Consider the following 144,179-nt stretch of genomic DNA (forward strand, 5'->3'; position numbering starts at 1 on the left):
TGTAGTACTAATGTTAGAAATCTGAGTTCTAGGACCTGGAAACACAGGGAGTCATGTGTTTCCCTCTCTGAGAAAGAGAAATGGGAAGAGAAAGAATTTCCTTCTCATGAAAAGAAGACTGAATCTAAAGTCAGAAAGAGGGTTCATGTACTGGTCTTACCACTCAGTTGTATGACCTCAGACAAATCCCTAAATCTTTCTGAATCTGTTTCCTCAGGTGTCAAATTGGAATAATAGTGCTTGTATCACCTTTCTTCCAAGGTTGTTCTAAGTTCTTACACCTGCACTTAATTGTTGCTGTTTGTTCTTTGTCATCTTGACGGCTTGACTGGTGTGTGAATTGGATTGAAGTGAGGCAGAGTTGTATAAAGTTGTCAGCTTCACTCTCTCTTCCAATCACTGAATTCCAGTTGCAAGAGAAAGGTCAAAATAACTGGTATGCAGTGCCTGACCTTGGCATCTTTGATGTCTGACCAAGTGTTCCACAGTACCTGCTTCAGCCACCTTCATGGCTGTTGGAATAAATTGTTCTCATCTGCCTATTCTGCTGGAGGAAGTCTTCACATGCTTGGTGTAGACATCCCCCTAACTCACTGACAGCTTTGAGGGCCATTGGTTTTCTTTCAACTTGGTTTAACCAGTCTGCTGAGATGGCTTACCAGGTGTACCTGATGTGCATGCAACATCTTCTTGGAGACACAGGTGAGACTTGGGTGACAAAGGGACACCAAAGGGAGATGAGAAGACTGGAAACGGTGTTGCAATTAAGAAGTTCTAAGAGACATAGTTTCTGGATAATTTAATAATTTTATTAATAATGCCAGCATGTTTAATAGTAAAAAGTTGGTCATTTGGACATGTCTCTTAGACCAAAATCACTAATGATGGTGGGCTCACAGTTTAGACACCCTTTGAAGAGGTGTTCCTGAGGTGTGGCAATCAACTCTGATTGGCTAACAATTAAGGAGAAAATGGATATTACAAGGAGAGGCTGGATTATGTTATAATGAGGATCTTGGGGTATGTGACTTGGATCACTCAAATCTTGGTCAAAGAGACATCAATTTCCATATCACTTGTCTGACAAAAGAGAGAATCAACACTTCCCCAGATCTGTTTAAGGAAGCACAAGGAACAAGAACGTACCAGTTAGCTCAAATTTGGAATTTCTTTTAATATCTGATTAAATCTTGGCCTGCCTAAATCTCTGCCTAAGATATCCTACACTGGTTGGTTTCCAGATAAGTAAGTAGAAAAGGGGAAAAATTTTGGTCCTAATACAGTAATTAGTTATTAAATACAAGAGAAAAATACTAATTTCCTACAAAAGGCTTAGCAAATCCTCATATCAGAGGTGTTAGTCCTCTTTGAATACCCCATAAACACCTGGCACTTAAATAATTTTTTGGTTGATCAATCAGGATAATTCATTTAATATATCCTGTAATCCTTAAAACAGTTTACAACTATAGCTAATGTTGTTATGATTTCTGGGAGCAGGGGCTGACCCTGGTGCAAATTTTAAAAATGGGCAAAGTTTGTCTTTGGCTTCTTCCCACCGTCGTTTGAGCACATGCCTCTCACTGCCTGCTACCTTCTTCCAAGTTCTCATACTTTTATAGTACCTAAGACTCTCATTGTGGCAACCTGCCTGGGACTGTCTTACCCTTACGGAGCAGTCCATATGCTCAAATTACTTTCCTCTAAACACCCCTAATCAAAACTCTCATTTCTTTCACGCAAGTGATCTCAAGTGGGAGGAAAGCAATTTCATTGAACTCGGTTATACTAAGGTAGTCTAATATTCCTCAGAACATTGCAGAACCTCAGGGAAGAGATTTGTAATCACTTAAAAGAAGTTTGTCCTATTCATTTACATAAGAAAGACCAAGTAGATGCAGAGGATCTATTACCTAGCTTTTATCATGCATTTGGATAGACAGATTATAGAGCTTGTTCATCAGTATGTCTATCTAGGATAGACAGTACAGAGGGACAATGAGTTGACCTTAGGCTTCCATAGGAGAAGAGCAGGTAGAATTTCCTTCAGGAAAAGACAGAGCTCCTTTATTGACCCCAAACTTGCTTTGAAAACAAAAGCTTGTCTTTTTAATCTTCAACATTCTACTGATGCTTCTCTATAGCAATGAGACATAAATACATATGTCTGCAAAGAATGAAAAATAAAATCACACTAAAGGCAATAGAAAGGTATTTGGTGGATGTGAACTCAAGGTTTTTAGCTTGTAGAGCTAAAGGAATGATTGTTATTGCCATTGTTGTATTTATATCTAGATATATATGCCGATATTTACCTAGATTCTTCCAACTCTAAATAACAGGGCAAACTGAAAAAGAAGGTAGAGTGAAAAAGTGTGTGTGTGTGTGTGTGTGTGTGTGTGTGTGTGTGTGTGTGTGTGTATACATATATATGTACCAACAGCTAGATTTTATAAAGAATATCTAAAATATAAGAATGCTTTAGAAACTTACAAAAGTTCATAAGAAACAAAATCCAAGAAAGAATCAAAGAATAAAGCATATGACCCCAGATGCAAATGTCCAAAATATAGGGAGAACAAACAAGATGAACTAGAGATATTGGCACAAAGAAGCAAATAATGGGAAACAATGTCGATTAAAGAATAATTGAAGTAGTTTTGTATTGACTTAAGAGAATTCAGGTACCATAGTCAGGAAATATGGTGCTGACCATTTGGGTGAATATCAATGAAGGTAGAGAAATATATGACATATAATGATCAACTTCTCTCTCCTCTATCACAAATTCTAGAGTGGTCACTTCTACTCTAATGTCCCAAGACTGGGTCTTATGACCCAGTGCCTCACCAGCAATCAGCAAAAGGTGTGGGCCCCCATACAAAACAAGTCTCCACTAATCAAGACTCCCTCAGTAGCCCCACCTGAAGCCTATCAATGGGCAGAGAAGATTTTTTAATTCCCATTACACTTTTGTACTACCTAGCTGCCTATCATCTCATCAAAGATGGAAAGTTCTTAAGAATGATATTCCAATGACACAAAAACCCTAATTTTGAAGAGAAGAAAAAGAATGGGAATTGCCTAAAGAGAAAAGTGGATGAACAAGGAGCTAAGCAATCAACCAACTTAGATTTTTAAAAGACATGTAGAAGACAGAAGCAAGGCCAGATGATGAAAGATATAGCAAAGTATGCCAGTGTCCTGTAAGAAAGGTCAAGAGTGCTAGAGCTCAGTATGAGGTGAGGCCATAGAGGAAGGGTAAGACTAACCAAAAAGATGTTTTCTAAAAAATCTATATAGGGGAAAGGAGGAACATGAAAGAAGGAATAAACTGTTGCTTAGGATGGATGAGACAAATCTATAATTGAAAGAAGGTAGAACTACTCAAATTTTATTTTTCTTTTGATGATTTTTGAACTAGAAAGACCAGACCAAAAATGGGAGTAGATACCAAAATAGCACTTAGTTGCCTTTGATGAGTTCAGGTCACCCAGGCAATATGAACTCCATCCTAGGGTACTGAAAGAGCTGGTAGATATAATTGTTGAACTGTTGACTTGAGATTATGGATTCAAAGCCAGACAGAGCCTCAGTCTAATGATATCATTTTTCAGAAAAGGAAACAAGCCCAGAGAGATGAATTGACTTCCCTAAGATCACCCAGGTAGTAAATAGTACCTCTGGAATGCAGAAGAAGGTCATCTGATTGGAAATGCTTCACTCTTTCTATCATATTGATCTATGAAATTGGAGAAATACTACAAGATTGGAGAAGGGCACAGTGCTTGGTGCATTGTAGACATAAAAGTATTTACTGATTGATTTATTGAAAAGAGGTGAGCTGGTCTTCTCTTGAAAATGAAGAAAAGGTGACTTCTAAGGTTCTTTCCAGCTATACACACAGGCACACACACACATAATCCCCTCATCCTAAAAACACTTTGATTGCCTAACTTCTATACAGATACCCATGAGATGTTAAGACCCCTAGAGGGATGTCTCTATCACTCTGAGTAGATCTCTGAAAGATTTATCGGAAGCTATGGCCAAACATCACACAAGATAAGAAAGCAATGGTTGTGCTCTATACCATTGCAAGTAGTATCTATGTTAACATCACAGAACTACTGAAGTAGTAAAACAACTCTTCAATCACTTTTTATTTTCTTGTGTTTGCTTAAAGTCATTTCAGTAATCTTTTTTTTTAATATAAAAGAATAAAGATTAGATTCTCTTATCCTGTTCCATTTATAGTTTGTTTTGTTGTGTTTTTTACAATTTTATGGTCCAAATTTCATCAATAACCAAGTAATTCCTGGTGGTGAAAATCTTATACTAATTCAGGTTGGCAATATTAGGAACTTAGAGTATTAGGGAGGTTATCTGGAGACCCTGAGAGGTTAAGTGATTTGCCCAAGGTCACACAGGTAGGATGTCCAACACAGGATTTGAACTCAGCTCTTCTGGACTAGGGTCAGCTCAAATTATATCTCACTACACGCATTCTCATTTGTCAGTTGTCTTACTTATTATCTTGCAAGTGTTTTTAAAGGATTTTGGGGAGGCTTTTAGATAAAATTCAGAAGCAAAGGAGAAATGTTAGAGAGATTAAGATAACACCATTTGGCACTTTCTACGTGCTGTTGTTAACTGTTGGAAACACAAAAGCTTTCCTTCAAGGAATACATTAATCTAGGGAGATAACGCATAAAATGAACTTAAAGGGGAGAAGGAAGTTGGAGGGGAAAGAAGAGTTTGTACTGATGTATAGACTGAGAGGGAATAGTCAGGAAAGTAAGGAATGGAATTGTAGTTGGCCCAGGAAATCCCTTCTATGTATGTCCCTGGCAGGAGCTCACCATTGGGAAGAGAAGCCTGGCCCCAGGAATAGAGACATCTCCAGGTTGAGAAGAAAACTGAGAGGAGCCATGGAAAAGACTGGAGCATCTGGTATCAGCCAGGGTACTATCTTCAAATAGAGATTTAATGTTAAGTCCCTGGTTTGATGTTTTGTTGTTCTAGATCACCCAAAGTTTCCACGTTTTGGCTGCTAACAGTAGTAGAATACAGCAATCTTTGAATGTATCACTTTATATTACCTTGATGTGTGTTTTCCATTTTGAAATAATGCATTTGCCAGGGATTCAGCTGATGCAGTGTTTCAATGCTGAGGAACATATTTGACATTTTGATTTTACTTTATGTGTTCTACACAATTTGTTATAAACCTTTCTTAATCGATAAAGTGAGCGCGTTTAATTCTACAAGTGCCAAATCTGGAAGAGGAAGAAAAAAGGGGAGTGTTATTTCCTCAATCTCTCAGGGGTGGGGAACCTGCAGCCTCAAGGCCACATGTGGCCTTCTAGGTCCTCAAGTACCTCAAGACCCTTGACTGAATCCAAACTTAACAGAACAAATTTTTCACCAATTCAGTCTCAAGGCCTCAGGTTCCGCACCCCTGTATCTAGAACAACCTCTCACTCATTCCTCTGCTTTTGTAAGTCTTCCTGAATGAGACTCTAGGCTGAGTTTTCTGGGGGTATTAGGGATTCTTTAAATTCTGTGTCAATAATAATTGAGCAGGAAAATAGACCCTGTGGTTTGGCTATTCATGTGGAAATTTATGAGAGTTTGTAGAGGATTTGTGAAAATGTAATAGAATGGAAAAGAGAACCTATACAGTAAATATGCTTAACTAAGAAGATAATGAACATTCAACCTTTCACAGAAAATGAAAAAAAATCATAAGCAGCAGCTTCAAATCTATTCTATGAAAAATATATATGCTAGACTCAACATATAATTTGGGCTTTTAATGTGTGTGTGTGTGTGTGTGTGTGTGTGTGTGTACACATAAATTAACATGGCCTTCACCTCTATCATCTGAATGGAGTCTTATAACACCTACTCTACCCTCTTTATGCTCTGAAGAAAATGATGCTTGTAAAGGTCGCATGTTGCTTTCACATAAGGTTCTGCAATAGCTATAAAGTCACAAATATACTTAGTTTATTTTTGGGGTCATCCCACAGAGCAAGATGTTTCACTGTTCCTGACATTTAAGACTACAATAGACTAGGCAGAATAATTGAACACATACTACAGAGAGCTATCCTTTATTGGTAAGAGGATAAAGTGACTGATTCTGTGGTACTTGTCACTATGATACTGAGGTGTTTGTGAAAAAAATACATAAGAGGCAGGTTTTAATAGGTCTGCCTTACATCATTTGTATGTGCCTCGCACTGTGCTGAAAAATATGGGGTACACAAAAGAAGTAGAACACATGGTTCCTTGCTTGTAGAAAATGGCAATCTAATTGAGAATATAAGACTTCTTCAATACTTTAATAGATTTTATGACTTCATGGATGTGGGCACTACCTTAAATACTATAGATAGCAACCTACCCATGTCTTATTCTGTGACACTTTATCGATAGCTTCCTGTAATGTTTTTAGGGTTCTACCTAATGAGATGGAGTCTTTCCTCTAGGCTAATCAACATTCTTTGGGTACCAACTATGTAGAAACATAGGAATAAATTGGAGATAATATCAGAGAAAAAGGCACTAAGATTAAGGAAGACCAGGAAAGACTTCTTATAAAATGTTGGCCTTGAGCTAAGACTTGAAGGAAACCAAAGAAGTCAAGATTTAGAGAGCAGGAGGAAGAGAATTCTAGGCATAGAGGACAGTTAGTGAAAATAAATGCCCAGAGTCTAGAAAGGAAGTATCTTGTGTGAGGAATATTAAAGAGGTCAGTGTCAATGAATCATAGAATTCATGGAAGGGAGTAAGGTCTAAGCAGACTGGAAATATAGGAAGGGACCAAGTTGTGAAGGACTTTAAAAGCCAAGGAGATGATTTTATATTTGTGTATCTCTTGTCCCAAAGCCCATGGGTATGGGATTCTCTCCTTATTGGTTGGAGATGAAGGCCTGTTCGGCCTAGAGGCCGATGGGCTACCCGAGTCTACTCACCTTTCGCAGGTCTTCGGAGGCCAACCGGATAAACGTATTGAGAGAAGAGACTTTCCAGAGTCGAACAAGGGTTAGACTTTATTCAGGGTCTTGGTTACATGTGCAGGGTGAATTCTTCCTCAGGAGAGAGGACTCCTCCTCTTCCCAAGGGGAAAGGATCACACAGCAAGAGGATGGGAGTGGAAGAGGGGAGGGACCCTCCTCCCTCTAAGGGCCCCTCAGTGCAAAGGAACGCCTTCAGGCTTTCCTGTCCCTACTTAGGCTCTCCCAGCCACATAGTTTGCATGTGAATACCTTGCCTGCTCTCAGCCCCTAGCTAGTCAACAACAGGTGTGCTCAGACCACAGGCCAATCTCAAGGGTGGGATGCTCTCCCCAGCAAGTTTCCAACTGAGAAGAGGTGGAAATACACAAGATAGCCTGTGTTTCTCGCCCCAATCCCCAGCTGTTCCCTGGGGGGCCTCGTGAGAACTCTAAGATTTAGAGGTCCTCACTTTTACCTGCCCGAGACTGTCCTCATGAAACTGAGCTTACACCCCTAACAAAGGCCTTGCCCTGAGTGATGAGAGAGGTAAAGTTGTCAAAAGGAGAGACAGCTCCAGCTTCTTCCATCTTCTCTCTCTTAAAGGTGGAAGCCAGGAGAACTGACACAAGTATCTGAATAACTTCTACTTGAAGGGAGAGCCTGGAACTGGCAGTAGGAGACCAGGAATATCCCAATTCTCCCACCACAATCAGTAAGGGGGGGAGGGGAGGAGTGAAAGTGCAACCAGTGCTGGAAAGAGTGGCCTGGGAAGCTATGTATTCCAAATAAAAATACTTCAACTTTTAATGGCCTGTGGTTTAATATTGTTTATAAAGACAAAGGAAACATTTAAAACAAAGAAAAGTAGACAGACTTCTATATTTCCAGAGAAAAAGTTTCCAGATTTCAATGAAGGGTCTCTAGGAGTGAAAGAAAATAGTTATCTCTTCCACATTGTGACTTTCCTCATCATAATTTCAATATATCCCGAGTATGCATTAGAAATTAAACAGAAATTTTTGAGGAGTTTTGTAGAAGCTGCAGACTACACGAGAAGGCCAGCAGATGACACAGAAAAAAGTTTAGAAGCTCAGAAATGCATAAAATATATGTATAGTATTGTATAATATCAACATATTTTATATTTTTAATACTGTAATAATTCAGACTTCTCTGGTATGAAGGGAGGGCCAAAAATTTTTATGTAGATTTTTCCAGATTTCAGGGGTGCCATGCCCCTAACTCCTGAAATGTGAAAGGGATAACTGTACAAGATTATCACTATGGTTTTTGTCATCCAGGTGGTGGGATTTGGTAAAAGTTTCTATTCCAATCCAACTGATTGCCAGTTGGCCCATGAAACGTTACTCAGAGAGACCTTTGTTTTTTGGAAGTGGTTGCTTCTTCCGGATTTCTGCTCTTTCATCTCTACAACACTTCTTATAGCTTTCCTTTCTTTAGTTATAATGATACTTATCCTTTCAGGATCTGAGCTCCTCTTCTAGTCTGTTTCCAAGATTCACTAAACTAATTGTTAAATGTCAACAGGACTTTTGGATATCAGGACAAACCTGGTCTGTTATTCTTCATCCTTCAGTGTTGTTTCCTTTCTGATTCACTCAAAGAACTCACAAGGGAATCACAACAGCCTGGTCAAATTTTTAGTTTAAGACATATATATCATTCAGTTTTACAACAATCATGTGAGGTAGGCAATGCAAGTATTATTGTCCTCTCACTGTTGAGGAACTGAGGCTCAGAGAACTTAAGTACCTTGCCTGTGATCATATACCTGGGACACATCAGAATATCAGCTACCTTTCTATTCAATGAAGCTATCAAATAATTGCTTCAGATTTGGTATCTCAGCTTCCTCATCTGTTAACTGAAGGGGCTGAACTAGTTAATCTAGGTTCCTTCCAACTTTAAATCCTTTCCCCCTAGATTTCAATTCCATGCATTGCCAAATTTGGGGGCACAGATTTTTAAGTGCAGTGGAAGTTCAAAAAAAAAAAAAAAAGGATAGAGCTGGAATACCTTGGGAAAGCTTCACAGAAGTACAGCTTTTTACATAACGCACAAGTGCTTATTGAACTGAAATTGAATTGAGCTAGGACTTTAGGACTTGAATTGGGCTGTGATTTGAATAGGCAGAAATGAAAGAGAAGAGTAGTCTAAGTGGGAGAAAGAACACAAGGCTTGATTTTCAAGGCAAAAAATAAGATTCATAGAATTTTACAGCTGGAAAGAATCTTAATGACTCTTTAAAGACCAGACTCTTGATTTTTGAAATAACATAGTGCAGGCAGAAAAGTTTGATAATTTGTTCAAAGTAATTTAGTGCTTCTAAGGAGTATAATTCAGTCCAATATGATTTCAATTATAACATGCATCATGGGATGTTCATAGAAGAGTAAAAAGGACAGTCTATCTAGAGTAAAGTGAGACAATGGGACAAGAGTTAGGAAGTCTCATCTTCTTGAGTTCAAATCTGGCCTCAGACACTTATAGGCTGTGTGACCCTGGGCAAGTCACTTAACCCTGTTTGCCTCATTTTGCTCACCTATAAAATGAGCTGGAGAAGGAAAAGGCAAACCACTCCAGTATCTTTGTTTGCCAAAAAAACCCAATGGGGGTCACAAAGGGTCAGACATGACTGAACAAGAGTATGTACATTGGGAAATAAAGATCATAGACTGGTGGGGTGTAAGCAGGACAAAGGTCACCAGTTCCATAAAGCAGCAGTTTGGTATCTGAGGGTGGATGTGATGAAAGCTGAGTGAAGGGCTCTAGCTCTACTTGACCCTTTTCAGTCCTGCTCCCAAGGTGACCTGAATTAACTTAGCTTTAAATATAGGTTTAAAGAATCCCTTTACCATAACTCCAATCAGGTCTGAGTTTTACTAAGTGTAACTCACAGGATGATTTTCAATGACCGGGGCTTTCAACCCAAGGTATGATAAAAGTAAAAAGGTATTTTCTGCACCTAAGTTAGATGAGAGTTTAGAATGAGAAACATTTGAGTAGTAGCAGAGTTCAGCTCAAAATACAGTCTCAAATGCTTAAGGGCTTTTCCATGGCACTGGCTAGGAGCTAGGAACTGAAGTCTAGAATCACCAAAGAGATGAAATAGCCCTGGTCCTAAGGAAAACCTAAAAGGGTAGAGATTCCAGAAGTAACAGTCACATTTATGAGAGTTGCCAGCAGATGGCAGGAGAGAGCAACTCAGCAGAGAAATCACCTAGTCTCTGAGTAAAATGGGATATCAAATGACCCTAATTCGGCAGAGTGAAGGTAGATCTTAATGCCTGAATTCTCCAGAGGGCTTTGGCTCGGGGGAACAAGTGGCAGTATCAGCGGGAGAGGATGCCACAGCTGTTCCCTATTCATTCGTGTTGTCTGGCAACAATTGAGTAGGGACAGGCTACTTAACCCGATCCACAGAGGCTGACCCAAGTGGGCAGTAGAGGGGATTTCCACAGCAGCCAAGGATGTTACAAGAGATTTGTATAGAACCACAGGATCTGAAACAGATTGCAGAAGTCCAGCCTTGCATAGGACTCCTCTTCGCAATATCCCCATCAAGTGTTTGTCCGGACTTGACTTAAAGATTTTCAGTGATGAGGAGTTTATTATTTCCTGAAGCAGTTCATTTCACTTTTGTTTAACCCTCATGAGGTACATGATGTTCAGAGTCAGGTTGTCTGGAAACAATTCAGGGATCAGAGGTTATCCTAGTCAAGAGGGCTTTATTGACACAAAAACATCGGGCTAGTCCTTAGGAGCACTAGCAGTTTGAGATACGAGAGGAACTTAGTTTTATACACAAGTGTTGGGCACTCAGGAGTTGGGGTGTGTTTCTAACTGCCCCGTTATTGGGCAGATTTAGATTTAGGCAAGGCTCTCATTGTTGCAGGCCAAAAGTCAGTCAACTCTAAATATCAGGAAACTTTTCCTTATTTCAAGAAGGGTGGTGTAGTATATGTCACGTAGTCAGAAAGAATTTTGTTCAAATCTTGTGCTAATACTACCTCTGATGAAAAGTAGGTTTTTTTTCAGTTGTATTCAGATCTCCATGACTTAATTTGGGGTTTTATTGGCAGAGATACTGGAGTGGTTTGCCATTTCCTTCTCCAATTCATTTTACAGGTGAGGAAACTGAGGCAAGCAGGGTTAAGTGACTTGCCCAGGGTCACAAAGCTCATAAGTGAGGCCAGATTTGAACTCAGGAAGATGAGTCTTCCTGACTCCAGGCCTACCTAACACTCTATCCAAAATATCACCTAGCTGCCCCAGTTTTGACCAAAAACAGGTCACTTGAAGTTTGATTTTCTTCATTTGTAAAATGGGGATAATAATATTCACAGTGTCTATCCCATGGTGTTGTTGTAAGGCTCAAATGAGATAATATGTAAAGCATTTTGCAAACTTTGGTACAAATGTCAGTTATTGTCATCTATTATAACTTCGCATGAAGCTGGGGCTTTACTAGCCGGTACCATGAGTTTTCATGTGGTAAAGTGAACCCCTGGAAGAAGGGAAAAAAAATGGCATTTTATGGAAGGTGGGTTATAACCATTCCTTTGTTATCCAGACTAGCTAGTCTCTTTGTTTTTACACACTTCTTACTGGTACTAAGTTCCACACTTTGTAACTTCAGTTTGTAGGAAAACTTCTAGGCTAGATCTAGCTAGTATCAAGTCAAATTCATATTTTCCTAGGTAGACTTCTGTCTGGGTGGGGAGAAATTGGCCAGAGTTATTGTTAAGAAGTCTTCAATATTGAATCCAGTCTCTTAGTCCAGTGCTGTGGTTCTAAGCCACAAGTTACACTTCCACTAAGCTTATAGAACTGAAGCACAGGCAGAAATAGAGAAGAGAGAGACAAAGGATTATTTGGATTTTATTTAGTTCTACAAGCAAAAGGGGTATTCCCAGACAGACCAATTTTGAGAGTAAAAAAAACAGGGGGGAGGAGTGAGGGACTTCCAAAGAAGTCTGGGGTAGTGCTTACTCTGGGTTTAAGATCTAAAAGAGCATTCAATCAATAAGAGAAGAGGGAATTAAGAAAGACTAATTCCTAGTTTCCTCAACATATGTTTAGAATACAAGAGTTAGCTATTAACATTTCTGTCATTTTGTACTTTTCCCTTTGCTTGTTATTATGGATTCCTATTATGTTTTCCCAAAATGATGACAGACATAAACCTGAGCGATATTTTACCATAATATTATTAAAACCTTAGAACCAAGCCCCATTAAAAATCATGCAACGTGCTAAGCTCTGTTAGCTCATTTTTAACATAGTTCCTTTGAAACTGACTGCTTCCTTGTAGTTTCATATGGAATCATGTTTTTTTCTGGAAATTGACTAATGCCATTAGGTGGGAAGTGTAGTAAGATTCGCCACCCTCCTTCCCCTCCCCAGCAATTTTTGTTGCAGTTGTTTTAGGGGTATCTGAGTCTGTAACCCCATTTGGGATTTTCTTGGTAAATATACTGGAGTAGTTTGCCATTTCCTTCTCTAGCTCATTTTACAGATAAGAAACAGAGGCAAACAGAGTTAAGGACTTACCCAGGGTCACACAGCTAGTGAGTATCTGAAGTTAGATGGAGATGAGTCTTCCTGACTCCAGGTCTGAAACTTTATCCACTGAGTCACCTTACTGCCCTCCCCAACAATTAAAGAAGGGATTTATATTGAATTCAGGGACTAAGGCAGGAGAAGGAGAAGGGAAACTTGGTGACCCCATCTACGTGGAAAGCTGGGTGGTGACCCAGAGGCACCTCAGACTCATCTCATTGTTTTATCTTTATTCTAAACTTCCCTCTTTCTGTCAAAGGCACCACTGCCCTTCCAGTCACACAGGTTTGCAGCCTGGGAATCATCCTTGACTCTCACTCCTTCTTACTCCTCACAATCAGTTACTTTCCAGGTTTTGTCCATATCAGCTCTGACATCTTTTCACTCTCTTTTCACTCAAATGGCCGCCACCCTAGTTCAGGTCATCATCATCTCTCACTGGGACTATTGCAATAACCTTCCAATTGTTCTTCCTACTCAAATGTCTCCTCACTCCAATCCTTCCTCCACGTAGGAGCCAAAATGGTGTTCCTAAGGTATATCTCTGCTTATACCACCCCTCTCCTCATTAGATTCCAATGGTTCCCTATCACCTCTAGGATAAAAATATAAGACCTGCTTGGTATTTAAAATCTTTCATAATCTGTTTCTAATTTGCCTTTCCAGTCTAGTCATCTCATCATTTCTTAATGCACTCTTCAGTTCAACCAAACTGGCCTTTTATACCTCACACATGACATTCCATCTTCCTTCTCTGTGCCTCTGCATAGCCAATAAACCCCATGCTTGGAATGCACTCCCTTTTTGCCTTTGCCAATCTTAGAATTCTTGATTTCCTTCAAAATTCAGTTTAAGTTCCATCTTCTCTATGAGACCTTAATCTGATCTCTCCAGCTGCTAGTACCCCCTCCTCCCAGATTACTTTGTATCTGCTTCTATCTGTACATGTTATTTCTCCTGAGAGAACATAAGCTCTTTCAGCGCACGTTCTGTTCTAGTTTTCTTATTTCCCGTTGTCTACAAAGTGCCTGACACACTGAGCACAAAGTGATTTAACAAAAGCATGTCAGTTTAGCACAACATACTTAATAAATGCATGTTGACTGACTGGCTGATGGCAAAGGTAACAGCAGGCAGAAACCAGAAATAGGTATCGTGTCAAGTTCCAGGGTTTGGGAGAGGAAGAAAAGTGGGGTTCAGTTGCTTGGAGAACTGCATTCCTAAATCAGTTTCCAAATGTACATTTTTCCCTTTTGGCACTAGACTACTACTCTGGTACAGTGCCATTCAGCATATGCCTCCCAGTCCCAGGTACCTATGCTTTGGACACAAAAAGTCAGCATTTTATCCAGGTGCTGCAGATAGCCACTGAGCCAGGGACAGCTGAAGAGTAGCTGATTGGAAAACCTGGAACCAATTGTCTGGATAAAGGATAACAGTGATGGCTCCCTCAGATCAAGGAAGGATTTCAGGGGATAGTGAGTGAGTCATGGACAGAGGTAATTCAGGCCATCTAGAATACTCAAGGTTCACCAACCACTTAAGCAAGTCTTGGCTCCAAGTAGAATGAAACGCATTACAAGGGATACTAACAACAAGTGATACTTACATAGCACTTTACATTTTCCAAAATACTTTTCATATATTATTCTTATTTGGTCACTGTGATATTCTTGTGTGGCAAGTGCTACTGAAACTGCTGTCTCCTTTTTATAGAGGACAATAAATAAGGGTACAGGGAGTAAGATAGCTTTCAGAGGGTCATACAGATATGTTTGAGTCAGGATTTGAACCCACGCTTCTGACTTCAGGGCCAGTGCTTCACAATCACCCAATGGATATTCATATTCCATCGGGTGGATATGAAGGCAGAGTCTAGGATGGCCCTGGCGGAGGCTGGTGTCCAGAGCCCAGTCCAGAACTGCTGATAAAGCTGAGTCAGATCACTGGGAACGGAGCAGGACAAATGTTTATGAAATATTTTTTCATAAAGGAGTAAAGTGCTTTGTTTGGCAGTACCAGGAGGAATGGCTGGAAGTTAGATCAAACTGAAGCTTGATGCCAGGAAAAAATTTAAAATTAGAGAACTCTCATTTTAGATCTGGAGCTGGTCTAGATGGATGGATGCTGAGATCCTTTATGGCTCCAAAATACTGTGAATCTGTGGCTGCCTCCTTTTTTTTAAAACAGGCAGCCTGGGTGTGTGGCTGGGATTAAAGGGTTTATAACCTGGAGAGTTATGTGAAAAGACTAAAGAAAATACTGTCCCAGTTGGGTATGCTGCAAATCAGCAAGAGAGATGCAAAATTATATGGCACCCCTTGTTTACAGTCTCGGATCATGCCATTGACAATAGCATCTGCTCCTAGCTCCAGGTTAACTACTAATATTAAATGCCCTGATGACAATCTTATTGTTCAAGAAAAGAATCTAATTTTCATTCTTTCTGGTATCTATGAAGATTAGTGGAGGTGGGGGAAGTATCACCTTCTATGAAGGGTGGCAGATGCTGTAGTGTTAGCAATTGGCTTTCTCCAGTATCAATCATAATGCTGGCAAGCACTGATACCTTGTACTCTAGCTTACTGAGGTACCCGTAGGGTAGAAATCTGGACCAAAGTAAAATGAAGCAGCCTGGAGGATTTTTGTTGGTGGTGTTGCATGAATAGATCAAAGGGACTACTTTCTCTTGGTAACAGGATCTTTTTGATTCTAATTGGTCTGGTGCGACTGAAAGGTCCAATCCCCACCCATCATTCCCCAAAGTCAGTCTAGCAAAGAGCTAGCAATATAGATGGAGCTTGCAATTTCACCTTCCTCTCCCATCTCCTTATTCCCTATGTATAGAATGAACTCACAGCAGTATTAGGCTACAGTGAAATTATCAAGGAAAACATATGAGTTGGCATCTCTTCCCAGTGACCTGGCTAGACTGGAAGTAGCAAGAACAATGGACTCTCATCGTATTCCTCTTCCAGGGGTGAGGATCCTGTGACCTTGAGGCCACATGTGGCCTTGTAGGTCTTTGGGTGTGGCCTTTTGACTGAGTCCAAGTTTTACAGAACAAATCTTTTAGTAAGGGGATTTGTTCTGTGAAGTTTGGATTCAGTCAAAAAGCCACACTTGAGAACCACACATGGCCTTGAAGCTGCAGGTTCCCCACCCCTGTAAGACTAAACTGACCAAATATAATATAAATTATATAGCTAAATTTATATAGCATTTTAAGGTTTGTAAAGAGATTCCCAAATATCTTATTTGATCCTTACAACCCTGGGAGGTGTTATTATTCTTAATTTACATATTAGGAAACTGAGGCAAACATTGGCTAACTGACTTGCACAGAGTCACATAACTTTAAGGGTTGGAGACCAGATTTGTACTTAGGGTCTTTCTGACTCAAGGTCCAGTGATCTATCCCTGTGCCCCTTAGCTGCCTGGTATTAATAGTATCATAGATTTAGATCTGGAAGTGACCTTAAAGGCCAGTAAGTCCAAACTTTTCCTTCTCTTCATGTACCCTGAGCCAGATGTCTATGCTCCTTAGCCTTTCCTCTTATTGCAAATAGCAACTTCTGCTGCTGTTGTATTCCTGTTTTTTGTGGCCTTGGAGATTATTTGATGTAGGACTTTTTTGTTGTTCTTGTTTTTTGTGTATGGGGAAGGGGGGTAGTAAAAAATGGCTTGCTGTGTATCTTTGGTTTTCTTCCTGGGCCTACTTACTTAGCAATCCCTTTCTTTGCTTTTTTCAGGATCTGGGGGAGCTGTTGGGTCATGTGGTCTTATATCATTTTAACCCAACAGGGCAAAGGGAGCAATAACTAATAATCTAATTCATAGAATCTCAGTTGAAAGGGACCAATCTGTACCTTAATAGGAATTTTCTTCACAGTGTTAGAGATGGGAATTCAGAGACCATCTATTAAATCTATACCTTAACAATCTCTACACCGTTGCTGTATATTGGTCATTCTGCTTTTGCTTAAAATTGGAACATACTAACTCTTAAGGCGTAACATTTTACTTTTTCATAGATGTAATTGTTGGGAACCTTTTCTTTATATCAAAGAAAGAGCCCAAATTTGCTTTCCTGCAATTTCCACCCATTGATCCTAGGTCTACCCTCTGGGACCAAGCAGAACAAGTCTATTTTCTTTCCAGATGACGGTCTGGAAAACTGGATGACAGATAACAATGATGTACTCAATTTAGTTTCTAGGCTAAGAATTCCAATCTACTTCTTTCAATAGGCCCTTCATTATCCCAGTAGTCTTCATTAATCCCATCTTTTTACTTGAATGTGTAAATGGCATGGTATTTAAGTTGCACTGTTGTTATGGTCTCAATTTATAGAAGCTATTTTCCATAGTATTTTATCTGAATTGAGTTAGAATTTTCCCTAAATACGTGTGCTTTATAGTTCAGTAAGACTTGTAAATTGCCTTCCTTTCTCAAAGCAATAATTCACAGGGTTTATTTAGCTGCTAAGTCTTTATTGATCTCACCCTACTGGCCAGAAGCAAAAAGGCTTCAAAAGTGTGTTTAAGTCTTCATAGGCACCTTTTCAGAATCCAAAGTAACCTAAAGGACAATAGCTACATAAAAGACAGCATATGCTTTGTTTTGAGGCAAAATGATACTTAGATAGTTCAACGTCAACATAAACTTACCTACAGGTTTCAAAATCTGATTATTATCACCCTCAAAGTACTTTGAAGACCTTAAAGTGCTATGCAAATGCTAGGTATTATCATTCTAACATTCTCTGAGAACTCCAAAACTCAAAATAAAGGTGGTCTCACAACCACTAGCAAGAATAATACTTTAATGTCTAAAATTTCTACAGCATTTGAAGATTTACAAAGTGCTCTATGTAACGTATCTCATTTGATTCTCACAATAACCACAAGAAGTAATTAACATAAATATTATTTCCATTTTACAGAGGAATAAAGTCTGAGAGACGCTGTTATGTCTGATCATATAGATGTTCAAACCCAGGACTTCCATGACTGAATCCAGTGCTTTTCCCCTCCATATTAAACTGACTCTCTTACAGTTAAAACTTGAGCCAAGTGTCTTATTTTAAATGTATTTAAATAAGCATTGCCTTCTTTTAGCAAAGCTATAGCGATGTTTTAGTCACCAGAAGGCCAACACTTGGACCCCACCAAGATTTTAGGAGAAGATTTAGTAGTCTTTATCCCTATTTGGTGATTCTCAGCTCCTCTCATTCCCCACCAAAAAACAAAACAAAAACCTTCATATAACACAGATGGTTTATAATCGCAGGAACTGTTATTTACACTAGCTTTATTTACTTACAAGGTCTCCTTTTGGCTGTATAAAATAAAAGAGTATATTATAAAAGACAGCATATATGAAGAATATTTAAATATTATGATTAATTGAACATAGCACCCAATCTTTGTTAATTTTGAATAGCTTTACTTCATCATTAGTTGGTGTACTCTGATTCCTAAGTTAAGTTTTTCATATTCACACTGAATTCAGATTTAAAATTACACAGCAAGACAATTTACTTTTGACATCTTTTTTCCAAGTTTAATTTTATTTCAAAGGTTTTTTATGAAGTTGCATAACATAAGGAAAAGCACAGAGTCCTATAATTTATCTTCCATATATCAGCAGCATAAAATTTTAATAAAAGAAAATTCCTATTTTGAAAGATGGCATTGTTCTAAATGAAGCAAAAATGTCTGTGAATAACAATTTGCTTGAATAAAATATAGATGTGCTTTATTTCATCATTTTTTGCCCAACTAAAGATCTCTAATATTATCATTCTAATGCCACATAAATCCCCTCATTATTAAACATCCTTTTTTATGTCCTTTTCATAATAGCCTCAAAGAGAACTGTGAAAATCAGAATAGTTGCGATTCCCCACTATGTGACACAGTAGAACATATCAGAGTTGCTTATTTCTTTAAGTTAATTATCTCAGGATCGATTATCTTCAATAATAATGGTTCTTCTAGGAAAGGCATCAACATCCACAAATATATAGCGAAATTCATATGTGCCACTTTCTGGGTTCTGAAAATAGAAAAAACATACTTCAAGGTGTTATTCTTTTCAGCAATGTCAATTTCTAAGAATGCTGTTATCACATCATCCATGGTTATTTTCATACCTCTTTCATTTCAAGATGCACGGTTCCTTGCTTCCCTGGTACTGAGCCTTCAATGTAAAATTTCAGTCGTATGTACTTTAGCCCATCTTTTACATATTCAATATGACTGCCAAGAAGATAAGCAAATTACATTTGAATGTTTTTAATTTCATAATTACTTGACTTCATTACAAGCAAAGTTAACATACCTGACATGCTGTCTTCTACCTCTCCTTGTTGACTCCCCATAACCTTTAATACTGTGACCAAAAACACTGATTACCTGTGAAAAAAAAAGAAAGCTTAAAACTAAATGGCATTTAAGATGTTTTTCATGTAAAATATTCCTTTTAGAAGCTTGAGATTTATTCTACCAAAAAGCAGTAAGCTTAATCCTATTATGTCACAACTCCAGTCTTACAGTAAAACAAAGACCTTGAAAGCAATGAGAAAAGTTCTTTTGGGGTTATTTTTAGCTCTTTAATGACTTCAATGCACTGGCTTAAAATTGGTAACAATTTTATATAGTTTCATTATAAAGGTTCAATCAAAATTGAAGTGAAAACTTATTTTTACCAACCCCCCACTAAACACAAAAAGTCTCTGAAAACAAAATGTTCAGGCATTCAGATACTAACAGCAGCTCGTAATGTTAAAACCAAATGTTCAAAGGTTTTAATGTGATTTAAAGAACAAAGTTTAATATAAGATGCTATTGAAACAAAATATTTTAAAAAGCAAATGTTAGAGCAAGGTAGAAATCAATTAATATTGACATATTTAGAACAGACTAAGTCTAGATGTTTTAATAAACTATTTCTAAAGGGAAATTCATAGTGAAGCAACTATGCAGTTTTTAAACAGAATTTTAAATTATGTCCCTTTAGAAACCCTTGCTAAGGCAAATAAATTGTTTCCTCCCAATAAATGAAATATTCTTCCCTTAGCTATATTAATTCTCTCACACCTCTAATATCCTGTCTCTTTGCTGAGGTGGGTATTCAGTTTCCTTACTTTCTGGCATAAATTAAAAAAGAGTAATCTTATAACAAGTATATCCCACAACTGAGAAGTAGGAACAGGTGCAAATGCTTATTCATACAATTAACTTCAAAGAGTAACAGATTAAATACATCACAATAATTATTTCTTTCTATTAACTGTTTTGCTTGGTTAAAGCACAAGTTAGTCTTTAAATTATACAAATTCTGACTGTGATGTCAGTCTTGGCTTCATTTTATGAAATTCTGCTTTGTTCAGCAACAGGGGATGAGTTCTATGATGTAATCTTCTAGATATGCTGTTCTCCATACTGACTATTCCTATTATTTATACTTGGTTCTCTATATACTGAAGACTCTGCAGATTGTATGCTAGCTTTTAAGAACTGAAAGATCAATGAAAAAGGGAAAACTTTGGAGAGTGCAGCAATTCTCACCATAAAATGGCTTAGATTGGGGGTGTGTGGGGAGAGATGGCTTTTTGATGTTTATCTTTGGCTATGTATGACAATATCTTAATTGATGTTAATGATGCCAATATCTTTTTCAAATTACTCAATCAAATCTCAATCATTGTGAGAACTTTCCAGTAACCGAGCAATTTCTAGGAAGTAAATCTATAGTAAAGTAAAACTATAAGTAAGTGAAGGATGAATTAATATTTTTCTGACACTAGTGTATCAAGTAAAATAATACTTCTGGGTACTAAAATGAGTTCTGGAAAAGGTAATAAATTTCAGTTGAATATGTTGGCATATTTTAACCATATAAAAGTGCATTTTATATTACTAATAATTATAACACTAGCATGAATTTTTGTTTGAGTTTCACTTGGAAGGGCTCAAAATGCTTCCTACACAGGTTCATGGATACAGATATGAGAGGGATCTAAGGGGCCATCTATTCCAACCTCCTCTTTCCTAACTCTAACCTCGGCACTCTTTTCATTATACCACTCTGCTTCTAATATAGAATCACATTTTCTCCTTGGGAGTGCAGTATTATAATCCCATTTAACAATATGAGGTCAAGTTGCCCAAGGACACCAGCATTCAATCTGTCAGTACCAGAATCCTGTGCAACATGCTTTTCTTGTCTCCATTTTATTTTCCAGTTCATATGTGGTAATAATCTTAACAACTAACCTCTGGATGAGATCTGCATTTTTCTAAGGCTTTTCCAAAAATCTTATTAGGACTGGATGAGGAGAAAAGTTCTTTGAAAATTACATAGAATAAGCCACCTGAAATCACAGGATAACCAGATGAAAACAACATAAGATCTAAGTGAGGCAACATGTAAATGGAAAAATTCAGAAATTGTACTTGCTATTTTTTTCAACCTGTGACACTGATTCCAACAAGCACTATTATTAAATAGGTAAAATCTCTTCCAGCTTCTTTCACTGTAAAGGGAAAACAACGAAAGTTATACATCAACTATATAACATCAATAATAAAATTTTGATCCTACTAGTAGAAGGCCAGCTAGGAGGCACAGTGAGTGGATGTGCCAAGCCTGGAATCAGGAAGATTCATCTTCAAATGTGACCTCAGACACTTACTAGCTGTGTGATCCTGAGCAAGTCACTTCAGCTTGTTTGTCTCAGCTCCTCATTTGTAAAACGGGCCAGAGAAGGAAATGGCAAACCGTTACAGCATCTTTGCCAAGAAAACCCCAAAAGGAGTCATGAAGAGTCAGACATGACTGAAAGCAAATGAACAACTACTAGGGAGTCAAAAACATGGGGTTGGTGTTTTAAATGGTGTTTTCCCAACTAGGATTTAAAGAACTATAGTTTTAAAGACTACAGTTTAAAGGCCAGGGACTTTTAACGTATTTATCTATGTCTAGTGATGCCTACAGACCCTTCTCAGAAGAATGTTTTTACATAATGGAAGGGAAATGCTAAATTTCAATTAGAAGTGGGTGAAAATAAAAGATAGTTGTCATGGTTGAAACCTGCAAGCCCACAGCTTCAAGTGGGCCCAAATATCTGGGGTTACATGTGTAGAAACCAGCACTAAAGAAAATTCTTCTAGTTGATGGTTTTCAAAAAATAGTTAGTCTCCAAAGTGCTTTATTTAAAACTGATAAGACACCACGTTGTCAGGCAAATGGCCAAATCTCCATACATTTTCTACGTACAAATAAAATTCTTCTTTCATCAGTTCTCATAACTGCTACTGTGTTCTGCCCAGAGTTTTGTGAACTGTAAACCACTGTGCACTACTATAAGAATACAACACTGCATGAATTATGCAAAGGGGGCCAGAAAAAAATGACTTTGGTAATTTGTTTAAGACTGAAATAACGTCTTGGCTTCAAAAACTTAGTTTGTCTAGTAATGCCACCCCCACTGGGTAGGTCAGGGACACATTTCAGTAAGTAAGAATGGAAATTGGAAAGGGAATTTGGGCAGGTCAACTGATTTGTAAACTGAACAGATGTGGGGAATGCCCTATACTTTCCATGTATCTTTCTCAACACAGATAAAAATATTGATTATACTTCTTACAAACAGGATCATTTATGAAAACTGAAGAAAGTTTCACGAATGGATTAAATACATTTCTTGAATTTGTCTAGGCTACTTCTAGAAGCAAAAGTATAGCATAATATAATTTAACTTTGAGGAACATTTGATATTGAAAACTAATATATACTGACGTATCCATAAACAAATTTGTGAATGATTAGTTCCTTCTTAAAAAAATAATTAGGACCATATACTTCTCTCTCATAGTCTGGAACACAGGTTCTTAAAAGAGATGAGATAGTTCGAATACCAATTTTGTTAAAGGTAACTCATACATCTAAATCAGGATTTAGATGTATTGTTCACCACACACCTAAGGTTGTCACTCAACCTCCCAACAAAGTTTCAGAAGTGGAGAAAGGTTCAGTGAGCTCTGTCCATGTTCAATATTTGGATTTTCAACAAAAGAAAATAATGTAAAGGAACAAATATACATGCACCATCTGTGACCTTACTCCCCAAAGTAAATCATTTGTTCTCTTTTGGGTCAACTAAGACTCTAATGGATGCTAATTCTCCTGGTTTAGATAATGCCCTTTTCCTTAATCTTTCAATGAATAATACTTCACAATACAGATGTAGAGCTGGGGCAGAGTCCAGAGTCAAACCGAGGCCCTCCAACTCCAAACCCATAGCTCCTGCACTATATTAGGAGTGTCTCTCCAACATAGGGCAACCCACTCACGTTATTTACTACTTGCAAAGCCGCGTGTTAGGTCATAGCCATATTGTACTTACTCTCTGAGACCCAGTTCAAGTCCAACTTTCTCTGTAAAACCTCACTTAGACCCTACTCTCTCCCTTTTATCTGTGGCATAATTAATGCCTTATTATAATCTTATTTTCAGGGCCATGACTGCTCTTTATTTTCTCACCCTGTATATTTTATGATGTGAATCCTGCTTCCCAAATAGGGAGCACTTTAGAGGCAGGGAAGAGCTGCTTTTGTACAACCACAGAACATAGTCCACTATTGGGCTCCCTGAAGGGGCTACTAAATACTTCTTGAGTAAGACTAAAACAATCACACTGAAATTAAACGGGAATATATTTTTCTTTCTTTTTTTGAGTTGAGTTCTAGTAAGTTTTTTCCCAATAAATACTAAAACTCTCTAAGTGATAGCTCCCTTCCTCCTGATTATTTTTTTCCAGGTGTAATCGAGCAGATTCTGATCCTATATAATTAGAAATGAAAAAGAACTTTGCAACTTTGTGGTCTGGTCTGTGGAGAGATTTCCGGGGTGCCAGCACTTGGAGGGGAGGGCTTTGCTTCGATACAATGGTTTCCTTTGTAATTCTATGTACCTATCATTCTGAGAATGGGTCCAAAGGCTGCCAAAGGGTTCCTAACTCACAAGAGTTTAAAACTCCCTCTTTAGAGAGGAGAGCGGGCCTTGGAGAGCGGGAGGGACCTGACCAAGGTAACCCAAGGACGAGGCCGTAACTCAGTAGGATTCGATCCTATTCCACGCGCGCAGGGCCCGAACTTGCTGGCGGAGAGTCCAGGCTGCCGTCAGGGACTCCTGCGGCCTTCACACCCCAGCTCCGGGCCAGGTCCTCCCTTCTTTCCTTACTCACACGTCATTTCTGATTTACGAGCACAAGCCGCGCGCTGACCATTACCTCTCTGGGCAGCGGACAGGGCGGGCTCTTCCCTCCGACTTTTCGGCACAGACACCTGTTTGCCGCCGTCCTCTTCCGCTCTCGGGGGCTTGCTGCCCTGCGTCCAGACGCCTCTCGGAGGGGCCCTCAGGACGCGTCCGGGCTGCAGCACAGCCTCCCTCTGCTGCAGGAGCCCCCACCCCAAACATGGCCACGTCCTAAGACGGGCTCTGTGAGAGGGGGCCAGCTGCAGCGGCAGCAGCCGCTTCCCGGGGGGGCGGCGCAGCTTCTCCGCGCCCTGGGCAGCTCGAAGGAAAGCCGCCAACATCCCGCTCGGACAAGGGGCTTCCGCGGCCGGACCCTGCCGCCGGCCACCCTTGGCACGGGCGCGCACACAGCCCGCCGCGGTCTGCGGTGACCCCCGGAGCCGCAAGCAGGAACGCGGGGTGCATATAGAGACGGGAGCCGCAGCGACTTCTAATTCAAGTGAAGATATCCCTGGAAAAATGAAACTTCTACCTGCTTTCCTTGACGGCCCTCCTTTTACTCAAAAAGAAACGACAACTTTTACCCGCGGCACGCTGACATTCATATAGCCCCCCGCCATTGTATTTCCAAAGTTTCCTGGAAAATATCGAGGATCCCTGGGATGAGTAGTTTGCAGACGTTCGGATGGATAGACTTGCCCGCCGAAGGAAAGAAAAAGTGGACTACAAATTCCACAATGCAATGCGTGCGGAGCTCCAAGGAACTCCCTCGCCACCTCTCAGGCTCTTATTGCAAGGTAGCACGGGATGCACGTAGTTATTAGAACGGGCTATGCTTTAAAAATTGTTGGCAAGCTTCACATTTTCTTTTCCTTTTATCTGCAGTTTAATTATGCAGACCTCTTGCAAAATTAAGAGTTATGTGGATATTTAATAACCATAAAGGGCAAATCTCCCAGTACCCTCAATCCAAAAGTTTGTGTCAATTGAATTGGCTTCATTTTAATTCCTGCGGATTCACTGATTTTTTTTTCTGTAATTATGGGAAAAGTACTTAGGTCTTTGGGTTCTCGTACTTCTTTCGTAAAATAAAGATAATAAGCTTCACAAATCAATCGCAGATTCATCAGCGGTAAAGCTTTCTGTTAATACTTGGTATCGACGTTAGTATGAGTTGTTACCCTTCACGAGCGCTTCATTAAAAAAAACAACAAATGCTTTGCTTCAATTTACAGAAGCCATCGCATAAACATTCTCCAGACGCCGCACGATAGAGGAAGGGCCCTGGTTTGGGGGAGACCGGAGAGTGCCGGACTGGAACCGCTGCCGGGCGGAAGGGGGACAGGGGGATCCTTAGGGGGAGGCTGGAACGAATCCGTCCGAGCCAGGAGGGAGTCTGACCTCCGGCTTACACACCGCGGGGGACCCCCCGGGCGGAGAAGATGAAGCCCAAGCCGGGCAGCCCCGAGGCGCGCCGCCATCCCGGAACCTTTAGGTGGGTTGTGTATTTTTGGCAGGCATTTATCCATTTCCCTTCAGCCCGCATAGGTGTGTCGTTTTTGGTAATTTTTGATAATTGATAATTTTGATAATTTTAGCATTTCCTTTCTGATGCGCATTTTATTCATCTTTCATGTGCCTGTTTGATGTCTCTCTCCCCCTCCTCCCAATCAGATTAGCTAATGGTTTATCGATGTTGTCAAATCTTAAAAAAAACAAACCAACCCAACCTAACAGCTTGGGGCTTCGTCCATCTCTTGCATGATTTTTTTTTTTATTAGGGGCTGCTGGTAAAGAGCAGCACTTCCTATCCTCCCCCATCAGTGGCTCCAGGGCCTCCGTCAGTTCTCCATAAATTTGTCCTAAGTTCCTGGGGGGCAGCGGCCCTATACCCTCGCTGTTAAGCCACCCCCATCCCACCCTTCTTCCTTCGCCAGCTCAGCCGCCTAGTCCCCAAGAGCCACCTGTGCGCCACCGGCCGCTGGGCGGAGGAAAACGGCCCGGCCGCAGGCGGTGATGGGGCCGGGTGCCTGAGGCAGAAATTTCCGCGGAGGCCCGGAGTACTTCGGCGAGCGGCGGCGGGCGGGGGCCGTGAGTGCGGAGCGGCGGACGGTCGTTAGACCTGCGGCCTCCTCCTCGTCCTCGTCCCCGTCCCCGTCCTCGTCCTCCTCCTCCTCTAGGGGAAGGCGGCGAGCCCCTCCCCTCTCTCTGGGCTCCGGACCGCCCTCGGGCTCCGTCCCGCCCGGGTCAGCGTTCTAGCGTCTCCATGGCGACCGGACGGGGCTGGATCCTCCGGCAGCACTGCAAAGGGCTGGTGCGGGTGGCCGAGGAGATCCCGTGGCAGCTGCGCCTCCCTCCAGTCGACGCCGCCTGGGCCTCCCCTCCCGCGCCCCTAGACAGGGCCCCGGGGCCCTATTTCTTCCGGAGGCCCAGGTAACCCAGCCAGGGGGCAGAAGGAAAGGGAAGGCGGGGAGGGACAGTGGGGGAGGGGCAGCGGAGCGGAGGAGGAGGGGGAGGGGAGAACGCTGGGCTTCTCGTGGTCGCAGTTGGCCTCTGGGCCCCCGGGACCTCCTGACCCCCGGGGGAGAACCACACCCCCCCGCTTGCGCGTGACCGAGGCCTGGATCTCTCCCCTCCCCCTCGTAGCCTCGGCCTTGAGTGGAGGGGTGTGTCCGGGCGGAGGTGGGGGGACATCTCCAGCTGGAAGACCTCGCCGGTGGTCCTCCAGGGCGATGTTCCAGAGGAGGGCACCGGGGCCCAGAGACGTTAGGAGGGCCCATGGGAACCTTCCCTTTCGGGGCGTCTCCATTGTCTGCTTTGTGCCAGCTGCCTAGCAGAGCCTCGTAACCTTTACTTTTAGTTTTTGGTGCCATGGACCCGTTGGGCAGGCTGGTGAAATCTTGGCCCCTTGTGTTGTTTCGTGTTTATTTGCTTGTCTGTTTACTTATTTTACATGTTTATATATTATTTTTAACGTTCTTTTTTCTTCGAATTTTGAGTTCCAAATTCTCCTCTTATCATTGAGAAGACAAGCAATGTATGAACATTTCCATATTACCCATGTTGCAAAAAAAAAAGAGAAAGGAAAATAAAGTGGGAAAAAGTATGTTTCAGTCTGCCCTCAGTTCATCAGTTCTCTTTCTCGAAAAGCGGATAGATTCCTTTAAAAATCATGAATCCTCTGGAGTCATGTTGGATCATTGCATTTTTTTATTGGAATAGCCAAGTCTTTCACCAGCTGATCAGAATTGGGATCCTGCTTTTGCTGTGTACAGTGTTCTCCTGGTTCCGCTCATCTCATTTTGCATCAGTTCATGTAAATGTTCCCAGATTTTTCTGAAACCATCATGCTGGTCGTTTCTAATAGCGTACTGGTCATCCTTTACAAGCATATACCACACCTTGTTCAGCCATTCCATGCCATTGATAGTCATCTCAATTTCCAATTCGTTACCACCATAAAAAGAGCTGCTGTGAATAGTTTTGTACATAGAGGTCCTTTCCCTTTTTCTTTGATCTTTTGGGATGCAGACCTAGTAGCGGTGGTATTATTGGGTCAAAGGGTATGTCCAGTTTCATAGTCTTAAATTGTTTTTAAATGCAAAAAAAAAAAATACAGGTTTACAAAGGAAAACAATTACCCCAAAACATCATCAACAAAAACAAGTTTATGGGCCCAAGGTTAAGGCCCACTGGCTAGTGTCTTTTTATTCTTCCAGCATTTTCAAATCACTTGCTGAGCTCTTGGCAAAATCTCGAGGAATCTTGAAGAAATATACTTTTTATTTAATGGAAAGCTCCAGTAAGGCCCAAGGAATTTCACCATCTCCACATGACTGAACTTGGGGGAAGAAAGAGAGACCCTGGCTATCAGAAATCTGTCAGTGAGGCAAATCAGTGTTGCTTAGCATGTCTCAAACTCCAGGGAAGCTTATACTAGTGACTGTCTGAAAGGAAACTCTTGCCCAAAGTCTTTTTCTCTGAAATAAGTTCTGTGCCATTTGTGCTTTCTTCTGTACCAAATATGAAAGGGGTCTAGATTGAGAAGGATCTTGGGACTTCTTTCTGTCATTTTGACTTGTGTTATTAAAACCTGGGGGAGGGGAGGGTCTGAAATGACCCCATGTAAATCCTTATATGATTCCTAATAAGCAGAGCAAAAGAAGACTTATTTAATTACTTCAACATCAATTCAGTTCAACATGCATTAAATGCCTTCCTTGTGTTGTCTAGGTTTGGCTGTAGGAGAATATGAAGACAGAAAAAACCATGTGGATAATACAAAGACAGAAACCTAACATTCTCTGCTCCCGGGACATTTATGTTCTACTGTAGGTGAAACAAATTGTATAAAAGTAATTTGCTTGGGAGAGGAAGAAGAGGAGAACACCAACAACTTGGGCCACTAGGGAAAGAAAGCCTTGTCTAAGAGGTTGACAGCTGAGTTCAGCCTTTAAGGAAGGTAGAGATTCCAAGAGATGGAAGGGAGAGATAGCTTTTCCAAGGCCTGGAGGCAGCAGGTAGAATACCTATATAGGTTGTAATATGGAGGATGTTTTGAAGAAGAGGAATCATTTAGCTCCTGTGTTGTTTGGTGTTTAAAGCCCTGCACAGTCTCGCTCCAGCCTCTTCCCATGTTTATGGCATACTGCTTTTCTTTCTGAAGTCTGCATTCTAGTCAGACTGACCTGATTACTATTCAGAAATACAATTTTGCTTCTCTTGCCGCCTCTCTTCCTTTGTAAATTCTGTCCCTGTGCCTGGTATGCACTACCTTATCATGTCTGCCTCAGAGTCCTTGGCATCCTTCAAAGCTCGGTTTGAGAGTCACCTCTTATAAGATAATCTATCTTGATTCTCCTCCCAACCCCAGTTGCCGCCCTTAACTCCCCAGAAATAACTTGGTAATGTTCTGTATACATGGTCGCCCTACCCCACTAGAATGCATGTTCCTTGGGCACAGGGACTTGTTTTTTTATGGGATAACCAGGCGGTCATATCTAGATGTCTTAATAGGCAATTGATGATTGCAGGATGGATCCCAAGACCAAGATGAAGGATGTGGTAAGATTATTGAAGAGAAGAGAAGAGAAGAGAAGAGAAGAGAAGAGAAGAGAAGAAGCCTTAGGAGAGATCCCTGGGTAGACTAAGAGAAGGGGCAGGGATAGGTTAGGGTTCAGCAAAGAAAACTCAGAAGGAACAGTGAGATAGGAGAAAGCAGAGGAGAGTCTGCAGAGAAGTCAGTAAGGATAAGGATGGAGAAAAAGCCATTGGATTTAATGGAATTAACCTTGAACATTGTTGATAAATGATGGAAATGCTTATGACATTGACCATATTAAAAACTCATGCTAACATTCCATGTAATATTACTAACAGTGCACATTCAAATTCTGCTTGGCTCATTTCTCCCACTGTTAGTGCCTCTTCCTGAAATTGCCTTGTTATTTTATGTATGTTTACATGCACGTGTGTTTCTCCCAATACTTTATAAGCACTTGAAGGCACAGACTTTCATTTTTGTTTTTGTGTGCCTAATACCTAGCACAGTGCCTGAAAACATACTAAGTGCTTATTAACTGCTTGATTGATTTACATATATTTTCATTTGATTTTTATAATAACTAAGAGAGCTAGTACAAATGTTATTTTTCTTTATTTTTATATCATCTTTGAAACTGAGAGGTTGAATGATTTTTCCCTAAATTAAGAATTAGTAAGAGTATAGATTTAGAATGAGAACCCATATCCTCTGATTCCAGATATGTACAGTGCTGGTTCCAGTACATCACACTGTTACCACTGGTAGCTTATTAGTCTTAGCAAGTAGGGCTGTCTATCACAAATTCCAGATACTTTGGGGAATTGCTCTATGACCTCAACCCACCCTTTTGGTACAGAATATCTCTAGAGGCGGCAGATAGAATGCTGGGTCTGGAGTCAGGAAGACCTGAGTTCAAATGCCCCTGATGCTAAATGTGTGACCTTCGGCAAGTCACATAAGCTCAGTTTGCCTCAGTATCTACAACTGTAAAATGGAACGGGGATAATAATAGCTTGTACCTTCCAGGATTTTTGCAAGGATGCAATGACTCCATGTTTGCAAAGAGCTTAGCACGCTGCCTGGGACATAGTAGGCACTATGTAAATTTTGTTAAATGATGATTATGATTATTACAGTCTATCAGCTCCATACAGTCTGTTACAGGAGTATCTTCGTGCATTTGGGACTTTTGTTTTTGCTCCTGCTGTTCCTTTTCTTTGTTCTTATTTATTTTTAAAGCTTCCCATGTTCCCCTGGGGGATACATATTTGAGAGGGTTGGAAAAGAAAGAAGACAGGTAGGGTGTAACCAAAGTAAGCTTTTACTACTGTTCTAGGTGACCTCTGTGAAGATTTTTTCCACAGTGGAAGACATAGCTCTCACTTGGCAGAGGTGGCCTTTGAATCTGAATGCCTGTTGAAGTAAAACTATAGTTACTCTTAGATAATGTCTGACTTGCCTCTTACTGGCATTCTAATGGCTTGTCTTTCCCACTGGTCAACAGATCTTCAAAAGGGATATTATGTTGTTGCATTACTTCCCATGTTTTCTAGTACAGAGATAGTAACATTATTCTGAGTTCTTAGCATAGTTATCAGCTAACCTCAGGAATTACGAATACCACAAACTCTGACAAATAGTATATTAAGAATGCCGCATATAACTTGTTTAGAAGAAAAATGCCCGGGAATTCAAATAGGAAATGTGGATTTTAAATCAATTTGGTACTGTTATTGAAATTAGACTTTTTTTGTGGTCTCCTTATGGGGAAAAACTAAGATTTTTTTATACCTTCAACCTTTCAGTACTTTTTAACTTGAGTGAACTTAGTGACAACATGATATGATTAGAGTGTCTTTTATTATGTTTGGCACAGGAAGCTTGAATGTAATCTTTGATTTGTGTGTTCAGTTTGGTAAAGGAAAAACAATTACTAATGATTATTACTCAAGTAGTTGGTAATTTTTAACATCTCTAGACAACAGGAAAATTAGGTATTAGTAAGGAATGCATGATTCTATTTTTTAAAAACGAGTGTTTTATGGGAATCTACAAATTGCAAAATACCTAAGATTTCTAAAAATAGAAGAAATATGATAGAAAAAAATTATGAAATTTTTTTTCTTACTTGGTGTAGTTCATTTTGGTATAATGATTTTAAAAACTAGGACCCTACAACTTTTTATTGTAGTTCACAAAGGACAGATTAAAAGGTGTCTCTTAAAAACATAAAGTGACTTATTTTTTCCTTCAACTAAATTTTTTAGTTTGGATAGAAAATATGCTGTTAATAGTGTCCAGGAGTCAAATGTACACCTTAACCTTGTGGGTTGTATGGACGCATGCATTTAGAAGAGATAAAGAACCTACTGTATTGTTAATTGGCTAGTTCTTGAAATAAAGGTTAATAAATTTTGTGCAGTCAGACATGTTTTTAATGGTATTTTTAACAGTTAAGAAAGAATGATATGAATCAAGAGACACTGATTTTAGTACTGGCTTAGCTGATAGTTAACGTATCTTTTCACAAATTTTTTTTTTCAGGTGAAGGGGCTAGACAAGATGATCTGTACAGAAATGTAGCTCTAAATTTCTTTGTCTAAAAAGATCACTGGATTGGAGTCCCATTTCTGCTACTTCCTTTTCAGATGACCTTGAGCAAATTTCCACCTGTGTAATTTTGAATTGGGACTAATAATACCTCTAAACCTCATTTGTTGTGAGAAAGGTGCTTTGTAAAAATGGCAAAATATAATTAAATATGATTAAATTTGAAATATTATTAAAAGAGGAGTAGGAATATTTAGTTTTCATTAAACTTTTTCATCCTTTTTTGTAGTTTTACTAGGGCTTGAGAATGTTATCATCCATAGATAACCTCATTTATTTTAGTTCTATTTTGGAAATATTCCAATAACCAATGTCATTATTGGTTAGGCCCTTTAATTCTTTATTTGTCACAAGTATACTGTTTCATTTATAAAAGAGAAACAGCAGTTATGTAAAAATATATATTTACAGGGGGCTATACTCTACTGAATTCCAGGGACCATGTGGTGAAATTGTATATGAATTAGAGGTCTAGATTTGTTTTTTTCTGAGAGAGTTCCTAAAAGTGAAAAAGTAGCAAAAAAGTAAGCTTCCTGTTTTAGTTTCCATGACATACAGGTAAAAATTGGTCAATTTGCAAATTATTACTTGCTCTTTTGCCATCATATAATTGTTTTAGCTAGAGTTGGAACTGGTCGGTGTCCATTAGCACACAGCTATGAATAAAAACATATTGATAGGTTTCCTTTATTTGGTGCTTAATTTTTGTAACTAAAAATTTCTGTAGCTCTTGAAGGTTTACAAATTATTTTCCTCATAGTAACCCCAAGTAGGAAAGTAATCTTATATAATCACTTGCATTTCACAGATGAAAAAGTGACTCAGTTGTCTATAGTGTTATAGAGTTAGATTAGGGATTTGAACCCAGTTCTCTCTTGACTCAACAAGTATTTTTAAAAAATGTATTTTTGTTTATTTTATTAAGTATTCTCAGTTACGTATATCATATTTTTAACATTCATTTTTTAAAAAAAAATTTGAATTTCAAATTTTCTCCTTCCCGCTTGCCCCTTCCCCATCCCTTGAGAAGGTATTATATATCAATTATACCTGTGAAATCACGTAAAATATATTTCTTATTAGCCATTTAGCAAGTATTTTTAAAAGACCAGCTATATACCAGAGACTATACCAAATATTGGAAATACAAAAATAAATCATTCCCTGCCTTCAAGGATTTTATATCCTAACTTATGTCATGTTAGGTCAATCTTACTCCAAATCCGGCATAATTTCCTTGATGATATCAGACTGCTAGGTTTGTTAGTTATCCTCTGGCAGTTTTTATTTGTAATGAATAAGTGAGAAAGTTTGCTTTCCCCCTCCCCACCAAGGTATTTTGAAAACAGAAAAATCACCTTTTTGTTGTATTAAGAGCCCTGAATAAGCAGTTGTTCATCTCTCAGAGTGAGAACAGAAATGTGAGAATAGAGTTTAGTCTGTTATTTACTCATCTTGGAAGACAACATTTCATAGACATCCTAGCTACAATATAGTTATGAGAATGATATTCATAGTTTGACTCCAAGTTAATATTATAAGAGCTTATAGTTACATAGTGCTTTATAATTGCTAAGATCTTCATGTACAGTACACTATCTTATTTGAGTTTTCTGTCAATCTCAAGGCAGATATTTTACAGATGAGGATACTGGGGCTCAAAAAGATGATTTAACTTGTCACCTCAATAACAGATTTTGGGCCCATGCATTCTTAGTCCTGTTGGAATTTTTTTTTTACTATACTTCACATATTGCCTTTTCTTATTTTTTGGTTGCATCTGGAATCTCCATTTGGTAATTGTATAACTTAAATTTCTTCCTGATTATTTTCAGTAAGGAATCAGATGTCATGCTCAATCCTAAGCCTTCAGAGCAGTCTACCATGTGTGAAAGACATTGTGCAAAGTCATCTTCAAAACTTTCTATGCACATAGAAGGGTAAGTAACAGAAGTAGTCTGTCATTTTGATTGCCATTTCTTTTAGGAGGGAAGGAGATGTTTGGGGGGGGATGTATGATACTGTATATATCAAATTGCTATTTTGGTTTTGAGCGCTTTAAAAATAGAAGAAGGGATGTGGGATGAATGTACAGTACAAAGGGGTTGATGTGAGTCATCAGCCTGTCATCATTATCATTTAGACTAGTTTTCTGAAACTAAACCTTTAAAAGTAACAACTAAATTTAATTTTCCTGTTGTTAAACTTCTTTTAACATTTATTCTATCTTCTGAGTAGAGACCAGTGGAAAGGAGAGAAAGAGTAGCTTTTTTGCTTTGGAAGCAGAGTATGCTCTTGAATTATCTGATGTTAGATAGTTTGGAAGATCATCTTCCCTTTACAACTTGTGCTTCAACAGCAAGTTTAGCCTTTTATAGATTTCCTTTTTATGATCAGATATAATACTCTGAAATGTCAGGAAGCAGTGTGCAGTTTTCTAGTATGAATTTGAAAAATAATTGGATGCCAGAGAAGAAAAGCTAAGGACCTCAGTTTTCAACTTAAACATTGTAATCTAGTATAGACACCAATAACCTAAATATTGGAGAAATTCAGGAGATCCTTTTTTTTTGTGATCGGTTTTTGAATAGCTATACAATAATATATGTTAGAAGAGGAGGGGGAGGGCATTTCTATATTCAGTTTTTCTGTAAGTATTTAAAAATATGTACTTTTATGGTTTACTTAGTTGGTGAAGAATAGATTTTGCTTACTGTATTATTTAAACTTCTTTTGTACATGTGACCTTTTCCTTTCATTTCTCTTCTACCCCACCATGTGAAATAATTAACCTAAGGGTACAACACATTGTTTGTATGAAATATTGAGTGAAAGGTGAGGGAAAGAAATAAGCATTTTGTGTTAATCATTTTACAAGTATTATCTCCTTTGATCTTAGAGCAGCCCTAGGAAGTAGGTTCTAATATTATCCTCACTTTACAGTTGAGGCAGTTGAGAAAAGCAGAGATTAAGTAATTTGCCCAGGGTCACATAGTAAGAGTCTAAAACTAGATTTAAACTCAGGGCTTCCTGATCCTAGGCCCAGTACTCTATCTACTGTAGCACCTAGTTGCCTCAGTGAGTAAATTTTCTAGAAACTTAGTGGAAGGTAATTAGAAGCAGCCTCTTTGGAGACATACTAATGTCTTGTGAAGGCTTTCCTTTTTAGCTTTATTTGGAAATGACATGATTGGTGCAATTATTGTCCATTATAGCATTTTATGCTTCATTACTTCTCTACTTCCACATCCCTGCCTGTTTTGACAGCTAGGTGAAATACGATAAAGTACTGACTTCTGTGCTAATTGAATCTCTCTTTTGTTTCATTCTTTTTGGTTCTAAGCTGCTTACCTTTATATTTGTGGTCATTAGTTCCCCTTATAAATGCATTAGTATGATCAGTATGAACACAATATTAGATCTTTACCTTTTAGATTAATGCTGAACTATATCTGAGTTACTGTAGTGAGATGCAGGTATAAGATTTGAGCTATATGGTCCAGAATTTTAGTCTTTTCTATATTCCAAACAACTATTTATTTAGCCTTGATTCCCTGTTACTCATTATATATTCCTGTGTAAGTTAAAGTTCTTAAATTTCCCTTAAGGGTATCGGGATAATTAAGAAATGATGCAAAGATTTGTGAAATCAGGACAGAATTCTGTTATTTAGTGAGGCTAATTTCATAACTGCTCAGTTCTGTGTTAATGAAAAGAGCAGAAGCACACAGTCACAGTTATTTCAAGAGAAGAATGACTTATGGACTATCTTGTAAATGACTTAAAAGAGAGATCCACTTTTTTAGTAGGGGTTTTCTTTTGAATATGGCTAGAAATTGAAAATGTTTTATTATAAATAACTGACTTGATATACACTGTTTTGAAATTGATTATTGATTATATTTATACATTCCATCCCAGAACCTTTTGTTCTAACTGAAGTTTATCTGGTAACTTTATTTATTTTAGTTTTTAAATTTATCACAAAATAAGGAAAGAAAAAGAATGCAGTGTACATTAGAGAGGATTCAATATAAAGCAATATCTGGTAACTTTTAAATGAATTCATTTTTTTATTAGAGTCCGTCTTATGTGTTCTACTATTAATTTTTTAACAGAATCTCATCCTCCTAATGGGGGAGTGGGTAATGATAAGTATAAAAATTGTGTTCTAATTTTCTGCTTGTATCTGAGTAGATATGTAGATATCTATATCTGTACATGTATGCATGTATACATATATGTGTCTGTACACAGACAGATATGAGAGCACACACACACGACAATTAGCTCACCTAAAAATGTAAATTCCTTAGTCTAAAAGATTCTAAATTTTTCTAATAACAGAGAAATAAAATTTGAGCTAACTTTCACTATTTGACCTGGTTATTGACAGAGTAAATTTAACATTATGTTAAGACCAATTACATAGAAATTTTTTTAGCAGAGAAGAACATCGCTATAAGTGACCTGAACCATAAAAAAATTGCTCTGAGACCACACACAAACCAGAGAGCTCCATCTGATGTTTCCAAAGAACCAGAGGGACCAGACTTCGATTTTACTCTTTACATTTCCCCTTTTCACCTTTTATCTGTAAGGTCTACTTATCAAAGGGGATGGCCCACTTTGATTTTGTCAAAGTGCCTTTCCATTTTTCTCCTTTCCCCTCACATTGTTTTCCCTTATAAGCTCCATAGTTAAGAACCCTTGATAAAGTGTTTGTAATCTCAGTTAGTGATTCGTTGAGGAGACTGTCTCTCAATAGAATCCAATGGGGGAATGTGAGAAATGATTATTTCTCTCTTGTACTTAATAACTAATTATTTTACTGGGATCAAGGTTTTTCCCCTTTTCTATTTTCTTATCCAGAAATCAACCAGTGTTGGAAAGTTTTCTAAAACAAAAGTTTTTCAAAAATAAAAATGAAACGGTCTGACCTCAGGGAGCTTGTGTTTTATTGGTGGTAAACAACATGCTCACATAAATCTATACAAAGTAAATACATGGTATTTTGGCTCATTGGGAGGTACTTAGAACCTTGAGGGAGACCTAAATTTAAGCTCTACCTCTTAACACATACTGGCTATGTGACTGTGGGCAAATCAGAGCACCAGATGATCTTGTAAGAATATAAATTGCCAAATAGTTGCTGATAAACATTGATAAGAGGGAATTTCCTCACTACCAGTTCCTCTACCAGTGAAATAAATCATGGGTCAGCAACAGTAACAAAAAATACAGCTTTTCCTGCTTTATTTGTTATTAGATAGTACTTATTCTAGTGTACATTGAGAAAAATGCTTCATTACTTGCAGGAAATGTGGTTTTGTTGTGCAACTCTAAGATTCGTAGTTGTTGAAAAATCCATCACTTTTTGATCAACTTAGTGATGGGCAGTTGGTTATTGGATAACAGGTATTTAACCTGTCACCAAGTTGTTATTTGAAACTCTTCCGGCTGGTAGAACTCGCCAGATCTTGTCCTTTATTGGCTTAACCTTTGACAGCCCAGATCACCTACATGCTGTTCATGGCAAACAAAATGAGGGTATAGGATATATTCCACGAATAGAGATATGTTCATTTTGACTAGAGGGTAAATCTTGAGGGGAAAAGCTTAGCGTGGTTTTAGATTATTGAGGGTCTTGAATCTGAGGGAAGAGAATTTTTAACTTTCCTCAATAGTCAGTAAAGAACCTTTGAAGATTTTTGGACAGATGATAGTGCTAATGCAGTTATGACTAGGACTAGAGTGGGGAAGAAATGGGAACCACAATCGCTCGTGACATCTTGATGGACTAGCAATGTAGAAATTTCCCAACTACCTGGTAGCATAATAGTAGGAAGTAAGGAGAAATCAAATTGTTGGTGTAACTGTAAAGTGGTTAGTATCATTCACTGCTGTGTAATTATTTGTTGTCCTTGTACAAGAGACACCTACAGTCTCATGTAAATGGTTGTCTCATTCCTCAAGTTTTGTCTAAAAGGACTTTTTCCACAACTGTAAGAGTATTTGGTTACTTTTTTTCATCTCCTGTCTTGGAACAGGGACACTTTCTCATCCTGATAATAAATCCTGCCAGCTGCATAACAGATATTCCTGCAGAAGTTCCTCTTTTCTACCTTGATTGATTTTCCCTCCCTTTCTTGTGAAAAGTATTACTTCTCTGTCTTAAGTTTCCAAAGAATGCTGCTGATTTTCTGTGTACTCTAAGGAGGCCTGGAAAGTTATAAAAACCTAAAATGTAAAAATTTGTGCTTTAGGAGATGGGAGCTGCAATCATCAGTTTCCTTAGCAGGCTAATACTTTCTTTTAGTTTCAGTTTGTCCTCCTATCTTTGACTGACAGTGATTACACTCCTTCTGATAGATACCCTCTACAAAGAAGTTACAATCCTTTTGGTTGACAAAATTCCCTGACAATGGCTTCTGTGGTTCTTTCTATCCCAGATGTTCTGTGAAAACATATCTTGCGTTAATTGTATATTCTGAGCCTATACTTTAAAAAAGAAAAAACATTACAAAACTTCAGACCAGCAGATTCCTGTAAGATAGTTGATCTGTACTTTGTCATAATTAAGGTTTAGGAAACACACATTTTCTCCTTTTGTATCACAATAGAGAAGTGATTGTGTGATTTGAGTACTCCTTTTATGGGTCAGAGTTCATGTTGTGTGGTAGTTTTGTCTTTTCCACTTTGTACTTATCCTTCTATTTAAGGTTTGCTGAACCTGTTCCTGTGGCGCTCAATGTCAGGTACTGCCCACAGGCCATCATACAATTGTAATGTTTCTTAGAATCCTAGGATCTGTCTACCTGGAAGGGAACTTGGGAGAACATCACACCCAACGAATTCCCACAGCCAATTGAATGCTTTAACCCTTCATAAAACCTTATAGGAAACTTGCAGGAAGCACCAGAAAAGTAATCTAAAAAGTTTGGGGGTTACTGTTGAGGACTGATTTAAAAATGAATGAATGTGGTTAAGGATGGTCAAATGATGTCAGTGATCTCTATAACTAGTGTAATTTCAAGTAAATTGGAAAAATATTAAATTGTTTTCTAGTAGGTTTTGACAAATAGTTTCTTTCATATTAGTCAAGGATGTTTTTTCCAGTTTTTGATTCCATGAATCCTGAGAGTCTCTGAAATCCTTTGAAGTACAGTTAACTAAATTGTACTGGTTAAAAAACACCAAAATCAGTCTGTAGATATTTATGAAGAACCTATTATGCTAGACACTGCTAAATGCTGGAAATTAAAAGAAAAAAGTAAATTGGGGGAGACCACATGTTTAGGCAAACATCTGTGCAAAATATTTAAACACAAGATGATTTTCTTGGGAGAAGATCTAAGTGTCTCGGGGAGGGATCAGGAGAAGTCTCATGTAGCAGACGATACTTGAGCTGAGCTTTAGGAGGAAGAGGTAAGGAAAAAATGCATGGGGAGAGATTCTACAAGGGCCTGGAAGTAAAAGTAGGAGTCTTATTTATGAAAAACACAATGAGGTTTTTGTTGTACTTTTGGGTCACTTTATGGGATCATTGAAAAATTCAGGAGGAAAGAATTTTTTTTCTTATAAAGAAAAGAAAAAATGATAATGATACAAATGACCTTAATGGCAGCTAGCTGGTACAGTGGATAGAGTGCTGGGCTCGGAGTTAGTAAGACGTAATTTCAGATTTGACCTTAGGTACTAGCTGTGTATGATAGGTGAATCTTTTCAGTTGTGTCCAACTCTCTGTGACCCATTTGGGGTTTTCTTGGCAAAAACATTGCAGTGATTTGCCATTTCCTTCTCTGGATATTTGCAGATGAAGAAACTAAAGCCAATAGAGTTAAATGACTTGCCCAGGATCACACAGCTGGTAATCATCTGAGGCCAAATTGCAACTCGGGTCCTTCTGACTCCAGGGTTAGTCCTCTATCCATTTCACCACCTAGCTGCCCATTACTGTATCTGTGACCCTGAGTAAATTACTTCTGTCTGTTGGGTTAACTATAAAACAGGGATAATAATAATATCTAGCTCCCAAGGTTGTTGTGAAGATCAAATGAGATAATAGTGTCCGGCACTTAGTAGGCTTTTGATAAATGTTTGCTCCTTCCTCTTCTCCTTGAATTTTGCATTCATTTACAGTTGGTGGGAGCTATTATTGTTCTTAGTTTCTTTAGCTGAAAAAGCTAATTTGCAGATTAAAAGCTTACATTTTTTTCCTCTCTACTTTTTCCTCAGTATGCCCTCTGAGATCCTGCTGAAGATATTTTCTTACTTGGATGCTGTTACCCTTTTGTGTATTGGCTGTGTGAACAAACGCTTCTATTCTTTGGCCAATGACAAGTAAGGAGAAAAGCATAACAATTCAATGTTGTAATCTTTTATTAATCACCTGTTATGTATAAAGTCCTTGTGCCCTTTAGAACTCTAGAAACTTTAGAATCATGATCAGTCTAATTAGGGGATAGGACTCAGATATCCATAATACACAATTTGCAAAGTAAGGGTTTCGTGACTTGAAACTGATATCTGTGACTTCCACGGTGATGAGAGGGAGGGCTATTATTCCTAGAGGCATTAAGGAAGACTTCATACAGGGAATAGCCTTTGAATTTAACCTTAAAGAATGAATAAGTTAGGGTCAGATAAACTTAGAAAAGATATTCCACACAGCAGAAGGCCTGAGCAAAGTCATAATTGTAGGAAAGTAAAGAGTATCTTACCCATTTTCATATGCATATCATATGAGTAGGGAGAGTTAGAGTGAGAAGACCTATTGTCTTTTTAGTTTTCTTTTTTTGACTTTCAGTGAATTAAATGAATTAGACTAGAATAAAATGGCTCAGTAATATTCCATTACATTCATATATCTTAATTTATTTAGCCCTCCTTAATTAATAGGTACTTTCTTAGTTTAAGTTTTTTGACACTACAAAAAGAGATGCATACTTTTTTTTTGCATGTCAGTCAGTAAGCATTTATAAAGAGCTTACTATGTGCCAGGCACTTCACTAAGGACTAGGGATACAAAGAAAGGCCAAAGATATTCCCTGCCCTCAGAGAATTCACAATCCAAAGAGGGGGACAGCATGCAAACAACTATGTGCAAAGAAGTTACATGCAGGATGAATTAAGAAATAACCAATGGAGGGAGGTACTAGAATTTAGAGAAATTGAGTAAAGTTTCCTTTAGAAAGTGGGATTTTATCTGGGACTTTAAGGAAGTCAGAAGAGGGAGATGAAGAAGAACAGCCAGCAAAAAGGAGAGATGAAGTGTCTTGTTAATGGAATAGCAAGAAGGCCAGTGTCTCTAGATGATAGAATACATGGTAGGGGTGGGGGCCAGGCAGATAAGGTATAGGAAGATTGGAAAGAGGGAAAAACAGGGCTAGGCTGTGAAAGGTTCTGAACACTAAGCAAAAGATTCTTTGTTCCTGGAGGTGATAGGGAGCTACTAGAGATTATTGAACAAGAAGTGCTTTCCCTTTTTTTGGTGGGGGGGTTATTTTTCATTATTAAGAATTATTTCACCCCTCATTTTAAAGATGAGGAAATGAGAGAGGTTAAATAACTTATCCAAAGGCCATGCAGGTAATAAGTAGCAAAGCCAGGATTTAAACTTCATTCCTCTGTTTGGAAAGGCAGAATTATATTTAACACTCCTGTGAGACAACTCCACCTACTTGCTCAAAGGTTGGGTCCCCAAAGGGGTAAATTTTTATTGCTGGTCCTGTGGGTACTATCCTTATTACCTTAGTTCACGAGGACCTACCAGAGCCCTTCCAGTTAGCGAGTCAATAAACTTAGATGTTAGCAACAGCATTTATTAAAGTTGTATCTTAATACCCCTTAGAAGAACATTCCCCTTAAAAGTTTAGGGTGCACTCTTGCAAAAAACACACATATCCTTGGACTCAGAAAGTGAGTAGACATGTGGAGATGTATTTTTTCTCAATCTATAGTTGGTGCTTCTCCCTGCCATTAGGGTTGTAGTGCTTGAAGCTGCCTTCTCCATTGGGTGGTGACTATTTCTCCACATCTGTCTGTCCACAGTGTATTTAATTTGCACCCAGATGGATTTCTTCTCTCCTTCTTGTCCATTCTCTCCAACATAGTCATTTGGGGAAGGGGGAAAATGGAAAGGGAATACATTCCTCCCCATTTCCCTTATCCGCAAGTTCAAATGGAATTACCAGTTTCCTCTCTGGTTTGATTCTTTTGACTCCTTTATCTGTGTGACCCTGTCTCTGAACTATTGAACTATTGACATTTCACCCAGTTATTTAAAGTTCCTAGAAGGTTACCTAGCTTGTTTATGCACAGTTTCCTTTCTTGACCCATTTAGAGAGTTTGATTCCGTGTCAAAAAAATATAGGGTTTAAATTATCTTATTTATATATTAAAACTTGCTTACTGGTAACCACTTCAGTTGTGATTATATAAGTTGAGGACATAGGGAATCTTATTCCCCCTCCTTTACAATTACATTTGTCATTTCTGTGAAAATTAAGGAAAACTGGTGGAAAAGCAAATATCCTAAAACTAAATAGTGGCTAATGCCATATGAAGCTCTTGGGATGATTTCAGTTTTTTGCATTCATATCTTACCTTAAAAATCCAAGTGCAGTTTTTTTAGTATAGTTAAGATGATTAGTAGTATTTCATCATGTTGGTAAAAATTTAGTTGATAATCTGAATCAAGCAATTTTCAGTGGATGTTTCTAAGAAGTACTTAGGGGAGAAAAGATACTGTGTATTGTAATAAAATATTGTATTGATATTTTAAAACTACTTATTCAAAACAAAACTTAATGTATGCTTTATAGAGATGTTTCTCTTTGGGTAAGGTGTAAATTTTAAACACAATCATATATAAAAAAATCTATAACACCTTTTGTGAAATTCTGTGGAATAAGTCTTAGTACACCAAACTCTTGACCAACTTGAATCTTTAACATTTTTTTTCTTCTCTACATTTAGAAGGTAAGGTATACAAGTAGACTAAATAAATAACCTCTAAGGTTCTTGCCAATGGTAAGATTCCATGAAAAAAAGTTAATCATTAAAAGAGCACTTCATGTTAGTAATTGTTTTAAGTTTTTTTAAACTTTACATTTTAAAAAAAGTAACATCTGGGTTTGACCTTTAGATCAGTATAGATCAGACCTACACAACTTCGTAGTATGTAGGGGGCAAAATTAAAATAGGCTAAACTTCTTCAGGCTACAGATAGGTTTTTAGTGGCTCACTTTTCTTTGCTTTTTTAAAAAATTTAATTAATTAATTTATTTTCAGTTTTCAACAATCACTTCTATAAATCTTAACTTTTTTGCCCTTTCTTCTCCCCCTCCCTCCCTGAGACAGCAGGTAATTTTAAATGGGTTCTACATATACATTCTTATTAAACACATTTTCACATTAGTCATGTTGCATAGAAGAATTAAAACACATGGGAGAAATCATGAGAAAAACCAAAAAACATAACACAAGAGAAAATAGTCTGCTTTATTTTGCGTTCTGCTTCCATAGTTCTTTCTCTGGATGTGGATGGTATTTTGCCTCAAGAGTCCTTTGGGAATGTTTTAGGTCCTTGCATTGCTGTGAAGGGCTAAGTCTATCAGAAACAGTCTTTGTACGCTGTGGCTGTTACTGTGTACAGTGTTCTCCTAGTTCTGCTTATTTCACTCAGAATCAGTTCATGTAAGTCTTTCCAGGTTTTTCTGAAGTCTGACTGTTCATCATTTCTTATAGTGCAATAGTATTCCATTACATTCATATTCTACAACTTGTGCAGCCATTCCCTAATTGATGGGCATTCCCTCAATTTCCAGTTCTTGGTCACTACAAAAAGAACTGCCATAAATATGTGGGACTTTTTCCCATTTTTGTGATCTCTTTGGGATATGGCCCTAGAAGCGATATTGCTGGGTCAAAGGGTATGCACATTTTTATAGCTCTTTGGGCATAGTTCCAAATTGCTCTCCAGAATTGTTGAATCAGCTCACAGCTCCATCAACAATGAATTAGTGTTCCAATTCTCCCACATCTTCTCCAATATTTATCATCTTGCTGTTTTGTCATGTTAGCCAATCTGATAGGTGTGATATGGTACCTCAGAGTTATTTTGATTTACATCTCTCTAATCAATAGTGATTTAGAGTATTTTTTTCATGTGACTATAGATAGCTTTAATTTCTTCCTCTAAAAACGGCCTGTTCAAATCCTTTGACCATTTAGCAATTGAGGAATGACTTGTGTTCTTGTAAATTTGACTCAGTTCTCTGTATATTTTTAGAAAAAAGGCTTTTATCAGAGCACTAGTTGTAAAAACTCTTTTCCAGTTTTCTGCTTCCCTCCTAATCTTGGTTGCATTGGGTTTGTTTGTGCAAAAACTTTTCAATTTAATGTAATCAAAATTATCCATTTTGTACTTTACAATGTTCTCTATCTCTTATTTGGTTACAGATTTCTCCATTCTCCATAAATCTGACAAATACACTATCCCTTGCTCCTCTAATTTGTTTATGGTATCAGCCTTTATATCTAGATCATGTACCCATTTAGACTTCATTCTTGTGTACGTTATCAGACATTGGTCTGTGCCCAGTTCCCGCCACACTATTATGCAGTTTTCTCAGCAGTTTTTGTCAGACAGTGAGTCCTTATCCCAGACGCTGGGTCCTTAGGTTTATCAAACAGTAGACTGCTATGTTCATTGATTATGGTGTTTTGGGTACTAACCTATTCTACTGATCTACCCCTCTGTTTCTTAGCCAGTACCAGGGGGTTTTGATGACTGCTGTTTTATGATACAGTTTGAGATTTGGTATGGCTAGGTAGTGGCTCACTTTTCAAGTAAAGGTATAATTAATGATTAAACTATTTTGCAAATAAACCATATTAAAAGAAAGGGAAATTTCAATTAATATCAATTAATTACTCTTATTACTTAAGATTTTTATTTATCATAAAATCACTCCTCTCAGACTAGAGACAGATTGACAATGGTTGGTTGCTGCAGGTCACATGAAGAACAGGAGAGAGTATGCAGTGACAACACATGACAGACACAATAGTGACTAGTGGAAGGCAGGTGAAGTGGGGCATGGACAAAGCACTTGTTACATCTTTACTTTCTTTTACATTCTGTACATTTTTCAAGGGCTGACTGCAAGTTGTGCAGGCCTGGCACAGATCTTCCCTTGGTCTTCCACAATCCTGTGAAATGGATCAAGTTTATCTTATTTTGATTTTATTTTAAACTGGATCTCTTTATGCCATCCAGGTTGGAAGTGCAGCAGTCACTGACACATCCATTCACATACACAGAAACTTTTAAATTTATATGTGGAAACGTTTTGCTCTTGACCTCCCTAGGGTATGTCTGACAGTAGGATCACTGGGTCATATGGGGTGGGCAGGTCAGTTATTTTTTGAGAATGATTCCTAATTGCTTTACAGAACAGTTGAGCAAATTCAGAGTTTCATAGTGGGCTAGTCATCTGATAGACCTTTCTACACTGACTTTGCATAAATTTTCAGATTTTCTTGTGAGGTGAAAACCCAGGGTTGTTTTGATTTGATTTTCATTTCTTAATTATTAGCAATTTGGAGCAATATTTCTTATTAGTAGTTTTTAGTTCTTAGAGGAACTGTTTCTTCAATTCCACCAACAGTTATCTAATGGAGGTATGCTTCTGCTTTATATATTTTTGTTAATTCTCTCTAAATTTTCGATGTGTAGCCCTTAACAAAGAGATGTGATGTAAAGAGTTTTTTTGAAATTGTTTCCTTTGTTATTTTTTGCTGCATTGATTTTATTTGTGCAAAAGCTTTTCAGTTTTTGTGCAGTTATTTTTATCTTGTGATATCTTCTGTCCTTTGTTTATTTAAGAATTTTCCCTATTGTCAGAGTTGCTAAAGCTATTTGATTTTATTCTCTCTTCATTCTTTGTAGTGCAACTTTTCATATTCAAATCGAGGATCCATTTTGAACTTAGTTTAGCATATAGCCACAAAACGTTGGTCTAAACCTAATTTCTCCTAAACTCCTTTCCAATTTTCCCATCTTGTTCAGTCATTCAGTTTTGTCTGAGTCTTTGTGACTCCACAGACCTCATCAAGAGGTTTCTTAATTCCTCTTCACTGGTATCATCTACATAATTGAGATTGTTGATATTTCTCCTGGCAGTCTTTATTCTGGCTTTTGCTCTCTCCAATCTAGCATTTTGCATGATTGTAGTCTGCATATAAGAATAAGGTGATAACATGCAGCTTTGTCATACTCCTTTTTTAATCTTAAACTGATCAGTTATTCCATGTTTGATTCTAACTTGCTCCTTGGCCTGCATACAGGTTCCTCCAGAGACAAGTAAGGTGATTTGGTACTCCTGTCTCTTTTAGGACTTAACACATTTTTTTTTTTTTTTGTGGTCTGCATAGTCAAATCAGTGAAGTGGAAGTAGATTTTTTTTTTTTTTAACTCCCTTGCTTTCTCCATAATCCAGTGAATGTTGGCAGTATGGTCTCTAGTTCCTGTGCTTCTTTGAAAACCAGCCTGCTCTTCTAGTAATTCTTGGTTCACATGTTGTGAAGCCTAGCTCGCTGAACCTTAAGCATAATCTTGCTGGTGTGTGAAATGAGCACAGTTGTCCATTAACATTCCTTGGAATGTTCAAATTGCCAGACAGTTGCATTTATTTCACATACCAACAAGGTAATGCTTAAGATTTAGCATACTAGGCTTCAGCAGAAATATGTGAACTGAGAATTTTCTCAATAGTTTTTATCACATGGGAATTTCTCTAAGTAATTCATTCTTGTGTTTAAGTAAATATGATTATCGAATTCAGGTACTTTTTCATTTTTACTTATCACATCTGTTTAATTGAGCTACTTTTCTGATTTTAAACCAATATCATATATTTTGCTAAGTACTTTGAAGTGTTGTTTTCCTTCATTTCTACTTTCTCCCTTGATTGCTTCCTTTCAGATGCTGTTTCCTATTAAAATTACTGCTAGCTTTTGTTTTTAAATACATACCTTTTATTAGCTTAAAAATGAACCTTCAGTGCTTAATATTTTAGAGAGTTTTTTGCATATTTGAGTGTTGTACTTTGTTAATATATCATTGCAACACATTATAATGTGTTTGTAGGTATGTACACATGTCCACATATGTATACAGTGTAATGCAATGTAATCTATCCAGTTGTATGCTTTAATTTGGACAGTGTGCATTTTTCCTCTTCCTTTTTCCTCAGCTTTCTTACCAATTTCCCCTTTCTTTTTCCTTTTACTTGATGTTGACCTCTCATATCTACTCCCAAGGAGGAAGGAGTCTGTAGTGCCTGCTATATACTGATCTTTAGGTATAGTTTTCTCTGTTCATGGACTTAGGTCACTCTAGTTCCCTTTCTGTGTCCAGAATGGCTTGTCATACTATTTCGATGAGCACGGATTAATCATCTATAGTCCTTCTGGTAGGATAGGACTTAGCATCTATCCTGCTGATATATTGAGAGGCTTTGGGTATTGGAGTCTGCCCTGCTTTTGAACCCAAAGGGCCACCAGCTGCTTTGCAGCTGAATCCTGTTATATATTTTGTTTCTTTCAATTAGAATGTGAGATCCTTGAGAGAAAGGACTATCTAAATTTTTCTGCTTGTGTATCATAATAACTGTTTACTACTTTTTCATTCATTCATCTACTTTATTTTTCTAGTATGGATAGTTAGGCCACTTTCTTTCTGAATAACTATGATTTTCACCATAACGGCCTTTTGATATTCTGGGGCTTGATATAATTAGTCCAGTGTGCTCATAGGAGCACTTGGAAGGTAATGATAGGAAATACTTCTTTGGTTTAGATTTTATGTGGGACATCTCCCATAATGCTGATGAACACTTAAGTGAGTAGAGGTTTCTTTCTGCTTCATTCTTCTCCTGACCTTGATTCTTCCTGAGTTGTTGATCAGCATTATCTCCATGGTCCATTCTTCCTTTTAAAGCTCACTTCTTCATGTTGTCTGTTTTCATGTATAGAGTGCCAATATGTATTTGGTTCATTTCCTCAAGTAGAGAATTAAGTTGTTGGTTATTGAACGAATATCACATAAGAAGAGTACAAATAGTTAAATGAATATTCTAAAACTTTCTGAGGATGTATGTGAATATCCACATTTTGTGGGTATTCACTCTGTTCCCTTTTTTACCACTGTCACAGCATAAAGTTGCTGTACACGACATAGGATTGTTGTACATTTTAATTTTGTTTAAAGTGGCCAGAAATTTAATATGTATTGAGTATGACCTTATGGTACATCATGAACCTTTCTGTGTTAAGGTAGGTTGGTCCTCAAACAGCAGATGTAATTTGTTGCTAGTACCATACTCAAGAGGGCAGCTAAAAGGTGCAATAGAGTGCCAGTCAGGAGTCAGGAAGCCTGCTTTTTCTAAGTTCCAATGTGGCCTTAGACACTGGCTGTGTGACCCTGGGCAAGTCACTTAACCCTGCTTGCCTCAGTTTCCTCATCTGTAAAATGAGCTGGAGAAGGAGATTGCAAACCATTTCAGTATCTGCCAAGAAAATTCCAAATGGGGTTATGAAGAGTTGGACAAGACATAGTAGGGAAAATAGCTAAACAATAACCATGTTCAAAGTGTTACTGACACTTCCAGTGCTTATGCTCATGCTAGTTTAGCTTTCTGAAACCTAGAATCACAACTGTCCATGGGAGCAAACTTTTTGTGGAAGAAATAGAGATTAAAGGTGAACATTTTTTACTCTTTAAAAACAACTGTATTATGGAAAACTTGGTTTGGTCACAATATGATTGTTCCTTGTGGGCAAGGACTGTTTTCATTTTTGTCTTTGTATTGTTAGCCTCTAGGAGAGTACTTGGCACATAGTCACAATTGATAGGCTTGTTGAATTTATTTTACTTTCTAGTATTTTAAACATACATTTTTATTCAGGCATATTTACATACTTACTTTTAAATACTTTTGAATTAATTATTAGTGAGAAAATTTTTTCATGTAACTTTTTGATACCCTTTCGTATTTTCCTTTGAAAACTGCCTATTTATATGCCTAAAGGGGCCAAGGTCTTCCATTGCATCCTGGGCCATCTCCAGTCATCCTGATGGATATCTGGTCACTGGATCCAGATGACTCAGGAGGCAAAAGTGAGGCTGGTGACCTGCACAGCCCTCACTCACTCAGAACAAAGTCAAGTGCAAGTCATCATTTCTCTGATGTCATGGTCTTTTTGGAGAATGAAGGATGAACATAGCAACAACCCTTTTGAATTATTCTTACAAATGCAGATGAATGCTATTGAATGTTAAGAACGTTTTTCATTCTCAGTTTTTGCCATATTATGAGAAGCAGATTAAAGACTGGGTGTAAAAGATGTCACATTTTATTATGGTAAACTAAACATGTTGTGTTTTGGGAACTTTAGATGACGCCAGATTGCCAGGTAGATTTATGAAGCATTCATCTTTAGAAAAGAAATTGCAGAAAAAGTAAAAAGGCTTCCTGAACTCATGAAATGTAATTTTTCCCATTAATTTTGTCTTGTCTTTTGTCATTTTTGATGTTCTATTGTCATTTTGTTGTTGTCCTTTTTTTGAGCTTTTTCGTGAATCTCAAGGTCATAGGATCAAGAGAAGCCAAATTCTAACATTTTGTAACTGAAAATATATAGATTTAATCTCTTTCCTGAGATTTTGAACAAGTAACCTACTAAACTCCTTGTTACTAATTTTCATAGTAATAAGTGGATTCTATTGCCACTATATAGTTTGTTCCTAGATCTTGGAGGGGTGACCAGGAGGGTGAAAACCTATCCATTTACTTCTTTAGTTTGTGGGAATTCCAATGATTTGATACTATAATTTCCTGCATAACTTCCTGTTTTATAGCCAGTAAGTCAATAAATATTATTAAGTGCCTCCTATGTGCCAGGCACTGTGCTAAGCACTGAGAATACAAAGAAAGGCAAAAGGCAGTCCCTGCTTTAAGGTACTCATGGTCTAATGGGGGAAGAAAATACATAAAAAGAAGCTGAAAAACCAAATTTTGAGGGAGTAAGATACTTGGCTTAGGGGCATGATGACAGTCCAGAGGAGTACATCTGGGTGGAAAATGATGAGATAGTTGCCCTGGCTGCCTTTCTTAAATGGAGAATCTGGGGAGGGCTCTCAACTGGCCACTTTCTACCCTCTCCAATCAGAGGGAGAGAGGAACCCCAAGGGCAGCGAGTGCTATGGAGGTATGAGTTTCAGGGTTAATGTGATCTTGTGGGATGAGATTTTGGGGGAGGCCTGATGAAAATTCACAAGAGTTCATCCAGATGGGAGATGATTAAGCTTTTAGAAATCATTTTAAGGGAGGAGAGGTAAAGTATGATAGAGGACAAGTTTTGCAGTCTGGGTTTAAATCTTGCTTTTGAAAGGGATCATGGAGAAGTCACTTAGACTCTTATTACTGCAAGAAATTTTTGAAGACTCTTAAGGTATAGATGAGTTGCTTGAATTGCTAGAGAGAGTTTCCATACAAGAAAAAACTAACAGGTAGTGGTTTGTAATTCAACTCAGTTAAACATTTATTGAGCACCTCCAGTGTTTAAAGACTATGCTTCATTTAAAAAATATCTGTAATCTAAACTATTTTCCATTTTTAGTTAAAACACAGAAAACTTCTCTGAAGTCCTGCAGTAAGTAAAGCAGGAACTGTCCCTTCCTCCCTCACTCCAGGAAGATTTTCTTGTCTTTGTTGCTGAGTTCTCTTGCTTTTTCCCTTTACAACTTCAGTACAAACCAACAGTTTGTTTTTCTTCAATATTGTGATAATTTATATAATAATATGTTATAGGAAAATCCATTGCTAAGACCATAACTAACATTGATACTAAGAAAAGTGAGATTCTGTGAATTTATTGTTGTCTACATTTTGAAGTTGACTCTTTTTAATGCAGTCTCAATTTCTTGTAACATATTTTCTGCCTTTAATTAGATTGTGATTTATGATTTCATCGGTGTGGGAACTCCTTCCCCCTGTGTAGATTGCATCTTATTGCTAAGATAGGCAATACGTTTTGGAAAGTTGTTTGAAGCTCAGAGAAGGGAGTGTCAGAGATACAATTCAAACTTAGCTTGTTCTGAGTTTGAATCTATTGCTCGAGCTACTATTCAGGGGTGCCTTTCACCTTTCCTGGTACAATTGCAACAGCTTCCAATTTGGTCTTCCTGCTTCCAGTCCCTCCTCTACACAACTGTTGAAGTGATTTTGCAAAGTTGCCAAGTCTGAGCATATCACCACCCTACTCAGTAAGCTCTAGTGGCTCCACATTTTCTCCTGGATCAAATATAAACTTCTGTGTTTGGCATTTAAAATTCTTTACAACATTGCCTCTTTCTACTTTTCCAGTCTGCTTAGATATCACTGTACTCCCCATTCTCCACAGTCCAGTCATTCTATCCTAGTGGTTTTTCCATGTATCTGATGTGCCATCTCTCATCTCTTTGCCTTTGGGCTGATTTTTCCCCATGATGGAAATATTCTCTTTCTTAACTTCTACCTCCTGGAGTTCTTTCTGTTCTTCAATATTCATGTCAAGAATTACCTACTATAGGAGACTTTTCGTGATACCCCCAAGTCCTACTTATCCCTTCCAAGATTACCTTGTATTTCATTTGTATATATGTTTTGCATATCTATATGTGAACATGTCCTACCTGTTAAAGCTCCTTGAGGAAAAGGACTTTTGTTTGTAGGTGTGTTTTTTGTGTTTGTAGGTGCTTTAATTCATTGCTTATTAAACTGTGGGTTGCAAAGGGGTCACAAGTGGAAAAAGTTTAAGAAGTCCTACTTTAATGATTGCTTGCTCATTCACTGGGAGATTTAATTGTGATTTAGTGGAAAAGAGTACTGGATTTGGAATAATAGGAACTGAGTTAAAATCCTGGCTTTTTTACTATTATGCTTATGTGACCTTGGGCAAGTCACTTCTCCAGGCCTTAGTTTTCTTATCTACAAAATGAGGGGGTTGAACTAGAAGAAATCTAAGAACCTTTTTAGCTCTGAAATTAATGACCTGATGAATGTCTTAGGTGGCTCAGTTACTGTGGGTTTGTTCATGGTTCTCAATAATTATTTTGAGTATCAAAGAGTCTCCTTACTTGATTACCACAACTTATAGAAAAGGGGAACTTAACATCTATTTTCTTTAACTTTTCCCAGTTTTATTTGGTTCAGAATCTACTCCGCTTCTTTTTCACCTAAGAGATCAAACTGGGAAATGAATGCAGTTGAAAAGACAGCTGTATCTTTGAGCCATACATCACTTCATGACAAAGAAACTGGTTACTGGAAGAAAAAATACATTGTGAAACAAATAGCAGCTGGAAAAACAGCTGTAACTCAGCTTCTCAAACCTGTAAATCCATACACAGGTCTGCCAGTGAAGACCAAAGAAGCTCTGAGGTAAGCAACAAATTACAGAGTGAAGATCAAGGTCTCTCCCATAGTATGAGTGTGAATGTTTGATGGTAGATTTGAGATTGGTGAAATACTATATAAGTGAAAAGAATATTTTACATAGGCTGATCAGATATTTTGTAGAGATATTAGCAAAATGTTGGTCTTTCAGCTATAATCCATGGCTCAGGATACCCAGATCTCTGAGTTTACGTGAACTGGATCTGATCTTGGGGACCATGCCAAAATTTCAAAATCTGTTTCTGGCTTCTTATAACCCACCTCAGAGTTTATTCTGAGAAATCTCCAAATATAGTTTATGTGTAGTTCATTTATAGATTTCTACAGATGTGGATGAGTTAGTTCCTAGATCCCATACAAATATTGAAAGTAACAAAGGCATATAAGATTGAGGATATCCTTTATTTCATTCCACAGAAAATGCAGAAGGTGTACAAGACTCATAGGATACCATGAACACATTAAAAAAAACCAAACTGTTCTGGATTAGACCTGACTCAGGCTACACTTTTGATGATTTAGGTTGGATATTAGAACAAATGAGACATTTGTAGGTCAGTTAAAAGTTAAAAGAAGATTTCGTTAGCCATAGCAGGAGACGGATATTCAACAAAGATGGTTGTTGAGATTAGTTCACATTGATTGAGTTGGTCCATCAACTAAGAATAAAGGAGAGTACCTGAAACTTGACTTTTTCTTGCCATGGTGATGAGGAAACAGCGTGAACCTAGAGTCCCCTCACAAAAACAAATGTTGAGGATGGTCTCAATATCTTTTAAAGAAACATGGGGGTAGGAATTCATTACTCATACCTTGAACACAAAGCACTTACAGTAAGTAGCCCAAAGGTATTTAGCACACGTCTCCCTGGTGGCTACTCCTGTAATTCCACAGTACTTGAATATTTCCAACTCTCTCTGTATCAGGAGTTTTTAATCTGGGTTTCACAGACCTCAGAGGGTTCTGTGGACAGATTTCAAAGAGGAGTCTGTGAACTTAGAACTTTTAGTATTTTGAGGGTAGCTATATTCCAATATAATTTCCTTAGTAATCCTGTGTATTTTATTTTATGTATTTAAACACACAGGCTTTACCAGACTGCCAAAAGGGAGTCCATGGCATGAAAAAGGTTAAAATTGCTTAAACTAAATGAATCCTTTTAGGCCATTTTGTTGGATTCCTTCTTCTAGAGCACACCCAGGGGCATCTTTAAAGCAACTAATTTATCTTAAAGTCATTGAGGCTTAGGAGTTGTCTTTTGACTGATTAAAAGGTGCTAACAGGCATGTCCATGTCTAATAGGAGAAAGTGTGGATAACCAAAGGTTTGAAACAGAGATTTAATTGCTCTGTAAATTAATGAGATGATTAGAAAATTCTCCAGATCAACCCTTTATGGGTTAATAATGAGTATGATATAGAAATAATACAGAGAACTAAAGCAATCATATTACTTATTTTCAGGAAATACGTTAAGTCAAAGAAGAAAATAATCGATGAATATACATTTTTAGCTAGGCAAATCTTAGGAACTTAAATTTTAGCTTGTTGGAAACAAGGTTCTTCCATCAGGAGTGCCGGTACTTGTGGCTGCAGGGGAACCAAGTCCCTTCCTGGGTGAAGAACAGAGCACAGGCCAAGATTGTACTACCTTGAATACTCTGTAACCTGACAGACCCCCAGAATTATCTCTGAAACCACAGTATCATGAAATACCTGAAGATAGGGACAGTGCCTTTTCCACCCTGACAGTAGAGACCTAACTTAAACATAAAGCTAAAATGAAAAAAATAAGAGTGGAAAAAAATGAGCAAACAACAAAAAAAGAACCTGACCACCAAAAGTTACATTGGGGACTGGGAAGAACAAGACACAAATTCAGAAGACAGGATGTAAAAACAGGTACAAGCGTGTTCACAAAGAAAAATCTGAATTGTACACAAGCCTAGTAAGAATTTTTGGAAGAGCAGCAATGGATTGAAAAAATCAGAGAGGTAGAGAGAAAGTTGAGAAAAGAAATGAGAGTGATGCAAGGACATTGTGAAAAGAGAATTAACAGCTTGGTAGAAGAGGCACACACACACATGTACACATACACACACACATACACACACACACACATGAAAATAACACCTTAAAAACAGAATTGACTAATGATAAGAGAAGTACAGAAATCCACTGAAGAGAACTCCTTGTAGTAGATGATCAAATGGAAAAAGTTTCAAAAGCTCACTGAAGAAAATAATTCCATTAAAAATTGCAAGTGGGCAAGTTGAAGTTAATGACTCAAGAAATAATAAAACAAAATTTAAAAAGTGAGAAAAATAGAAATTTGAAATATCTGGCAAAATAAATGACCTGGAAAATAGATCAAGAAGAGAGAATTTAAGAATTATTGAACTACTTGAAAACCACAATTTGAAAAACAATTTAGACATCTTATTTCAAGAAATTACCGAGGAAAACTGCCCTGTTATCATAGAACCAGAGGGATAAAATAGAAATTGAAAGAATCTAGGGATCAAATGAAAACTTCCAAAAAGATTATAGACCAATTCTAGAACTCACAGATCAAGGAGAAAATATTGTAAGCAGTCAGGAAGAAACAATTCAGGCATTGTGGAGCCGTAGTCAGGATTACACAAGATTAAGTAGCTTCTGTGTTAAAGAATCAGAAGGCAATATGATGTTCTGGAAGAAAGGAGATGGGATTATAATCAAGAATTATTTACCCAATAAAACTTGATATAATCCTTCAGGGGAAAAATGGATACTTAATGAAATAGGAGACTTTCACACATTCTAGTGTTCTTGATGAAAAAACCAGCACTGAATAGAAAAATATAAAGCTCAAGAGAAGCATAAAGAATGTAAACATGAAAGAAATCAGAAGGGATGCAATAAGATTAAACTGTTTACCTTCCTACATGGGAAGATGAGACATGCAATTCTTAAGAATTTTCTCATTATTAGAGCAGTTAAAAGAGTATATAAACACAGGGGATAGATGTAAGTTGATTATGATGGAAGGATTTTTTAAAAAAATTAAGATATGAGAAAGATGGATGATGCACTGGGAGAAGGGGGAGAGAGGTATATTGGGGAAAATTATCTCACATAAAAGAGGAATGAAAGGAAGACCTTTTAGAGTGGAGGAGAAGATGGGGTGGTGGTGGCGGCAGTGGACAGTGTTTGAACCTTACTCCTCAGAATTGGCTTAAAGAGGGAATTACATATAGACTCATACACACATGTACACTTAAAGAGGGAATAACATATGCACTCAGTTGTGTATAAAAATCTATCTTATTCCAATAGAGAAGTGGGATGGGAAGGGAATGAAAGAAGAGGGAGAGCTGATAGAAGGGAGGGCAGATTAAGTGAGGCAGTGATTAGAAGCAAAATAAACTTTTGAGGAGGAACAGGATAAAAAGAGAAAAATAAACCTGGAAAATAGGGGGTAGGGAGATACAGAATTCGTAATCAACTGCTAATGTGAATGGGTGAAGTAACCCATTAGAATAGGAGCAAATTTCAGACGTTATCAAAAACCAGAATCCAACAATATGTTGTTTACAAGAAATACACTTGAAACAGAGATACAAAATATAAATAGGGGCCAGAGCAGAATCTTATGTTTCAGCTGAGGTTTAAAAAACAAAAAACCAGAGTATTGCAGTCATGATCTGAGGCAAAACAAGAGTGAAAATAGATTGAATTAAAAGAGTAGGAAAAGCTACATTTTGCTAAATGGTACCATAGATAATGAAGTAATACATTGCGATGCTAGATATGTACACCAAATGGCATAAGACAGATTAAAATTAATTGACAACTGAGTATTCTAATTCTAAAGAATGCATGGGATCAAAGAACAAATCATAGAAACAATCAGTAATTTCATTAAAGAGGATGACAATGAGACATCATACTGAAATTTATGGGATGCAGCCAAAGCAACGCTTTGCTGGAAAATTGTTATCTCTGAATGGTTACATCAGTAAAATAAAGCAGATCAGTGAATTGGGCATGCAACTAAAAAACCAGGAAAAGGAACAAATTGAAAATCCCCAATTAAACACCAAACTGGAAATCCTGAAAGTCAAAGAAGAGATTAATGAAAATGAAATAAAAAATCCATTAAATTAACAAAATTAGGAATTGGTTTTATTAAAAAAACCTAATAAAATAAGTAAACCATTGATTAATATAATTTTTTAAAAAGAAGAAAATCAAACCACTAGTATCATAAATGAAAAGGGTAAATTCGCCATCAATGAAGGAGTTAAAGCAGTTATTAGGGGTTATTTTGCCCAATCATATGCCAATAAATTTAACAATTTAAGTGAAATGGGAGAATACTCATAAAAATATAAACTGCCCATATTAACAGAAGGGGAAATAGAATATCCAAATGAATCTGTTTTAGAAAAAGAAACCAAACAGGCTATAGAACTTCCTGAGAAAAAGGCATCAGAAGCAGATGGATTTACAAGTGAATTCTACCAAACATTTAAAGATCAACTAATTCCATTGTTAAGTGATTTGGAATAATAGGCAATGAAGGAATTCTGTTCAAACTCTTTTTATGAAAGAAATATGGTACTGATACCTAATCCAGGAAGAGCAAAACCAGAAATTATAGACCAATTTCACTAATAAATGTGGATGCAAAATTCTAAATAAAATACTATCTCAGAAATTACAATAATAGAAAGATTATACATTATGACTAAGTAGGATTTATACTAGGAATGCAAGACTGGTTCAGTATATCAGTAACAAAAGTCACATGATTATATCAATGGATGTGGAAAAAGCTTTTGACAAAATACAACACTTATCCCTATTAAAAATACTCGAAAGCATAGGTGCAAGTGGATTATTCCTTAAAATGATAAGAAACATCTATCTAAAACCATCAGCAAACATTATCTGTAATGGAAATAAATTTGAAGCTTTTTCAGTAAGATCTGGTGAGAAACAAATATGCCTGTTATTGTCAGTGTTATACTGCATTATTCTAGAAATGCTAGATATAGCAATGAGAAGAAAAATAAATTGAATCAGAATGGGCAGTGAAGTAACAAAATTCTTTCTGCAGACAATATGATAGTATACTTGGAAAATCCTAGAGATTCAACTAAAAAGCCACTTGAAACAGTAATTTTAGCAATATATCAATATATAAAATAAACCTACACTAATCATCAGCAGACATAATCATCAGTTACCAACAAAACCCTGCAAGAAGAGATGATAAGAAACAGTTTATTTAAAATAACCATGGACAATATAAAATACTTGGGAATATACCGAGGAACTATAATTATAAAATGCTTTTATACAAATAATGTCACATTTTAATATTGTGCACAAGTGGGCTGAGCCCAAAGAATAAATATGACAATCTACCTAAATGATCTACTTCTTCAGTTTCATATAAATTAAATTAACCAAAAAATTGTTGTATTGAGCTAAAAAAAAACCCAGAGTTCATTTAAGAGAACAAAGGTTAAGAATATCAAAGGAATTACTGAAAAAAAAAATGAAGGAGATCTAGCACTTTCAGATCTTAAACTATATTATGCGATTATTATCACAGCTATCTGGTACTGGTTAAGAAATAGAACGATAGGTCAGTGGAATATAGCACCTATACAATACAAGATAGTAAATGATTTTAATAACTTTGTGTTTGATAAATATAAAGATTTAAGCGTTTGGGATAAAAATTCACAGTGTGGTAAACATTGCTGGGAAAATTGGAGAACAGTATGGCAGAAATTAGGTGTAGACCATATATGAAACCATTTACCAAGAGAAGGTCAAAATGGATATGTGATCAAGACATAAAGAGAGATAGCCTAAGTAAGTTAAGAGAACATGGAACATAATATTTATCAGATTTATGGATAGAAGAATTTCTGATAAATGAAATAGCACTGTGAGCTATAAAATGAATAATTTTATTCCATTAAGCTGAAAAAAAATTAATGTAGCCAAGATTAGAAGAAAAGGAGAAAATTGGGAAAATTATTTTATGGATAGTTTCTTGAATAAAGGCCTCATGTCTCAATTATATAGAGAACTTTGTCAAATTTATAAGAATAAAGCCATTGCCCAATTGATATGAACAGGCAGGTTTTGGAGGAAGAAATCAAAGTTATATGTACTGAGATGAAAAAATGCTCTACATCATTATTGATTAGAGAAATACAAATAAAAACAACTTTGAGATGCCATCTCACACCCATCAGATTGGCTAAAATGATGAAAGGGGAAAGTGACAAATGTTGAAGGGGATGTGGAAAAATTGAGACACTAATACACTCTTGGTGGAAAATGATCTAACCATTTTGGAGAGCAATCTGGAATTATGCCCAAAGAGTTATAAAACTTTATGTACCCTTTGACCCGGCAATACCACTATTAGGTCTATTTCCCAAAGTGATGTGAAAAAAAGAAAAACAAACAAACCTATATGTTCTAAAGTATTTATAGCAACTCTCTTTTTAGTGGTAAAGAACTAGAAATTGTCAATTGGGGGGGGGGTAGGTGAATAAATTGTGGTATATGACTGTGATGGAATACCACTGTGATGTAAAAAATTGTGAGCAGTTTGATTTTAAGAAAACGGGAAGATTTGCATGAAAAAATGAGGATTGAAATGAGCAGAACCAAGAGAATGTTCTCTACAATAATAACAATAGTGTTCAAAAAATGAATGTGCATAACTAAGCTTTTCTGAGTTACGTTAATATTCAGGTCAACTACAAAGGACCTATGAAGGAAGTGCTATCTACCTCCTGAGAAAGAACCGGTATATGAAACTGTGTATTATATTGTATTTGTGTCAGATGTTGACCTTTTCTAGTACTGGTTTGGGAAAGGAGGGAAACAGCTTGCAACACAAATGTAACCAAAAAATATTAAAGAAGAGAAAATAAGAAAACCATTGAACTAATAAATAAAATTGAGAGATGATTTTATGAAGAAGCATGATAAAACAGATAATCCATTGGTTAATATGATTTAAAAACTAAGAAAACCAAATCACCAGTATCAAAAATGAAAAGGAGAATTCATCGTCAATGAAGAGGAAATTAAACCAATTATTAGAAATGATTTTTTGCCAATTGTGTGCCAATAAATCTAACAATCTAAGTGAAATTGATGAATATTTACAAAAATATAAATTATCCAGATTAGCAGGAGAAATAGAATACTTAAATAACCTTATTAAAAGAAATTGATTAAGCCATCAAAGAGTTCCCTAAGAAATAATCCCTAGGATCAGATGGCTTCGCAAGTGAATTTTACCAAACATTTTTTTTGACATTTTATTTTTTTAAATTTATGTTCAGTGTTCTACAATCACTACCATATAACTTAGATTTTTTTTCCTTCCCTTCCCCCTCCCTCCCTGAGACGGCATACAATTTTATATAGGTTCTACACAGACATTCCTATTAAATACATTTTCACCATAGTCATGTTGTGTATGAGAATTAAAATGAATGGGAGAAATCATGTAACAAACCAAAATGTAACACAAAAGAAAATGATCTGCTACATGCTGTGATTGAATTCCATAGTTCTTTCTCTGGATGTGGAAGGCATTTTGCCTTAAAAGACCATTGGGAATTTTTTAAGTCCTTTCATTGCAATGAAGTTCCAAGTCTACCAGAAAAAGTTCTTGCATGCTGTGGTTGTTGCTGTGCACAAAGTTCTCCTGGTTCTGCTCCTTTCACTCAGCATTAGATCATATAAGTCTTTACAGGTCTCTCTGAAGTCTTCCTGTTCATCATTTCTTATAGCACAACAGCATTCCATTACATTCACGTACCACAATTTATTCAGTCATTCCCCAATTGATGGGCATCCCCTTGATTTCCAGTTTTTGGCCACCACAAAGAGTGCTGCTATAAATATTTCTGTACATGTGGGACCCTTTCCCATTTCTATGATTTCTTGGGGATACAATCCTAGAAGCAGTATTTCTGGGTCCAAGGGTATGCACATTTTTGTAGCCCTTTGTGCATAGTTCCATATTGCTCTCCAGAATGGTTGGATCAGCTTACAACTCCACCAACAATGAATTAGTGTTGCAACTCTACTACATCTTCTCCAACATTTATCATCTTGCTGTTTTGTCATGTTAGCCAGTCTGATAGGTGTGATGTGGTACCTTAGAGTTGTTTTGATTTGCATTTCTCTAATCAGTAGTGATTTAGAGCATTTTTTCATCTGACTATATATAGCTTTAATTTCTTCATCTGAAAACTGCCTGTTCTTATCCTTTGACCATTTATCAATTGAGGCTACCAAACAATTAAAGAACACTTAATTCCAATACTATATAAACTTGTTAGGAAAATAGGCAATGAATGGAGTTATACCAGCTTTCTTTTATGATACTGATCCCCAAACCAGGAAGAGCAAAAACAGAAAGAGTTCCATAGATCAATTTCCTTAATGAATGTTGAAGCAAAAATTTTAAATAAAATACTAGCAAGAAGATTACAGGAATATTCCACCGGGATCATATACTATGACCAGGTGGGGTTTATACCAGGAATGCAGGGCTAGTTCAGTATCAGGAACACTATAAGCATAATTGACCATATCAATAATGAAGCCAACAGAAATTGTGTAATTGTCTCAGTAGATTCAGAAAAGCTTTGGACAAAAATCAAAACATTCCTCTTAGAAAAGTTTGAAAATATGGGAATAAAGGAAACTTTCCTTAAAAAATAAGTAATATCTAAAATCATCAGTAAGCGTTATCTGTAATGGGAATAAATTTGAAGCCTTCCCAATAGGATCAGGGGTGAAGCAAAGATATCTGTTACATGAAACAGCCCTGTTTCACTCCGTTGGTGACTGGGAAGGCACCAGAGCATTGTCCACTATTCAGAACCTGGGCAAACATGCCATCGTGAAATTGATGTACAATACTGATGAACTTCTCTGGGCAACCAAATTTTGACCTAATTTTCCGTCAGTGCCTGTGCTAACAGTGTCAAAGGCTTTGGTCAGATCTACAGATGTTGTGTACAGACCCCTGTTCTGCCCCTGGCATTTCTTCTGGAGTTGTCGGGCAGCAAATAACATGTGCTACTGTTCCTTGGCCCTTTCTGAGGCTACACTGGCTCTCAGGTACTTGACCATCTTCCAGGTGAAGGATCAGCTCATTAAGGGGGACTCTAGCAAGAATCTTGCCAGCAATGACTTAAGAGAGAGACCCCCGTGGTTGTAGCAGGACAATCTATTTCCTTTACCTTTATAGAGATGGACCGTGGAGGCATCCTTGAACTCCTGGAGCATAACCTCCTCTTGCCATGTAACCTGAAAAATTTCAGTCAGTTTTTGTATGAGCGCTGGGCCCCCTGCCTTGTAAATGTCACCTGGAATAGAATCAGCACCAGGTGCTTTGCCACAATGAGGCCGAATGGCCCTCAAAACCTCTTCTTCAGTTGGAAGTTCAGCTAAGGAAGGATTGACTTCAACCTGAGGTTGACAGTCAGTGGCCTCAGCATTGATTGATGATGTTCTGTTGAGAACACTATGGAAATGGTCAACCCATCTCTGTAGGATCATATCCTTATCACTAATCAATGTGACTCCATCAGCACTATTATTACACTGTTATTCAGTAATATATTAGAAATGCTAGCTATAGCAATAAGAGAAGAAAAAGAAATAGAAGAAATTAGAATAGGGATTGGGAAAACAAAACTGTCACTCTATGCAGATGAGATGATGTACCTAGAGAACCCAAAGATTCAAACTCTTTAATTTCTGGGAAAACTGGAAAGCAATTTGGTAGAAGCTGGGTACAGACCAAGGGCAGGTGCGTTGCGTGGAGAATAGAGTACTGGACCTGGAGTCAGCAATACCCATCTTCCTGAGTTCAGATCTAGTTTTAAGACACTCACTAGCTGTGTAACCCTAGATAAGTTATTTAACCCTATTTGCCTCAGTTCATCATCAGTGAAATGATCTAGAGAAGAAAATGGCAACCACCCTAATATCTTGTCGAGAAAACACCAAACTTGCTCGTGAAGAGTCAGAAATGAGGATAAATGACTGGACAACAACAAAAAGATATAGACCCAACATTTCTCACCATGTACCAAGATAAGGTCAAAATGGGTACATGATTTAGACATGAAGAGTAATACAAGCAAATTAGAGGAGCATAGAGCAGTTTACCTTTCAGATTTACGGATAGGAGAAGAATTTATGATCAAAAAGAGATACAGAGAATTATGGAATGTAAAATGAATAATTTTGATTACATTAAATTTCAAAGTTTTTGGACAGAGAAAACCAGTGGCTAAGATTAGGAGTAAAGTAGGTAACTGGCAAATATTTTACAGCAGTTTCCTCTGATTAAGACCTAAATTCTCAAATATAAAACTGATTTACAAGAATGCAAATCATTCCCCAATTGATAACTGGTCAAAAGATGTGAACAGGCAGTTTTTAAAAGAAATGAAAGATATGATCATAAGAAAAATACGCTATTGATTTAGAGAAATTCAAATTAAAACAATTTTGAGTTACTACCTCATAGTTATCATAGTTATCATACTATTTCATAGTTACTACCTCATACTAATATGACAAAAAGGGAAAATGACAGATTTGGAGGGGATGTTGAAAAATTAGGACACTAATGCACTGTTGATAGAATTTTGAACTGATCCAGCTATTCTAGAGAGCAGTTTAAAACTGTGCCTAAAGGGTCATAAAACCGTACATATGCTTTGACCAAGCAGCGCTACTATTCCATACCCCAAAGAGATCAAAGAAAGAAAAAGAATCTATTTGTACAAAAGTACGTATAGCAACTCTTTTTATGGTGGTAAAGAATTGGAATTTGAGGGAATGCCCACCAGTTTGGGGAATGGTGGAACATGTTGTGAGATATGGTTATGATGACATGCTATTGTGCTGTAAGAAATAAGGAGCAAGCTGGTTTCAGAAAATCCTGGGAAGACTTACATGAACTGATACATAGTGAAGTGAAGTGAACAGAACCAGGAAAACATTGTTCACAGGAACAGCAATATCGTATGATGATCAACTGAATGACTTAGCTATTCTCAGCAATACGATGATCTAGGACAAATCCAAAGGACTCCTGTTGAAAAATGCTCTCCACCTCCAGAGAAAGAACTAATGGAGTCTGAATACAGATTGAAGTATACTTTTTTAACTTTCTTTTTCTTTTGTGACATGGATGACATGGAAAGATGGTTTGCATGACTGCACATGTGCAATTGATATCAAATTGTTTGTTGTCTTGAGGGGAGTGGGGAGAGTGGGAAAGAGAATATTTGGAACTCAGAATTCTAAAAAAAATTGTTAATTATTTTTATAATTTATTGAGAAAAATAATAGAAAAAAAGGAAGCAAGATTTTGAAATCTGACCCATGTTTGTAGAATTGAATTAATTCCTTCAATATATCTGTTTGAACTCCACAGTATAGTATTTGTATCTTAAAAATAAATTCAAGCTCTTTAATTCCATTTTCTCCCCACATAGAGTATCTGGATTGAGTTGGGTGATTGTATTGAAGGAGAAAAATGGAAAAGAGTACATCATGGAGCAGGCTGAGTTTTCTGTGAATGACACATCTGTTACAGTTGTGTGGCATGGGAATAATTGGCCACATATAGACAAACTGGCAACACTAGACTTATGTGGTGTCACACCAGTTTTTTTGGACCGCTATAAGGTCCCCACCAAAAATGGGTGAGTTTCGTCCAGATTTATTATTGTTAGATTAGGAAAACTTGTTAGAGATAGTTGGTTGACATTAACTTTTTTAACCCTGAAGTGTAGTTAAAGGTTGCATCTGAAAACTCATGCCTTATTGCTTGTTCACTGCAAGAATAGAAATAAAAAGTGTCGTGTATTTATGTATACAAATGTTTCAGTTATCTAAAACATTAGGCTCATTTGTTATAATCAGTGCAATTTTTTTGACAACTGAGGATTCATCTTCAAGATTTTTTTATTCTATATTTTGTATGAGAATCTCTGTGTTGCTATAAGAAGCTGCTAGGTTGAACAATGCATAGAATTCTGGACCTGAAGTCATGAAGACCTAAATTCAAATTTGGCCTCATAAAAACTGTGTGACCTTGGGCAAACAAATTAATCTCTGCTGCCTTGGTTTCCTCAATTGTGGAATGAGAATAGCAATAACACATACCTCTCAGGGTTATTTTTGAGAAACAAAAGTAAGATAATAGTTATAAAGTACTTAACACAGGGCCTGGCACATAGTAGGTGCTTGATAAGTGCTTGTTTTCTTCCTTTTTTAAAGTTGAACAGACACAACTTAACCATTACTTAGTGATTCAGTGTCATCATTAGAAGTTGTTATATTTTATTGTAGATTGACTTCACTGACCCTATAATTCAAGCAAAGTAAGTGATATGTTGAATAAATTCTGTCAACTTATTTTTTTTTTGTTATTTTGGTTTTTATAAAAGTGCAATATAAAGTATGTAGCTGCTTCACCTCTCAGTCCACATGACTATTTATCTGTTAATGATGTTGATAGGGACCTTTGATCTCATTGCTATAGAGAACTCATAGATGAGAAGACTGCTTCTACCAGATTTGCACCTTCTTTACAACTTGTAGTTTTAGAAAATTGCCTGGGGCATTGAAAAGTCAAATCACTAGTCCAGGGTCACACATCTATGTACCCAAAGTCAAAGGTGGGATTTGAGTCTGGATCTTGCTGATTCTGGGGCTACATCAGTATCTACTTGATTATTCTGGTTTTCCAAACACTTTACATATATTACCTCATTTGAATGTTCATAACAATCCTGTGCGATAGGTAATATCTCCATTATGCAGCTGAAGAAACTAAGTCTGAGAGATTAAAAGGCTTACCCAGGTTCACAAAGCTAGTGTCTCATGAGGTTTGAACCCAGTTCTATTTGAATCCAAGTCCAATGATTTATTGTATATATTTCTCCAAAAAACAGTTATTTAGTTGACGTCTTATATTTTCTTTAAGATCCCTTCCAACTCTGAGTTTGATTGGTAGTGAGTTATTTTAAACTTCAATAAGTCTTCATATTCACTGCATATCCTTTGGCTTTTCAGCAACCTTCAAACCTTTTTTTTCCCCTCTTCCAGATTTTGACATCAGTATAATTTTTTTAGTTGCGTAACATTCTTTCTTTGGAAAATGGAGAACATCATACCATTATGATTTTATTGGGAGATATTGTTACTTTGTAGACTTTTATAATGCGACCACTAAAGCATGGGATTACATTTTTGCAAATACAGACCTAAATGGGACTTTTTGTTTTGTTTTGTTCCACAGCCTAGCCATGGCACTTGACATATAATAGATGCTTAATAAGTAGTGGTACTGGTTCTTGTTATGAATGATTTAAGAGTTTGTTCTGGTGCTGGGTACCTTTGGGCAAATTGTTCCTTTTCTCTTCCAGAAGTAGATAGGAAAATTTTTTTTTTAAATGAAGACTTGAAGAATATTTTTGGTAGTGTTTTTGAGTGGGCAGTTTATGTGACCCCATTTAATATCATGCCTAATGCAATTAGCCTTTTAACAAAGCATGTAGCTTTATAATGTATATAGTCATTTCTGGAGGGTGCCTTCTGGATCATTTTCTTAGATTCAGCAAATGCTACATCACTTGAGAACATGTAGCATATTGTTTACAAGCTTTACGTCAAAAGTACAGACATTAATTTAAAAATGAATGAATGAAAATCTAACTTGAAGCAGACATTGTTTTGCATTGTCCTGGAATGCTAGGTGAATGCCACTGCTTGTCATAATAAAATGTCATAATATCTGTGATGATAGATACTAGACAATGACAAATGTTAGAAGTTATTGGGGAAACTCATTAGCTGTAATTTATTCCCATTGAATCTCAATGGCCTTTACCTCGTATTTGATAAATTGTGGTAAACATACTCTTAAAAAATTTTCTTAAAAATTTTCATGAATTTGTTTTAGTAGACATTTTTATTGCATATATATAAATGCTTTCATTAGGAAGGAGTAGGAATACTGTTATAGATGAGCATGACAGGAAAGGAGAAACTATTGTGATCTCCCCTGCATTTACCTACCTTATAGTCATTTGCAGATAGGTAAATCAAAACTCCTTTTTGGCATGATTTGAATTTTTCCTCAGACTCTTGAATTTTCCTAAATAACTAATGTACAAAGCTTGAGTATTTTGCCTTATATTGCCCTAATTTATGGGAAATGCTTGGTTAGATATGCCCATTGTTGGTTGTGAATATGGGCTAATTAAATCGTATTTATTTACATAGCCGAAGCATTATTCTCCTGAATTCCTCAAACTTTACCAGTCCAGGGCATGTAAATTTTGTACCGAGCTAGGAATTATTATCCATGTTTATCTGATCATCTATCCAGTTAGCCATGTATATGTGTGTTCATATGTTCCTAATCTGAGCTGTAGGCAAGGTTCAAAAATTCGTAGCTCCTTTGTCTTTCTCTTTACTGGAAAGCTTTAGCCTTCACAGAAATGTATGGAATTTAAGACAAAACAAATACCAGACTCAATGGAGATTATTCAGACTTATTTTATCTCCTGAATATTGCACCCTAATGAATATTTTCCTTGCTTCCCTATAGTCACACCATATATGCTCTTAATAAATGAACAGGTATGGAAATACCTATTTTCAATATGTATGGGTAACATTAGGCTAACTAATTTGATTCCTTGCTCTGTTAACCCTGTCACGTAAAAAAATTAAGAAGGAATCAGGTAGTCTAAGTCACAGGGTTGAGGAACATGCAGCCTTAAGGCCACATGTGGTCCTCTAGATTCTCAAGTGTGAGCCTTTGACTTAATCCAAACTTCACAGAACAAATCCCCTTAATAAAAGAATTTGTTTTGTTAAAACTTGGACTCAAATGAAAGGCTGTACCCAAGGATCTAGAAGGCCACATGTTCTCCACCCTTGGTTTAGGATAGTGGAACACAATAAAAATGAAATGAATATCTATTATGCACTTGCTGTGTTCTGTCCTAGGATTTGGGTGAGAAAATTTTAGATGATGCAGATCCTTATCCTCGTAAGGACTTATTGTTTGTTAGAGAAACATAACTAAGACCTAAGTACAGAATGAAATAATATGTTTGACTCTGGGGAGGGAGGATAAAGTAAAGCTGCCTAGAGGAGACAGCTTTTGAATTATACTTTAAAGTAGAGGTAAGAATTGAGCAAGTATGAATAACATTCAAGGCTTAAGGAACTATATGAACAAATGCGTGAAAATGGGAGCAGGTCAGTTCCACTAAAGGATAAAAAATCATAATGTGAGCTTTTAATAAATAATAATAGTATTAGTAATAATAATTGATAATGATACTTTTTGAGGAGAATTTTATGAAATGGGGAGGGAGCTATGTAGTACCAGATTTGGGAAAGCACATTAAAAGGATATGTTTCCAATATACATAATAGTGGGATTATAGGTTTAGGCCTAGAATGGGCCAATAAGAGGCCATATAGTCTTATAATTTTACATATGAAGACACAAGCTTAGTTACTTGCCCAAGTTCACATAGATATAATTGTACCTCACATTTGTGAAGCACTTTAATATTTACAAGATATTTTCTTCAGAACAACTCTGAGAGGTAGGTCATAGTATGAAATCTTAATTTTATGGATGAACAAACCAAGGCTCAGAAAGGCTAAACTACTTGCCCTGTAGTCATAAAGTTATAAAATGTCAGAGCAAGGATACCAATCCAGGTTACCTAATTCTAGGTCCAGTGATCTTTCTACTACATCCCACATTGTACCAAAATATCTTGATATGTTAGTGGAGAACTTTCTTCCCTATAGAATTCTACATGGGGGGTTAGTTATATAGCATGTTAATAAAATCTTTAGAATTGACCCCTGAACTAATGTCAAAACCAATATTTAGAAGAAATCTTTTTGAAAAGATTCTGTTGGTTGCTAAGGATGAGAAGAGTCTTAGGTGATTATTATACTGTTTGCAATATATTTTATTGTTAAAATTGATTTAGAAATCTGGCTAATGTTATTTGACTTACTTTTTCAAAATTTCTGCTTTTATATTATTTGTAACATTTACTCCTAGTCATTCAAAAGAAAATTTCTACAATGTCTGCTTGCATGAAAATATTAAAAACAGGTTTTGTTTTATAATTTGTTTTGAGTGTTACCAAGTCAGCATTTGTAAATTCTGTATTAGTATTGAATTTAGAAGGCTTTTTCACTCTGACAGTAGTCTGATTTTTCAGATAGACAGTTGTTTGTTTTATTGAAGAGTAAACTGATGCAGTTCAAAGACTGATGGACAAGATAAACATGGTTTGAAATTCTGGCTCTTACACTTAAAGGTGCTATCCGGGGCAAGTCATTTAACAATTACTCAGTCTCAATGAGGATAATCCTTGGGCCAAGAAAAATCTTTCGTTAATCTTAAAAGTATCTATAAATGTGAGTTTTATTTCATTTTCTTCACATGACTTTTCAATCAGCTGTGATTTATTATTTTTCCTCCACTTGGTCAGCATCATTTATGGAATGTCCTTTGTGACTAAAGAACTGTGTAATAGATACTAAAGGAAAGAGAGAAGGTAATTTTGTCTCCCTTATTATCTTTTGACTAGGACTTGAATTGTAGAGAGAGTAAGAGGGGAGGACAGTTTGAATGAGAAGTGAAATAAAATTGATTGGCTGATATTTTCTACAAAAGTCAGATTTTTTTTCTCCTCAATGTTGTCACCTGTTGTAAAAGTTGACTTTTAATATCTTCTTAATTGGCATTCTTAGATATAATACTTAACAACTCTGATAATACTAAAACTCACTTCTTGTTTCCTTGATTTGGCATTTGATGTTCAAAGACCTCGAAGGCGTTCCCTAGTTGCGGAGTACAATCTGACTAACCTAACTAAATCCACTTCGATTGGCTCTGACAGACTTATTCGGACCTTCTGCCTAAACCCAGGGCTTCTAGTTGGTCTGTGGAAGGTAAGATTGAAGTCCTTTTTATGTAGTGGAGTTCCATTCACCTCTGTGTGAAAGCATTGGTATGCATTTGCTACTTACAGCTGGTCAATATTAGGCTTAATGACACTTATGTTATCACAATCTATACTCACTGTTGTTATGAGTTTTCATGTATTCTCAAGGTTTAATTTAACTATTAACCACATGTGAATGATTAACAAATCCACATTTTTAGCTGTGGACCTTTGACTTCTTTAGTCTTATATTTTTAGTTTTCATCAGGACATCAAAAAACACTGATACCTGAATTTAACATGTTGAAAATGTTTTATATTCTCCAACAGCTAGAACACCACTATTTCCTGTGACTCCTTAGACTCAAAACATTTTTGTCTCTTGACTTTCTTTTGTCCCTTATATGCATTGTATCACTAAACTCTGCTAATTCCTTCTTTACAATATCTTTTGGATTTTCTCCTTCATTTTCAGTTCCATAGCCATTGCTTTTCATCAAGTAATTACTATCCATCATCTTTCATTGATGGATAAATATGCCAGCTCCCTGGTAGATTTCTCTGCCTCTCATCATTCCCTATTCTAATCCATTTTGCATACAACTACTAAGATAATCTTAGTGAAACACTTGCTATCATGTCACTTTTCTGAATCCCCTAATCCTGATTAGGATTTCACTTTGACTCGCATCAAATCCAAACTCTTTACCTTAGCATTTAAGGTTTGCTGCCATCTATACTCCTTTTGTTCATTATCTTACCAACTTATTTTGTATATAGATTACTGTGTGTAGACTTCTACTCCATCCAAGCTAATTTTTTGCCATTTCTCCTGTACCATCCTGTGACTTGCTTTCGTATATCTTATCATTGCCTCATATGCACTCCTTCCTTCCCACCCCTCCAACCTTTCCTTAAAAACTTGATGAGAACTCACTTCTATTAGGAAGCTTGCATGATTGTTACTTCTTCCCCAGTTAGTTACTTCCTCAGCACCTATTCACTCTGTTACACTATATTGCATCTGTTGATATGTTGCTTAATTCATGTGCTCTTCTGTTATTTTATCTATGTGTGTTCCATATAGATTTCAAGTTTTATGAGACTTAAGACCATATCTTTTGCTTCTTTTATACTCTTCCTCTACTTACTCATCCATAGAGCCTATTGTGGTACTTTTCATATAGTAAGCTCCTAGTGAATGTTGTTGATTGACCGGATAGGACATTGAGCTTAATTTACCATTTTGGAAGAGAATTTAACCATTTGCCCTTCCCCCATTAGGTTAGTTTCTTGTTTTTCGGAAGAGCTAGTTGATTGCTGTCTCTCCTTATAGAGTTAGATTCTCTGAGTAAAAGAAACCACAACTTGAAGTATAGTCTTACATTTTCATACTTAGGTCAAACCTTTGTAAGTCTGAATAATTGGTCCCATATAAGTGCTCTGAGAAATTTGAGGAAGGAGAGATCCCATTGAGCTGGAAGAATTGAGAACGGCTTAATTGAAGGAACATTAGTAGAAGTGAATTTTGAAGGAAGAGAAGGATTTCAATATATTGAGAGAAATGGAGGGAGTACCTACAAGTCATGGAGTCTGTGCAAGTATATAGAGGTGGGGAAAAGACAGGAAAAGATTGGGAAGTCATTGTCTATTTGGGCTTTACACTGTTAATGATGATGATTACTGGGGAAATTAACTGTTCTTGTTAAAGTTGGATTATTTTTAGCTTTCTTTTCTTTCTTTGTAAAGAATACTAATTAAACATTTTTTTTGAAAAGACCATAAATATTATTTCATGTGTGTGTGTGTGTGTGTGTAGATAGATAAGTATCTATCTATGTCTCTGTCTATATATTTTCTTCCTTCATAAGTGCTGTGGGTTAAATATCACTTATAATACTGTGTTTGTGTGAATGGTAGCTTTCCTGTCTGTTAGTATAATGCATAAGTCTTGTTAAATAGTAATTCTCTATTAACAGTAATAATAATACACTAGCACTGTACCAGTATTGTATTAATAAGAAACTGCATTTATTGGCAAGATTTATGTGCCATTTTCTTTAAGAAGACCTCATAAAAAGCTAAAGTAGTCTGGGTGAAAAATGTATTCTTTGTAATTAACTTTCCAGAAAGAGAAGGAAATGGCTTTTGTTATGGCGAATCTTCATTTTCATCTACTGGTGGAGAGAAGCACTTTAGGCTCAACCACTGTGTACGTACTGAATTTTTGTTTTCCATGTTTTGTAGAGTAAATGTGAAAGGGAATCAGAGTTTCAAATCAATTTATGCTAAGGATCATTACAAAGATCTTCCAACACTTGGCACAGCCCAATGGCATGTTGCTGCTGAAGTTACTGGATTATTCATGAGCACATTTCCTTTATTTGTTTGGGGTAAAATATGTGTCATGATTATGGATGATTAAAGGAGAAACTTCCATTATAGCAAGAAATTGTTACTTTTCTCAGTCCTCCCTACGGAGAGAATTCTTGCTTTCTTTCTCAGAAAAGATTTGTGATTTATTCCCTTTATTGAATAGGACTTAATTTTTCTGAATTGCAATCTTTTCATGTAGTTTTAAGAAAGAGAGCTACCTTTGGCACATTTTTCTGCCTGAAGGGTGTTCTTTTATTGCTGATCAGAACGTTAAGAAAGGAATGGAGTTGCCTTTAGATAGTCAAGAGTCCTGGGAGTATATTTCTACACACTATGGTTCAAATGTATTCCCCCTGAGTGGGGTTTACCCATGCATATTTTATGTCTTCTAGTTGTCCACAGAACTGATATCTTCCAGCGGTTTGGAGAAATGGACATTTTATAGGAGTTAGCAAAGGCTATGCCAGTTTAAACCTCATGTAGTTATATAATATTGAGAATTATTAGGAAACCTGTTGTCTTTTTATAGTAGTGGTGGAAGTGATGGGTTATGTGTGTGTTTTTAAAAAATTACATTATAGAATCCTAAATCTTAAGGGCCCAAAGTGAGCTTTGTGTTTGACCTTTGATATTGTTTGTTGAGTTACATGTTTGTGTGTATTTTTTTTTAAAGCCCTTATATGCTGCCGCCTCACATTCCTTTTCTGGATGACATTGACCAACAATATGGACTACATGGTTATCAGCTCCATGTTGACATGCACAGTGGTGGAAGTTCCTACCTTTGTGGTACCTTTCGTAATCTCTTCAGCAGGAAAGGTGAAGTTGATTGAATTTTAATTTTTATTTTACATTTTTGAAGTAGGAGGATCTAATGAGCAAAGGTGTAACTAGCAGTTTTTAGGCTCTGTCCAACACTATCCACTTCTCCTAACATGTGACCTCTTTTCACTTCTGTGAAGCCTTTACTCTTCTCTGTGCAACTCCTAGTTGTAATATATATCTTACATTCCCAGGATGTGTGCTGTTTGCTTCTGCATTTCTCTTTGCCTCTTTTTAGCTTCGTAACAGTCCCCAGCATGGCACCCATTTTATCATCTTCCCACTGGTGCTTGTACTGTATTCAAGTCCCTTATTCAAATTCCCCTTATCTCTTGAATTCCTTGTTGATAAAGGAACAGGAGAAAGAAATTTTGGCAAGATATTGGTAAGAAGCATCGTTTTATGGCTGTGCTTCTTCCTTTTTGGCCTGTAACCTCCTGTAGCCTTTCAAGCCTGGAGTCACTGTACTCAATATTAGTGCCAGAGTGCTTCCTGATTATGTGGTAGGCCCTAGAACTGGGTTGTGCAAAACAGTCATAATTCCTGAAATGGTTGGTGGATATGTATATGGCCTAATGATGGGGGAAGAGGACATAAGAAGAGACTACTGCTATCTTTTTTTATTCATTACATTTAACAGCCAAGCTTGGGTCTAGCCTTATAAAGAGAAAGAGAAAGAAACTTGAGGTAAGGAGCAATGGGGAAGGGAAAAGCTGGGGAACTTTTGGTGACTAAGTTAGATGGAAGGAGAAAATAAGACCACTAGGTGGGGTTAAGACAGAAAAGAAAGAGGGAAGGGAGCAAGAGGAGATGATGGATGGAGTAGTTAGGAATGGATAAAAGAAATTTTAGGAGCTGGTAGATATGCTCAGGTAGAATGGGTTAGGGCAATAATTGTTCAAAGGAACAAAGGTGAAGGATTGAATAATAACTCACATTTATATTATACTGTAGCAGTTCATCTTCCTTTGAATCACCCTGCATATACCACCAGTGAGGAGACTACTTGAAGTTACTTCTCCATACTAAATATCCCCAGTATGTTTAACAGATTTATCAAATGGCATGCTCTCAAGGCCTTTTACTGTCCTAATTGTCCTCTGGATATTTACAAACTTATTTATGTCTTTCCTAAGATGTGGTACTTAGACAAGAATATGTTATCTCTATATGTAGTCTAAACAATGATCACTATATTAAATTTATCAACTTCCTTAGTTTTGGGTATTATACTTTTCTTCGTTCAGCCTTAGATCATGTATTTAATTTACATTAAGTTAGCAATCTACTAAATGCTGAGATCTTTTTTAGATGCATTCTCCTATCTAGTCATATGACTCTCCACTTTATATTTGAAAAGTTGACTTTTGAACTTGAGTATAAGAGTTTCATTCCTGTTTCATCCTACTGTATTTCTCACAGTATTCTAAGAGACCCTTAAGATTTTTTTGGATCCTCCCTATCATTCATTGTATTAGTTATTTCTCCTAGTTTTGTGTCATCTGCAGATTTGATAAGCATTCTACTTATATCTTTATGCAAGGCACTGATAAAAATATTAAGTAGAAAAGATCCTTGGGGTGCTGTACTAAACACTTTTTTCCGACTTATCATAGGATGATTAATATCTACTCTTGCAGTCTAGCCATTTTGCCAGTTCCAATTCTATGTAACATCAAAAGACATTAAATTAGTATGATCTGACTTGTTCTTGGTGAAGTCATGCTGGCATTTGGTGATTATTGCTTGCTTCCCTTTCTAAATGATTACTAAGTTCCTATTTAATAGTATGTTATAATATTTTGCTAGGAATCCACATCAAGCTTACTGGCCTATACTTTGCAGACTCTAACTCATATAATCACAGAATTTCAGAGTTGGAAGGGACTTAAGTGGTCATCCATTCCAACCCATAACTGAAAGAAATCCTTTAGCTTTAGCATAACTTACAGGTTGTTCATCCTCTGCTTGAAGACGTTTAGTGAAAAAAAAGCCTACTAACCACTATGCTAGTCTGTCTCACTTTTGGACAGGAAATTGGTTAGGACATTGGTTAGGAAATTTTTCCTAAAATCATACCCAAATTTCCATATTTGTAATTTCTACCCATTTGGCCAGGTTCTGCCCTCTGAAAAAAATGGTTTATTTCTAATAAAAAAAAAAATTAGATCACTTCTCTGCTCTAGTCCTATAGCACTTCTCCATGACTTTTTTGCTCATAATATCCTGTCTTTCCATCTTTTCTCCCTTTCCCATACTTTCTAAACCTATTCTTTTCCCTTGATACAATGACAAGGTACTCCATCTTCTCTGTACTTAGTCTATCACCCTTGTAAGTCCTTCCCTTTATAATCTTTTACCCTGTAGTTAGTCAGGTTAGTTATACATCATCATCCACTTTTGATTCCCTTCATTCCTTGTCTTTCTGCTACTCTTGCCTTTTTAGCGCTCAATATTTCATTATTCCCATTATCTAATTCTTTTCATAGGATTATAAATCTAGATAACATAGTCCAACATCCTTATTTTACAGATGAAGAAACTCAGAACTCAACCTCAGATTAAGAGGCCCAAGGAAGTTAAGTGACTTTTCAAAGGTCAAATTATCTAGTAATTATGAGGAGTTTCATCTAAGTGTAGAGTCAGATCTTTGTTCTGTCTTGCTGTAGGAAATCAAGCAATCATGCTGTCTGGCTCCTTGCAGATTTATGTTAGATAATTTTAACTAGGCCTTCACTGCTACACTGCTGCACACTAATCTCTTATATTCTTCCCTAATTGACCTTCTCTCATTACCCCCGCCCCCTTAGCACCTCTTCCAAATTTCCAAAAGGAGGGAGCGTCTCTAACACATTTCAGAGGAGGGACTTTCCTTATTCAAAAGAGAAAACTTGGAAGGTATCTTTGGAGCTGATATACCATTGCTCTGCTCTGAACATAATATTCCACTGTCATCTGCTTAAAGGAAGAAAAGAAGGAAGGAAACAAGCGTTTATTAAGCTCCTACTATATACCAGACACTGTGCTAAGCACCTTACAAATATAATATTTGATCTTCATCACAACCCTGTGAGGTAAGTACTGTTATTATCCCTATTTTATAGTTGAGAAAACGGAAGTAGGCTGAGGTTAAGTGACTTGCCCAGGGTCGTAGAGCTAGTGTGAGGCTGATCTCAGGCTGCATTTGAACTCAGGTTTTCCTGATTCCAGATCCAGCATTCAATCCACTGTGTGGCCTGGCTGCCTGAAAGAATATGCTTTAAATAAAACTCTTGTATAAGTCTTATATATATATATATATATGTATATATATACATATATATATATATATATGTGTGTGTGTATATATATATATATATATATATATTTTCTCTTCCTCTTTATAATACAGACAGAAGTTAAATCCTAGTTAAATCCTTTGCTCCTTTGTCCTCCTACTACTCTTCTCTTGCCAAATCTTAGTCCTGTAGTACTGCCTCCTCTCCTTAGCTCCTGAATGCCACTGACAGAAGTCTCTTAACCTTGCCGGTTGGCTATTTTAGAAATTCACATACTGCAGCCTCATCAGAATCATATAGATTCATAGATTCCCTGTCTCAATTCCCAGAGAAGCTATTTCAAACTGCTTCTTTCCTACTCAGTCCCTGCTCCCTCTCTTTTTAGGGTCTTATCTCTTTTCTGAAAAAATTGAGGTCAGTGGATGAGAACTTTATCTTAGCCTATTCTCCACCTCAAAACCCTTGGATATCTCCCATTCTTTATTCATTTCCCCCAGTCTCTGAAAAGGGATAGTCTTTTTCCTTGCCAAGGCCAGCCCTTCTATATGTGCATTTGATTCCATTTCCTACCATTTTTTCCAGTGGAGTGCATCCTTATCCCTCGTTTCTCTTGAATCTTTAGCGTTTCTCTATCTACTAGTTCCTTCCCTCTATCTACTAATTGCCTTCAGGCATGTCCAAGTCTTCACCATCTTTAAAAATAAAACAAAAACTTCATTAGATCTTACAATTCCTTCAAGATATCATTCTATATCTCTTCTCACTTTCAGAGCCAAACTAACTGGAAAACAATTAACAACCGTACTCACTGTCTCAACTTGTTTTGCTCCTATTCTCCTTTCTGGCTTCTAATCTCATCACTCAAATAAAACTGCTCTCTTCAAAGGTAATGATAATCTCTTATTTCCTCAATCTGACAAATTTTTCTCAGACCGTATTCTTCTCTCCCTGTTTACTGCATTTGACATTACTAGTCATACTGTATTGTATATTCTCTCCTCTCTGAGTTTTTGTGACATTGTTCTCTGCCTGCCTTCCAAATCACTCCTTCTTAGTTTCTTTTGATGGCTCATTGTTTGTAGTATTGGCGTCATCCTGGCCTCTCCCTCTTTCTCACCCTACATATCAAGTCAATCACTAAATATTTTTGTTTTTTGCCTTTCCAACATCTCTTAAATCTTACCCCTTCTCTTTAATTATACAGCTACCACTTTAGTTCAGGCTTTGTTTATTTCTTGCTTAGTTCCTAATTGGATTCTCTGCCTCAAGTTTCTCGTCACTCCAGTTCATCCATACACTGCTTTGTTAAAGTGATTTTCTTTAAATACAGATCTGACCATGTAACTCTCCTACTCATTCAACTTCAGTGACTTATTGCCTCTAGGATAAAGTACAAAATTCTCTGTTTAGCTTATCACAGTGCATCCCCAACCTATCTTTCAAGTCCCATCAGATCATTACTCCCTTCCTGCACTCTGTAAATCCATCTCCTTTCTCTGTGTCTTTTGCATTGATCCTCCCATATGCCTGGAATATGTTGTGTCCTTCCCTTGTCTCGTAAAGTTCCCTTTTCCCTTTTGGTTGCTGTGTAAGCACTATATTTTGCATGAAATCTTTCTTGATTCCTTCAACTACTAGTGCCTTCCTTCCTAAAATATTTCATATATATTTGCATTTATTAACTTTAATTTATGGTGTATAGATTTTAATATGTGCTTCCCTTTTAGAATATAGACCCTTTTCAAGTAGGGCATTTATTATACTTGTATCTCCAGCAGCAAACAGTTAGTAAGTGAACATTGATTAAAAGCCTACCGTGTGCGAGATACTTTTAGGCAATGGGGGTACAAAGAAAGACTTTGATAGTCCTTGCCTTCCAGGAGTTCATTCATAGCCTACAATGTCAGACACTTAGACATTCAATAAATACTTGTTGATTGATTGATAATTACTTATTTGGAGGTTCTTTTGATTTAAATGAAGGAATTAAAAGGGATAACAGAAACTGATCAAATCTTTTCCTCATTTTTAAATTCAAGAAATCTTCATTCCAGTTGTAGTAAATGGACAATTTAATCTCGCTTCCTTTTTATTGCCAAACTCCTATAAAAAGTTTCTGGTTAATATTTGCTTACTTCTCAATCATAGGATCATAGGTTTAGAGCTGGAAGGGAATTCAGAGGTCATTAAGTCCAACTCCTTTCATTTTATAGGTGTAACTGAGATCCAGAGATGGGGAGTAACTTGCCCATGGTTATACGGTTAAAAGTGTTCAAGACATGATTCAGATCTAGGTCCTCCTAATTTCAAGTCCAGTGTTCCTACTATTACACCACCATGCATCTCTTCCTTTACAATCAGGTTTCTGATATAGGCTCCCTTCCCTTAGTCTTCTTTCATAGTTTCTTGTTGATGCCTTGAGTGTTAAATCCACTGACCTTTTCTTAGTCATTGTATTTCTTGACCATTTTTTCTGTTGCATGTCTTCCTTTCTGACTTTCTGCTGTTTTGTTTCATTGTTATACATGTCTCACAGCTATTCCTCAGTCTTTTTTGCTGGTCCACCATCCGTCTCCTACCCCTAATTATCTTTTCTAGATTTACACTCTAACAGTGATTTTAGTAGCTTACTTTGTATCACCCAAATTGATGGATACAACCCTAATTTCTTTGCTGTATCACCAAGCTGCTTATTGAACTTCTCTAGCATATCCTTTCAGCATCTTAAACTTAGAATTTCCTAAGTTGAGTTCATCATCCTCATCCTCCTTTTTCCCCTCCTTTAAGCAACTTGCCCTTTCTCCCAACTTCTGATTTCTATTGAGGGGTAGCATTACCATTCCAGTCATGCAAGTTTGCAACTCACATGAGTGTCACTCCATTTCAAGGCTTCATTACCAGTTACCTGGAGTTTTGTAATAGTTCCTTAATTGGCTCCACTACTTACAGCCTCTCGCTTTTCAAATCCATCCTTCTCTTAGATGCTAAAGTAATTTTTATAAGGTACAAGTTTGATCATGTCACTCCCTTGTTCAGTACCATTAGTTTTTTTTATTAACTGTAGGAAAAAATGCAAACTCCTCAACCTGATTTATAAAGCGTCCTACAGTCTTGCTCCTCCCTGCATTTCCAACCTTATCTCACATTACACTGTTATTTTCAAATTCTACCACTGACTTTTCCCTTAATTCAACTCCATATTCATTTGCTATGCATTTGAATAAATTGTACCTGATATTTAGAATATGTTTCTTACTTATCTATAGATCTCAGGTTCTGTATCTTCCCTTCTGTGAAACCTTCCCTCATCTATCTAGTTATTAAATGTTCTTTCCCTTCTCAGATTACATTGCATTTTATTTGTGTGTGTTGTATCTCTAGTAGAATGTTAGCTGCCTGAGAACAAGGATTATTTATTTTTATCTTCCTATTCAGGCAACTGTCACACTGCTTTGCACATAGGTGATTGTCAAATGACCATTAAATTGAAATTAATAATTTGCCTGAGAGTTGCATGGTAACTTGGTGATGTATAACCTTCTAACTCAGCTATATGTTGGTTTGGCATTTAGACTTTTTCTGTATTTGTCAATGTGCCTTTTTTCCCCTCTATGTGTATGTATATATCTTGTTCTCAAGACTTCAAACTTCTCAAGATTAAGTGCTATCTTGTTTGCTTAATTTGCAGTTTCATTTATAGATAAATGAATGTTTGAGAAAGACTGGTTAGAGGACTAGAAGAATAATTAAGTGAAATAAGGGAGCTTTTTACCCAACCAGGAGCCTTTTTAAAAAAGGAATTGAAAAAAAAAATAAAGAAATTGACCCCAGACTTCAGCCTAATTCAGTGCCTGAGTTCAAAATAACTTTCCTTATAATACAGTTTGACTCTTGTGAGAATTCAGCAGAGGGCACTATTGCTATCAAGATTTTTAAAAACAGTGTCCTTCTACAGTTTTTGAGTAATTCTCATGTGGTTCTGTATATATTTAGTATTTAGTAACCTCCTGGCTGTGTCATTTTATTTGATGAGTTCAGCATTCTGCATAATGTCTCTCTCCCCTCCCCCCAGTGCTTTGTCATAGCATTTTATCCTTAGAATTTATGCTATTGTTCTCTGTTTTTCTATTGGCTAAAATAGGGTCTTGTCCAAATAATTGATTTTTGATAGTGGCCCTTTGAGCTCTATGTTTTTTTGTTCTCCTAGGGAACAAATGTGTCTGCAAAGAACCATAAACAACAATAAACCATGTTTCTATAGTTTTTAAAAAAGTTTTGCCACACATTTTCTCCACAATTTAGTGAAGTAAAGATTTTTAGCCTGTTGATGTTGTTTTCAGTCATGTCCAGTTCTTCATGAACCAACTCAATTGGTATTTTCTTGGCAAAAATACAGGAGTGGTTTGCTACAAAGTGTCCGAGGCCAGATTTTGAGAAAGGAAGAATGATATAGCGATGAGAGATGGGAAGAATGAGATTTTTTTATTTTTTGACTTTCAGGGAGTACATTTTAAAAAGTTTTTCAACTTTTAAGAAAGCAGCTGTGTGGCTCAGAAAAATTATCATTCAGATACATAGAGTCTGACAACTACTAGCTGTGTGACCTTGCAAAGTCACTCATTTCCCAGGATTGTTTTGAGGACAAAATGAGATAATATTCATAAAGTTCTTTTCAAACCATAAAGTGCTATTTAAGTGCTAGTTATTATCTTTATTATTATTATTACTATAGGCTAGAGACAGCATGGTACAATGAAAAGGATAATATGTTTGGAGCAAAAGGATCTAGGTTCAGATCTTACCTTGGTTGCCACTTTTGTCACTTTGGGCAAGTCACTTAATCTCTCTAGGCCTTAGGTTTCTGATTGGTAAAATGAGAGGGATGAATTTGGTGGGCTCATATGTCCTTTCCAATTCTAAATCTGTGCCCCTATGATCCTTCTTTTCCTCTGATTGTGATGTGCTAGAGCTAGACTATCAGGAACACATCACATTGTCTAAAATGGCTAGACTCAGATGGTGGTGCAGAAGAGAAGAGCATGCTTTTTTTTTTTTTAAATCAATAGAATCAGGATTGTTTATTTTTCAGTTCCTTTGTTTTTTAGTATTTTGTCTTTGAATAAAGATACTGAGGATGAACTTGAAGAGAACATAGTCCCTTTTTCTTTTTTGAGGGAGTAGGAGACAGAGGAAATTTTTCAAGGGAAAAATTGATAGTCTTAACTTACAAGTCCTTGTTTCCTATCCTCTTCAAATGAGCTCAAACTTAACTAGTAGATAATGTAAATATTTACTCTTTTTTGTGTTTGTGTGTGTTTGTGTGTTAATATTTTATTATTCAGTTGTTATGTTACTTTGTTAGCAATACTAGGGTTGCATGGCCCTTGGGTAACAGAGAACATGTCTTTCTGAATTATTCGGCATAGGATTTGTGTATGGTACTTGCTTAGTAAAGGCCATTCGATGATAAGTTTTTTATTCCATTAACAATTGATATATTTTTAGGAAGAGTTGGTTTGCGTTTAGTTAGGGAATTTTATCTAATAAGCTTCATTCTTTTCCACCTACCTTCTGTTTTCCTGTATTGTTTATTATTACTTTTTCTTTTAACTTTAGTAGCCATTTTTAGCAATTTTTTATTTCATATATTTTATGGAAAATGAAACACCCCCCACCCACTTTGAAGTCTTTAATGAGACTAAATTAATTGTAGATATTTGGTAGTTAATTGCTTATGGCTCCTTTTAATGAAAAAATGAAAATGAGAGGATAATATTTTGTATAAAATGGACTTAAATATTAGTTGTGAATCCATTGGTTGTTATTCTTCATACTTGAAGAGGACCAAAATGACATCACAGTGCTGGGGGGGTCAAGGTACAGTATATCCAACTGTGGCTGATCAGACCAATATAAGTTTGGAAGGCTCTGCTGCAGGCCAGACGCAAATAGTCCACGTGAACATTTGGAGTAGAGATGTCTCTAAATTTACACATCTAGTTATGGCTGATGTAAATTTAAAAGAAAGTTATAAGCCCTAATTGGTAATAGCTATTTCATTATTGCTATAAATTTTTTAGATTAGGAGAGACTATATTAGATAATGATATCTTTGAGATTAGAGTAGTCTTAGTCTGATTCAACATAACTACTTCTGGATGTTGGATTGGAATTCTATTTTTGACACAGCATCAACGTCATATTATTCTGTTATGACTATTGATTTTATCAGAAGTTGTCCTTGACCACATGGATATTTTAACTACCTCCTTTTGCATTTGAGAACAGCAGATGTGATATATTCTCATGGTTGCCTGTAAATCTTGCATTTTTATTGGATAACTACTGAAAAAAAGGTCAATGGATTTGGAATCAGAGGTCCTGGGTGTTCAGATCCTGGTTCTCTTACTTAATTAACTGTGTGATCTTGAGCACGTTGCTTAACTCTTTCACTTCAGTTTTTATAATAAATGAGTTGTACTAGATGATATCTAAGGTTCTTTCTAGCTCCAGATCCTGTGACTTTAGGGAAGATTTCTAGTGCTTAGAAATGCTGTCTTATATTTGTATATATTTTATATGGGAGTTAGTAAATATGGAATATTCTTTATATCTTGTATTTTAAATTTTTATGGATAACTTTAAAAAAAACCACACTTCTTTCTGGGAGGGGACATGTAGATAATTACACTTATTTCTGAATATTTTCCTTTCTTCTCCCCTACCTAGCAAGCCATCCTTTATAACAAAGAATAAAGAAAAGAGGGGGAAAAAAGTTCACTAAAACTAAGCATAGTGTGTATAAAAAATGTGTGTATAAAATGATGAAAATGGAAATAGAAAAAACAAAAATAGTGAAACCAAATGTTGTATAACTATAGTAAAGCTCAGCCCAAAGAGCTGAAGACCTCTTCTTCCAATTCCTTTCTTTGAAGATGCGATGGGTGTGGCCCATTACATACACTATGTGTGCAGGTGCGTATCAGTTAGGTAGTACAGTAGGTAGAATGCCAGAAGAGTCTTCTTTAGTTGAAATCTGACACCTTAGACACCTACTAGCCGGGCGAGTCACTTAACTTTGTTTTCCAAAATGAGTTGGAAAAGGTAAACCACTCCGGTATCTTTACCAAGAAAACGCCAAATGGGCTCATGAAGAGTCAGACACAACTGAAAATGAGAAAACAACAAACATACTGTGTGTGTGTATACACATACACACAGAATTTTTTTCCCTTCATTCTGCTTACTTCATTTGGCATTAGTTCCTATGAATCATTCCATGATCCTGAATACTTCATTTCTTTACAGTATAATCACAACAATTCTTTGGACAACCTGCCAGCTTTCACTTGTAGGTTGAGTCCTTCTCTATAGAGTGACTACCCCAGGTTCATGATACTCGGTGGCTTCAAACCCCTAATGCTGCTGTAGTTCCTTTGAACCCAGCAAACTGCATCTTTGTATCAGATTTCTCAGATAAGGGTTTGGTATCCCAGATGTATACGAATGCACACATGTGTACATGTGTGTACATGTACATACATGCAATACACACATACACATGTGTTAGTACATAGTCAATAAACATTAAGTACTTACTATGTGTCAGGCATGATACTAAGCATTGGGGAAACAAAGGCAAAAGACAATGCCTACAAGGAGCTCAGTCTAATAGGGAAGACAACATGCAAACAACCGTGTTACATACAAGGTATATACAGAATTAATTGGAGACAATCAACAGAGGGAAGACAGTAGAATTTAAGGGGAACAGAAAAGGCTTTCTGTAGAAGATAGGAGTTTAGCTGGGATTTGAAAGGAAATCAGGGAAGCCAGAGGAGATGAAAGTGATGGTTATAGGAATGAGAGACAGCCAATGAAAACGTCCAGAGTATGTAGGTGGATTTACCTTGTTTCAGGAACAGTAAGAGGACCAAGCAGACACCTAGGAGGTCAATAGAGTGCCAGTTTGGAATCAGGAAGACTGCTTTTTCTAAGTTCAAATTTGACCTTAGACACTGGCTGTATGACCCTGGGCAAATCACTTAACCCTGTTTGCCTCAGTTTCCTCATCTGTAAAATGAGCTGGAGAAGGAGATTGCAAACCTTTTCAGTATCTGCCAAGAAAACTCCAAATGGGGTTTTGAAGAGTTGGATACAATAGGGAAAATAGGTAAATAGTAACCATATTCAAAGTGTTACTGACACTTCCAGTGATTATGCTCATGCTAGTTTAACTTTCTGGAACCTAGAATCACGACTGTCCATGGGAGTAAACTTTTTGTGGAAGAAATAGAGATTAAAGGTGAATGTTTTTTACTCTTTAAAAACAACAACTGTATTATGGAAAACTTGGTTTGGTCACAAAACAATTGTTCTTTGTGGGTAAGGACTATTTTCATTTTTGTCTTTGTATTGTTAGCCTCTGGGAGAGTACTTGGCACATAGTACACAATTGATAGGCTTGTTGAATTTATTTTACTTTCTAGTATTTTAAGCATACATTTTTATTCAGGCATAATTACATATTTACTTTTAAATACTTTTGAATTATTAGTGAGAAAATTTTTTCATTTAACTTGTTAATGCCCTTTCATATTTTCCTTTGAAAGCTGCCTATTTATATTCCTAAAGGGGCCAAGGTCTCCCATTGCATCCTGGGCCATCTCCAGTCATCCTGATGAATGTCTGGTCACTGGATCCAGATGGCTCAAGAGGGAAAAGTGAGGCTGGTGACTTTGCACAGCCCTCCCTCACTCAGAACAAAGTCAAGTGCAAGTCATGTCATCATTTCTCTGATGGCATGGTCTTCTTCTGCAACGAAGGATGAACACAAGAGGACCAGTGTCACTGGATCACAGAATATGTATATGTGGGGAGTATAAGGTTTAAGAAGACAGGAAATAGAGGTGGAGTAAAACAGGTTATGAAGGGCTTTGAACACCAAACAAAAGATTTAATATTTGATTCTGGAGGTCATAGGGAGTCATAGGAGTTTTTTGAGTGATTAGACCTCCCCTTTAGGAAGATCACTTTTGTAGCTGAATGTAGGATGATGGGCTGGAGAGGGGAGAGATTCATGTCAGGGATACTAATTAGTACACTGTTGCTCTAGAATGTTCCTAAAATGATGAGGACCTGTACTAGGGTAGTAATGATGACAGAAGAGAGAAGGTGGTGGTGTGTGAGAGAAGTTAAGAAGGTAAAATCAACAGATATACCAGAGTCCGTTCTCTAATAGATAAGTTGTCAAAAGATAGAAACATTTCTTAGAAGAATTTCAGATTGTTAACAACCTGAAAGAAGGTGCCAAATCACTAAGAAAAAATGCAAATAAAACAACTCAGGTTTCACCTGATACCCAGTAAATTGGCAAAGATGACAAAAGATGGGGAAAAGGCAGTGGTGGAGGAGTTGTAGGAAGATAAGCATTACTAATGCATTATTAAATCTGTGAATTAGTACAGTCAGTTTGGAATTAGGCAAATAAAGTGACTGAAATGTCTGTAAGTTTTGACTTGGAGATTCCACTATTAGGCATATACCCCTATTCAGTTATTGGTTTTTTTGAAAAAAGCTGTACCAAAATATTTATAGTGAATGCTTCCTGTAGTACCAAAGAACTAGAAAGGAAGTAGATACCCATCCATTGGGAAATGACTAAGTAATCTGTGGTATATGAATGCAACAATATTATTGGGCTATAAGAAATGATGAATATGACATACAGAGAGAAGCATGGAAAAACTTACCACTGACAAAAGCAAACAGAGCCAAGAGAACAATATAAACAATCATAATGTAAATGAAAAAAGCAACCATCACAAAATAATTATAGGTAGTGAATTTGCAAAATTATCAAAAACAAACATGACCACGGGTTAAGACATACTTTTCAAAGTTGAAAGGTATGTGGGTATAGAACATTGTGAATATTTAAAAAAATTTTTTGGATTCATCAGTTGATTTTGCTGCTTATTTTTTCTCATTCTTTTTTTTCTTTTTAAAATATTCTTTGTTATATGGGATGATGTTTCAATACAAAGGGGAAATTTTGATGATGTTAAAAATAAAACAAATTATTTTTTAAAAAAGTATTTACTGAAATGGTAGCATAAGAACAGTAGTCATCCAATTTCCCTCCCATAAACCTAGGATGTTTGGCTTGTCTTGGCTTTGAGGCTTTTTGTCCCCTGAGCCAACTTAGCTCCACAGCCTCTTGCCCTCTACTGTATACTGCCATGTGTTTTCACTTGCAAGATGCCATTGATAATTAGGGAGCATAGTTCATTTTTTCTCTTACATATTTTGGAGAGAGTAGTAGTTCACTATTTCAGTTGATTCAGAGTTGGCTGGAATGCTTTTTAGAGGCTACCAGGTGCATGACTGATCCTGAACTAATTGCTTTCATCCAAGGGCCAAAACCCTCTGTAATGCTATTGGATCAAGGAGATTTTTCTTGAAGGATTTAAAAGAGTACTTGGCACATAACAGGCGCTTACCAAATGTTGATTGACTGATTGATTTAACACAAATTGGTTTATCCTTCTCTTATTGATGGACTTGATTTCTAATTTTTTATTATAAAAAGTGCTGCTATAAATATTTTGGTGTATATAGTACTTCCTTTGTTTATCTTGGGGTATGTGTTTAGATATAGGCTTTAAAATCTCTAGGTAAAAAGATATGGACACAAGTAGAGATATTCTTAATATTCACCATAAGCTTAGTAATGAATGCTTAGTCCATAGTGCCTCTTGGAATTTCAGATAATTGAAATTATAGGTATAAGCTAGTCTAGTCATTATATAATCTTTATCAGAACTTAAAATTGTTGTTGGCAAGTCATTTTTAGTATTTTGAAATTTGGGAAGTTGACTTTGACCAGAAATTCTTAGAAGAACCCTTTTCCTTAACTGTTGTGTTCCTTGGCAGACGAAACAGTTCTTTTCTGACAGAAATTCTGATCATTTGTTCGTAAATATGAAGACTGACACCTCTAGATGAAGAGTGCAAAAATGGGATTAGTGGTATTTAAGAGTTTTTTTGACTGCAACCTTACCTCTTAAATTGGGTAAAGGTATTTGGATAGCAAAACACTTTCAACTATCTTTGCAGTTGAAGGGGCAATATTTGTTAAAAAATAATCACAACATAGCGTATTCTGATGTTTTATAGTATTATAGCTTTGTAGAATTTTGTTACACATGAATAAATAAAATATGTTCCTAAAGGCATTCAACAAACCATTTTATCTGCCTACTGTGTATAGATATCAGTTTCCTGGCTTCTTCATTTTATGTATTATTAATGACTTTGAACCCTCAACCAGGTATATGAGAATTATAGTTCATAGGCAAAAACATAGAATTGTTGCACATTAAATCAGGTGCAAATGTTTCTTCTCTAGTTCAGTATCTTCAACGTTACTTTTCAAATATGAGAGAAAGAAATTTATTAGTTAATCTTTTAGCCTTCCTGATATGAACATGCAATCAACCTTTGCATATTAAGAGATTAGAAAGACTCCATCTCCACCCCCCCCCCCCAACATTTCCTGTTGTTCCTGAGCCTCTTGGACTATTTGATAAGGGATTTTAAAATTAAATAGAAGAAAAATCACACAAGTATATGTAAGCTAGGTGACCATATTATGTCTGCCTGGCTCTATTCAATTCCACTTAATAATCACCTGTGATATATAGAGTATTTTATCAAGTATCAAGGGAGATTTCAAAGTTTCAATAAGATACAGTTCTTACTATCATGGAGCTTATTATCTTCAAGACAGAGACCTATCAATAACCATAAAGCAGGATATCCCAAAGGTCTTAGCTTTTAAGCTGCTGAAACTAAGAAGTTCACTAAGATGTTTGCGATACCCTTTATATACTTTTTAGCTAGGGAGGTAAGTTTCTATTTTTTTTTTTTTATGTAGCTCTGAGTTGTATAAACTTAAGGGAGTTTCGTGGTGAAAGTAAGAATTCTTTTTAGATGGTTACATTTAAGAAAGACAGTCTATTTTCATTTGCCCCCTGAAGATAAAATATTACACAGGCTATTCCTCATGTTTGTTTTGCTTTTGCTTTAGAGTTTCTGATTATGTCTTATGCTTACTTAGTACAGCTTACAGTTTCCAACTTTTGAGTTTAAATCTAGACAACTTTTAAATTTAATTTAATTTAAAATTTTTTTTGGTTGTTACAGTACATTTTATCTACCAAAAAATCTTTATCTTCATCCTGTGAATTTGTGCCTTCAGGATATCAGTTAATTACTATCAGTTATGGTTTTTATTGTATCATGTTATTTAAAACAAAGTTTAGGATAGGAGAAATACAAGTGTTATTCTTGAGATAAAGCAAAAATGATTCCCTAGTTTTTAATTTTCAATCAGAAATAAAATCTTAGACTCATCACTTATGAATTGGAAGAGACCTTGGAAATACTCTAGCCTACAGGTGTCAGAGTTGTACCCTATAATCCGCATTGCTGTCTTTAACTCATGAATACAGCCTGAACCAAATTAAAATGTAATTGGGAAATATTCAACAAAATAAATAAAAATAAGAGAGCATAATGTTAATATGTGGTTTCCTAAGTGAATATGTAGCCCACAGGGCTCCTTGTGTAATTTAATGACCCCTGTTTCTATTTGAGTTTAATACCACAAATCTAGCCTACCCTTCCTCTTTTGCAGGTATGTAAACCAAGGCCCAAGTGAAGTGACTTTCTCAGAGGTAGAACCATATCAACAGATTTATCACTATGTTTGTTTATCTTTAGTAGTTATCTAGCATAGTTTTCAAATGAATACTGGCGGTTAGACTGCACTACCCTTTTAGTGAAAATATACTGGTTTACAATTTCTCTGTCTTCATCCTCCTCTCTGACCGTAGAATTCATATACTCCTTCTTACAAAGGCTTTTATCATCAGCATCCCACCTTAGAAAATCAGTTGAGAAAATTCCAGGTAGTTTTTTTGTACTCTTATAGTAAAGTTAACTCAGGCATAGAGGGAGACTATCATGTTTACAAGCTGGTTTTTTAGATAACTAGCAAGAAATCTGAGCTTAGCTAGGATTGCCATTCTTTGTGATACTATGACATTTCTTTAATTGGAAATCTAGCATTTATTTATTGTTGCTGAGTAGTGTCTAACTCTTCGTGACCCTTTTGGAGTCATTCTTGGCAAAGAGACGAGAGATGTTTGCCATTTCCTTCTCCAGCTCATTTTTACAGATAAGGAAACTGAGGCAAACAGGTGACTTGCCCCAGGGTCACACAGCTTAGTAAATGTCTGAAGCCAGATATGAACTCTCTTAAGATGAATCTTCTTGATTCCAGGTCTGACAGTATCTATTGTGCCCATCTAGCTGCCCTTGTATTTATATAGCACTTAGTATTTATTTAGTAGGCTCTAAACATAAATCAACATAGACATTTTCCTGTTATGGAATAATTCATTTTTAATAGGCTCTATCTGTTAAAATCATACGGTACATTCTATTCCATTAGTAACAGGTTTAGGAAAACAGCTTGGGTTTCCTCCTTTGTTATCTTTCATTCCAGTTATGAAAAAAGACAGGTCATAAATGTATATGTTAGGTTTCCATAAAATGTTGCAGTTTCAAGTAAGATAACAAGCACTACCGACCAATCAGCTCTCAGGGGAAGAAGCTAGCCTAACCAAAAAGTATCTGATAATGGGCCCCAGCACAAACCTAGCCCAAAAGGGCTGGAGTCAATTACCAGGAGAAAGCTTTTCTTCATTGTGCATGCTTAATAAAACCTCATGCTTATACGCAGATACATCCCACATAAAATTATCCCTCCATTTTCTGATCATGGAAAGTACGATGAGGGAGGGGTACATGCCTCCACATGCTTAGGGGAAAGCATACAGTGGTCATGTCTGGAAAATTGTGACCCGAAAAAGAACAGACCAATCCATCCTCTGATGGGAGGATTTTGTTCTGAATTAACGGTATAAAGCTTTTCTCTCTTCTGTATTGAGTGCTCCCTCTTCCTGAAGAAGGGCAGAGCCCACTTCTAGCTAGAAACATCTGATTCCTCTGGACTTTTCTTTGATAAATTTTCCTTGATACCTGAGTTTCAGTGTCAAGCAGTTTTCTAATACAATGTATAGACACAGTCCCCGTATTGAAAAAAATGTGTCATACTTACCAAGATTTAATTTGCCTCCTTTCATTTCTGCTTAAAATTATTTTTCCTTTTTAAATTCGAACAAACCTTATTTGATTTAAAAAAAATTTAAAGTTATCACATATTGTGTTTTTGTATTGATAGCCCATTGCTGTTTTTAGGGGTTTTTTTTTTTTAGGGTAATCTATCTCTCTCGCGCTCGCTTTCTCTCGCTCTCTCGCTCTTTCTCTCTCTCTCTCTCTCTCTCTCTCTCTCTCTCTCTCTTTTTCTTTAGAAAAGTTTGTGATCCCTGAATCTATAGTTTTTCAGAACCTGCCCCTTTTTAAAAAAAATTTACAAAAAGCTAATTACAGCAAAAACAAAGAACTAAGAGCAGATTCATGTGCAAAGATCTCTTGTCATCTAAATTGTGCTTTCAATCTCTCCTGTATAGGAGACCTAAGCATTTTCTCTCAGAACTGCTCAGTGTATCTCTTATTTAGGAAATGGGATTGTTCAGATCGTGGCTGTGGATGTCATTGTTGATGTAAGAGGATGTTGCTGCATGTGAGTCATGTCTAATTCTTGCTTCTTGTCTTTTTTGTATTAAGGAAAATAGGAGGCTTTGATTTAGTGAATGTTGGAAGCAGTTTTGCATCCAATAGTAGGAATAAACCTATAGTTATCTAGTCAGTCTCCCTTTCTGTTTCTGCATAACCATTTAGTTAGATTTCCATTATAATATAGGTCTCATAGCTTGTCTTTGAATTTTGATAGGAGCAAAGATCTCAGAAGAGGAGAGAGGAAGTGATCTCATTTTTCAGAACTTTGATACAAAATGGATTAATTATGCTGTCAAACATTTTTTACCATTGGACTTGTCAGAGCTGGTGTGCATCTAAGATGGTGTCATTCACTTTGTCTACACTTCATCCTTCTCCTTTTATTCTTTTCTCTGTAGAGAAACAGATGTTCCCTCTATTTTTATTTAGCTTGAAACTGCCTCATGAACTAATTGTTAAGTATTATGTTAATACACACAATTTTTCCCCCTAATTTTTTTTAAAGTTTGCTTTATCTTTGTCAGGATCCTTTGAACCATTTTTAGCTGGTCATGGATGCATCGAAGAGCATTATGGAAACCTACTTATTTCAGGCCCTATACTATAAGCTATACTTTGCAAAGTTTTCCAAAAACCAGGATTTTGCATCTTTGCATCTTAAGGCAAGCTTTATAGGACAAGTCTTAGTCTTACTGGAGGCTTTCAGAACAGAAGTTCCTTCGTTATACTTTTAAGATATTTATGGTACTTCCTATTTTATTTCTCTCTAAAGTTATTCCACCACAACTTTAATTTGTGGGGTATAGTTATAAAATTATGTTTGTTCATTCCCTCATTAATGTTGCTTTCATATTTGCCACTTTGAATTATACCAGATTCTTTTTCATAGCTCAGATATTTCTACTTGTACAAAATGTCTTAGGCTTCGTATTACTTTTTCTTTCTGACTCACATTAAATAAACAGTAGACCATTACTTGTTGTATTTCCAAAGATGATTAGGGAAAAAAGAGGAGAACTTGTATGCTTTAAAATGTTTGTAGAAGCTCTCTTTGTGGTGGCAAAGAACTGGAAATTGCAGGGATGCCCATCAATTGGGGAATGGCTGAACAAGTTGTGGTATATGATTGTTATGGAACACTACTGTGCTATAAGAAATGATGAGCTCAGTGATCTTAGAAAAACATAGAAAGACTTACATGAAATAATGAAGAGTGAAATGAACAGAATCAAAAGAACGTTGTACAGGAATATTATTTCAAGAACAACTTTGAGTAAGTTATTTTGATGTTGTGACACTATGTTATAGAAATGATGAGGTGATGGGACCTGGACCCAAAAAAGCTGTAAGACCTTGTCTGTGAAGGTAACCCAGGCATGGCTGCCTTGTGAGACAATTTTCTCTTGTTGCAGGCCTGACTTAGTACAGACTCAAAACAAACAGAGGAGTGCCTGGCTCAAGGATCTTTGTCTCTGACTGGCCCAAGGACTCTTCCTCAGTGTTTGGTATACTCACTACACTTTTCCATCCATAGCTCCCAAAGACACCTAGAACCTTAGCATTAACTAACCTAACTAGCATTCCTGGCATTCCTTTCCCATGCCACTTCTCTATAAAAGTTCTAGATTCACCCCCATTAGGGTGCAAGCTCCCCAAAGGGACTTTGCCAGCTTCTATTGGCATTATGATAAATTGTATTTTGACTGAAAGACAGCTAGCATGTATGAATTCATTCCAGGCAACTGTGCCCTGGTATTCTCAGGGTCTTACCACCCCACACCAGCACCCCCAAACCTTTTCATAATGCTTGTTTTATTCCATAAATATATATTAATGTAATAAAAAGGGAAATAAGCAAAAAAGAGATGAGTAGTACAGCAGCCATACTTGTTCATTTGCTTATATGCCCCATTATTAGCCAGTGTGCTCTTAATACTTCAGCATGAAGAGTTTGCCATTGGCGTCCTAAACCTTAGCCTTCCCGACATGATTTTTGCAGGACCATGCCACCACACTCTTATATTCTTCCACTGTTACTTGGTCTTGCTTCCATCTTATGTATGTTTATTTTTAAAATCTTTTTGGTTGGTCATTCCCAATGCATGTTATTCTTTTCAGGCAAATTTCAGTTTCTCAATTTTTCTCTTCACTGGAATTGTTTCCATGCTTGAACCTCTCTCAACCCCTTCTGGGCTGACCTTCTGAAGCATATTACTTCATAGTATCTATCCTACATAGGTTTCTTCTGAATTTGAAATCTGCTTTCTCCACATTTAGAATGTGTGTCAGATTCTTTTCAGATTTCCTTTCCTCTGTCACAAACACTAGGAAATTTCAATTTCTTCCAGAGTTCCCCTCATTTCCACCCCAACAATCAGCTCGTCCCTAATGCTGAGTATCAGTTCCAGAGTAGAATTTCTCCTTGTTGGCTCTTCCACCTTTTGAAAGATGAAATTATTATTAAGGAAAGCTAAGAAGTTATTAGTTGCTGCAAAGAAAGAGAATTCCAGTAGATGTATGAATAACTGAAATCCCCAGTCAGTACTGTATCTTGTCCCTTTGCTAGGCTTGTCTCTTTCTCAGACTTCTTAGTTATGGACTCCTTTTGTCCTGGTGGTCTTTAGAATACTACAAAGACAAAATCACTTCTACTTTTCCTTCCTCTGACTTTGACCTATTCTTCCTCAAACTTTCCCCATCTTATTCTTTGATTTCCTCACATGAATATACCTTCTTTATACAGTGCTCCCCATCCCCCAGTCTTTAACCAGCTCTATTTCTTTTGAATAAGGTATGCCCAGTCATGAGTTTTTCCATCAAATCTCGATAATACTCTTGAAGTAAATTTTCCATCTTTTATTACAACCTCTAGTTTTTCTTGATAAAGGAGAAGCATAGGTTAGTAAAAAATAGGAAAGATGTCATCCAAGTAATGATTTTATAATGAAATAAAAAGTTTGTACAAAGCCTGCTTCAATTACTATAAAAGCGTGAAGGATTGTACAGACACATGTCATGATAATCATTGCTAAATTTAGAACCAGTTCAGAACAGGTTTATAGTATGTGTGGGAGGAGGCATCTAGGTGGTTCAGTGGATAGAGTGCTGGATCTGCAGACAGGAAGACCTGAGTTCAAATCCAGTGTCACTATCTGTGTGACTCTGAGCAAGTCACTTAACCACTGTTTGGCTTAATCCACTGGAAAAATAAATGGCAAACCTCCAGTAACTTTGTCAAGATAATCCCATGAACATTATTGGTGTGTTATGATCCATGGAGTCACAAAGAGTCAGACGTAATAGAACAACAACAGCAAATGTGTGGGAGACCATTTTTTGGCCCTTGTAGAATGAGAAGGAATAAATACCTCTTAATATTTCATGTCATTTGTTGCACAGTGTCACACACTATTTTACCAGGAAAACTTCCTATGGTTTTTTTGTTGTTGTTGTTGAGCACATGCTTATTGACTATTATGTGAAAACATCGGGCCAGTTTGGTGGGGAATACATAGAATTTTGAATCTCAAAGAGACCATAGAGATCAACTAATTTAATGCCCTTAAGTCATGGATGAGAAAATATGGCTCAGAGAAGTTGTCATTTTGTCTCAGAGCACAGATCCTACATCTCTGACTTGTCTCCTTGCTTCACAGTCCAGTGTTCTTTTTGATGAGACAGCTTTTAAAGTGATTTCCCTGCTTCTAAAATTTTTGACTATTGATTCAGGAAGTCTTTAGAATAAAATAAATTATTTCCCTTTGCTACTTTTGATTCTAGGAGTAGGGAGTGGTTTTACTTTTTCCTTTATTACCATATTATGCTCCAGACAAGAGAATTGCGCTTTCATTTGCTAGTAGGACTGTTTGGTAATTCATTAATTGAATATGGTAATTATTAAATGCCTGTTATATATAGAGTAATGTGTGAGGAATGGGGGGGGATACAAAGACAAAAATAAAAGTCTGTTCCTTGAAGAGATTGCTTTCTATTGGAAGATAGAAAGGAGTGGAGTACAGCATGTACTTTTCTGCTTGGATAGTGTTAAGGAACATTTCAGACTCTATCCCATTCATACCTCATTTTTTTATGACTCTTTTCCATGTGTTCCTGTATATCCTCCACAGCACATGAACCCAGTGTATTCAAGGACCTCCTCTCAGTCTTTTTGACATCTGCATAGGTATCAGTGAAGCACACAAAGTTTCCATCTGTTATTCTTGCTCATCTTCTTTAACTGGCCTCAGTGATATTCTCTTTGTGAAGCTTTTGGTGCACAATTCTTTCTTAATAATATGTTATAACCTATTCATACGTACCATGCATCTTTCCATTGACTTTTGGATGATCTATAACTTTAGTTCTTTGAAGGACTTTTTGGTAACCGTATAGCACCATTAGAAAAATATCACTGTTAACAAAGATGGGCTTTTGTCTTAGGGGGGAATTTGGTGATTATCAAAAGCATTGGACAGTTTTCTAAATACATTTAATTTTTTTCCTCTTCCAAGAGAAAGCTTTTGATTTTTTTTTAATCTTTGATTGTGGAGTACATCTGTGGGGTCTGTCCTATATATATTATATATGACATATTTTATATATATATACACACACATATATTTATATGTATAATGTGGTAATAGACTAGAAATATAACCTTTCTTCATTTACTCTGCTTTTAACTTTATGGATAGTTATGCTGTTCTTTTGAGTGATTATATACATCTCTTTTAGGAATATTTACGATATTCCAGGGCTTAATGTAATCAACACGTTGTCATCTGCAAATAGTAACTCATAGATACTATTGGTGTCAAACTCAAGCGAAAACTGATTCTTGTGGTCTGCAAATTGACTTAGAAAAGCACAAATTAACATTATCTGTGTTGTATTATATTTCTCCTTACTTGTTAAACATTTCTCAGTTATGTATTTATTTGGTTCAGCTAGCACTTTTGAGGCCCAGTGAGTTTGACACTTGTTTTCTAAAGGACCTTGTCATCTATAGGGGATCCCTTTCCATTTTGAATTCTTTGTTGGATATCCTGTGTGGCAATGGCAAATATTTTTTTGTAGCATATACCTGTATGTTTTATGTTTTGTTTGATATTTACAAATGAATTATCATTGAGGAAGATTATCTGTTACAGGGCAACTGGATGGTGCAGTGGTTACAGCACAGGGCTTGGAGTCAGGAAGACTCATCTTCCTGAATTTGAATGTGACATTTACTAGTTGTGTGACCCTGGGCAAATCACTTAACCCTGTTGGCTTCAGTTTTTCCATCTATAAAATGAGCTGGAGAAGGAAATGGTAAAACATTGTAGTATCTGCCTAAAAAAACCCCAAATGGGGTTACAAAGGGTTGGACATAACTGAAAAATGACTGAACAACAAATCTCTGTTGTATCTTTCCAAGAATTATATATGTTTTTAATATATACATAACAGACATCATGTTGGAAGAGCCCTTTAAAAGTGGCATTTTACTCTATCAAATCAAATGCTTTTTTATTGTGAATGAAGAGTAAACAGATGAATCTTATATCTTCTGCACCTTTTTTTAGGCAGTTGTATGACTGAGGGGATGTGGGGTGTTTCAGTTTAACAAGCATGCAATAAGCAAGTACTGTGTACCAAGCATTGGGCTAAATAATGCTGGGAATGAAAATACAAGCAAAATAAAAGACAGTCCCTGCCCTCAAGGAACATATAATCTTATTGGAGAAGACAGCACATGAAAGGAAGCCAGAAAGAGTGGGGGAGAAGGGAATGATATAAGGGGGACCACAAGGGGAAGGGGGAGGCAGGAGATACCTATGTGAGAAGCCTGGAGAGTCATAGTAGAGCTTCGGTAAATATCCAGTGTAAGGAATGTGGATGGTCAATGGTCCTGAGGGACATATTCTAACCAGAATGTTTCATGCCAATCAATAGCAAACTAAGCATCGGTATCCATATGTGACTAATCAAACAGCAGTATCTTATAAACAAGCTGCATTTAAACATTTTTGTAATTTTAAAGTTATACTTTTAATCATTATCCTGATTTTAAGTTCTTTGTCTTGAGGGTCTCAAAGGCAGCCCAGTTTATGATTGTGTTTTGAGGAGAGCTCAACCTTTATCATGTGTGACATCATCAGGTATGGCCTTGTAGGGTCCTTTGTCTACTTTATATAAAATCAAGATTGTGGGGGATAGACAGCAAACTAAAGAGTGGTTAACAGTGTCCAAAGCTTAAAGGATAAGGAGAGACTTTTTCATTTCGGATAGTCATTAACTTTGGATTGAGTGATTTCAGACCAGTCATAGGCTTATAAGCTGCCTTATAAGGGGTTGAGGAGTGAATACAAGGTGTGTAAATCAAGACAGAACCTGTAGACCATTCTTCTTTTTAGAAGTTTAGCTGTGAAACAGAAAGGATGTCAGTCACTTAAGGGAATAGTGGATAGTTCAACATTTTAACTGTATTACAACATAATTGATTTCCTTTGTAATCATCTGTTTTGCATTTTATGCATTTAAAAACATTATTCTGAGGAGTTCTTAGTTCACCAAATTGTCTGGGGGACTGTGAAACCAGAAGGGTTAAGAATTTCTGTTGTGACGGAACAAATGTGAGTCCAGAGAAGGCAGGGTGATGGATTGGGAGAATAGGAAAGGATGGAGGGACTCAAGTTTATAGTGAAGAGGGGGTATGAAATTGAGGGAGAAATAAAGACAGTAACCTATGCTCAGAGAGGTAAATATGTATTGCCAAATTAGGGTAATTGTGCGTCTTGAAAAAAATTGAGTCCAAGTCAGTAAGCAGAGGAAAAAAGAGAAATAAAAATCAGACTATTATATTAGAACAAGCATTGGACTGAAAATGAAAAGATTTGGGTTCAACAGTACTGGTGCTGCCACTTACTAGCTATATGATCATGTGCAAGTCACCTACCTTTCCTGGACTTAAATTTCCTTATCATAAAATGAGAAAGCTGGCCTCCAAAGTCCCTCCCAACTCTTAATATTCTGTGGGAAGTTGGTTGGTTGTTGTTCTTTATTCTCCATGAGGACTACAATGGCATCACTATGCTAGAGTCAAATTTCAGTGTGTCTGATTGTGGCTGATCAGATCAATATGAGCTTGGAATGCTCTATCACAGGTTGGATCATAAATAATCTGTGTGAACATTTGAAGTCATTTCTTTAAATTTGTTCATATCGCATTTCTTTTGAGCTATTTCAGTTCTGCTTTGCTCATAGAGCACAGCACCTTCCCTGTTGTGGGCATGCCATGCTGAGTGATCCTGTGCCACTGTCTCCCATGTCACACAATCAGTTCCAAAGTTCTTAAGCTTGTATTGCTTCTGACCACTGTGTGAACTCTTGCCTTGTGTGAGTTCTCCATAAAATAGTCTTTTTGGCAAGCATGAGTTTTGCAATTGAATAACGTGGCCAGCCCATCGGAGTTGAGTTTTCAGGAGTTGAGTTTTCGGAAGTTGAGTTCGAATGCTTGGCAGCTTTTGTACAAGAAAGAACATCTGTCTGGTATCTTATCCTGCGAGGTGATCTTCAGAACCTTCCTAAGATAATTCAGATGAAAGTGATTCAGTTTCCTGGCATTGCTCTGGTATATGGTCCAGCTTTCACAGGCATACAACAATGAGGTCAGCACAACAGCTCTGTAGACCTTCAGTCTGAGTCAATCTGATACCTCTTCTCTCCCACACTTTCCTGTGTTCTCTAGGTAGTGTATCTGACTATGAAGGGCTTTAAAACTTTGCAGAAGAGGTTGCAGTTGATGCAGTAGGTTATTGAAAGCAATTGTAGATTTTAGAATGGGGACATTACATAAATAGTGGCATAGGAATTACTGTGTTGCCTCACTGTGGTATGGAATTGACCCTTTTGTTACTTTTTTTGGGGGGGGGAAGCTGTGTCAGCAGGAAGTAGGAAAATGCTATCATAAAAAGTTGCCAACTAAGCAATGAAGGTTCTGAATATAATGATTAGTGAAGATTATCTGATTATTTTTAGTGGCTCTGTAATGTATGTTGATAAAACGAATATACAAACTGATGAAATAATGGATCTTTCGAATAAATATTAAAGTCTGGCCCCATGAAGGTTAGAAATGAGAAGAGATGGATGGCAGGGAGACCATCTAGGGCACTGTTTCAGTAATCCATGTGAGATGATATGAGCCTGCACCAGAATAGTGAAAGTGGGGATGGACAGAAAAGAAGTGATTCTGAGATTAATTAGAGAGAATAAGTACCAGGACAGACTGATTGTAAGGAGTGAAGAAGAATCAAAATGATTGTTTTTTTAATAGGTTGGTAGACTATAAAAATGGTAATGACCATTGATAGAAAAGAGAGGGTAGCATATTTAGTGAGAATGATAAGTTCAGTTTTAGTTGCTATTTATATGGCAAATCCAAACAGGAGATGTCCCATAGGCAGTTAAAAGGATAGCTGTTTTATGTTGGGGAAGCTATTAGAGCTCAGCATGGGAGATTTTTTTGTTAGCCCATTAAATTAAAAGACTTGAAAAACACTAATTCTCTGCAAAGAATTATGTTGGATGTCAGTTTAGAAGGAAGAGTTGAAGCTACCTTTGTGAATGAATTCACCAATGCAGTATGTAATAATGAAGAAATATGAAGACAGCCTGGTTTGGGGGAGCCCCTTTAGTCAGGAGGTAGGAAGGAAATAATTAGAGGAAGACTTACAAGAAAAGTAAGAGAAGCAGAGAAGTACTATGTTATGAGGGCCACAGTAGAAAGAAGCAGTCTAGGTTAATTGAAAGAAATCAAGTTTTGGAGTCAGGAGATATTTATTTGAGTTCTGGCTCACATTTACTGGCACTGTGGCCCTTGGCAAATCATTTAACTTATCCAATACTGAGTTTACCCAACTACAAAATAGAATTAATGATAATATTGCTTATCTTAGAGAGTAGTTTGTAAAAAATTGATTTTTTTAAAAGCATGAAACACTATAGAAACATGAGGTGGTATTTGTTCCCAATTTTTTATTTAATTTTGAGAGGTTTTCTAATTTAGTTGTAACGGTTTCTTGATATGAGCATTAATACATACCTAATAGTTCACTTTCATTCACTTAAACTTGTATCTTTAAATACTTCAAAATGTAGGTGGGACATTCAGTAGTGTAAGTGCTATGAGGGCAGCAATGGAAACAGTATATGTAAAACAAAGCTATTATAACAACATCAAGTACTCAGTATGAAATAAGAAATCTCATTCATTACTAGAGGCAACTAGGTGGTACTTGAAATAGTTAATTGTTTATTTATCTTGAATACCAAACCTGGGTCTGAAGTCAGAAAGACCAGAATTCAAACGTGGCCTCAGACCCTCACTAGCTGTGTGACCTGGGAAGGAGACTACTGTCTGCTTCAGTTTTCTCCAGTGTAAAATGGGAATCATAATAGCACCAGCCTCCCAGGGTTGTTGAGGGCCAAATGAAATAATATTTGTAAAGTACTTAGCTGTAATAGTTGCGTAACAAATGCTTGTTTCCTTCCTTTCTATTAGTTCAATATTTTTTCTTGGATTTTCTTCCAGCTTTCGTGTATGTGTACATGTAATGAATGTGCTATTATAGTTTTGAAATTAAAAAACTTTTATTAAACTATCATTACCTACTGTAAGCTGTTGCAGAGTAATGGTGAAAGAAATCCTGACCTCTAAGAGAAAACATTATTCTAGCTGTATGATTCTTTAGTAATAGCAAAATAAAGACATTCAGTGATTACTAAGGGGAATTAACACCTATTAACTCAGACAATTACCATTCAGAAACTGTTGGTTTTTAATCATGGCCATTTTCTGCAATCTGGTAAGTATAAGTGACATGCAAAAATGAGTGGCTGTTACCTCCTTTGGCAGTGGCCTGACTGTCATTACCCATCCCTGCCCTGGTCCTATTTAGTCCAGTCACTTGATTTTGTGCATGGTTGTGCAATAATAGAGCAGGGCAGAATCACATCTGGTTCATTCAGAATGTCATTGTTATTTCTCCTCAGGAAGCATCAGTGCTTTACAGGTTTTTTCTTTGTTCCCATTTGACCTGCTGAGACAACAGTGTAGCTGTTGTTTGGCAAGGGTCCGGGTTTATCAGGCATCTTTTCTTATGCTTGGGGAAAGGAGAGGTAAGCTGCATAGTTCTTGCTAATTACTTAGCAGTAGCAAAGGAAGTATGCACAGCCTGTGTCTTTGGACTCGAATGAAGACTTGGAGATAATTACAATTTGACTCACTTTATGTGTTCTGTACTGATAATGTCTTCCAGCAGTGCACAGAAGTATCTGTCTTTAAAGCTACTTTCTCCCTTAAAGCCATTGTGTCACAAAGGAAGCAAACAAGGGAAGCCGTGGATTCCATTTATTAACTACTTCATTTGTGAAATAGTCTGTGTGATCACCAAAGTAGTATGAGTAGCCATACATCTATATATACATCATCAATTTTGTGCTCTGTAGCTAACTCCTCTCTGTTCATCTATTCACCTGTCTTCTGCCTTAAAAAGAAGCCAGGTTACATGTCAACGAAGTCAGGGTCCAAAGGAAAGCTAATGTATCCACTTTTCTTTTCTATTACTTTTTGGCATATTTTATTACTTAGCTTCCCTCAGTTAAGTTTCTTTTTCTTTGAGGACCATGTGTCTGTCCTAAGCTAAAAGGTGTGTCTAAATGTCAGAGCTGCTTGAATTTGGAGCCAGTTAGAGACATGGGGAGTGCTTTTCTAGTTTAAGACGACCCCCAGTTGCTGCACTTAGCACTTTTGCTTCCTTTCCACTTGCTTCTCCTCACCCACTTTCTTGAGGCTGTGGGTGAAGAAGGCAGTTGGAGGTGCCATTTAGTGACTTGGTGACCTTACAGTCCAGGGTTCCTCAAAAACCCATTTTCAGATTATCTCCAAAGTGCTACCTTAACTGCTGTCATGACGCTTCAGCTTACTGGAGCCTAGTTCTTGTTAAGAGTCAGTCTGTCCTCCTCCTTATTTCTTCCAGGAATACCCTATTCCTGCTCAGAGAATATAGCCAATGATAGCCAGGTCGAGGGGAAAACAATTGCTCCCCTTTTACTCACTTAGACACCTTGATGTCTGTGACTTAGCCCTAGAGTTCTGGATGTACAGACTAGGAAGGCAAAAAAAAATGAAAATTTTAAAAGGTTGTGCCTACTGTTACCAGTCCTTAAACTTCACTGCAAATTATGTGGCTGGACATGAGGATACAGTTGAAAATATGCTTTTTATTCAGAAAATAAAGGTGTGAAAGCATTGTACTATATTTTAGGGTAAGGACAGTGATTTAATTTAAAGGTGTTTTATGTAGAGTTTGAATATTTTTAGTAAAAGTTTAGTTAAAATCATTTAAAGTTTTAGTTTCTTTGAATAAAAATGTTTTTTATGATTGAATATTCGCTTTTTAAAAATTCTTTGGGTACATATCCTAATGAAATGTGCTACTAGGGTGACTGTGACTACGGTGCTGCTTATTCATTCATTAATGTAGAACTTATATTTGTTGAACTGTGATTGTGTGCAAGATAAGATGGTAGGCACTGTTAGACAATAAGCATTTATTTAGTGCCTACTCTGTCTGAGGCACTGTGTTAAGCATTGGGGAAACAGAGAGGCAAAAAACAATCCTTGCTCTCAGGAGCTCACAATCTAATGGTGAGGAATATAAAGATGAAGAAGACCATGCTGACAAGGAGTTGATGTCTTAGAAAAGGTAAAGCATTGTATGTAGTTCTAACAGCTCTAAGTAACCTAAGTAAACTGTTCACTCTAAAAATTGGCATTTGATGAAGATAGACATGGACTCTGTCACCAAATAGTAGAAAAATTTAACCCAAATAAAACAGTTACCATAGCTAGGAATCCCTAATATGCCCAGAAAGCCATTTATCCAGCAAGCCCTTGATTTCCTTGCCAAGCAGAGATTTGATGCAGTCAAGGGCATCAGTAGTTAGAATATATATTCATTTGCAGATTGTTTGGAGGATCATAAGCAGTATCACTTCATGAAAGGGGGAAAATTGAGTTTGCAGGGTAACTGGCATGAAATTCATCAGTCAACAGTTAGGCTCTAAACTAGGCATGCACAGCCTGTGGCCCGCAGGCCACTTGAAACTTGCCAAAGGATTTTGGGTGGCTGGCAAAAAATGTAGAGGATGCCGGCCGCCTGAAATCCTTTGGTGTGCCCACAGCCCATAAGCATCTCATGGGCCACAGGTTGTGCAGGCCTGCTCTAAACACTGTAGCAAGCACTGGGGATAGAAAGAAAAAAGGAAAAAACAGTCCCTAACCTCAAGAGACTGAAATTCTAGTGTAATTTACATTGATCAAATCATTCCAGAAGTATTTATGCTGTTGTTTGTCCTTCATTTTTTAAGAGGTCCAGTGACATCATGGAGTGATGTCCTGACTCATGAGTGAATTGGATTTAAATGAGACAGAGTACAAAGTCATCAGCCTCTCTCTCTCTCTTCCATAGTCACTGAAGTTCAGTGGTAGGACAAAAGTCAAGATGACAGCTCAGGATGCAGTGGATGACCTTAGTTTTTTCATTATTTGACAGCTGCATTCATCCGTTCTTTGGAGGAAGTCTTCTTTAACTTATTGACGGTTTCTGCCAAATGATTTACTGAGGTGGACAGTTTACATGAGGACCACAATAATTTAAGGGAAAACTCCATTGAAAGAATTAAGAATTCTGATCAGTGCAGTTGCTAATCATGACAGTATAACTGTGGAGAGGAAGATACTAAACAATTGTTTTTCAAAAATCTGGGATAATTTTACCAAAAAAGAGGACATCAAAATCTATTGATTCATATTTCTCCTTTGTATGAGAGCTTTGATTACTTGGTATTCTTGATGAAGAGCAGGAGAAGGAAATAGGTAGTGTTCCCAGATGATTTTCCATAAAAGACCACATCTTTACAGCTACAAAACAGGTTGCAGAGAATATAAATCTGTAGACAATGTAGATTGTATTGATTGATTATAAAATAGCATATGACTTGGTAGAAAAGATATTTTGTGAATATGTAAAGATGTAAGCTCCTTTGATTGATGCAGCCAGAGAGGACTTTGGAGAGAGTGATCTTCTGATTATCAGTATCCCACAAGGAATAGAATGGAGATGTGTGCTTGCCAAAAATGTTCATTGCTATCATAGACAATGTCCTGTGCAGAGTCCAAATGGAAAAGAGGTAGTTGCTTATTGGCTAGGAAATACTCTAGATGTTCTTGTTTATAGATAACATTTTGCTGATCATATCAAGTCCCAAGACAGTAGGGCTTCATCAGTGAACTATCTATCATAAATGAAGCAAGAAGTAGAAGAATACCTGTTATTCAGATTACGTAATGCAGTTGGGTGAGTATATCATTGAGTTAGTCCATCTTTACACACATCTTGGACAGGCATTGCAGATGGATAATAAATCAGACTCAGAATTGAACAGAAAAACAAGGATGGTTTGAATTTGTCTCCAACAAACAAACCTATCACTGTTCTCATGATGATATCATGTGGTTGTAAATCACAGAACAGTGACACTACAGTCTCCAGAATTTCAGGTGACAAAAAGGCTGGTGGAGAGCTGCATCACAGGTACAAGAAAATGCAGTTTTAATTCCAAACAGTGACTTGAATAAGAGCACCATATTAAAAAATTATCAAGGAATTATACCAAAATAACCAAACCAGTCAAAATAAAGATGATTGACCAGTTACGTGATGAGAGAAAAGGATAAGATAAAAAGCTAGACAGCACCAGTACCCACAAAATGTTAAAGCACCTAGACTTAGGGTGAATTGGACTAAATTAGAGACTCTTAACCTTTTTTTGGTCATGGCCCTTTTGGGGAGTCTGATGAAGCCTTGGACTTCTTTTCTGAATGTTTTTAAGTGCATAAAATAAGAGTCATAGACCACAAAAAGAAATCAAATATATCAGAATACGGTTATCAAAATAGTTTTTACTAAAAACAGTTACAGACCTCCAAATTAAGAAGGCCTGACCTAAAGGAAACTTTTGATCCTTGAGTATATCATTTTTGAAATACTTACAGGCAAGGTGTTAACAAAATTGCGTTGGATGAGAAAGCTGGTTGATTGTGCTCTTCACCTTGAGACAGCTGGGTGGTGCTGTGGGTAGAGCGCTAGACTGGGAGTTAGCAAGACCTGAGTTCAAATTTAGCCTGGGACTGGTTGTGTGACCCGAGGCAAATCACTTAATCTCTGTTTGGCTCAGTTTTCTTCCATTTAAAATAGAGACAATAGCACTGATCACAGATTGTTGTGAGGATTACATATTTGTAAAATGCTTAGCTTGATGCTAGGCACATAGTAAGTACTTAATAAATTCTTCCTTCCCTTCTTCCTTTCCACACTGCAGGAAGTGGTATCCCATCACTGAAACCACAGATCAGAACTTAGACACACACTCACACATTTGTGTGTGTGTATGTTTAATATGTATATCCATATCTATCTATCTATCTATCCATCTATCCATCCATCTCTGTCTGTCTGTCTGTCTGTCTATCTATATATCTATCGTGAGTGCCACAAAAGAGCTTAATTGTTACGTGAATACAGATGAGGGAGAGATCATTTCTGGGGACCAAAAGTCATACATATTATAGGAAATTTTCATGCCTTATTCATAGTGTAAAGCTGTACTTAGCTTGAATTTTACAGGATTATTTCTAGCTTTTTTAGCCATCTCATTACTTAGTGGCTACTTTACAAAACCCTTCTTTGGTTTCTTTTTTCCAAAATTTCTGGGAGCTCTTTCTTCTGAACTTTGTTAGCAGATCTTCAGCCACAAGGTAACTTTATCTATTGTTACTTTCTTCCCTTGTTTTTGTAGATTTAGAGCAGTTTCCATATTTTCCCACTTTTATCAAGTCAGAAGATTGTATTGTTCTCTTAGGAGTTCCATAGTTGCTGACTAGTGATGAAAAAGATTAGTGGTATCCTCTTGACTCTGCTAGAAACCACTTTTCTAAGTCTCTGAACTCTCACTCTAAGGAACCCATAGGTAGTGATCTACCAGCTCATATTAGTTTGAGAGAGTTAATTACTATATTTTCAGTGTGAGTATTTATTTGCATTTTGGAAAATGGCAATTGCTGCAGATCAGGGCTTGATTTATTGCTTTTTGATAGTCTAAACTTAAGAAAATGGTGGAGAAAATGTTAATAATGCAGATCAAACCATTGTATCATGTGCCAAATTTTTTTCCTGGAGTGTTGCTTGTTAAACATATACTATCACACTGGTGCCCTCAGTTGACCTAAACAAGGCTGTCTTAATTGTACTAATGTTCCTAGCTTAGATGATTTAGACATAACTACATAAGATACTTCTGATATGAAAACAACATATAAGAAAAAAGAACTAGGCAAAGAGAAGTTGAAACCTGAGTAATCACTAATTCTTGATGTACTGTGTTAATATTCAGTAATTAATTTAAAATTCTTTTCAGATTTCATTAAAAATGGATATATGAAGCTCATCGTTATAAGTTTTAAAAACAATGCACAGCATTTACCTCTTATCGGAAAAGTTGGCCTCAGTTGGAAAACAGATGTTTTTGCTGGTTGTATTCAGGTAATTGTTTTTTAACCTTCTCCAGTCTCTTCATGGTGCCTGTGTCATTGTTTAATAAAAATGTTCGTATTTGCCAAGTCTCTACTTTTCCATTGTCCCCAAGTATTACAAAATCCTATGTATATAATACATTTAGAGCCAGAGGGACTTCAGAGGTCATCATTTTACACAATGAGGAAACTATGACCCAGAGAGGTGAAGAAACTTGCCTAAGGGTTATACAGGTACCCTCAGGTAGCAGGGCTGGGATTTGAACCCAAGTCTTCTGACTCTAAATCCAGTGCTCTTTCCTCTTAAGCCTCTCACCTTTTGAGAGGGCTAGAAGGTTTTAAAATATTATATTGCTCCCCCTATTGTAGTTCTGGCGTTGCCATTTTTTATTATTCCTTTTGCCTACCCATATTCTCAGCCCCATCTTTAACTTTTAACATCTTTAACTGAGGTGTACAAAAGTGCTTTGAAAGATAAGGATGAGCTTGTATGTAGTATGTAGCTTCAGGCTACTAAGCAATAGTGATTCTGTGCTATGTTTTTATTCCCTACTTTCCTAGTCATGGTAACAGCCATGAAAAGAAAGCAAAAGACCACCAGAGACCCTGAGATCAGAACTTTCTCTTCCACAGGGGAAACTGATTTACAAAGCTATTAGTTTATTTGAATTACTAGGCTTCTTTTTTAGGATACAAATGCATTTTGGGAATTTGGGCCTCTTGGTGATACCTTTTGTTAGTCCAGTTCAGTGAAAAAAGGCTTTGTTTGGCTGAGACTTGGAGTGAAAGATAAAAAAAGATGAAAAGAAAAAGTGGAGACTTTATTAACTGTCATTGAGGCTTATTTTCCTGGGCTTCTCGTATTCCCTCTCTGTCTTTATTATGAATACTGAAGAATTCCCTACTATTCACAGAATCTGAAAATTGGAAGGGACCTCAGGGGCCATTGAGTCCAACCATACTTGAGCAAGAACCCCTCTATAACATTCCCAGTAAGGGGTAAGGTAACCTCTACTTTAAGACCTCTGGTGAGGGAAAGCTCGTTATTTCCAAAGGCAATTTATTTCACTTTTAGATAGCTCTAATTATTAGGACATTTTTAATACATCCATGCTAATACTGCTTCTTTGCAATATTCATCCATTTTCTTAGCTCTGTCCTTTGAAGCAGAGGTATCGATCATATAGCCCACAGCTACATGCAGCTCACAGTGCTCCTGGATGCCATCTGAACCAGGTTAAAATGTAATTGGGAAATACTTAACAAAATAAAAATACAATGAAACATATATAATAGTACATTTTAAAACCAAGTCAGTATGTGATAGAACTGGAATTTACACCTGTCCCTTACTGCAATCTAGTGTCCTTTTAACCACACTGGAATTAAAACTGAATAATTTTTTCCTTGAGATTTCCTGAAATTAACATTTTACGTGGCAGATTATGTCTTTTGGACTATTACTAGTATCTGATCTGTATAAATCAATGGATGGGGTCATTTCTAAGCATACTTTAGAAATGCTTCTGATGATTCAAGTAAAAATGACAATATATGTGTTTGTTCATAAAAAAGAAAGGCAGTTGCTATACTTAAGTCAATTCAACAAACTTTCTCTAAATACCTACTAAGTGCTGGGCACATTGTTATTTCAGAAAATGAAGGGTCAGGTAGTTACTGTAAAAGGTAAGTCAACCATAGTCTTCAATTCATTTTAGAAACTGATATTTTATCTCTGCTGTTGTTCCATATTCATTGGTCTGTTCAGTACTGTGAACTGTGGCATTCAGATGGCTCTGGAGGAGAAGTGAGGCTGGTGACCCGCACAGCCCTCCCTCACTCAGAACAAAGTCAAGTGGAAGTCATGTCATTATTTCTCTGATGGCATGGTCTTCTTCGACAATGAAGGACGAACACATACACACACACACACACACACACACACACACACACACAGACACACAATATGTCTCCTGTATTTACACTTTTTTTGTTTCTATTTTATATAGAGAAACATGTTCCATACACAGATGGGAATATTAATGTTTCTAAATAAATGTGTGGGACTTGGCATCAGCTTTAGTTATTAAAAATATATAGTTAAATTAACAGTTTATTTTCATTTAAGAAAATCTAGAAATAATGTGGATCAGGGGATAATATATGATTCATCTTAAAGCCCTTTTATACAGCTCTATTTCAGTAATGGACTGGTACTCTAGCTAATTAGTGAGGTGATGCTACATTGAATGTGTATAGACAGTAAATGATATCTGTATAAATGGAATTTCTACTTGGAGAATTTGACTCTCCATGTCAAAGTGCCATAGCTTGTCCAGAGATAGACCTTTGAATCTGATTGTTGCATGGTAAGTGGGACTGTTTGTGCAGAAAATTGATTTTAAAATCGTTTGCACATTTAGTTTTGACTGCTACATTGATTTCGGGCCAGAGTTTAAAAAACCTAGACCTAATTTAATACTGTTAAAACTTGTCTCTCCTATGGTGCCTTGCACATGAAAGGTAATCAAAATCTGTAGAATCAATGAGATTTTATAGGTATTTATATTTATATTGATTATATTGTTTTGCCTCTAAAATTGGGCACTTACCCCTCAAAACAAAAAAAATATAGGATGCTACCAGCATGGTTCCATATTGGTATTATAGTATAGTATTAGTATGCAGAATTTGTGTTTTCCCCCTCTGTGTCTCAGTTGTTTGTACCCGAGAATGAGAGGAGTGAAAGTGGAATAGGGAGAGTAAGAACTACTGAAAATTAGATTGAGAAAATAAAATTCAGTTCTGTAGTGTGGCAGAGGATTGTAGTTATCCCTATTTAGTTTAAAGAGACTGGAGCAAGGTGGGGAAGGAAGATATAATTTTAAAATGACCAGAGGATTTCCCTCCCTATTTTCCCTAAGATCTCTCTACTTTCTCAAAGACATATTAAAATTAGATTGATTCTTTCATTCCTGATCTGTTAGATGCAACAGTACACACCTTCTAAAACATGCCTGAATAAGTTACCTCTCCTGGACTTTCATGATGAGTGGAGCCAGATTCCATATCTGTCTCCCCCTGTAAAAGTGGCCTCTACAAGGCTCTAAGTCTTCCCAGTGTAATATTGAATGTCCATTAAATCTGATATTATGTTGAGGAACTGGATCAAATAATCTTGGAGGTAGAATACAAAAAGGATCAGAATTTTAGGGATTAAAGGGACCTTAAAAAGAATCTAATTCAAACCTTTCATTTTACAGAGGAGGAAATTGAGTTCTTGAGAGGAAAAGTGGCATGTCTAGAGTTGCTCAGTGGCAGAACTGATACTAGAAACCAAATTGCCTGTCTCCCAAAGATATCTCTCATTCTTACTGAAGGAATTAAATACAGATCTCCAGTATAGCAAAGTTGAAAGCAAAATATTTTTGAAAGGTTGGGATGTCTTGAAAATGAATGCCCTAGATTTTGATTTGGAAGTCTGGGCTAATACTGTATAATTAAGTACTAAATGTGAGTTACAATTTTCTGTCTCTATTTTGTAGAACTGTTATATGATGGATGTAACCCTTTTGGACGAAACAGAGAAACCATTTTGGTGTTTCAGTTCTCCAGTTTGCATGAGACCTGCTACCAGACCTTCTGACTTTTTTAATTACAGAGGACGTCACTTTTACGTAACCTACATAGACTCAGTAGGAAAAGTGAATTTGGAGCTGGTCTGGATGGAAGAGACAGAAGAATACTATGTTGTTAGCCTGGCCCTTTACCTAAGAATAGAAAAAGTAAACAGTTGGTTTGGAACAAACTACTGACCATCAGCCTGGCAGGATATTATTTTGTTTCTTATTAGGTTTTTTTTGTTGTTGTTGTTGGTATTGTAAGTTAAAATAAAACTTTTACCATGATTGCAACAGCATGTCTAGTGCCTTTCATGTGGAAAAATATAATGTATGGTTATTTTTGTGTTGTTTCTTTGGGTGATTTAATAAGATATTAAAGCATATGGAAAATAAGTATCACAATAAAATCTTTGAAGATTGTGGTAAAGGAAAGATATTTCTATTTGTTATTATCTGGAATGACATAATGCTGCATAAGTAAGCATGATTCATCTAGTAGCATGTAATCACTAATGCTATAAATGTATGTTCTAAACTGGTAAGAATTCAGAACACCAGGATAATAATTAAATATCAACTTCACTAAGCTAATTAGGAGTAGAAGGTGCTTTATTTTATGGTATTCAGTAAGTAATATTAGTAAATTTAATCAAGTAGATAAATGACCTTACTCACGGGAAGAGAGAACTCTTAAATCATTGGAAAGATTTGTTATTATTTAAAAGAACAAGCCATTGTACAAGTGGCCTTAAGAAATTGAGACTTATACCAGTTTGAAAAAAAGATGATTGTGGTCAAAAAAATTGCCTCTGTCAAGCAAAAAGATCAATATAAAATACCTCTTTGTGAGTGAATTAAGGGTGCTTTAGGCCTCAGAAATTAAATAAATGAAAGTAAGATGGCACACATGTGGTAACATTTCATCTTTTAAGGTTAATTCTAATTTTTGCCTTTAGCTAATATGAACAGTTTATTCACCTTGTCTTATTTTAACCTATTCAAAAAATACTCAAGTAATTTTTTGGTGTAATGCTACTTCTCCATTGAGACTTAATTTTACTTCCCACTTTTATGTTAGATTCACTGAACAAGTTGACTGCATTTATAACTTGTAGATCTTATAACTCTGGAGATATTTTATTAAGTGTGATAGGTGATGATCAGAACATAGAATCATTGGTATAGTGATTATCCTATGTTCTTTTAAGGCTCTATCAGTGGAACACATGCTCTGGCAGATATTACTAATATGAAAAATTTTTAACCATGGTCCTGGCGAGAGCCTTTGTATCTGTTTTCCAAAAATCAGTCCACATAAATGTAAGATAGATTCATCACTAAAAATTTAGTTACCAGGTAATAGGATTTGGGACACTGCAGTTTGAGATAATGAACATCAATGAAATAACAGATCTTTTAAAGTATCTATGTAAAAGTATATTTTGCTCATAAACAAAATGTGGATGTGTTTCACACCTGGTGCTCAATAATTAACTATTTCAGTGCTGTTTAGGGGATGACTTTCCTAGTAAACGGTGTGGATGCTTAGGTGGACAGCAGTGTGGGATTTAACCCTGAGATAGAAATTAGCCTCCTCAAATACTATGCTCTTAGCTAATAAAGTAAATTCTCTATCCAGATAATCACAAATAGTTCAATTGAAGCTGTTTCTAACAGCTTTGGGAAAGCAACTTTTCAGCCCTCTCTCGTATAAAATAGGGGTGTATTGGTGTAACCAACTACTCCTTGGTTTCTGTGGTTTAAATGTGAACCTCCTTCCTCCCAGCATGTGTGTATTACATGTGCATATGTAGAGGGAAGAGACATGCATAAAACATATACACATGTATATACTCACACATGTGAGAAGAGACTTCTTTTGATATATATGTGTATATATGTATAGCGTGTATATATACAAACCTATACATATGCACATATAAGCATGTGTTATGTGGTGGCTTAAGCAGATGCTGTGGAGCACTTGGAGCTTGATCACATATGAAAGACATCATCCACTGCCTCCCAGGCCATTGCCAGTTCTCTTGGCTTTTGTCCTGTCACTGGACTTTGATGACTCAGGAAAAAGAGTGAGGCTGATGACTGTACAGCTCTGCCTCAAGACATTATCCTTGATGTCACTGGTCTTTGAAAAGGAAGGAAGAACAAAAACAACCAGTCTGCTTCTAGCCTGGGCTTCACAACCATTATTGAAGGAATCAATCACTGTGGAGAAGGGATCCACTTTTGTTGCCACCTCCATCACTGACTGCTGACCAGCTGTCACTATTAGATAGTTAAGTCAAATAGCCCCAGGAATGACTGCATCTCCTCAGACCCTCAGTCCTACTTTCAGCTCTACTTCCACACCTATTTTCTGTGGAAGCAGCCCCTATAGAGATTCAACCTGGGATTTACTTCTCCAGGCCCTGGAGCCTCTGACTCTTTAGTAGCTGGAAAAGCTATTGAAGATCCAGAAGAATAAAGTTCTCATCACCAAAGGCCTTCACACTGTCCGATGGTTCAGCATGAGGAATAGATGTGATTGCCATATCCATTTGCATTTCACAGATGGGAAACTGAGGTCAGAGTGGGAAAATAGAATTCAAGTATTCTGTCTCCTAGTCTAAGGCTCTTTACACCACTGTAGCTTTATTGAAAGCCATATTTATTATGTAAGTGATGTAAAATGACAAATGATATTAAACATGACAAAGGATATGTATTATCATTAGCTTTGCTGCAACACTCTAAGGACTATAAGAGCTTTCCATCTGACTTGTAGCGGAAACCTTTTTTTAATGTCTCCCCAATCAGAACGTGGGCTCCTTTAGGAAAGAGACTTTCTTGCTTTTTTTATTCATTTATTCATTCTTGATTGCCTTTTTTTGTTGTTGGTAATATATCATGATTTTTTTCTTTAGCCATTTCATATATTTTAATTTTTTTTAGATATCTTGAAAACTGCTATATCCATCCTCTCCAAATTTTCTTACATCTAGCACATGTTCTCTCTGTACACAGACACCTGCTCTGTGATATAGAAGCCTTTCCTGTTTTTTTAAACTAGTGTTATTTCCAATTGTTATGTAGCACATTGAGGGATGTGATGTTTGTTTAAATGTGGTGACTATCATCATTGGTAGAGAACTTAGTTATACAATGTTATGCAGTTATATAGTTACTATGCCCAAAAGGCTGTAAAACTTTATAAAACTATACCCTTTGATTCAGCAATACTACTGCTAGGTCCATATCCCAAGTAATTTTTTAAAAGGGAAAATAACCTATTTGTATGAAAATATAGCAGCTCTTTTTGGGGTAGCTAAGAACTGGAAATTGAGGGGATGCCCATCAATTGGGGAATGGCTGAACAAGTTGTGGTATACGAATGTCATGGAATACTATTGTGCTATAAGAAATGATGAGCAGGGGACTTCAGAAAAACTTGCAACTACTTACATGAACTGATGCAAAGTGAAGTGAGCAAAACTAGGAGACCATTGTACACAGCAAAGGCAATGTCGTACGATGATCAACTATGAATAACTTAGCTCTTGTTGGCAATACAATGGTTCAAGACAGTTCCAAAGAACTCATGCTGGAAAGTGTTATCCACATCCAGTAAGAACTGATGGATCTGAATGCAGATCGAAGCATGCTATTTTTTCTTTCTTTAACATTCTCATGTATTTTACCCCCCTTTTGGTCTGTTTCTTCTTTCACAACATGATTAACCTATTTAAAATTCTTACCTTTTTAGGGAAGAGGAAGGAGGGAGGGAGGGAGAAAATTTGGAACTCAAAAATTTTTTTAAATGTTAAAAATGATCTTTACATGTAATTGGAAAAAATAAAATACTATTTAAAATACAAATCATTAAGTCAGTGGCCTGGCTATACATGGACCACTAATTCATGGGGAAAAAAAATTGCATAGTTACACAAGTTATATAATCTATGGATAGATTAGATGGTTAACATGTATGTTTTGTACACATACAGACACATGGATTAAGATAGATTTGCCATTCTCCACTCCCTTATCCATTTAATTTTACCTTTGAATGCTTTTGGCATGATCTTATTTAACTGGTTCTTTTATCAAATTGAGCTCAAGGATGAAAGAAATAGGGACAGGAAGAGCTATCTTGGGATTGAAATTCTTACACTAAGGAAACCCCATTTTTCCATATGGTCCCACAAATACCAGCAGGCTTCTGTGGAACTGCCCTTTTTATGGACAGAAATAAACTTGCCATGTAAAATCAATTTATTTAAGGATTATAGCTACGTGGAAACTAAGTAATTTAAAATGAGTACTTGTCAGTAAAACTGCAAATGTTACGTGTCCTTCAGCAAGTGGGCTTCATTTTCCTCATTTGTAAAATGGACTGTGATACAGTATGGCCCAGTGAAAAGAGTAGGTTATATACTGTGTCAGTAAAAAGTAAGTATTCTCCGTTTCTCAAGTTATTCTGAGTTTGCATTGATAGAGGGAATATCTTCATGGGCAGTTCCCTATAGTAATAAAATAAAATCATGGGTCTAGATCAGACAAAAAAATGCATACATATATATGTATATATATGTATGGGATTAGATCATTCAGTCAACAAGCATTTATAAAGTGCTGAAAAGACAAATACAAGAGTGAGGTCTCTCTTTGCTCAAAGGGCTCGCATTCTGCTAGGGGGATTGCATATATTCATAGATTAACAAATACATACTAGATGTAAAATGCATGCAAAGTGACTGGGGAATAACAATTGTGGTATTCAGGAAAGAACTCTTGATAGATCTGGAACCTAAGTTGAGAGAGTTGATGTGGGCAAAGAGAAGGGTAACCTCATTGACTTTGCCAAGATGACTGCTGATGTTCCTTCAAGGTATAACTCTATGTCCCTTTAATAGTTGATGAACTTTTAAGTTGTAGGATAAAAGGTATTTAGTTTATACAAAATGATTTCTTCATATGTGGATGACTATACGAAATAAAAAGGAAACATAGGCTCAAGGATTTCCTTATATGCTTATTTTGGTGATCTTTGTACATCCAAATTAGTGGGAAGTATAAGAAAAAGGCACTTATTATTCATGAATTTATCTAAATTTTTCTGAGGTGTGAATATTTCTTTGTGTTTAGGATTTAGTGTGATAACATGATCACATTTTACTGGGCAAGTTTAATTTTTAAAAAGGTTAATATTCGGACAATATGTGTTAGTTTGTCAAGGACCTGGGATGAATACTCAAAAACATGAATCCAGGATAGAAACTCATGAGACATGCATGATTAAGATCTCAAATCAGAATACCAGGCAAAATAGTGAGAATAAAGTAGATAATAACCAAGATCAGAGGCAGGGTCAGAAGCAGTGGGTGAATAGTTACCCACATTCTAGAGAGTCCTAAATTAGGATCACATATCAAAACAAGAATTGAATCAGGAGATGTTCAGGGGTCAGAACACCAGACAAGCAGCTGTAGATTGGATAAAGGTTTACTGGGGGTTTTTGCCTGTCCTTACAGAATACGGTGGGGTGAAGAGGTCTGCCTTTGAAAAAGATGTGGTTGGAAGGTCATTCCACCCTTCTTAATCCAAACCCACACCTGGCAGCCTCTTAATTCTGGGGCCTTTCTCAATTAATTTATTTATCCAGTATACAACTTGCTTTCAATATTATCTTCCCCGTTAAATTGTAAACTCCTTGAGGGCCTCTAGTGTCTTTTGCCCCAGCTATTATCACTGAAGGAAATGAGATTAGAACAGCAAAGAGTTAATTGTGGAAATTGGGGGAACCATACTGACTTTATCTTGTGACAATTTTGGAGCTAGATCACTTCCTTTTCTAGTCAGTTATGAGTTTAGTCCAACTTCTGTCTTGTGAGAAAACTTTATTCAGTTGTGGGAATTGGGAGAAAACATATATTACATTGTTTGAATACCTTTGCATGCTGGGAAACTGGACCACCTCTACCTGCTGTTTAAAAGATCCTTAATTAAGGAACTAGGTTATACTAACCAGAAACTTCCATTAGATATAAAGATTGATGCAAGACGTTTCTCATAATTGTACATTTCAAGCAACCCATTTGTCTTATCTAAAAACTAGCTTTGTACTGATCAATCAGTTATTGTTTACATATTCCTTTGATTGTTTACAGACGCCTGGGGTGTGTAAGTGTGTGTGTGTGTCTTTTTCTGAATTCAGGGAATTTCACCTATTTGTTCTTCCCTCCCAATTTAGTAAATCCTTAATCTTTCCTCTAATTAGAAATCAGATTGTCTAATGCTGTATTGTTTTCTTTTCATTAATTGGCTTTATTTGATTGATTGTTTTTAATGCATAAAAGTCTGTCTCCCCATTCGGGTCCAGGCCTGAGCTGAGGATGTCTGGTCCCAGTTTGTTGGTCAATTGCCATGCATTGCTTAATAAACTGATATGTTCAGAAGACTGAAGTTTTATTTCCTCAGTCATTTCATCTTTCACCTGCCACAGCACAGAGTCTGGCGCAGTAGGCAAGTGGTAAATAAACAGTTATTGTTTGATTGGCAATGCATTGAACCTTGTCTTAGTGATGGCTTTTTTTTTCCTCTCTCAGGTCAGGAGTCAAATAATTTCATCTGTTCCACCTTTACTGTCAGTGACAAACAACTCTGCCGAACTGTATGTTCTTAGCAATTCCAGCCCCCATGGGATGCCATTGAAATAAATACCGACCCAGAGTATAGAGACCAGACAACAAATCTAGAAAATTTTATTACTTAATTTTTTCCATGAGAGCTAGAGTATAGTGGAGAACCTACCCACTTTGCTTGTTTGTGCTATCTTATCTTTTTACTTTTATCTTTCCTGATGAAGGAAGTAAAAAGAAGGTGGAAGATTTTCAGGAAGTAAGAAGAATAACAATAAATAAAAATGAGGTATGCCAGGCCTAGAGGCCTGAGGGCTACCCGAGTCTTACCTTACCTATCGCAGGTCTTCGGCTGGCCAAACTGGATAAACGTATGAGAGAAGAGACTTTCCGGTGTCGAACAAGGGTTAGGCTTTATTCAGGGTCCTGGTTACATGTGCAGGGGGAGCTCTTCCTTAGGAGGGAGAGAGAAATCTCCCAAGGAGGCAAAGATCTTACAGTAAGAGAATAAAAGCAGAAGTGGAAGTGGGGAGAGAGGGGGGAGGGAAGAGCGAAGAGAGGAAAAGGGGCCTTCTGTCCTGTAAGGGCCCCTCAGCGCTAAGAGTGCCTTCGGGCTTTCCTGACCCTACTTAAGCTCTCCTGCCGCATCATTTGCACCTCAATACCGTGCCTGTTAGATAACAATAGGTGTGCCCAGATCTGGGCCAATCTCGAGGGCGGGGATGCTCTCTCCCAGCACTTTTCTCACGGGAAGAGGCGGAAATGCACGAGATAGCTCGGTCTCACACCTCAATTCCCTGCTGTTCCCTGGGGGGCCTCATGAGAACTCTAAGATTTAGAAGTCCTCACTTTTACCCGCCCGAGACTGTCCACATGGAACTGAGCTTACACCCCCAACAGAGGTAGTTGTAGATCTTGAAGGCAGATGAATTTTCAAGGCTGGAATATTTTGAAAACTTTTGGGATACCCTTTACAATAAGTAGTCTTTCCACTTGTTTCCTGTGTGATCTTTTGCAAATCACTTAACTTCTCTGGACCTTACTCATGTAAAATGAGAGGATTGGATGAAATGACCTTCAAGATTCCTTTCAGTTCTAAATCTATTATTACGTGCAAAATTTCCATGCTTTGTATAACGTGTTCTACTCTGGTAATTTATGTGTTGTGAACAGGGATGCTATCAGAGAAGGTCAGTGCTAGCATTTCTTTCCCTCAGATATTAAATATAAAATTATATATACAATTAATTTTTCTAACAGTTTTGGAAATATGAAAATAAGCTCAAGTTTTTTCCATTTTCTATGAAAATTTCTCGATTCTCTTTTATGTTAGGGATATTCTTTATCCCTGTGCCTCTTAAATCAGCTCAATTCATTTCAATAAGCATTTATTAATCATATACTATGTTCAAGGCACTGTGCTAGCCACTGGAGATACAAAGACAAAATCAAAACAGTCCTTGACCTCAAAGAGCTTACGCATTGCTAGGGGAATATAATTCACACACAGTTAAGGAAACACAAAGTATATATAAAATGACAGATACCAGTAATCAAATGAACACTGACTATAATAATTTCAACCAGCACTTTAACCAATATGAACTAATTGCCACAGAAGAAAACGGCCTTGACAAACACCTGACTCACTTGCCAAATGGAGAAAGATGGGGACCAAAAGAAAGACTGGGGTAGAACAGAAATGTATTTTTAAATTTTATGAAGAAGGCTGATAGGCAATGATGAACAGTATTATCCCATAAAGCAGAAAGAAGCAGTGAAAGGTAAAACCAGATTAAATAAAGTACAGTGAGGAATCCAACTAAGCAGTCACCCCCAGAGAATTCAAGAATCAAAATGGAAATACTGCAGCAAGAAGAAAAATGGAAAAGATAAGCAAAAAAAGGTTAATTTTTTATTCTGAATTTAAAAAACATTTCCATTTGCAAAAAAGAAAAAAGAGGATTGTACGTGAAAGCATGAATTTCCATCATGTACAGCTTGCTTTTTAAAAAGTATATAATAACTTCGCCAGGTTTCTTTTAAAATCATCCTGCTTGTCGGTGTTGTACTCTGAACTGAACCAATACAGGCTCATGGTTTGGGATACTTTTAATCTGCCCTATTAAGGAAAGATGCATTTATTCCTTTGCTTTTTAGTGTTGTTTTTTACAGAAATGAATGTTGTATTTTGTCAAAATATCTTTTTGCATCTATTGATATGATAATATTATTTTGATGGCTTTTATTATATTTATGGCCTCATATATATTCATAATTTTGCTATTATTGAAGCACCCTTGCATTCCTGGCATAAATCCTGCCTGGTCATATTGTAAAATATTTTTTTAACATGTTGCTGAAACTTCCTTGCTAATATTTTATTGAACATTTTTTCATTAATTTATATAATAAATCAATGTTCATGGTTTTCTTTCTCTGATTTTTTCTCCCTAGTTCTCCCTAGTATCAAGGTCATGATATCATGACTATGATATTTGTGTCAGGGAAGGAATTTGGTAGGATCCAGTATCTTCTTATTTTTTTTTACATTAATAATATTGGAATTCATATTTTTTTAGTCAATAATATTTACCTTTATATTTATTTGCTTCTTTTTTTCTTTAAGAGTTAATTTATAACAAGATTTAAAAAATTTTATGTCATGTACCCATATAGACCTTTTTCAGAATAAGTTTTTTAAATAATTTAAGAAAATTCTAATTTTCAGTTAGAGGTTAGTGAAAATAAAGATAATTTTTTTTTCCATCCAAGTTCACTGATCCCCTGGAATCTATTCAAAGATCCCTTGAGGATTCAATGAATGCCAATTCAAAACCCCTGACTTATAATCAAGTTATTTAAATTCTCAATTTCTTTGTTATTCTGGATATTTTTTATTTTTACTAATACTTATTTCATTTAAACAGTCAGTTTTGTTAGTATATATAATGGACAAAGTAATTTCTAATAATTTTCTTTATTTCTTCATCTGTTGTCATTTTTTATTTTTCATTTTTATACTGGCAATTTGTTTTTCACTCTTCTTTTTAAAAATCAAGTTTATCTAGTGACCTATTTTTATCATTTTTCTATAAAATACAGCTTTTAGTTTTACTTATCAATTCAATGTTTGACTTTTAATTTTGTTAATCTTATTTTCAATTTCAGAATTTCCACTTTGGTGTTAAATTGAGCTCTAAAAATTGGTTATTTTCTATTTTTTTAGTTGTGTGTCCACTGTATTAATTTTTTCTTTTTCTTTTTATTGATGAAAATGTTTTGAGACATACATTTCCTTGGTAGGAGTTGCTTTTGACAAAAATTTTCCTGTATCTTTTCATTGTTGTTATTTTAGTTGATTTAAAAAAAATCTAGGATTTGGTCTTTAACCCAGGGATTCTTTAGGATTAAAATATTTAGTCTTCAGTTTTTACTTTCTTCAAAGGCCCTTTATTGAATATAATTTTTGAGTTGCAATTAATGAAACTTTGCAATTCTTCAAAAGCAATCCAGCCCATTCTCCTTCTACTCATCTTTAGGCCTAACTTGTCAAAGGTAAAATTGACAGCCCTTGGCAAAAGACATGGGGATTAAGAAAGAATGAGAAATTGAGTATGATATCTAGGCTGCTAGCCTGTGTAACTAAAAGGATAATGATACCCTAAACAGAAAAAGGAAAGTGTTTTCTTTGGGGGGGAATGATAGTGAGAAGAGTTTTGAACATGTTGAGTTTAAGATGCTTAGGGGACACTCAGAGACATCTAATAGATAGCTGGAGATGTAAAACTATGAGATGATAGGGAAGTTAGGACTGAAATAAATCGATATATCTGAGAATCATGAGCATAGAGATGATAAATGAATCCATGGGAACTTATAAGATCATTAAGTGAAACATTATAGAAGGAAAAGAGAAGTGGACCCAGGACAGAGCCCTGTGTTTGGCAAGCATGACCTGGATGAAGATCCAACAAAGGAGAGTGAGAAGGAATGGTGAGAAGACAGATAGGAGGACAACCAGAAGAGTCACACAAAAATAAAGAGAAGAATATATCAAAGGGAAAATGGTGATTGAAAATGTCAAAGGCTACAGAAAGGTCAAGAAGGATGAAGATTGAGAAATGACCATTAGATTTGCTACTTAAGAAATCAGTAGTTTTGGAGAGAGCAGTTTCAGTTGCATGATGAGTTTGGAAGCCAGATTTCAGAAAATTAACATGACAGTGTGAGGAAAGGATGTAGAAGCACCTATTGTAGATTACCTTCTAAAATAATTTAGCCACAAAGAGGAAACAAAATATAGGATGATAGTTGGAGGGGATGGATGGATCAAAGTGGAGGTATATTGAGGATGGAGAAGACTTGAGCATGTTTATATGCAATAGAAAAGCAGCTAGTAGACAGGAAAAGACTGAAGATAGTTTAGAGAGTGACAATGAGGAAATGATCTTCTGGAGAAGATGGGACTGATCTGGATTATTTCTGCAAGTAGAGATGTTAGTCTTGGCAAAAAGGGCCACTTCACTATGTGAAAGAATGAGGAAGGAGGAGATAGTGGCAGAAGGTGTCTATGTGAGGTGAGATGAGGAGGAGAAAACAATGGGAAGCTCTTGGAAAATGGCCTCAAGGAAAGAAAGAAAAGGGGAGAATGTGTGATCAGGCACTGGGCAAAGAGAAGAAAAGAGGAGTGATAGAATGGAAATAGATTACATTGCTGAAAGGAACTCCTGAATCAATGAAGATCATAGATCTATTTGAGCATTTAAATATATAAAGTTAATATAAAATTATTCTATGATTATTTTTTTCCCCATAGGAGCAAAGAACTATTAACAACTGGAGGAATCAGGAAAAGTTTGTTTTGCTTTTTTTTTTTTTTTGCAAGAAATGGTACCAAGGTCTATCCTAGAAGGCAGCCAGGGATTCCAAGAGGCAGAGATGAGGAAAAAGAATGTTCTAAGCATTCACAAGAGATAGCTTATGAAAAGACATGGAGGTAAGAGATGGAATGACATGTATTAGGAAGAATATGTTGTCCAGCTTTGCAAAAAATGTAGAGTGCATGAAAGAAGGTAATACAAAAGCTAGGTTGGAACCATAGGGTGAAAGCTTTTAAATGTCAAATACAGAAATTTACATTTTTTCCTAAAGGCAATAGAAAGTCACTGCTTTTTCCTGAGTAGGTAACTTGGTCAGACATGAGCTTTAGAAGTTGATATTCGGCAGTCATGTGGACAATGAACTGAAGAGAACTGACCCTGTAGGTACTAAGACTACAAGAAGGCTGTCACAAAAGTCCAGATGAGAAGGAATGAGGGCCTAAGCCTGGATACTAGATGTGTGTGTAGAAAGAAGAGGACAGATATGATGGTGGAAGAAGATTCAACAAGACTTGGAAAATGATTGGATGTAGAGAATGAGAGAGAAGGAAGAGTGGGGAGTGATTCAGAGCTTGTAAGTCTGGGTGGCTAGAAGGATGGTATTGCTCTTCCATCAATAATCAACAAGAGCTTATGAAGGGCTAGTACTTTAATCCTTATCATAGACTTAATTTTGAGGTTTTCTAGGCATTAACCCATAGCTTCTTCAAAAAAAGTTTAATGTTCTTAGATTAGTTTTACTCTTCATAGCATTAACCCTTGTATTTAAAACTAAACATAGATATGAAATGTTTTAAGTTTTGTATTTTTCTTATTCTAATCTTTAAAAATTCTGTATTTTTTTTAAAAAATTGCATTTTTGACAGATGAACATTAGGAACAAATTCAGCAAACCATAAGGAATCATTTTCAGACATTTGAATCACAGAGGAAGCTTTTTTTGTTTGAGAAGTGCTAGAATTCACCTTGGGTGTCATGGCAGGAAGATGAAGGTGGGAGATTTCATCAGTATCAACTCAACAAGGCTATCAGTTGCAGACTTTAATTATGCAACTGGCGAAGCTGATGGTGAGGAAGAGAACATTTGCTAAATGCCTACTATGTGCCAGGCACTGTGCTAAATGCATTACAAATATTATCTCACTTGATCCTCACAATAACTTTGTGTGGTAGGTGCTACTATTATCCCCATTTGTTTTAGTAGAGGAAACTGAGGTAGATTGAGGCTAAGTGACTTGCTCAGGGTCATACAGATAGTAAATGTCTGAGGGCAGATTTGAACTCAGGTCTTCCTGATTCCAGGACCAAAGGGAACATCTATCAATTATAAACTAAAACCACCTAGCTACCTTTATTTCAAAATGATACTACCAGTACTCCTCCCCCCCACCCTCTGCTTAACTCCAATTCCTGAAAAGACTAGCCTAAAAACGACTGTTGAATGAATAAATGAAAGAGCAGAAATGACAAATTCTCGAACTCATGAAACTCAGGAAATAAAAATAATCTACTATTGAATTAAAGCTCTGATTTTAAAACTATTGTATTATACACCAAGGGCAGCTAGGTAGTGCAGTGGACAGATTGCCAAGTCTGGAGTCAGGACCATCTGAGTTCAAACCTGCCTTCAGACACTAGCTGTGTGATTCTGGGCAAGTCACTTAACCCTGTTTGCCTCAGTTCCCTCACCTCTAAAATGAGGTGGAAAAGGAAATGGCAAAAAACTATTGTATCTTTGTCAAGAAAATCCCAAACTGGATCACAAAGAATCAGACACAACTGAAACTACTACACAACAACAAAATTACAAACGAATCTAAAGTCTTTTAAAAGGCAGTTTATCAGAGGCATAAATTAATAGTTTCTTGCATCACAAATAATATTTATGATGTATAGGTAAATAAGCATGAACTGACCCAAAGAACAGTGATGCTATGTTATAAATTTCCAAAGAAAAGTACTCACCAAAAGATAGATTTTCCTGATGACTTTACTGCTGATACGCTATCCTTTTAAATACTTAATGCATGAGATATATGATTTTAGAGACTGGATTAAAAGTACTAAAAGTAGGTAATATTTGCCAGCTTCGTTTTGGGATGCAGAATCACTCTGGCAGCACCAGAAGAGGTGGCAGTTTTTGTCTTTTGTTTTTGTCCAGTCTGTGACTTCTGGATGTCATACCTGAATTTTGTATCTTTTATTTATGATGATGGTACGTTTCAGGTGATTTGAAACAGATTTCTGCCAGTATAGTTCTCAATACAGAAGGACACTGGTGCTGGGCTAGGCTTATAAAGGAATGGATGACCGCAGGATTCCCAAGCCCATTGCTCCTTGATGAGCTGAAGGTAGAACCATTGTTAGCTGATCCTGTGGAACAGCTTGCAGAAGAATTTCAGGAGTGTTTATTGCTGGGAACAGGGAGCTTAAGTAGCAGAATTATAAGCCTGCTTCACTCTGCTAATTTTCTCCAAGTCATCTTGTAGAGAGAGAGCTTATTTGCACATCATCATTTGTATGTTTTCTCCTCATTAGACTGTCATCTTGAGAGCAGGAACTGTCTTTTGCTTTTCTTTGTATTTCCAGTTCTTAGTACTATGCCTGGCACCTAGAGGGCACTTAATAAACTTCTGTTGACTAAAAAGGGGACCTGATCCCTTCCACACTGACTAAGGCCTAGGCACACTCTAGCCTGAATGACCAGGACAGCTCTTTTAGCCCCTACCCAGGACAATGAGCTTAGACTACTTAGAACAGGTATTGCCTTTCCCTGTGTCTTTCTGGGCTGTACTCTTGCCATAGGCAACAGACACCCACATCCCCTCAGGCAATGCCCAGTTATCACTCCCCAAAAGCTCCTGGGCAATATCCTGATGGTGCCCCTTGGCAATGCCCCAGGTGTTGCCCTAAGATTGTTCCCAGGCAATGCTCTGATGTTGCTCCAGGTATCTTCCCTGACATCACCCTTTTCATGCCCTAGGCCATAGGTCCTGGACATCAATCTGTTCATCTCCCTGGGCATTGACCTCCACCCCCCTACTTTTCAGGACCCCTGGGCTCCTTCTTTGGGGAATCCTTTTTATCCTTACAGAAAACAGAGACCCAGGTTTATTTCAAAGGCAGGGAGCTGCTGAAGGGGATTGTGCCCCTCACTCCCACCCAAGGACCCTTCTTCAGGTGCAATTGATTCCAATTTGTTCCCTAACAGAGAAATTCTCTACACCAGCTCAACAGGTGGTCATCTAGCCTCTGCTGCAGAATCTCAGCTAAGAGTAACGTACTCCAGTGCTCTTGCTTTGGGAGAGTTCACACTTAGGGAAAGCTCTCATGGTTGGGTTGTTTTTCCTTATGGCAAACTGAAAAGTCCAGCTCCCTGTGGATCTACTCTAGGAAGCCTGACCTCCGGGAGTGGTGGCCTTCGCCTAGTTCATAGATCATGAGCAGGGCAAAGGGGAGATGGCTTCTTCCCTGACTGCTGCCCTGTCTCCTGCTCCAGCTCAAACCCCACCATGATCATGAACCTGCAGATGAGCAGGGTACTTGACTTCTTAGGCACAGCTCCAGGATCCCACCTCTGGAAGGTAGATGGACAGACTCTGGGAAATGGGAACACCTGGTGTCCTTCTGGGGTCTTGAGGTCTTAGAGGAGACATAAATCAGAGATTTCAAACTGAACATTATTTTAGAGATACTTTACCCCAGTTGAATCATTTTATGGATGAGGAAAATAAAGCCCCATTTGGTAAATTGACTTGACCCATGTCACATAGGTTGGTAAAGCTTAAGGGATAGGGGAAAGGCCATTGGACTTGGAGTGCATACTAATAGAATACATGACCCTGAGCAAGTCACTTAACTTCTACAGGCTTTGGTTCTAAATCAATGATCTTAAAAAGCTTAGCTGTAACTGGCCTTCCCTCTGTTGATTATGTTAGGTGGTAAAAAGAAGGCAGAAGCTATCTCAAGTTAATGAGAAGTTTATTGATTATCATAGGCAGTAGCCTGAATGCATACATGTAACCTGAATACATGCATTCATTCAGGTAGTCTTTGAGAAGAAAATACAAAATGCTCCTAAATTGCTCCAATTTCTACATCCTTGATCAAATAACTCTGGTTTCTTCTCTTTATCAAACCTTGTTCCCCAGTTCACATACTGACACAAGTCCTTTTTCTTATCCTAAAGACTTTCTGTTTTTGAGAACATCCAGATGTCTCTTGTTATACAGTCCTGCAATTTATCAGCAACTTTATTGCCTCCTTGTTCTGTTTTCTAACCTTGTGGGTTGGCATGGATTATTTCTCTTATTTCGGCATATTGTTTACAGTTATACCCAAAATTTTACCCCTTCAATTATCTTCAGTTTTTGCTATAGAGAGCTTGTTTGAACATTGTTGTTCCTATGTTTTCTCCCCATTAGATCAGATTATGATATTTGTGAGTGCAGAGGCAGTCTTTTGTCTTTCTCTTTATTCCCCGGTTCTTAACATAGTGCCTGACACATAGCAGACACTTAATGAATGTTTATTTTTGTATTGATTGACAAGGGGTCCTATCTCTTCTTCTACCTCCTTCTCCACCTGCCCCTCACACCTCCCCCCACCAGCTGCTCTTATATATAAGAAAGACTCTCAAGGGAAGAAACAAAACTGGAGAATTTAAAAAAAACAAAACAAAATATTCCCAAGTGCAAAAACAGTTAATGGAACCCATGAATAGGGAGAAAGCACAGGGGAAAATTAGAGCAAAGTAGCAAATTTTGCTCGAAATACAAAAAACAAAGATAAAATGAGAGAAATACATATATATATGTATATATATATATCTATATCTATGTGATCATGGTGATGAGAAAGTTAAGCAATAATAAAGACACTAACTAGGGTTGTCAGAGTGTGGGAGAAGAGAACAGTGGTGGTAGGCTTAAAAGAAAAGAAGACAGATTAAGATGCTGTCAAAAGAGAAAAGTACAGATAACAGAACACATTATGGAATTGTTTTAGGAGCCAGAAAAGTCAGAGAGATGAAGGTATGTAAGTTAATGCTGGGTTGCCAGTGGCAAGGATGAAAAAACAAATTAATAGAAGATCTCACAGCTGAAGAAATAAACACTATTATCCAGTTAGTGCTTTCCCAAGATCTTAGTGCCTCATTCATCATAGCATGGAGGAGAACTCTGCTCCACAGTACAACCTCTGGGAAGTTCTATAAATTTAGGAGAGTTTTGAATATGGACAGTAGATTGTACAAATCTTTCTTTTCAGAACTATCATAGTTAAGTTCAGCAAGTCTCATCACTGGAAAGTGGGTCACCAGGTGATGATTTTTTAGCCCTCAGAAACTCTTGTACCCTACATGGAAATATTTTAATTTAATACTTAGAGATTAATTTTATTGAGTAAGTCTACAAGTGAATTTCATGGATGTTGATATCCATTTTGTATAGTTCTATTTCTACTACATCTACTAAAGAATGAAGAAGTTAAAATCTATTTGTATTAGGGGAAGGATACACATCAATTAATCTTTTAAAATATTTTCATGGGATCATAGATTATAGGATCTTTTGCTTGTGGAGATAGAACTGCAATAGACCTTAGTGGTCATCCATTCCAAATCCCTCAATTTACAGATAACTTGGCCAAGATCAGAAAGGTACTAAGCATAAAAGAAGGGACTTGAATCCTCTGATTCCCGAGAAAGTGCTGGATGCCTTTACTGATGAGAGCTATATGACATTTGAGGATGTATGAGTATCACCCAAGCCATACTTAACATTACCAAGCACTTTTTATAGGCATCTTATCTACGAAAGTTGGTGAGATTAGCAGAGGGCATAACTCAGAAGCTAAGAGAATCAAAGGTTTTCAGAGAGGGGCTTCATTGGCTATCTAGTCTGATTCATACCTGTAAAAGAATTCCTCCACAACATTCCTAACAAGTGGTCATCTGTTCTTTTCTTGAAGAACTCCAAAAGGGAAAAATCTACCACCTTACCAGTTTCAGTGATCATCAGGTCATAGGATGTTAGAGTTAGAAGGCCTTTTACGAATAGTCTAGCCTAACCTCCTCAAAATAGGTCACAAGAGTACAAAGTGGCAGAGCTGGGATTTAAATCTAGGTCTATAGGATCATAGACATAGATAGGACTGGAGAGGTCATTTAATCAATGCATGATTCTAAGCAACTCTCAATTTAGCTGATATTGAAAAGGCAGCATGGCAGAGTCAAGAATACTGATGTTCACATCTTTCTTCTGACACTTACTAATTATGTGTCCATGGACAATAGTGTGCTACAATAGAAAGAGAAATGGTTCTGGAATAAAATGACCTGGGTTCAAATCCTCTCTTGGATGCTTACTGTGTGTATGACCTTAGGCAAATTATTTATTCCTCCTGGAATATATTTTCCTCACATATAAAATGAAGGTATCAGACTTGCTGACTTTTGAGATCTCTTCTAAATCCTGACCTGACATTCTATACATTTTACCAAGGAGGAAATTCGTCACAGAAAGACACAGAAATCTGACCACAGATGCACTATTAAAGACAGAATGAGGACTCAATTCAATTCACCAAGCATTCATTAAGCACCTTTTTTATTTCAGATATTGTCTTGTTATTGTATGAAAAACAAAAAAGTAGCCCTGCCATTGAGAAGTTTCCATTCTACTTAGAGGAGCCCTAGAAGGACCCAAGGTTTCTGCTTTCATGTTTAGCTCAGAGGCAAGGCATGCTAGAGAAGAAAGAGCAAAGATGTTTGAGTGAGGACTTGGGTTCAGATCCTGGCTCTACTATTTAGTATCTGTGTGACCTTAGGCAAAGTAATTAATCTATATGGGCCTCAGTAACTCAACTATGATATTAGTCTATATGGTCTCTATATGGACTCTTTACTGTTCTTTCCATAGTTCTGCCACCATCTGTACCTCTTTAGGTCATAGGTGAAAGAAAGTATTTGTTGACAAGATCATTCATTGTAGTGAATTTGTTTTAACCAACTCAACAACCAGCACTGTTACTAATGAGCTAAATCCAGAGATGTGGAAATGTTTATCACATAGAACCCTTATGATGTGATTTTCTTTGGCTCTGGGAGAGCTTGTTAAGCAAAGGAAATATTCTCCCACTTAAGGGGAGTATAATCAAGTGTTCCCCTATGTCTCTCTACCTGCAGATCTCAGGCTAGTTGAATTTAGGAATTTCTTGCTGCTTTAATCTGCACACAAAATTTGTCGGAATGAGGCAAATGAGTGGCTTGGTAATGAGCTCCTTTCTTGGTAAGGGGGTCATCTATTTATTGCCCAACTGCCTTGCCTAGATTCTGATCCATGTTGTCCAGTCTCCTTATATGGGTTTCTGACTCCTGTTTACCTGATACATTTGCTTGGGTTTCCATATACTTCTGGACAGTCAATTATTCTTTTTGTCCAACTTCAGTTCCTCCCAGGCTCCTCATTCCTCTGTCTTGCTTCCAGATTCCACTGATGCTTGGAGACCACTTCTTCTGTCTCTCATCCACATACCTCGTTTTATCCCACCACTTGCCCTGACTTCATTGTTTTTATGTACCATGGTCCAAACTGACTGAACTGCTGTTGAGCTGACTCATGAGGACTACCCTTTCCTCCAGACCTTACCAGGCCTTCTGTAATCTAATACATCTACCTCATACTTACAATCTGCTGGCCTGACTACCATTGCTAGATTTCTAAGACGATAAGCTTACTTAATTATTCATCCAAATATCAATTGAATACCATTAGGGGGCCTCAGCAGTACACAGAGTAGTTGACTCTTACATAGTATAATTTTAGTGATTCTGGAAAGTCTCTGCTACCCTCAAAGCATGCTACTTATTGCAGTCCATCCCTGCCACCTTCCACCTCCTGGCTGCTGTCTGTAATTCTACAGTTAGCATTTCATTCCTTTAGTTTAAGACTTTGTTAATACATTAAAACCAATCTTGGCAGGGACAGTTCATCTCAGTCACAGATGACAAGTTTTCATTTCCTGCTGCCATCTTCTCTTTGCTGAGCTCATTTAAACTATGTCAACTGTTCTTTTTAAAAGGTGGTGCAAAAATCAATGGTTTCCATAAAAATTTTCCTGGGTTCTAAATCCAGGCACAGGATACAGTTGTGAGAAACATACCAACATTTTTGTAAAACTAGGGAAAAAAATTGCAGGTTGCTCCTGCTGTAGGCTACTGTCTGATTTTTTCAAGACAATGCTATTAATTCAAATTTTATTGTCATCATTAGAATTATTTCTTGGTTCTTCTCTTTTCTTCCTCATCCCCATCTAAAGAGATGTGGGAAGCAAGTACAATGAAAAGTCTTTGCCAAGGCAAAGAGCAAAGACATAATCTTAGATATGACCTAAGAATGAGTCTTAAAACTGAAAAGAAAAATCAAAACTGAGTCTAAGAATAATTTATGTCTGAAAAAACAAAAAATGTATTTCTTTAAAGAGGAAAACAAGAATCTGATGAATTCTTTAAGGAAGAAACAGCAGCTGAGAACAATTTAGCATTGGAGACATAACTCAGAATCCACAAGCAACAGCTCCATAAGATGTAATTGAGCTAGCTATGCTACATCCCAAATGGCCATATCATATTCCATATCAGCATGCCCACTAAACTGCCAATGCAATATTATCTTAGATTTTAAAATCTATAAAGTTGGCTATATCATCATATACTCTGATACTTGCTGACTTTTATGAAAGAAGTGAGAAGAAGTCAGGATGGAAAAATATGGAAAAGCATGATTGTGGAAAAAGAAACAAGAGATACTAAAGACATAATTATAGAGAAGCCTCATGTCTCTATCACGACCTCTTCATTTTTTTTTTTTAAGAAAAAGGAATTAATAGGCACTGGGCATGGAAATTACCGGACAAAGAATTAAAGTGACTAAATTTTTATCACTCAGGAAAAGACTTATTATGGACTTGGGATCAAGTCAGCTGATCAAAAAAAGTCAGGATATTTAGAGCTCAGATAATAATTTGTAATAAGCAAGAAGAAAGAATAACAATGAGAAAAAACAAACATGCGAAAGGAAACATCCCGAATTATTTGAATGTCATAAAAATAAAGAAAATTGAAAATGAGATGGAAATGACATCAGTACCAATTGTCAATAATTTCTTCCAGAAGTTAAAACGATGTAAATTAATTGCCACAACCAGGAGAGCAAAAGAAGCCAGAAAATGATTTAGTCTACAAATATTCGATTTACTTGCCAAAGGGGGAGAGTTGATTGGTGAAGGCAGTGCTGAGTTAGATTATTACCTTATCTAAAAAAGCTTAGAATGATAAATGATTATCAGCAGTATTGTCTCATGAAGCAAAGAGAAAATAGTAGAGGATGAAGCCAGTTTAAACAAAGTTTGGCAAGATATTTAGTTAGGCAAAGTCATCCCAAAGACATTCAGAGATGAAAACAGAACAAGGATCACAAACAGAAGAAAAATGAAAAATATTTGCAAAACTTACAACAACAATCTATTTTCTCCTTCAAGGATAAATAGAACCATCACACAAAATCCAACTTACAGTACTTGAGATGTCCACAAAAGACATAGAAATGGCACTAGGAACAGAAACAGAAGTAACAATCAGAGTGGATCGTTTTTATAATTGATTTATAAAGTGTCTAAAGATGAAGAAGATATCACAGAGTGGAAGAAAATCTCAAATCTTATGGATTCCTCTTCTTTCTCTATCCCCTCCTCTTTCCCCCAAAATGACTGAGAAAATGTCAACAATTAATGACCTATATGCCTACTCTCCTATGTATACAAAATCTTTGAGGGTCATCTGTATATAAAGTGATGGCATTGTTGTTGAGCGTATATTTGTAAGGATCGTGCAGGTTTTTGCAAGTGACATTCAGTAATGGAACAACATTACCATGTCATAATTGACAGAGAAGGAAAGAATATCAGATACTACAGTATTTCTTGTCTGTGATTATGAAAAAGTATTCAACTTGGTAGAAAAGATAGTCTTTCATCCACATATTAAAATCACTCCAGATTCCTTTGAAGATGTAACAACAAAAGAATGCTAGGCCCAGAATTCCAAAGGACAGGACAGTAGAATGGATCACTTTTGGGAAGATCCAAAGCACTTATAGTGACTTCAAGGTTCCAATAATGGCAACGACTCATCTTTTGATGTAAACATTTTACTGATGATGTATGGCAACGAGGGGGGAAACTCCAAAGATTTAAAGATGAGTATCAGAAAAAGGGCAATGGAAGGTGTGTGGTGCATGTATGTAAGCTTATAAACAATGAAGATCTCTGAAAAACAGGATTAAATGATGTCAACAAAAAATTATGTGACAGCAAATGATAAGCTTGTTGAGAATATGTTGAACATAAAGGATGAGAGGAACATGGCCAAGAGGCTTCACTGGAAACTTCATAGTGTTGGGAAAGAGGCAATAAGGCATTCGCCATGTTTCATGAATCCCCTATGGGGAAATTTTGGAAGTCCACAGGTTGGACAAACAGTAGGTTTTACTTTGCATCAGAAAACTCTGAATAACTGAGATCACAGGTTCATTTAAATATTTGAGTACTATTGGCTTAGTTATTTTTGTATTGTGTGGAAACATGTCTCTAAAACCCTTAGTTTAAGTACTGGTTCCTTCCCCTGTGAATAGGAGGGGAAAAAATACATAATTTTCTGGATTTAAAGGACTGATCTCCAAAGAGACTATTTGAATAAGTGGCTTACTGATGCCTGAATGGTTTTCAAATATTTTTCCTCCTCTCTTTCTCTTTTTCCTAAGAATGTATCACTTTACTCTGTTATTTCAAGGACACTGATCTGAAATGGTGTTACTCTTTATGACAGCCATAGCAACAATTATATTTTGACTGAAAAGAATGTCATATCAATAAAGATGAGGCACAAATCAAGTTGGCTTCTTGTCCTTTATTATGATTCCTAGAACAAAGGAAACCCCTACAATCCATTTAGTTCAATAAGAACTGTAAGAGGACACTGCCAGTGAAACACAAAGAAAAGATGGATAAACTTACTCTCAAATGCAGGACTCCATTTTTTTTTCTTTTCTCTGTCATGGTCCACTTTGTCTTCTCTTTAAAAAGCATTTTTCACTTCTCTGCCTTTGTATAAGTTTTCTCTCATGTCTGGAATATTCTCTCTCCCCACCTCCACCTCTTAGAATCTTAAGCTCTGTTCAAGTGCTACTTTTCACTTGTGGCTTTTCCTCATTCTCCAAGTTGTTAATATTCTCTACCTCCACCCCCACCTCCCTTCTCACTTACTTTGTATTTGCTTTGTATATGCCAGGAGGCTTGACCAGCATGCTGTAGCAGCAAGCACCCTGACACATCCAGGATGGCCTGCTAGCACCGGTTTTTAGATCTGCTTTTCTAAAAGGAAAACAACTTTTGAGGAGTTAACAATCTACTTTAATTACATATACCAACAGAGAAAATACAAACAGAGAAGGAAAGACCAACAGACAGGACTTCTAACTGCTTAACCATAAGAAATTATATACATATATATATGTGTATGTATGTATGTATGTATATATACATATATATCATAGATCAACAAATAGATCCAACTGTCTGATCATTACACGCATATGTAGTTACCAGAGAGAAAAGTACCGACATCTGGGTTTTCAAAGCCAAGGAAAATCTTCTTAATGGATACCCAGAGTGTCATCTGGCACACCAACTTTCTTCTGAAGAGTAAACCCCAAAGCAAAACCTCATCTGAGGGTATATGTAGACTTTTCAGAACCAGAGGGCACCATGACCCTCATGGCCCAGTGCCTCATTATCAATTAACAAAAGGCATGGGCCTTCCTACAAAACAGGCCTCCCCCAATCAAGCTTCCCTTAATGGGCTCCACCTGAGTGAGGAAGATCTTTCATTAACATTACACATGCCCAACCTGCATCCTACATTTTTCTGCATCGTGGGTGGGATTGGCTTAAATGGTGAGGCTGTATCTTTAGAAATGGATGGACAAGGGATGGTCTTTCTTTTTCCTGTGCAGTCTTCCCTGTATTCTCTTTTTTACTGCATCCAGAGGGTGAAGAACACAGGCACAATGAACTGAGTGAGTCCAATGTAGTTACTGTTATACACACACATATACATGTATGTATATATGCATACATATATGGATTTCCTTATCTGTGTACATGTGATTTCCAAGCTTTGCCTCATGTTCACAACTCAGTGCAATTCAACAAGCATTTATATGAAACATCAATTCTATCCCAATGTACTAGAAACTAGGGATAAAAAGAAAAAATGAAAGCCCCCAGGGAACTTAGTTGTATAATGACATAATTGTATAAGAACAGAAGATGCTTAATAGCAACGTGCTTATTAAATGAGAGACATCATGGTAGCAGATAAGGCACTGGATTTGGAGTCAGGAAGACCTGGGTTCAAATCCTTACTGGAACATGCTGTGTAACTTATTCTCTCCATGCCTTAGTGTCCTTATCTGTAAAATTAAGGGGTGGGCCTCCATGACTTCTAAAATTCTTTCCATCTCTAAATCTGTGATTCTGTGAAATGATTGTGGAATCAAATCATGTGTGAATATGAAGCATAGCACTGCAGATTCGTAATAATTTATCATAATTTCATAGTATTTCTCTTTGCATCAGTTTTCCTTGAATTCCTTTGTGATTGATTTGATATTATAAATTTCCCTACTTTTTTCTGTGTGTCTCAGTTATTACTAAGGGAACAATGCTAGGAAAATTATGAGAGAATACTGAAACATGCAGATTTCTAAAAAGGACCTATAGGGGCAATGGCCAAGTTGACTTAAAGTGACAAAAATAATAATAATACAGCCACTAATTTATACAGAGCTTTTTATTTTTCTAGTTTTTTCACATATTAATCTCATGTTTTCTTCAAAAATGAATTGCATTCATCTCTTGCTAAAGGGTTTAAAACTGGGGGCCTGAGCCAAGGATATGCTTGTAAATGTTTAACAACTGGTATTCTGGGAAAAAATTAAAAAAAGTTTCATGACACACTTTTAAGCTTTATCTGCCTTATTAATATCTTTTCCATCACTTTCATAAGTCTAGAAATCAACAAAACAATAAATCAAGCCCTGATTTGTAATGTTTGCTGATGTTCAATGTATAAAAGCTCACAAAGAAAACTTAATGATTGACTGTCAAGAGCAGTTTGAGCTGGCTCCAGTAAGTATACCACCCACCTGGACTCCAACAGAAAAATTACCATTGTGTGTGTGTGTGTGTGTGTGTGTGTGTGTGTGTGTGTGTGTGTGTGTGTATGTAACAAACTGTCTGCCATATAACTCAATAAAGGTTTGTTGAATGAATCCCAACAGTCTGAATTTATTTCTGATTATAATCCTTAAGGGTGCGAAGTCTTAGACTTGGGTTCAAAAATTAATTTCACAACTACAAGATGAAGGAGGCATGGCTAACTAGTAGTTCATGTGAAAAAAGATATCCAGTCTTTAATGAACTATAGTCTCAATATGGTCAGCGTTCCAAAAAAGGCAGCAAAGAAAAAAATGGCAAAAACTAAAACAACAACCCAATGTGAACTCAGAGCGGGAAAATTGATAAGGAAGTATGCCTTGATCTTTTCAGTAGTTGAGGAACACAGATGTGGAATGTAGTATATGCTGTGAGGAATGATTATTTCTCTCTTATATTAATAACTAATTATTGTATTGAGACCAAGGTTTTCCTCCTTGAATTTTCTCCAGAAATTAACCAATGTGGGAAATGTTTCTAAAAGACTTATCCAGCCCACATGGCGGGGGGCTAATCAAGGACAGTGAAAGAAATCATAAGTTTGGGCCAATGGCTGCATTCCTCTTCATTGTGTTTGCTCAGACAGGTCTGGAAAAACGTTAATTCTTCCTTTTGTCAGACAGGTGATGTGAGAATTAGCAAGTCTCTTTGACTAAAATTTGGGTAACCCAAGATATATACCTGAAAATTCTCATTGTATTATAACCCACCCTCCAATTGCAATATTCATTTTTTTCATTAATTGTTAGCCAATTAGAGTTGATTGCTACCCTCAGGAATACCTGATTTTCCAAGGGCATATAAACTGCCATGAAGGGTCTTTGGTCTAAGAGAGAAGGCCAAATGACCATCCTTTTATTAATAAACATGCTGGTCTTACAATAAAATGATTACATGACTCAGAAATCATGTCTCTTGAACCTTTTAAATGCCACAATATGATCAGATGAGGTAACTGTACCACTGTTGATAGCTCCTGTTATATATCTATATACAGACAGATATGTTTATACTCATATATATTTATATATATAAGTACACACACTTATACACACATATACATATTGGCTATGACTTGCTAAGCATTGCCAAGGAGATCAAGACACTGGAAGTAAATGCCTTCTAGTAAGACAGATTCCCTAGTTTTCCTCTCCTTTTTGATGACCAGATATTTTTGTCCTGACTTTGTGACTGTCAGGGCTTGACTTTGACCAGTCCCTCATATGCTAAGGCATTGTGGAGATGGGAAGAGAGGCTGTGTCAGCACTGGACTACAGGACAGAGATCATATTATTGAATCATTTAAGAGACATAGAGCAGATGTTAGCTTTCTGGAACTGGTTAGTGTTCCTGATACTATAGCCAGGGATCCTTCATTTATTCCCCCCATTTTTTCCCCTCCCTCTCTTCAGAGTGGGTGGTACCTAATGCTTTCCTAGGCATAGGAAGTTTACCCTGTGGCTAAAACATTGACCTTTTTTTTTTTTTTAAATATTTGACTCTTAAGATGGTCTTTGGAATGAACACTATTAATACTCAAGGGGCTTCTGAGGGTTCATATAGGACTAGCACCTCTAGTTGAAGGCTTGTTGAACCATTTTCAGAGGTGGTCATTCACCTTTGGTGTCTGCTTGGGAATCAACTCTCACCTGTGGCTCCAGGAAGCTGTAGTGTGTACAGTGGCCACATCCTGGTAAAACCAGTTAAGCAGATGGCCTAAACCAAGTTAAAGTTAACTGACCAGGTCTCACACTAGTCAGTGAGTTGGGGTATATTTACCCCAAGCTTATGAAGACCTCCTCCAGCAGAATGGGTAGATAAGAACAATTTGTTCCTATGGCCATGAAGATGGCTGAAGTAGGCACTGTGGAGCACTTAGAGCTTGATCAGACATTGAAGATGTCAACATCATCCAAGGCATCTCAGGCCATCGCCAGTAGTCTTGAGTTTGTCTTGCCATTGGACTTTGATACCTCTAACGGAGAGAGTGAGGCTAGTAACTTTGTCCAACTCTGCTCCACTTACATCTAATTCATTTATGAGGCAAAACATCTCCCTGGGATCTCATTGATCCTCCTCAAAAAGGAAGAATGATATTTACACACACATTCAATGAGTGCATTGTTATTGCTAAAATATAGTAGATAGGGACAACTGGGGAGTGTCCTATAGAGGAGAAAGATTTTAAACTGTGATATTTTGCAGGAGCTGAGTATCTGGTTGGGGATTCAGAGCTACAGGAGAGAGTTCTAAACTCACTGAAAAACTTCTCAGTAGAAAGAAATTACTTCTAACAGGATCTCTCCATGAAAAAAATCCACAGAGTGGGTAACTAATAGGCTGGACTGGGCTGGCATGGATAGGGGTGGGGAGAGTGTGCGGGGATGTACCAACTTTCCTTCCTTTGAAAGTAAAGCCACTCCTAGGGAGGAGAAACACAGGAAATGACTGGAAAGAAAGATGGCCAAGGGAAAGGGATAGCTTCATCCATAAAAACATAGAGGGTAAGTAAGAATGACTGCCAGCCCTTCTTGCTAACCATAAACACACTATTGCTGTTTTGTAGGTATCTATGTGTGTGTGTGTGTTTGTGTATGTGTGTGTGCATATACATGTATATTTATATATATATATATTGAACCACCATTTATATGCATATGTGTCTGTATGTATAATATATGTATTTGTATGTATATGTAAGTGTATGTATATGAGACACCAAATACATTTGTTGGAAATATGAAATAGTCAAAATCAACTAAATCTGAACAAATGATCCAATGGATTTAAATCCAAAAGTCACTACGTAGTCTTAAAGAATTCCTGCCCTATTCTACGCTAAACCAGGGTGAGCCTTCATGTTCTAGTGTTGCATTGTCTTCCCAAGGTGGTATTAGTTTTCTGGAGGGCAGCTGCTGTCTTTCAGTGTCCAAAGAAATGACACTCCCCAAGGTACCATCGCTGCTACTTGTCTCTTTGTCCTTTGATGCATGTGTTAGCAAGATAGGAGCCCCCAGGAAATCTAAGAACATGGATTGGGGAGTACATGTTGCTGCCATCAATTGAACAAGAATAAAAGATAAAATGTGATTGTCAGAATCATAAGAAACAGGCGATCACCAGCTTCATTATGCCTCCTCCCCAAAGGCCAGTGTTTGCCAGATTGATAGAAGGTTTAAAGGAGAGTAGAATGCAGGAGCACTCTCAGAAGTGACAAGCCATTTTTTTTTTAACCAGAGCAGGCCTAGTCTGTGGGTAGAGTAGTCCCCAGTCCATGGAGGATTATTTCAAGGGCACTAGGAGTGGTTCTTAGCTCCCCAAGCATCCTCCTGACCTGCTGACTGATGATTGAGATTCCTTTTAGGGGGAACAAAAGACTTTTCAATCTATAATATTCCTATGAGAGGTAACACATTGAATCAAATTCCTAGGGTGATGTATAAATGACAGATACACTAGTTTTTCCTGAAAGTAGGTATTTAACTGAGGGGTAGGAGTAGGGAAGGGTGGGAGGGAGAGGAAGAGACAATGTGGCAGAAGCAGAGTTGATCACTGACCATCTGAAAATGAAAAAGGTGAAGGAAGTAGGCTATATGGAGTGGCAATAGGGGCATAAATGAGGAATATGGGGACAAAGACAAACTCTGCCTCATCATGATTTGCTAGAGTCAACCTGTCTCCTACATTAAACAAATTGACATGGCCCTTTTTCATTACTGACACTCCCATTTGCTTAGGCTCCAAAAGAACCATTTATAATCTCGAAATGTGACAGACCTCTTTGCTACCTGACCTGCTTCAGAAGTGAAGTACATTTCTTTTCATTCTATTTATATTTCATATTATTTTTCATTCCAAAAAATCACCAGTCACCTAATTTCCTGAACGTTTAAGGGTGAAGAGAGCTTGCCTAATAGTCACTAATTCAAGCCTTCAAAGTCATCTCTGTGGAAGAATACAGAGAATTAGTATTACTTTAGCAGTATTTACTCGTGTGTTCAGAGACCTCATCTCAACCACTTATTCCATCCATTATTTCGAAGTGCTTTTGTATGAGCTAGGAGAGTATAGAGCTTGCTTTTAATAGCAAAAGTAGTCAACACCTACCCAGCACTGCCTAACACTCTTACTTTTTTATCATGGATAGAAAATAATGCTTCTATGGAGATAAAAAAAAGAAAGGAAGTTTAAACAATGCAAGAGACTGCAAAGTTTCAGTGGTCTGGATGCATGTTACTTCACTGGAATCATCAATGTCACACTGAATGGACCTCAGAGACCATCTAGCTCAACTCCCTCACTTTACTGATAAGGAAACTAAGACCCAGAGAGGTTAAGTGGTTTGTTCAGTATCACACAGGTAGCAAATGGTAAATTTATGATTTAAACTCAAGTTTTCTGACTCCAGATCCAGTGACCTTCCCACTTGAAATAGTGCTAACGGTAAAGTGCTATGAAAATATTAACGATTATTGTTATTATTAATGATGATGATGACGCAAAGCTGGATAGCAATGTAGATTGAGAAGCAGCCTCAGAGCTAGAAAGACAGGTTCTTGTCTCATCTTTGACATTTAACTGGTTTGGGAGCTATTAGAATGAGGGAAGGGACTGCTTTTGGTTTTATTTTCGTTTGCTTTTTATGTCCCTAGCAGTTAACAGAATGCTAGGCATATAACTGATAAATAAATGTTTGTTTTGTAACTAACTGTGTGACTCTGGGCAATTCATTTAGACTCTCAGGGAGCTAAGACTCTAAGTTACAGAGAAGGTACCAACTTTCATTGATAGAGGGAGTTTCCTTTACCAATGAAATCATATTTTCTGAATCATTATTATTATACTACATTAATATATAGTCACTGATAACTATTGGATGGCTCCCAGTGTTATTTTCTTGTCTGTCTAGGAAGAACACATATTATGGTTCTATAAGGAAACCATTATCTGGGCAACTAGGCGGTGCAGTGGATAGAGTACTGGTCCTGGAATCAAGAGGACCTGAATTCAAATCAGGCCTTTGGTACTTGCTACTTATTAGCTGTGTTATTTTTGGCAAGTCACTTAACCCCAAACCCCTCATAAAAAAGCCATTATTTTATGTAAGCCAGCTATATATTTATGGCCAAAATATGATGGTCAAAAATGTATATGTACATTTCCTGAATCTGGCTGCTATGTCAGGAGTAATGAGGAAAAATGGGCAGCCACTAGTTAGTTAGTCAACAAGTAGTTATTAAATACTTAATATGTGACAGATACTATGCTAAGCGCTGGGAATACAGATACAAGTAAGAAGGAAGCATTTCTTGCCCTCAAGAAGCTTAAATTCTGAAGGGCAACGACAACATATAAAAGGAAGCTGCAAAGAAGGGAAGGGGAGTCAATGATATTGGGGTCATGGTAGAAAAAGTCCAGACTGAAGCCTGAACTGGAATGAGAGATAGTTGGGCTAGGTGTCCTCCTTAAATAGGAGTTCTAGGAGAAGCGATCTTCTCAGAAGGAGTGGCCTCAGAAGCAGAACATACTTCCAATGTCATTTCCAGGACTGAAATGAAGTTCATGGTAAAGAGCTGGACCATTGTAGAGGCAGTCTGGAATGAAGTCATTGATCCCAACAAGTTCACATCCAAAGGCAGAATCATGATCAAGAGTTACAGAGGTTACTCCAGATAGCCATTCCATCCTCCACAAGGCCTCAATGATACTCTGGGCTGTAACACTCATCCTGGATTCCTGGACTCCCAATCTTTGACTCTCTCAAGGTTGGAGACTCCATTCCTTGCACATTGCTTCCCTAAGACAACAATAAAGAAGAGAAAAATCCCTTCATACTGCTGTCAGCCTAACAGAGAAGTTGTATTCATTCTGGAATTCCTCATCCCCTTGTGGAACCACGAATACCTTAGTGTTGGGTCTTCAAAGAACTTCCTAAGGAATGCAAAACTGAGTGGTAGGTTCCTTTCATCCGTTATCAGGCAGCAAGGCAGAGGATGGGAGAGTTAGTAGGAAGCAAAGACAAATAAACTGCGTCAGGCTGAGTAAGAGAGGACAGGACATATGGCAAGAGGGGTAGTCACAGAAGCAGAGGCTCCAAGTCAGGCAATGACTGGTGGAACAGGGGAAAGGGAGGACCTGCATATAGAGCAGATTTTGAATTTGGTCCCAAAGAGGAATCAAGATAGGCTCATGAAGAAAAAAATCTTGAGCCTTAGTCAAAAGGAGTGAATTAAGACCACAGTAACAGCCAAGGCAGATTGTGGTCATGGTGTGAAGTGAACACTTCAAAGAGAGCTCCCAGTTAGGTTTGTTGGAAATGGAAACATGAGCCGATTGTTGCCTTTTTACTGTAATCAGTTCAGTTTTTTTAACTCAGATTCATTCCTTGAGAACTCCCATATAGAACCTTAGTGGTTAATGCAAGTTCCTTTAATAACCTAAAAAACCATTTAGCCAGGTGGCTTGAGATCATTTGAGGTGACTGGGTGTTACAGTATCATAACCTCACTTTTCTTAGGTTTCAGTTGCCTCCAAACGGTTCTATCATTTTGAGTCTGAACATCATCCATCTTGCAAGAAAAGACAGAAGCAAATTAAGAGCTGAGAAATTCTTCTTTCTTTTCTTTATTATCATCACCCTACTTCCCCCTAGACAGTGGACGTGTTCCATCTTTGTCCTTTTTGCTTGGAACATTTTTGCAGGAAGGAGAGAAATGTCTACTTGATTGTTCTTCCAATTTTTCCAAGGTTCAAATCAGTTGGGGTTTGAGCCCCACTGATACCATTCTTACAGGTCTGTGCCAGTATTTTGTATTCATCCTGAAGTTACATGGCCACTTTGCTTTTTTTCCCCCTCTATGTCCATTTTAAATCTAAGCTGCTCATCAGGGTGATTATTTTTTTTAAAGCAGCCACCAGTCTCTTTACATTCCTTTCCATGTTGTTTTCTTCTCATTAAATGACAATGAGAGAGGGAGAGCAAAAGAGAGAGAGACAGAGAGAGAGTAAGAGAGAGAGAGAGACAGAGAAACAGAGATAGAGAGAGAGAGAGAGAGAGACAGAGAAACAGATAGATAGAGAGAGAGAGAGACAGCGAGACAGAGAGAGAATGGGGTCACCATACTCTGCCTAGTCTAGACTGCATTTGGAGTATTTTGGTCAATGCTAGGAATCACATTTCAAGAAGAACATTGGTAAGTTACCGTACATCCCAAGGAGGCCAGCTGAATTGCCAATTAATTTCTGGAATTATTAATTGACTTATTGTGACCCAGATAAAGGAGAAAAATCTCTGCTATTCACCTTACCTTTTCATCCTTGAATTCATTGTGCCCAGCTTGTTCAACAGCTTATAGTCGCAATTCTGGTGTCCCCAGTTTATGAGTAAGGGAATGAGACTGCAGTGGAGATCCCTCTGTGTCAACCCATGCCTGGGTTTTTTTTGGAGGGGGGATACTCACCAGGAAAGAGGATGATGGCAGAAATATTTCTTGCACAGTTCAGTAAGGCATAGAGTACAGAAGCAAATGGCACAGGGGTGCAGAGGGCAGACAGCTGGGGTACTATAGAGGCAGAGGGTGTGGAGATAGGGAAGGAGGTGGAAGAGAATGACAGGCAGTATGGGAAGAGAATGGAAGGAGTTATGGGCTCAAAGAGTCACTCACATAACCTTGGATCAGAGTTGGAAGTACTGAGGCAGTTTGGGCCCAGAGCAAATGGGCAAATGTTCAGGGAACAGGAGTTTGGGGTCTCATTTTTTGTAGGGTTTTGGTAGCGGGGGACAGACTAATTCTTATCCATGCCACCTTAGGGTTAGTTCATTAACACATCAAAGTTATCAGCAGCACCTTTGGGTTAGTTCATTAGCATAATGCTTACTGGTGTGTTCTGCTGCTTTTACTGTGTCTGCTTTCAGCTTTATGAGCCACAGCAGTTAACAGGACACAGGGACCCTTACACTAAGGCCTAGCTAGCTTCCCCTAATTTACCACATAGTCTTAGGATGTGACCTTAGTTAAATATATTCCCCTAATTTATGAGGCAGTTTCCAAGTTAACTGCTGTGCTCCCTTAATTTACGGAACAGTCCGTAAGTGACTTCTAGGCTTACCTTTGCAGTCTTATTCCCTACTATTATTACCTTTTGGGGGCTACTTATAAACTTACTATACTAGCTTGAAGAGGTAGTGGTGATTAGGGGTTCTAGAATAAGATACATTTTAAACATAGCAACAAAGATGGTAAGGGGCTGCAAAACCATACCAAAGATAATGATTCTTGGACTAGAAAGAATAAAATGGAAATACTTAATAGGCATTTGGAGCTAAATGGAAGTGAGGAAGCACCTAACTGTCCTTAGTATAACTCATTTATGTCTTCCTTCAAGATTTTCAAAAATCTTTCATGGCAATGACCATATAAAGTAGGTGAATGAGACATCATTACCATACCCAATTTATAGACGAGGAATCTGATGTTCCAAGGGATTGGGTCTTTTCTGCAAACGTACATCTAGTGACTATCTGAAATGACATTGAAATACCATACCAGGCTTTCTCTTTGACCATTGTGCTATTCCACATTTTTATTAAAACTTGGAAGAAGACATAGAAGGGAGGCTTTTTATATTTGTAAATTTTTTTAAAAATTACATTTAATAGCCAAGTCAGGATTCAGAGAGATTTGAGCTGAATCTGATATGAAATTTAATAACATCAAATATGAATTCTATACTTGGGTTCAAAAATTCAATTTCACAAGGATGGGAAATGGGAACCACTGCTGAACAACAATTTCTCAGACAGAATATCTTGGGTTATTAGTATGCTGCATACTAATTATGTGTCAGAGAATCACAGAATCTTAGCATTGGAAGAGACCTGAGAAGCCGTATAATCCAATCCGTATCTGTCCAAGAATGCCTCTACAAAATACCCATCAAAGAGTCATCTAGCTCCTTTTAAAAGACCTCAAATAAGTGGAAAAGTTGCTACCCCTTCCCCCTCTCCCAGGAAGCCCATTCCATTTTGGGATAATTCTTAATGTTGAGAAACTTTTCCTTACTTCAGTTTTAAACCCCAACTTCAAACCAACAATGTGATATAGTCTCCAAAAAAGATAATGCTTTCTAGCCTGCATTAAAAAAGACACAGTATCTGGAATGAGGAAAGTGCCAATGCCTCCTTTCTCTGCCCTTGACAGATCACATCTGAAATATGGTGTTCAAGTTTCTGTTCGCTTCTGTGTTTTCACTCCATTTTAGGAAGGGCACTGACAAACTAGCTCTCACTCAGAGGAGCACAACCAAACTGGTGAGGGACACCTCAAGACAACATCATGAAATAGTCACTGGGGATGTTCAGCTTGAAGAAGAAAAGACTTAAGGACATCTATCTTCAAATATTTGAAAGGCTATCATATATGAGGGGAACCTTTGGCCTTGAGGCCGCATGTGGCCCTCTAGGTTTTCAAGTGCAGCTTTATTTATTCTAGGTAGCTAGGGATAGACAGAGTTCTATTTATTCTAGGTAGCTAGGGATAGATAGAGTTCTAGACCTAGTGTCAGGAAGACTCACCTTCCTGAGGTTCAGATCTGACTTCAGACACTGGCTATGTGACCCTGGGCAAGTCATTTAACTCCGTTTGCCTCAGTTTTCTCATATGTAAAAATGAACTAGAGAAGGAAATGGCAAAGCACTCCAGTACCTTTGCCAAGAAAACCCCAAATGCAGTCACAGAAAGTATAAGATTCTTTCCATTTGTATGGGGAATATCTAGAGTGCCCACAAATGGAAACAA

The 144,179-nt window shown here is 37.0% G+C and overlaps 2 protein-coding genes across 10 annotated transcripts; one reads left to right on the top strand and one right to left on the bottom strand.

The window, feature by feature from the left end:
- Positions 1–18,128: 18,128 nt before the first annotated feature.
- On the bottom strand, positions 18,129–24,196 carry TIMM21 (translocase of inner mitochondrial membrane 21). Of its 2 annotated transcripts, XM_072604104.1 has the most exons (6): positions 23,890–24,196; positions 21,070–21,132; positions 20,873–20,970; positions 18,936–19,009; positions 18,748–18,853; positions 18,129–18,650 (listed from the first exon to the last, which is right to left on the bottom strand). In XM_072604104.1, exons 1-6 carry the CDS (start codon positions 24,194–24,196, stop codon positions 18,555–18,557), a joined length of 744 nt encoding a protein of 247 aa, XP_072460205.1. In that variant the 3' UTR covers positions 18,129–18,554. The 2 variants fall into 2 exon arrangements, with proteins under 2 accessions (XP_072460205.1, XP_072460206.1); XM_072604105.1 differs by lacking the exon at positions 21,070–21,132.
- A 349-nt stretch (positions 24,197–24,545) lies between these two features.
- Positions 24,546–109,817, top strand: FBXO15 (F-box protein 15). Of its 8 annotated transcripts, XR_011965993.1 has the most exons (12): positions 25,895–26,288; positions 33,345–33,449; positions 39,748–39,852; positions 51,759–52,001; positions 63,574–63,783; positions 68,959–69,085; positions 71,208–71,290; positions 72,128–72,273; positions 75,242–75,350; positions 91,676–91,768; positions 105,789–105,913; positions 109,449–109,817. XR_011965993.1 is itself a non-coding variant. In XM_072604100.1 (11 exons), the coding sequence occupies exons 2-11, from the start codon at positions 28,107–28,109 to the stop codon at positions 109,716–109,718; spliced, it is 1,494 nt and encodes a 497-aa protein (XP_072460201.1). In that variant the 5' UTR covers positions 25,091–25,350; positions 28,089–28,106; the 3' UTR covers positions 109,719–109,817. The 8 variants fall into 8 exon arrangements, 5 of the variants coding, with proteins under 5 accessions (XP_072460204.1, XP_072460201.1, XP_072460202.1 ...); XM_072604100.1 differs by lacking the exons at positions 25,895–26,288; positions 75,242–75,350; positions 91,676–91,768 and adding exons at positions 25,091–25,350; positions 28,089–28,186; XM_072604099.1 differs by lacking the exons at positions 75,242–75,350; positions 91,676–91,768 and adding an exon at positions 28,089–28,186 and having other exon boundaries at positions 25,874–26,288.
- Positions 109,818–144,179: the final 34,362 nt, after the last annotated feature.

This window comes from Notamacropus eugenii, chromosome 4, assembly GCF_028372415.1.
Source record: "Notamacropus eugenii isolate mMacEug1 chromosome 4, mMacEug1.pri_v2, whole genome shotgun sequence".
Classification (NCBI taxonomy): domain Eukaryota; kingdom Metazoa; phylum Chordata; class Mammalia; order Diprotodontia; family Macropodidae; genus Notamacropus; species Notamacropus eugenii.

Excerpts from the sequence above, each read along its gene's own strand:
- TIMM21 (XM_072604104.1), bottom strand. The coding sequence starts at position 24,196 with ATGTTGGCGGCTTTCCTTCGAGCTGCCCAGGGCGCGGAGAAGCTGCGC. Across the intron at positions 19,010-20,872 it reads AATGCAGATCTCATCCAGAG|GTAATCAGTGTTTTTGGTCA; the intron begins GTTAGTTGTTAA and ends TTTTTTTCACAG. Across the intron at positions 18,854-18,935 it reads GGTAGAAGACAGCATGTCAG|TCATATTGAATATGTAAAAG; the intron begins GTATGTTAACTT and ends TCTTCTTGGCAG.
- FBXO15 (XM_072604098.1), top strand. The coding sequence starts at position 26,122 with ATGGCGACCGGACGGGGCTGGATCCTCCGGCAGCACTGCAAAGGGCTG. Across the intron at positions 71,291-72,127 it reads ACTTTAGGCTCAACCACTGT|CCCTTATATGCTGCCGCCTC; the intron begins GTACGTACTGAA and ends TTTTTTTTAAAG. Across the intron at positions 105,914-109,448 it reads TTTTTGCTGGTTGTATTCAG|AACTGTTATATGATGGATGT; the intron begins GTAATTGTTTTT and ends TCTATTTTGTAG.